The following is a 144179-nucleotide window of genomic DNA, read 5'->3' on the forward strand; positions in this document are numbered from 1 at the left end:
TAGACTAGACTATAGACTAGACTATAGACTAGACTATACTAGACTAGACTAGACTAGAAGACTAGCTATAGACTAGACTATAGACTAGACTATAGACTAGACTATAGACTAGACTATAGACTAGGACTATAGACTAGACTATAGACTAGACTATAGACTAGACTATAGACTAGACTATAGAGTAGACTATAGACTAGACTATAGACTAGACTATAGACTAGACTATAGACTAGACTATAGACTAGACTATAGACTAGACTATAGACTAGACTATAGACTAGACTATAGACTAGACTATAGACTAGACTATAGACTAGACTATAGACTAGACTATAGACTAGACTATAGACTAGCTATAGACTAGACTATAGACTAGACTATAGAGTAGACTATAGACTAGACTATAGACTAGACTATAGACTAGACTATAGACTAGACTATAGACTAGACTATAGACTAGACTATAGACTAGACTATAGACTAGACTATAGACAAGACTATACACTAGGCTATAGTCTAGTCTATATTCTAGTATATAGTCTACATTCTAGTCTATAGTCTAGTCTGTTATGTAGTTTGTAGACTAATCTATAGTTTAGTCTATAGTCTACAAAATTAGTCTATTGATTTAATTTGACGTTTTCTTGCGGCTTGTGCAAAAATCTAAATCTGGCGGTTTTGGGACACCTAAATTTATAAGATTTAGAAGTCAATTTTGTTTTTTTTTTTTACAAATTATGTGAAGATCGGCTTTCCGTTTTCGCTTGTTCTATATTCTCTCTGAAAGTACAATTGTACAGTTAAGTAATCAGGATATTAAACTTGTTAAATTATATATATAATTATTTAGATTCTATACTTTGTAGTTAATCTCTTAGTTTTAACAATAGTAAGTAGTTAAATTTAGTATAATAAAGTGAGATTTTATTTAATCAGGCTTTTAAAACTTTGAACGGCAAATACACCACTCCTAAAGCTAATTATAACGTTTATAAACGATCTTTATAACGCCATAGCTACATATATGACGTTTTATATGCGAGACGCTTTTTTTAGATAATTTTAAAGTTTTTTTATCTATTTATGATTTCATTTAAATTATTCTTTGCTTAAAGAATATTTTGATGATCCCTATTAAAAAAATATTTGCACAAATACAAGTTTTATTTGTTTTTGTTTATATATGAATATTTTTAAAATACCTTATCATCAGAATTATTATCTCGTGCCGCAAAGGAAAACCTAACTATATCTTTTTTTCATTTTAAGTGCGACAACATTCGTACGGCCTTTAGATTTGTGAGTGAGTGAGTGACTTGATCATAATATTGTCGCTTGTTTGTTTCTATTCGCTTACGGATGTACGTTACGGTACAGAATATTTTTGCAGTGATTTATAAAGACGAGCATTTTGTCGAGATAACTTTTAGTTAAAATTTTCGCATAAACACGTGAAGTTGTGATGTGTTGTTAACTAGATTACAAGCGATAGCGTCGTTTTCTTTTTTCAAGTTTGAAGTAAAAAAAATCTTGTAAACAAGGAAATATTTTAAATTCAAGGAAGGATATTTAAACGGTATTTGTATAATACGAGTGTTGCTTGATAAATTTGTGGTGCGTTAAAAACATTATTTAAAATTTTTGAACTGTTAATATAAGATTTGTGCGTTTCTTTATATGTGAACTTGAATAATTATACTAAATATGTAAAACATTTTTTATAAAAACTAAGATTAAAGTAAATTTAATAGTTTTGGTTTCTAATACTGATCAAAAGTTTTGAAATTGCTAGTGCAAGATTTCGGCAAGGAGGATCCTTACTTATTGTGATTAATTTAATTTCAATTTTAAAAAGTATTTCTATAGACATTGCTGCATTTTAGACCTATTATTTGCACCCACTTGTATTTGATCAATAAATATGAACAAACAATTTCGTCACTAGATTTTATAAATAATATTTACTAAAAAGAAATTTTAATTAATAAATAATTTTTAATAGCAAATAATTGGCACGTGTTGTTTATATTGGCATTGACGCTTGCCTATTTATGACGAAGAATTTTTAAGAATCTTTTTTCAAATTTTACATGCCGCGAAATTAATTTTTATTTAATTAAAATATCTATGAAAACACTATATTTTTTCTTTAAAATAATGAAACACATAATAATAACACCATCGCGATTTGGTTCAGTGTATTCCCAGGATCAGCACAATTCTGATATGTATTGTATCGTTCTCTAAATTTTCGAGACTTTGTGAAAAAGTACAAAAAAGAGATAAATCTGAGCAACTTATGCTGGATTCCTGAACGCATTGAGTATCTCTTACTCTTCGCGTAGTAGGGCACAAGTATAGGTTGGGGAATTTTCAGTTTGACACTTGGTCGTTGCCTGTCATTCCGTAGATCGGTCTTTATGATCTGAGAATGGAATTGATGTAAGTTGGTGAACGATCGGGAAAGACTCCTTTGCCCGACAGGAGACTAGTACTGATTTAGTAGACCTTTTACTTCAGGGAAGTTCTCGGTGCTGTTGCCATCTCAACAGGATGCATATTGTTTCATGCTTGTCGGCGCAATTATTAAGTTCGAATTGACTTTGGAAATTCCTACGTCTTTTGCCACATTATCTGACATACAAAGGGATTCGATTTATTGGCTGGATACTGCCGAATTTGCTGTTGCCGAATCAATAGAGCCATCTGAGTAGTGTGGTTGTGCGGGCTTTAAAATGTTAAGGAATGCACTGGAATTGGTCATAAGTTGATGGAGATTGCATTTTAAATAATGCAATCTTTCATGACATCAAAAGGGGGGTCACCTTCCGGTATACCGGATGATTGATTTCACCTTATGCTTTTCCTTGTCGGGGTTTGCATTGGGATTGATCCCATGCTGCCTGTCATTACGCAAAGGGGCTACTATGGCAAGAAATTAGATAGCTCGAGTACTTCAGCAAAGTGCTTGTGCATGAACCAGCACAGCCATGTACAAAAATTGACACCTGAGTTCTTCATAGAAGGATTCAGGGGCGCGTGGTAGACCGTCCCAAGTCTACATAGTGGATGAAAAAGACCACCGTGAAATAAAGCCGTCAAGGCAGGTGTTCAAGTTAAGCACTTAGACATGTTATCTGTAAGTTGAAATCAGAAGTCCACAGATATTTGCGACATATGAATCTTTACCAATTCTATCAGACAAGTAAATATGGGCCTATCTTTATAAATGTGGATAGAGGAATTTACATCTACATTAAAGTTATTTGTGCTGAATTTCATCGTGTTATTAGTCATTATAAGTAAAGTCATTTTCTGAAGGGGAGTTTGTATGGGAGCTAGCGTCAAATGAGACCCGATTATTAGGAAAACCGGAACATTTAATATAATTATGAGCTCGAAAGCCCTATTCGGGGGGTACGGTTGTAGGGAGGCTAGGCGAAATAATGGACCTTTAAAGAAGAATCTTAGAATTTGATTCTGAGCCGATTGGTATACTTTAAGTTGGTTGTTACAAAACATTAGCACAGACACATAATACCCTCAGTGAACTTCGTGAACCACAAACGCCAAATTTCAATAACTTCTTTAATGGAATAATGACCTGTTCATTATCTTGACTTCCAAAAAAGTCATACAATTACTGTCCTTTGGTTAATAACTTCTTAACAAATCTACTTTCATTATTAATAAACTTTACTCAATATAAATATTTTATGGAAATTGATTGACTTATTGTTTTGCACACAAACTTGGAAACAATCTGAAATAGTCGCGATTTTGTTCAAATAGAAATTCAACTCTATAAATCTTTCTAAATCTTATTGATTGTTTAAGTAATTCCCAGTTGAAGCACTTTCACAATTTTCAGTTTATATTTTTTTATGACAATTGAATTGATTTCAAACAATAATTTTTTATATAAATCAAATACTTAATCAAAAACCAGTACAAAAACTAAAGAAATTGTATTTAAAATTAATCTTATCAATTATGCCATAATATAAATTTATGTTAACGGAACTTTTACTTCTATATTAATTGATATATAGAAAAGGTTTTGCAAAAAAAAAAAAAAGATAAATTTCAATAAAATGTCAACAAAATAAGTTTATTTAAATGTAAAATTAATTCATTGCTTGTTTTACAATAAATATTAAAAAATGGACTTTGTTCATTTATTTAATGGAGTGAGTTAAACGTCATATTTGGAATTTTAATAAAAAACAAACATTTTTAAATACATTTAATAAAATTGATAATCAAAATCAATTAAATGCTTTATTAATTCTCTATTAGTTTGAGTGAGTGTGTGGCCAATTAATTGTTAATAAATTAACAATTAATTATTGTGTATAAAGTCAAGTACTACATCTGTTTTAACAGATTTATAACACTTTTTTTCACCTAAACATTTGATTAAGTTCTGACTTATAATAAGGGAGTTAACCGACAATTGGTTTTAATTAAACGATGTTTTTCTACACTTCTATTGTAGGGAAATGTATAATTTGTTTACGCTTTAATATTCCAAAAATAGTCCCATCGATCTTAAAATATAGTATCGAAACATATTTCTGATTATGTCAATTCTTTTAAACATAACCAGACAGTTAAATAATCTATGGACTAAACTCTTGATTAGTCTATAGACCTGTCTATTGACTTTTCTATGGAACAGTCTATCGACTAGTCTATAGACCTGTATATTAACTAGTATATGGGTCGGTCTATTGTATAGTCTATTGACTATTGTATAGTCTATTGACTATTGTATAGTCTATTGACTAGGACCTGTCTATTGTATAGTCTATTGACTAGTCTGTGGACAAGTATATTGGCTACTATATATAGACTATTCATAACAAGAGACTTCTCCATCGACTTATAATAAGGGAGTTAACCGACAATTGGTTTTAATTAAACGATTTTTTTCTACACTTCTATTGTAGGAAAAGTATAATTTGTTTGCGCTTTAATATTCCAAAAATAGTCCCATCGATCTTAAAATATAGTATCGAAATATATTTCTGATGATGTCAATTCTTTTAAACATAACCAGACAGTTAAATAATCTATGGACTAAACTCTTGATTAGTCTATAGACCTGTCTATTGACTGGTCTATGGAACAGTCTATCGACTAGTCTATAGACCTGTATATTGACTAGTATATGGGTCGGTCTATTGCCTACTCAACGGATTAGTCTATTGACTAGTCTTTGGACCTGTCTATTGTATAGTCTATGGATTAGTCTGTGGACAGGTATATTGGCTACTATATGTAGACTATTCATAACACTCTGTTAACTATACTATAAACCAGTCTATTAACTAGTCTATGGATTAGTCTATTGACTGCTATATGTATAAGTTTGTTGACCGATCTGTGGTCCAAGGTATTGACTAGTCTATGAAACAATATATTGAGTAGTAAATGGATTAGTGTATTGACTAGTCTATGGACCAGTATATTAATTAGTCTATGATTCAGGACAAGTACCATTCTATTAACAAGTCTGTCGACAAGTTTATGGACCAGTCTATTGACTATAGACCTGTCAATGGAACAGTATATTGAGTAGTAAATGGATTAGTGTATTGACTAGTCTATGGACCAGTATATTAATTAGTCTATGATTCAAGACAAGTACCAGTCTATTAACAAGTCTGTCGACAAGTTTATAGACCAGTCTATTGACTATATTAAGGAAAAATCTATTGAAAGGTCTATAGACTAGATTATTAACTAGTTTGTGGATTAGTTTATTTACTTATTTAGGGAACAGTCTATTGACTAGACAATGGTCCAATTTATTGACTAGTCTATGGATTATTTTGTTGATTAGTCTATTGACTACTATGATCATTAGTCTTTTGACCGGTCTATGGACACGAATATTGGCTATTGTATGGATCAGTCAATTGTCAAGTCTATGGACTAGTATATTAACAAATTTCCAGTCTATAGACTACTTAGCAAGATATTTTTTTTTTTCAAAAAGTACTTAACTTGTTGTGGGATACTGCAAACTACTTTATGGGCCGCTCTATTAACATGTATATTAATTAGTCTATTGACTTGTCTATAGACCCGAATATGCGCTATTCTATGGTCTATTGTTAAGTCTGTGGAATAGTCTATTAATAAATCTATAGTCCAGTCTATAACCTACTTAGCAAGAGTTTTTTGTTGACTAGTCTATGGACCAGTATATTAATTAGTCTATTGAATATTCTATGGACCTGTCTATGAATTAGTCTATGATTCGGGACAAGTCTGTTGATTAGTTTATGGACCAGTCTATTGACTATATAAGGAAAATTCTATTGAAAGGTCTATAGACCAGATTATTAACTAGTCTGTGGATTAGTTTATTGACTAATTTAGGGAACAGTCTATTAACTAGACTATGGACCAGTTTATTGACTAGTCTATGGATTATTTGTTGATTAGTCTGGTTTAGTCTATTGACTACTATGACCATTAGCCTTTTGACTGGACTATGGATCCGAATATTATCTATTCTATGGTCCAGTCTATTGTCAAGTCTGTGGACTAATTTATTAACAAATTTATAGTCCAGTCTATAGCCTACTTAGCATGATTTTTTTTTTATCAAAAAGGACTTGTGGGGTACTACAAACTAGTTTATGGACCACTCTATTAGCATGTACTTATATGAATTAGTCTATTGACTTGTCTATGGGGCCGAATATTGGCTATTCTATTGTAAAGTCTGTGGAATAGTCTATTAACAAATCTACTTAGCAAGAGGTTCTTTTTTTATCAAATAGTACTTATAGGGGGGTACTACGATATTTTTCAAAGTAAAAAAGTACTAAATAAAAGTACATTAAGCACTGAATTTTCCATCAATGATCTCTATAGCAAATGTCTCGAATTTAATTAAAATCTAAAGACAGTAAGTACTTTTTTGTAGCAAATCGTGATAAAATTTGTTGTCAGTTAACTTTCATTCACACATATTTTATCTAAAGAAAAACAAATTTGAAGAATAGTTCTTAATATTGTTATACAGTTTGTTAACAAAATATTCAATCGGTAATTAAATGATTGACAAATCGAGAGATTTGAAAATTCCTTTGCAATATATATTTAAAAGAAATATTTCAGAAAAAAATGTCTGCAAACTATTGCTCTCGACTGTAAATCTTTTATACATATTTCGGTTAATTGAAAGAAAATAAAAAAAAAATCAATTGTATTGTTTATTATTTAAACAACAACAAAAACAATATAGTCTTGTTAAATGATGTGCAGAAAACTTATTAATAATTGGTTATTGTTGTTTTCTCTGTTATGGGGCGAGTTTGTGAAAAGAAATTCTTAGACATCGTAGAAATATTTTACAATACCTATTAGGGTTTGGTTGTTATAATTGACTATCATACGATACATAAATATTTATGTGGTACAGACAATATCGTAATTTTCCATATAAATTGATGATGGGGAAGCAGTTTGTTGTTATCTTTTCTTACATAAAAAAATATATACATATGAGTAGAAATAAATATTTTTTATATATATTTTTATTGCGATTTAATTTAATTGTTTTAATAAATTTAATTTTAAATTGTATACAACTCATCATAATTTGCAAGGTTTCCTTTCCAAAGATTAACATTTTAGATAAAGTTTTTTTTTTGAAATATAAAATATATAATACAAAGATAAAGTACTTTAAGTATAATTGTTCTGGTTACCCGAATGTAAATATTATTTATTATTTTGTTTGTAAATATTTTGAAACATTAAAACAAATATTTATACTATAATAAAAAAACTAGTCATAAAAATCCCATGTAAATATTATGAAAATTAAACAAATTTGTTAAATGCATTTTTAACAACTGTAACGACCGACGACTAGTCTGGAAAAGATTGAGGAAAAATACTGACATGATTTTACTCACTTTTTATAAGCATTTATAAACTTTAATTTTTTTTAACTGCATAGAAACTTACATTAGTATTGCCCTATTATACGAATGTAAATAATTCTGGGATCCGGGATCAAATTAAAGTATTTTCATATCGAAAATACTTTTAGAAATCAAAATTGCCCTAAATTGTTTATAATTACTTCTAGATATTGAACACAATCATTTTAGAAAGGAAATTTACGAACCAATCATCAATGATCACATACATACATATGCGATAATTCGGCCCCAGTACTAATACTTTTTTCCGTAAATTTTGCCATCGCTAGTCTATAAACTACTCAATAGTATAGTCCATAAGGTAGTCAACAGAGTAGTCCATGAAATAGCCAATAGAATTGTCTATATACCAGTTAATAGTTTGGTAAACAGACTTAGCCATAAACTAGTCTATATACTAGTCCATGGGTTTGTCAACAGACTAGTCCATAGAGAAGTGAATAGACACATATATATATATATATATATATATATATATACTATTCAATATGCTAGTTCATAGGCTTATCGGCAGAGATGTCGATAGACATCGTCGACAGAGTCTAAAGAAAATACTAGTCTATAGACTAGTTCATAGACTAGTCAACAGACCATAGACTAGCCAATTGAATGGTCCAAAGACTAGTCTATAGTCGAGGTGATAGCTTACTCATAGGCTGCAAACTAGTCCATACACTAGTTGAGAGACTAGTTCATAGAATAGTGAATATACTAGTCTATAAACTATACAATAGTATAGTTCATAAAATAATCACCGGAGAAGTCCATAGAATAGTCAAAAGAATTGTTTATTGACCAGTCAATAGTCTGGTCTGGTCGATATACTAGTCCATATGCTTCTCAACAGACTAGTCAATAAACAAATACATAGACAATTCAATAGACTAATCAACCGAGTATTCAATAGAATATTCAAAATACTAGTCTATAGATTATACAATAGGCCAGTCCATAAACTGATCAAGTCAACAGACTTGTCCATAGAATAGTCAATCTTCTGTTCTGAAAACTAGAAAATGGACTAGTTCCTGGACCAGTCCATATAATAGCTTTTAGACTAGTCAATATACTAATCCATAATAGTTCATAGACTAATCTCTAGACTATGTAATATGCTAGTTAATAGACTAGTCAATAGACTAATCCCTAGACTAGTTAATAGGCTAGTTTTTTCTTAAAAAAGTACTCTTTTGTAAAAATGCAACTTAGGTTGCATTGTCAATTTGTTGTTGTATTGTGTTGGTGTGAAATGCCGATTAATGGTCGTACCCTTACGCTTGACACTTTTTGCCGAAATCAGTCATTGCATCAACGATCTATTTCATATCCGATGTCGATACGATAATATAACAGAGTTTGTTTGAATAACCCTTTGTCGGAGAAAATTAAAATTTTGACCGCCATTATAGATACATAGTTTTTGCTTCCACGAATCAGAAATTTCAAAAATCTGCAATGTTTTAAATCTGAAAATTGAATCACAATTTCTAAACACGTTTTCCCACTATAAGAATAACAATTTATAAATTAATTTGTTCTAGTGACAAATTAAAAAGTTATTAGGCTAATGAATACAGTGGGATTTTTTACAACTTCTTTACATTCTAAAAAACCAACTTAATACTAAATTATAAACATCAGAGAAAAAACCACAAAAAAATTTAAGAAAAAAGTTCATGGAATCGGGTATTTTTAATAAAAAAATCACTATAAATATATATTAGTTATACCCTTCAAAATAATAATTATTGTATTTATATGGTTAAATGTTTAATTAGCTTTGAGGAAGTAAATGTAAAAGTAATAATGATTGAAAAAAAAAAAATAATAATAAATACTAAATGATTGTAAAACCACAAGATTTCAATTCTAATAATATGAAATTATAACTAAATAATTACAGACAGCTAGTAAGATTTTAAATATTCGATTTCTAATAAAAATATCGTATAAAAATTTTCATTCCTCTTAACAAATAGTTGTAATGACAACTAATAAGATCTTCAATAAGCTAACAATTTGGTTGCCCTAATGACAGTGAAGTGACAAATTAGCTCCCTGATTAGTTCTATTTGAATTGTTGAAAATATTTGTCAAACTAAATAAAAAATAATTTTATTTTTATTATATACATATTTATTTAATTTAGAAATTGTTTACCATTGTTTAATCTTACAAAGGTTATGTAATATCAATAACTTATACATCGAACATTTCATCAAACATTTACTCAAGGTGAACGTACTTTTCAACTGTGAAGGTGTATTAACTAATTATAAATATTATTTATTTTAAAATTATTTTAAATTACCATTATGTGTATCGGCAGTAATAAAAAATATATATTAATGATGTTTTTAATTAGTCTGCTATACTGACACACTTTTAAGTTTTCTTTCTTCTTGTTTAAAAAATTACAAGATCACTGTTAATATACTTACCCTACACTAACATAGAGGTCGGTATTATGTATTTTTGATGATGTTTGTAACACATCGTAAATATTAACTCATTTACCCAACAATTGTCACAGAATCATTTTCGAGGTCAATTAAATCATATTCATCTAAGTCATACTGAAAGAAAGATATGCCTATGTTAGACACCGTCTGTCCTCTGATTTTCATAATTGATTTGTAAATGCTATCGTCGCGGTGAAAATAAGCTCTATATGAATTTGAATCTAAAGTTTGTTATGTCATCTGAAAGTCCAATATGTCGGCCATAGGAGGCCCTATTTTGAATTACTTCATGTAACCATTACCCCTGATTTATAAAATATTTTGAATTTCGAATAAAATATTTTAAACGAGGATATTACTAAGCTTATTAATGCCAAGAAAACAGTTTCATTTAACCGCTAGAGCAGGGCAGAGATGATGGAACTAACTAACCGTTTCTTCCTTTTCCTTGCCTTTACAACTGCGACATTGAAGGGGAGCCCAAATCGACTAGCACCCAGTATCCTGTTAGTTAGTTGGTTAGTTAGTTTAGGTAGGTAGTTAGTTAGTTAGTTAGTTAGTTAGTTAGTTAGTTAGTTAGTTAGTTAGTTAGTTAGTTAGTTGTTTTGTTAGTTAGTTAGTTAGTTAGTTAGTTAGTTCGTTAGTAGTTAGTTAGTTAGTTCGTTAGTTAGTTCGTTCGTTCGTTAGTTAGTTAGTTAGTTAGTTAGTTAGTTAGTTCGTTAGTTAGTCGGTCGTTAGTTAGTTAGTTAGGTCGTTCGTTAGTTCGTTCGTTAGTTCGTTAGTTCGTTGTTCGTTCTTAGTTCGTTCGTTCGTTCGTTCGTTCGTTTCGTTCGTTCGTTCTTCGTTCGTTCGTTCGTTAGTTCGTTCGTTCGTTCGTTGGTTCGTTCGTTCGTTCGTTCGTTCGTTCGTTCGTTCGTTTCGTTGGTTCGTTCGTTTCGTTCGTTCGTTCGTTCGTTCGTTCGTTCGTTCGTTCGTTTTCGTTCGTTCGTTAGTTCGTTAGTTCGTTCGTTCGTTCGTTGTCGTTCGTTCGTTCGTTCGTGCGTTTTCGTTCGTTCGTTCGTTCGTTCGTTCGTTCGTTTCGTTCGTTCGTTCGTTCGTTCGTTCGTTCTTTCGTTCTTCGTTCGTTCGTTCGTTCGTTCGTTCGTTCGTTCGTTCGTTCGTTCGTCGTTCGTTCGTTCGTTCGTTCGTTTCGTTCGTTCGTTCGTTCGTTCGTTCGTTCGTTCGTTCGTTGTTCGTTCGTTTCTTTCGTTCGTTCGTTCGTTCGTTCGTTGTTCGTTCGTTTCGTTCGTTCGTTCGTTTTCGTTCGTTTCGTTTCGTTCGTTCGTTCGTTCGTTCGTTCGTTCGTTCGTTCGTTCGTTCGTTCGTTCGTTCGTTCGTTCGTTAGTCGTTCGTTCGTTTTGTTCGTTCGTTCGTTCGTTCGTTCGTTCGTTCGTTCGTTCGTTCGTTCGTTGTTCGTTCGTTCGTTCGTTCGTTCGTTCGTTAGTTAGTTAGTTAGTTTAGTTAGTTAGTTAGTTGTTAGTTAGTTAGTTAGTTAGTTAGTTAGTTAGTTAGTTAGTTAGTTAGAATATGTCAGGACATTCATTCTATACGACCAAACTTTTATACCTGAATTTTACATTTCGGAAGGATTGGTCCATTATGGAATCAACCTCTTTCCCGAAACTGCTTTTAATTTTCTTTTCTTGTAGCTGATTTAGTGTATTTTATGGTCGTCTATGATCCACTATACTTCTTCGTTATTTTATTTTAAATTTATGCATTTTAATTGTCTTTTTTTGTTACAATGCTATATGCACGTGATGTAAAAAATTATTCACATTTCATAATGCGCAGAAACTAAAGCTGGCCTTAAATAATGTTACTTTGAAACAATTCTTGGTAATATGGACCATAAGTGAAAAAAACCAACTTTGTTTGAATCATAAAATAATAAACCTGTTTCATAAAAATTTACACTTTAAACTAATTAAGAGGTTTTTTCTCGTTGGGGAAAAAAAGAAATTGTAAGTGATCTGTCTGGAGGCATATACAGTAGAAGGGCTTATTGTTAATAAAAACAATTTCTGAAGTAGTAGATTAAAGAACGGGAAATATATTTGTTCATATTTAGAAAACGACTTTTATAAAATATGTTTTCAGACATTTTCAAATTGCTATGTTGTGGTGAAAAAGTTTTATTTTTGTGACCCGTCCAAGGAAAATATTTCTTTGTGAGCTAGTCTAATATATTATTTCCTGTTAAGCATTTTATTTTTTTATAATATTAAATGAATCAGAGAATGAGTTATATGAGAGTAAAATATATTACTCTTACAATAATTTGTATTTTTCTTTCTAAAAGCTACTTGTTATGCTCGTAGTGATCTATATTTGTAATTTAAAAGGTTCTTTGTTTAAAACCTTAAAATTTAGGAAATTTTTTTAATGATCATTTTTTTGTATATTATATTTATAAGTAATAAAATTTCCGTTGGTCACAAGCAATTGAAAATAAAAACACATTAGTTAAAATTGGTCAAATATAAGTTCATGAGAAATGGTTCTTAAATTTGACATTAAATTTATTTAAATGGTTTCCGAAAAAACCCCCAAAAATGGTTTCCAATTTAATTGTTTAGTCATAAAATCGGGGCAACATTATATGACAAACTAAAATTTACAATTTTTTTATGTGGTGAAAGAATTTTTTTGATTAAGATTAGGATATTCTCCAATTGAAGAATCTAATATGTAGTTATTATTTTCAAAACAAACTGATATCTAAAATTCTAAATTCATTTAATGCTACTTTGACAATAATTAATTAACATTTTCCTCGTTAACAAGAATTTCGTAATAATTTCAATAAAATATCAAAAAATCCGTTAAAATTGACTTTGAAATGATTAAGCCATTTTATTGTGTTTACTTTAAATCAATTTTATCACAATCGCGTGTTTTAAAAACATTTTAGGATTTGTATTGTTTTTTCAAGGTTTTGAGAACTAATTCTAACTGTTATAAGAATGATATTCAAAGAGCTTGAAGACTGAAAGTTGTCACAATGCTCTATTGATAAGCTTGTTTTCCATAAAGAAATATATAAGATTGGTCTACGGTTACTTTCTATTCAAATGTTTCAGGAATTCAGTTCAAGCAATCATAAATATGTTGATTATGCAGCAACCGTGCTTAATTTAGTTCCGAATATTAGTTAGTTAGTTAGTTAGTTAGTTAGTAAGTTAGTTAGTTAGTTAGTTAGTTAGTTAGTTAGTTAGTTAGTTAGTTAGTTAGTTAGTTAGTTAGTACTTAGTTAGTTAGTTAGTTAGTTAGTTAGTAGTAGTTAGTTAGTTTAGTTAGTTAGTTAGTTAGTTAGTTAGTTAGTTAGTTAGTTAGTTAGTTAGTTAGTTAGTTAGTTAGTAGTTAGTTAGTTGTTAGTTAGTTCGTTAGTTCGTTAGTAGTTGTTAGTTAGTTTTATAGTTAGTTAGTTAGTTGTAGTTAGTTAGTTAGTTAGTTAGTTCGTTAGTTAGTTAGTAGTTAGTTAGTTAGTTAGTTGTTAGTTTCGTTAGTTAGTTAGTCGTTCGTTAGTTAGTGTTCGTTAGGTTTTCGTTAGTTAGTTCTTGTTAGTTAGTTAGTTCGTTAGTTAGTTAGTTAGTTAGTTAGTTAGTTAGTTAGTTAGTTGTTCGTTAGTTAGTTCGTTCGTTCGTTAGTTAGTTCGTTAGTTAGTGTTAGTTATTAGTTGTTAGTTGTTAGTTAGTTCGTTAGTTAGTTAGTTAGTTAGTTAGACGGAAGGGGATGTACATATCGTTACCTAAAACGCATGATAGTTCACAATGGCGTATATAAAAAATTGATAATTGGACTTTTTACCCTTAAATATTGAAATGTTGTTGTAGATAGGGCCTTTTGTTTTTGGTCAATAAAATCGATAATTTTTGTTAGAAGAGTCCAATTTTTGGTGTGGACATTTGTTTTGATGCAATACATTAGAATCAACATAAAAATCGATTTTGAATTTTTGGTTAGTTAGGGCCGTTTGCGTTTCAGGTGACGATATATACATAAAATTCGAAAAATTACACATAAGCCTTTTTCTATCAAGCCTGCGCCTCATATGAGAATCGAACCCATCACCTCCAAACACTAATCACTAACCTACCGGAGGCCTCAAACTGGAATAAGTATGACACAAATCGGCTCATATTGTTCTTATTCCCTTTAGGGAAGGTACCTTGTACATATATACAAGGTATCTTTCAAAAAAAACATATAAATATTGCTATGAAAAATAGGTGCAAAATTGTCCTTACCCTCATATAAAACTCAATTCCGAAAAATTAAAAACCCTAAGACTAAATTATACTTTTCTAAAAATTTGACCTGCTATGAATCCGAATATGGCCTTAGAATTTCCCATCATATCAGGTTTTCGAGATATTTTATCTTTTGAAAACTCCAGTTTTTTCGCCATATTTGAAACTTTATAAGGCAGAAACTGCAACGTACGATATCTCAACAAAATTAATGTGAAATTTTAACTGAAGTGAAGGCGAAAATAAACTAAATTGAGGGAAGTTCCCATAGAAGGTCATATTTTGAAAATAGCTCTATAGGACTAAGCCTCTATAATTAGGACTATCGGAATAAGTCAATTTAAGAATTTCTTAGTAGAGAGGATCTTGGAAGGTGGTCCTATATTGGACTTAGATCCTTTCGTTATTGGCTAAAACGATTTACTCATTTATTAGATTTATGCAAAATGTCATATCAGGGAGATTTTTGGATCAAGCTCCTTTGAATTGGCCGATTTTCCATAAAATTTGGTAGATTGATTGTGATTGTTAAGGTTAAAAAGTTTTCTGATCGGAAATTCATAAGGGGCTATGATCATAAGATTGTAATCCATGAGGCTACTTGTATGGGGCTAAATGAAAGCATGGACCATTTTCAATACCCCACAAACTTTATCAAGAAGAGAAAGAATATTTGTGGAAGAAGAGGTTTCCCAATTACATATGTATTTACGATCAAATATTCAGCTTGCTCCTAATCATTGGAAAATAATTGCATTTAAAATCTAAAATTCATTGGAAGTTAGATCCTAATAATATTATTTCGACAATATGCCAATGGTTTGTCAACAAAATAATTAAGAATGTTTATTAATTAGAAAAAAAAATGTTGATAAGAAAAAATAAATTAATAAAATTTAATGTATGATTTAAACAAGTTTAAAGATGTGCGATCATGTGACTTTTGCCATATGACAAATGTCATATCACTATAATATAAAAATAATATTTAAATAATTTAAACAATTTGTTTTAAGTTAATCCCTTATTTATAGACATTTTAATTTGTTTGTGGTTTTTTGATTTGGTTTAAAATGAATATTATGAAACCATTTCACGTGACCAAGAGATACATTTTTAAAATTTGTCTGAGGTATAAATATTTTTGTGATATTGTTTTGATTTTTTTAATTTAAATAAACATGACACGTTTAAGTTTTCTGTCTGTGTCAAAGTCTGTCTGTCATCGGAGAGTGTTAAATTTTTTTTTTAGAAATTTTAATAAACAATTTATATGGTAACGATCGATGTTCGTTCATTTAAATTTGTTTATATAATTTCATTCGCAATGCACGTGACTGGAAACTGCTGTGTGTTGCATGAAGGATTGATTAGTTTTTGCACTTTTAATAGTATTTTAGGATGGGCAAGTGCAAGTTCAGATGTGTAATGTTTTGTAATCATTTTATTTTTATTAAACAACATCATTAATTAGCTTTTATAAATCAAAATAAACTAAAAAAAAAATAAATCTACTAATAAAGCGTAACTGTGTAGTTAGTGATATAACAACAGAATATTGTTTGATAATATTACACATACGTCATGTGGTTCGATTTGTCAAGTCATTTATTGTAATTAAAACTTTCTTAATTTCATGTTTAATAAAAGAAAAATAAATCAAAAACCAGGGTTTGAACAAAACTAACAAGTTAAAACTAGTTTCATTAAAATCTCATTGTCGCCCTTTATATTTGTCCCTTTAGTTTTTGTATTCTATCATCTATATTTGAAGGTTATGTGTTAATTATTGAGAATATTTTAATTAAAATTAGTTTTTAGTAATTATTTTAATTAGAATTTTTTATTTGTTTTCTTTCATGCTGTTTATAAATATTCAAATATTTATTTCTGTTGTTTTTGCAAACAAAATATTTTAGTGTTTTTCTTTAAATTAATTTAATTAATGTAAATTTAATTTCGTGTTGTTATATTTTTATAAATTATTTGAATTGAATAATATAACATTCACTGAGTATTTTGAAAAATGTATTTAATATAATTTAAACAGTTGTGTCTATATTACTTACAAACGTGACGCAAACTGACACGAAATTTGGACTTTCACACAGAACTATAATCATAAAAAATCTTTCCAGAAAATCCACAATGTTTTGTAGGCACCTATATACCGAGACAGTAACTCAGAAAGTTCTTGACAGATGTTGTTGAAAAATTGTATCTAAACTATTATCCATTAGGAGTAGTTAGTTAGGTAGTTAGTTAGTTAGTTAGTTAGTAAGCTAGTTAGTTTAGTTAGTTAGTTAGTTAGTTAGTTAGTTGGTGGTTAGTTTGTTGTTGTTGTTGTTTGTTAGTTAGTTAGTTAGTTAGTTAGTTAGTTAGTTAGTAGTAGTTAGTTAGTTAGTTAGTTAGTTAGTTAGTTAGTTAGTTAGTAGTAGTTAGTTAGTTAGTTAGTTAGTTAGTTAGTTAGTTAGTTAGTTAGTAGTTAGTTAGTAGTTAGTTAGTTAGTTAGTTAGTTAGTTAGTAGTTAGTTAGTTAGTTAGTTAGTTAGTTAGTAGTTAGTTAGTTAGTTAGTTAGTTAGTTAGTTAGTTAGTTAGTTAGTTAGTAGTTAGTTAGTAGTTAGTAGTTAGTTAGTAGTAGTTAGTTAGTTAGTTAGTTAGTTAGTTAGTTAGTTAGTAGTTAGTTAGTTAGTTAGTTAGTTAGTTAGTTAGTTAGTTAGTTAGTTAGTTAGTTAGTTAGTTAGTTAGTAGTTAGTTAGTTAGTTAGTTAGTTAGTTAGTTAGTTAGTTAGTTAGTAGTTAGTTAGTTGTAGTTAGTTAGTTAGTTAGTTAGTTAGTTAGTTAGTTATTTAGTTAGTAGTAGTAGTTAGTTAGTTAGTTTAGTTAGTTAGTTAAGTTAGTTAGTAGTTAGTTAGTAGTTAGTAGTTAGTTAGTTAGTTAGTTAGTAGTTAGTTAGTTAGTTAGTTCGTTAGTGTTAGTTTAGTTAGTTTAGTTAGTTAGTTTAGCTTAGTTAGTTAGTTAGTTTCGTTAGGTTAGTTAGTTAGTTAGTTAGTTAGTTAGTTAGTTAGTTAGTTAGTTAGGTAGTTAGTTAGTAGTTAGTTAGTTAGTTAGTTAGTTTTTAGAGTAGTTAGTTAGTTAGTTAGTTAGTTAGTTAGTTCTTAGTTAGTTATTAGTTCGTTAGTTAGTTAGTTAGTTTAGTTAGTTAGTTAGTTAGTTATTAAGTAAGTTAGTAGTAGTTAGTTGGTTAATTTGAATATGCACTAAGTTCATGACAATCGATCCATAATTTACCACCTTCTTCTAGTTGAAGTAGGATCATGACCGGTGATCAATGATGTGTCGAGGTTGCTTAGACGAAATTTATTTCCTATTACAAAATTCTGGAAAATTTCTGGGTTTTTCGAATATTTCTCATGATTTCGATATCTATAGACCGTTTTTATTGTTTTCAAATAGCAAACTTCTCGAAAGAATTTCTGACAGAATTTGAATCCCGAAGAAATTAGGGATTTTAACAAACATACAGATAGACAGTTAGGCATCGATAAATCTACTTCGATATATATAAGGATTCTGAATATACTTATTTTATAGAGTCTCAAAATTATATTGTGAAATTTTCAAATATATTGACTAAGTTATATACTCACTTCTCACGAAGTTGATGGGTAGAAGCGAAGCAGTATATAAAAAAAGCAAGGTATATCCATTTAATCTTACTAGGTGACTGGATTTAATCATTTTCCTAAGATAAGGTACATACATTCTAAGATTTAGTACAGTATATATCTGTACTAAATCTTTGAAAGCTCTAACGTTAATAGCAAATAATTATTATGTTGCAAATTAAATTTAATGATGTGTAACATTTCTAAAAGAATAATAGAATTTTATAATTATTGTAAATTAAATTTCTTTTACAAATACTAAATTATTCGTACACACCTCATTTTAAGAGAATTATTCGTAATAAAATAAAAACTTAGAAAATAATTGATGCTACATTATTAAAAGATACTCTACAGAATTTACTTATATTAATTAACGCTATGTAATTTTTTATCTGAAGGCCACTTCAAACATACTCATATGGGAAACACATTGAAAAAATTTTGGTCTTAGCTGAATAACCCTTTGACCTAGAGTAGATTATTTGAATTCAAAATATTTATAAAATATTTAGAATATATAAAATAATTTGAATAACTCTCAATACTTTATAGTATTCTGTAGCGTATGAAACTGCATTTAATTGGTTTTCTCACACGTTACATTATGCTTAAAATTCAATTTAAAAAACACGTCAATCTCTCCAATCTATTCACAACAAAACGATTTTGTTGTCTACAATTTTAAATGCAGCACGTGCCCACAGAATGCGGTTTAACATCTCATATAAAGTCAGAGGAGAAAAGGAGTAATGTCTTAGTTCTTAGAAGAAAATGTAATTACTTTCTTCGATCAATATGAACAAGATCCTAACTAGAACTCAACTAGAACTAACTAGACTGAAATAAAACTGACTAAACTAGAACTGAACTAGAACTTGAACTAGAACTGAACTAGACCTGAACTAGACCTGAACTAGCCTGAACTAGACCTGAACTAGAAACTGAACTAGGACTGAACTAGAACTGAACTAGAACTGAACTAGAACTGAACTAGAACTGAACTAGAACTGAACTAGAACTGAACTAGGACTGAACTAGAACTGAAATAGAACTGAACTGAACAGAACTAGAACGAATAGAACTGAACTAGAACTAGAACTGAACTAGAACTGAACTAGAACGGAACTAGAACTGAACTAGAACTGAACTAGAACTGAACTAGAACTGAACTAGAACTGAACTAGAACTGAACTAGAACTGAACTAGAACTGAACTAGAACTGAACTAGAACTGAACTAGAACTAGAACTGACTAGAACTGAACTAGAACTGAACTAGAACTGAACTAGAACTGAACTAGAACTGAACTAGAACTGAACTAGAACTGAACTAGAACTGAACTAGAACTGAACTAGAACTGAACTAGAACTGAACTAGAACTGAACTAGAACTGAACTAGAAACTGAACTAGAACTGAACTAGAACTGAACTAGAACTGAACTAGAACTGAACTAGAACTGAACTAGAACTGAACTAGAACTGAACTAGAACTGAACTAGAACTGAACTAGAACTGAACTAGAACTGAACTAGAACTGAACTAGAACTGAACTAGAACTGAACTAGAACTGAACTAGAACTGAACTAGAACTGAACTAGAACTGAACTAGAACTGAACTAGAACTGAACTAGAACTAACTAGAACTGAACTAGAACTGAACTAGAACTGAACTAGAACTGAACTAGAACTGAACTAGAACTGAACTAGAACTGAACTAGAACTGAACTAGAACTAAACTAGAACTGAACTAGACTAACTGAACTACTAGAACTGAACTAGAACTGAACTAGAACTGAACTAGAACTGAACTAGAACTGAAACTAGAACTGAACTAGAACTGAACTAGAACTGAACTAGAACTGAACTAGAACTGAAACTAGAACTGAACTAGAACTGAACTAGAACTGAACTAGAACTGAACTAGAACTGAACTAGAACTGAACTAGAACTGAACTAGAACTGAACTAGAACTAAACTAGAACTAAACTAGAACTGAACTAGAACTGAACTAGAACTGAACTAGAACTGAACTAGAACTGAACTAGAACTGAACTAGAACTGAACTAGAACTAAACTAGAACTGAACTAGCAGTGAATAGATTAATGAGCGTTAGAAAAATTCTTCGTTTTCAATCAATGATTTAATTATATTAAATAATTTCATTCCATCGGTATCATGCAATAACCGAACGTAAACACATGCAGCTCGTGAATGAACTATACGCTGTGCCGTTAGTCAAATGATTAGCAAGTGATTATTTAGTACAGAAATTATCTGACAAATCACACAAAAAAACAATGAAAAACATTTGTATGGAATCTCCAATTTACAAAGTGTTTTATTTTTCTTAACGAAAAAATAAATTTCTATATCAAATGTATTAAAAATGAAATGACGTATGAATTTTTAATGACAAATCTTCAATGAATGAATTAGAATTCGAAAATCAATTGAACCGGACTTTCTACAACAATAAAAGTCGTAATTATTAAACGGTTTATTGCGCATCTGGTTGTGTCATACCACAACTGAACTGTATTTAAAAACAAATTGATTAAAATAATTAATTAAAATATTTAAGAAAACGACAAATTCTTTCCTTCTTAACTCACATGATCAATAAGAATTAGATCAAATCTAGAAAATACATATTTATATAATATTGATATTTTGTTTTTGTAAATATTTTTCTACAAAATTTACATCTTTTGCCCACGATTTATTTAATTGTCAGTTAGTGGTTTTGGATTTTGTTTATTAAAGGGATAAATTATGAAATAATAGTAAAATTGTTAAGACAATTATAATTTATTAGATTCTAGTTTAGTTGTTTGTTAATTATAAAATGCAAATCGTAAAAAACAACTATGTAAAAATCGTTAAACACATGGATCAATCAAAAAATACAAGTTGGTCTTAATTGTTTTGATATAATATGTGTATATAAGTTATTTGTTTTATTACTACTAGATTCAAGAAGAAGCTTTCCACTTTCAAAATGTTACTTTTTAAAACCTGGTCTTATAATATTTCTTTAAGTTGTGTAGTGTATTTATATAGAGCATTAACCCAGGGTTATTCAAATATTTAATATTATTTAATAATATATATTTATGTCATAATACAGCTTTTATATTTGTTTTTATTAAATACTTTGTTTCAATTCTATATTATTTAACTAAAATGTAGTGTATGCATTTTTTTATGAATTTCCATTAATGTTATTAACTTCTAATAAAGAATTTCATATTTTAATTAATTCTAGAAAGTTGTAAGAGGAATTTGTAGAAAGTTTTATTAAGCTGATGTTAATCAAAGAACAATGTATGAAAGTTTAAAAAATATGATATTTTTATCTTTAAATCATAAGCCTCTATACTATAGATTGAGTAGGTATTATAGAAGCTTTAATCGGTAGAATCATAAATACCCTTCATCTATAAGCTATTTTTTTTATAACACGTCGAAATTTTATAGAAATTTACATTTTATAAATTATGAAAGCTTTAATATTAAACAAATAATGGACCGATCCGGAAAAAGTGCAGCAGATGATTTGTATATAGTACATATCGCTAATTAAGAAATTACTTATTTACGATTAAGTAATTTTTAAAAGAGGGCTTTATTAGGGAGTCGTTTTTGTGTCGATCGGGAAACATTATCACAGAATGATTTGCATATATACTAAACACATTATAGTCGAATTTCATCGCGTTATCATTATTAATTCATGGATTGTTTACGATTATCTGATTTTCGGAAGTGGACTTTAAATGGGATCTATTGTTAATTATGGACCGATCCGGTAAAATTTCGCAGATATATAATATGATTTTGTTTAATATTATATTTATATTTTCCGGAAATATATACATTTTTATGTATTATATACAATTTTGAACCGATACTAATAATCTTAAATCAAGTTAATACCTGGACGAAAAAAAGACATGTAACAAAGTTTCTTGAATTAGCTGATATAGTTTCTGAAAGAACTAATCAAGAATGCGAAAAACAAGTTATATTTTCAATGATTCTATCGGAATTTTGCTCATAACTCCCTTATTTATGGACCGATTATGCTGATTTTTAATTAAAAACTTCTCGAAATCATGTCTGGTTGAATTATTGATGATTTGGATTTGCTGATATTTTGGGTCTTCAAAAAATTTATTTCGACAAACATACAGATGCATATATTCGACTCTCGAATGATAAACATTCAATACTAGTGAATTATGAAATTAATCATCATATGGGGCCTAGGATTATTAGCAAAAGTGGCATAAGTTGAAATGTTTTACATGAACACCTGCCTTGAAGGCCTTTGTCCACGGTGGTACATTTACAACCACAAGGTCAGTTGTTGGACCACTCACCACCTCTCCTTTGTGCCTTGCAAAAAACACGCAAGTGGCAATTTTCGTACATTGTTCCGTCGGTCCATATACAAGCACTTTGCTCGAGTACTCGAGTTATCTAATATCTGACTATTTCTGTTGAAATGTTTTACATGAACACGCAAGTGGCAATTTTCGTACATTGTTCCGCCGGTCCATATACATGCACTTTGCTCAAGTTCTCGAGCTATCTAATTTCTGACTATTGCTTCCTCGTTCCGTAACTTTAGAGATGCAAAAACATCATAAAAAACACGCAGGTGGCAATTTTCGTACATTGTTCCACCATGTACAAGCACTTTGCTCAAGTACTCGAGCTATCAAATATCTGATTATTGTTCCCGTTGCGTAACTTTCGAAATGCAAAACATCACATCCTTTTACAACCATGCATATGGAATGGTTCCGATGGGATGGTAGACTGAAATACGAATCCATGAAATAAGCCAAAGACATCTTCTAATACACAGAGAGCACGCTGTGGTAAGTCTGGTATGAACATAGTAAACCCTGAACATACCCTGACAAGGAAGAGAAATTCAATTGAGAAAACATTCTAGGTATACGAGTAGACTAAGTACGCCCTTTATTCATTCTGCATCTCATACATTTGACACCAACCCCTTCTCAACACTACACCCCACAGTCACTCCTCCGCAGGGTATTTGTTGTTTCCTTCGGCAACTGCACCGAACTTATCCCCAAACATAGATTTCACCGTGTATCATTCTTATAATCAACATTTTCTTCCCGCCAGTTTGGGTTTAAACCACATCCATCACGTGTACCCCGAAGGTACCTTTCCAATAACCAGGAGAAGACAAAGTCGATACCTGTGAGATACCCGTTCCCGTGATTCCAGATTATATGGCTATCTAGTTCAAACACTGGTCAAATAATTCCAAGGAAAGGCCGAAAGACTAAAGGTCTTTCCCCGGAATTGCAATCACACCAAAATGGATTATTAAGGTTACATGCCCCTTGAAGAACCAAAATCGGCAGTGCTTCGCCGTTTTTTTTTTTTTTTTTTTGTAGGGATAGTAGTATATTTAATAATATTATGAGATCTAAAACCCTATTCGGTTAGTCCAGTTGTATACGTAAGAAATAGTTTAAGTTGAAAATAACTTTTAATTTCTTATAGATTTTTTCTCTTTCACCTCTAAAATTTTCAAAATGATACGTTATTTTGCATTTTAGATTACGATATATAGATATTAGGCTATATATTTTTTTCAGTTGTGATTTACCTTTCATAGAATTGCCCATATGTATGATTCAATAAAATTCCTTAAATATTTACAAAATAAATTCCTTAATTTAAAATTTTGGCTCAAACAAACGATGTCAATAACTTTGCAAAAATTATATTTAAAAATTTACTTAATCATACTAAAATACTCTACAGTAGGGTTGAATATCCGTTAAAGAGCCAAACATATGTTTATCTGCACTTTTTTTTAGGAAAATAAGGAAAGGAAAATATTAAATTAGCAACTAGTTTTTTGCTCCTAAATATAAATATTTAAATTACAATAATATACAAAACTTATGATTAATGATGTTTCAATTAAATTTCCTTAATTGTTTACTGAAAATATTCCTTAATTCAAAATTGTATCTCACACATTTTGTTGTCAACAATTTTAAAAACAAAACAAATTTTAAATGCTTTGATAATTTGATCTGTTTGCTTGGGAATATTTTTTTTAATGATTTTTGAATGAAAATAAATAACATCTAAATATAATTAATTTATAAATAAATTAATTAAAGCAATTTAATCCATCAACATTAATTTATTTTATACGGCCTACAACACGTGATAAATACAAAATTTCATATTAAAATTCCAAACATATAATACTAATTTTTGTTAAATTTAAAGAAAATCCCCGTTTTTCAGCAAGATGCAGTAAAAAACTTACATTTCATTACAAAAACAACTTAATTTTAACTTGTTTCAACAAACATTTGGTTTATTAGGTTTAAAATAGCAATATTGAACATATTTTGGTAGTGGGTTAATAAAAATGTTGTAAGAATAAAAAATCACCGAAAATCAGCTAATTGTAATGATCATTATGTAGTTTGGGATTTTTTCTAAAACATGTTACAATTAATGTGTCATGGCGAAAACAACTCTGAGAATAGTTAAATCAACCGTGACAGTGAAAATTGTAACAAAGTTTTGTAAACTTTACGAGGTTTAGCTAAACGCAAGTTGGAAATCCGTGTAATGAAGAAAACCCGCAGTTTGCAAAATTTATATTTAGATCTGGTATGGGAAATTGAAATTATGAAATAGTACTATTCTATTGACTAGTCTATAGTCTATTCTATTGTCAAGTCTATTGGCTATTCTATTGACTACTTTATAGACTATTCAATAGACTATTTTATTAAGTAGTCTATAGACTTTCTATTGACTAGTCTGTAGGCTATGCCATTGACTAGTATATAGACTTTATACTATTCCATTGACTAGTTTATAGACTATTCTATTGACTAGTCAATAGACTATTCTATTAACTAGTCTATAGACTTTCTATGGAATGGTCTGTAGACTATGCCATTGATAGTCTGTAGACTGTTCCATTGACTAATTTATAGACTATTCTATTGACTAGTCTATAGGCTATTCTATTGACTAGTATACAGACTATTCTATAGACTTTTCTATTGACTAGTCTATAGACTATTCTTTGGACTAGTCTATAGATTACTCTATTGACTAGTTTATAGAATATTCTATTAACTAGTCTATAGACTTTCTATTGAATAGTCTGTAGACTATGCCATTCATAGTATATAGACTTCTCTATTGACTAGTCTATATACTACTCTATTGACTATTCTATAGAATATTCTATTGACTAGTCTATAGAATATTCTATTGACTAGTCTATAGAATATTCTATTGACTAGTCTATAGAATATTCTATTGACTAGTCTATAGACTACTCTATTGACTAGTATATAGACTACTCTATTGACTAGTTTATAGAATATTATATTAACTAGTCTATAGACTTTCTATTGAGTAGTCCGTAGACTATGCCATTGACAGTTTATAGACTATTCTATTGACTAGTCTATAGGCTGTTCTATTGACTAGTTTATAGACTATTCTATTGACTACTCTATAGACTTTTCTATTGACTAGTCTATAGACTATTCTATGGACTAGTCTATAGACTACTCTATTGACGAGTTTATAGAATATTCTATTAACTAGTCTATAGACTTTCTATTGAATAGCCCGTAGACTATGCCTTTGATAGTTTATAGACTACGCTATTGACTAGTCTATATACTATTCTATTGACTAGTCTATATACTATTCTATTGACTGGTCTATAAACTATTCTATTGACTAATCTATAGACTATTCTATTGACTAGTCTATAGGCTATTCTATTGACTAGCCTATAGACTATTCTATTGACTACTCTATAGACTTTTCTATTGACTAGTCTATAGACTATTCTATTGACTAGTCTAGAGACTACTATATTGACTAGTCTATAGACTACTCTATTAACTAGTCTATAGACTTTCTATTGAATAGTCTGTAGACTATGCCATTGATAGTATATAGAATTCTCTATTGACTAGTCTATATACTACTCTATTGATTAGTCTATAGAATATTATATTGACTAGTCTATAGACTATTCTATTGACTAGTCTATAGACTATTCTATTGACTAGTCTATAGACTAGTCTACAGACTATTCTATTGACTAGTCTATAGACTATTCTATTGACTAGTCTATAGACTTTCTATTGACTAGTCTGTAGACTATGCCAATAGTCAATAGTTAATAAACTACTTAATAGAGTAGTCTATAGACTAGTCAATAGAGTAGTCTATAGACTAGTTAATATAATAGTCTATAGACTAGTCAATAGAATAGTCTATAGACTAGTCGATAGAATAGTCTATAGTCTACTCAATAGAATTGTTCATAGACTAGCCAATAGAATAGATTATTCTACTGACTACTCTAAAGACTATATACTAGTATATGGTATAGTGTATTTAGTCTATAGACTATTCTATTGACTAGAGAATATTTTATTGACTAGTCTGTTGACTATTCTATTGACTTGTATACAGACTACTCTATTGACTAGTTTATAGAATATTCCATTGACTAGTCTATAGACTTTTCTATTGACTAGTCTGAAGACTATAATATTGACTTTTCTATTGACTAGTATATAGACTAGTCTATTGACTATTCTACTGTCGAGTCTATCGACTATTTTAAAAACTCCTATTTTCACAAGAACAGTCTTAGTCGCTTAACGTTCGCAGTTTCAATTATATTCTCATAACGTATCGTTGAACTCTTTGCAAAGCAGAGACGCAACAGTAGAAAATTCAAACAGTAAGAATATTCAATAAACAAAACATATTTTATAAGAGAAATATAATGGAAATGATGCCGGCAATTAAACTTATTTAACTTGAATTCAATGTACGATTGTCTTCACTCACAGATCAATTGCAAATCGGGATTGGCCAACTAATTGACTAACTACGAGCACAGTTCGCAAGTGAGTTGAAAATTTCAAGTGGCATTCGTGTTATTGACTCTTAAAAGACAAGTTCACAAATAAAGAAAACGCGGATATTTAATAATAACAACAATAAAAATAATTAATAATAAATACATAAAAAATAAAATAATTGTTAATAAACAATTGAAAAAAATATTAATAATTTAAAAATACAATTAAATGTATTACCATTTAAATCCTATTAGAAAAAAACCTCAAAATATAATTATATAATTTAAAAGAAAAAAATCCATAAATATTTTCAGTGTTTATAAAAAAATAAAATTTAATTAAAAATGCGCACCGATCAGCCTTCACAACGTAACAATAGTTCGGGTTCCGAAGTATCCTTGGAAATACCACCAAATGCTATTTATAATACTTCACGTGATTGTATAGTACAAGATGAGGATAACAAGGTTGATAAACCAGGCTGTTGTACCACAACCATGGATTGGCTGAAACAAACCTCGGCGAATATATTTCGCAAAAAGACCTTATATAAACGTTTGCCGATCTTGACCTGGTTACCAAAATATAATCGTCAAGATTTTATAGGCGATTTAATGGCTGGCGTTACGGTTGGTTTAACTGTTATACCACAGGGTTTAGCTTATGCTGGCATAGCTGGATTAGATTTACAGGTAAGTTGGTTTTATATAAAGGAACAAAATAAGTTAGGTTGGGTTTTTAAAGGATATTTACAAAAGTAAATATGGATCATAGTTATATTTATAAAAAGATCGATAAAATTTGGATATTTAAGGATTTAAGTTCACAATTTTAAATAAAATTGTTGGAACGCTTATTTTAAAGTTTGAGAGTCCTTATTTGGAAAGTACAGTTGAACAAATTTAGGCCCCGTAACGCTCATATAGTTTAGAATATAATATTCATAAGTTTCGAAAACTTCTCGATTTATAAAGTTGGACCAATTTATAGAAAATTTGCAAAAATTATTTGATTTGTAAAAAATTCGCGATAAATTCTTTAAAAATTAATAAATATGAAATTTATACAAAATCGAGAAATTATTGATTTATAGATTTTTTTGGTAAATTCGCGATTTAAAGAAAAATTGTGATGGATTTGTTGTTTTTAAAAAAGTGTAATAAAATCATTATTTTATTTAGAAATATCTATCGATTTTTGAATTTTTTTATACCCACCATCAAAAAAGATGGGGGGTATATTGATTTTGTCATTCCGTTTGTAACACATCGAAATATTGCTCATAGACCCATAAAAGTATATATATTCCGGGTCCTTATTAAATTCTAAGACGATCTAGCCATGTCTGTCCGTCCGTCTGTCCGTCTGTCTGTTGAAATCACGATAGGGACCACACGAGAAGAGCTAGACAGTTGAAATTTTGCAAAATATTCTCTATTGTTAAGGTTTGTTTGGTATTGAAAATGGGCAATATCGGTCCACTTTTTCGGATAGCCCCCATACAAGTGGACCTCCAAAAAACAGCTTCAACGGGCATAACTGCTTCAGAAGTACAAGTATAGCGATGAAATTCGACATAATTAAGTTCCATATGAGCCAAAATCTTTGTACCAAATTTTTTCAGGATCGGCCCATAAATGACCCTAGCCCCCATATAAGGTCCCTTTCAGAAAATGACTTTAACACTCATTACTGGCCTAAAAATTCGGGTATAGCGATAAAATTCAGTATAAGTCAGTTTCTTGCGAACCAAAACCTTTTAACCAATTTTTTTTAGGATCGGCCCATAAATGACCCTACCCCCCATATAAGGTCCCCTTCTGAAAATGACTTTAACACTCATTACTGGCCCCAAAATGCAAGTATAGCGATGAAATTCGACATAAATAAGTTTCATGTGAGCCAAAATCTTTTTACCAAGTTTTTTGAGGATCGGTCCGTAATTGACCCTACCCCTCATATAAGGTCCCCTTTAGAAAATTACTTTAACACTCATTCCTGGTCCAAAAATGCGAGTATAGCGATGAAATTCGGTATAAGTAAGTTTCTTATGAACCGAAATCGCTCTACGAATGTTTTTTAAGATCGGCCCATAAATGACCCTACCCCCCATATAAGGTCCCCTTCTGAAAATTACTTTAACGCTCATTACAGGCTAAAAAATACGAATATAGCAATAAAATTTTACACAATTAAGTTCCTCGCGAGCCAAAATCTTTTTAATAACTTTTATTATGGATAGGTCCATAATTGGCCCTTCTCCCCCTATTGGGTCCAGTTCAGGAAATAGCTTTAACGCTCATTACTGTCTTAAAAATAAGAGTAAAGCGATGAAATGCTACACACGTAAGTTTCTTACGAGCCAAAATCTCTGTACCAATTTTTTTTTTTGGATCGGCCCATAAATGACCCTTCCCCCATATAAGGGCCCCCTCTGCAAATAACTATACTGCTCATTACTGGCTTAAAAATATGAGTGTAGTGACGAAAATTGACGCACATAAGTTTAATGCGTGCCAAAAACTCACCACTAAATTTAGGGAGGATCGGTCCATAATTTACCCTACCGCCCATACAAGGTCCCCTTTAGAAAATTTCTTAAACGATCATTACTGGCTTAAAAATATGAGTTATGAAATACGGTTATGAATTTCGCTCCGAATTTCATGGGGAATGTGTCGGTAATTCACCCTACCCCCCCCCCCCCCCCCCCCCCCCCCCATATAAGCCCCTTTATAAAATTACATGAACGCTAATTGCTGGCATAAAAATGCGAGAACAGCGAATGTAAACAAGTTTTATATGAACCAAAATCAGTCTACAAAAAGTTATGAGGATAGGTCAACAATTGACCATACACCACATATGAGATCCTCTTTAGAAAATTTGATGAAGAAAACTCTGATCTGATATTTTGTTAGTTCAAAAGAGCTCGATCCATAATTGTCTTAAGCCAAACATCATCCTGATGTTTATATGGGAGCATTCCTTTTACGGCATACGGTTTGATGGTGGGTATATGAGATTCGGCACAGCCGAATATAACACTCTTACTTGTTACTAATTAAAATCTATGCGAAAATTTTCGTAAAAGGTTCGGTTTAAATTTTGATTCATTTTCAATGAAAACTATTTTTGATTAAACAGGTTATTATTTTACAGAAAATTTCAGATAAACCTTCAAACAATTTTGTTAAAATATGCATTATACCTTACACCACTTTAGTGGGAAGGGTATATTGGGTTTGTGCTGATGTTTGTAACGCACAATTATATTGTCTCTATACCCACCTTAAAGTATACCTATCGGCTTAGAATCATTTTCTGAGTCGATTTAGCTATGTCCGTCCGTCTGTCCGTCAGTCCATGTAAACCTTGTAATCAAACTACAGGTCGCAATTTTGAATATAATTCAATGAAATTTGGTACATGACCTTCTATTGTCACAGGGATTTAAAGAAAAATTGTGATGGATTTGCTGTTTTTAAAAAACGTGTAATAAATTCATTATTTTATTTAGAAATATCTATCGATTTTTGAATTTTCGTAAACATCGGTCCATTATTTCACCTAGCCCCCATACAACTGAACCCACCGAATAAGGCTCTTAAGTTCATAATTATGTTTAATATACTCGTATCTCGACAAAAAGCTGCAAAACCAAGTTCAATACTAGCCTTTAAGATTCTCTTGAATTTTATAATTATAAGGTCTCATTTGACCATAGCCCCTATACAAAGCCCCCTTCAAAATTTGACTTAAATATCTACAATTTTATTCAACAATAAATGGCTTAAGTACATCTGAGACAAGGTACAATTCAACTTAAATGCTTTATTATGAAAACTAAATCACATTATAATTTTGTAACAGGTGTAGGATATTATATGGTCGGCCTCGCCCGAATATAATTTCATACTTGTTTTCTTTTTATAAAAAAATATTTCGAATATTTTTGATTTTAAAGAATAGATTTTAGATTTTAATTTTTAAGTAAGACCTGTCCACGATAGAATTGATCCAATTTTAATTTAAGGATTTAGAAGGGTCTACTTTCCGCTATAAATTTGATGGTTATTGATTTGTTTAAGACCATATATCCAAATTTAATTTTTGATTTAAAAATATTGCCGAAACCACGTTTTCTAGTTTTAGAAGAAATAGCAAATTTGGAACTAGTAATGTCACTAATGCTTTTAGAACATTTTCTCTGGAACATTTTTATGATTCTAAATACCACTAAAGATTACCCTAGTAACCAGAATATGCATATACCGGATTAAAGCGGACTTTTCTCTGGTCCAACCAAATAGAGAGAACTTATTCGATTGGGGGAGGGGGGGTGTGTAAGCTTAATGAAATCTTGAGATTTCTCACGGCTACAGGCTGGACCTAACACTAAACAATAATATATCTGATGAGTGAAGAGGTCCGTTCAAAACGGAGTCTCTTTTTGACTCTACATGACTGTTCGCACGCAGTCGATGTCAATGGATATTCGGCTATAATTTTCGACCAAACCGATTCAACTTCGATTCAAATTGTCGTAGTGAAACCCTTTTTAATCGTTAGTAATAATTCAATGCAAATATTATGGCATTCAAACAAGATTTCACTAGCTTAAACTTAAGATGAAGGAAGTCGCCTCTTATTAAACTTTTTTATAATTTTGTTGGCCAGTGTTATTATTTAGCAATATGCAATTTAAAAATTTATTTCTTATATCTTTACAGTACGGTTTATATGGTTGCTTTTTGGGTTGTTTCATTTACATATTCCTTGGCTCAAGGTAAGTGAACAAAACTCATAATATTTTAAACAAGTATCAACACTAAATATATTCATTTTATTTACAGCAAAGATGTTCCCGTTGGACCCACCGCCATTTCGGCTTTACTTACCTTTCAGACAGCGCAGGGTGTGTGGCAAAAAGCTGTTTTACTTACCTTCTTAACGGGTCTCATAGAAATTGGCATGGGTGTATTTCGATTGGGATTCCTTATAGATTTTGTCTCCGGTCCGGTTAGTGCTGGTTTCACTAGTGCCGGTTCTCTAATCATATTCACCTCACAATTTAAGGATCTCTTTGGTGTCAACACCAAGGGCGATACATTTGTGGATATGTGGATTTCGATTATAAATGATATACATAATATCAGCTGGAATGATGCTGCTTTGGGTGTAGCTTGTATTGTAGTCCTCCTGAGTATGCGTGCCATGGCCAGTATGAGTTTTGGTCCCAAAGATGGTCATAAGACATGCTGTCAGAAATTTTGGTCGGGTCTATTTTGGGTTGTTGGCACCTCACGTAATGCTGTTTTGGTTGTGGTTACCGCTGGTATAGGTTATTATTTGATTAGTTCGGATATTGATGTATTCCGTATGGTGGGTTATGTACCTTCTGGTATGCCAGAGTTTAGTTTGCCACCCTTTAGCATGACAACTGTTGTGAATACTACAACGGGAGAAGTTATTGAAGTGCATGAAAGTTTTGCCCAAATGGTTAGTAGTTTGGGTTCAGGTCTTATAGTGGTGCCTTTAATTGCTCTCTTGGAAAATATGGCGGTGGTGCAGGCTTTTGGTAAGTAGATGGTTAATACTTTTATATTTGTAGGAAATTTTATAACTTTTTATTTTTATTATAGCAAATGGCAAACCTTGTGATGCTACCCAAGAACTTATTGCTGTGGGTGTGTGCAATGTTGCTAATTCATTTGCTCAGGGTTTCCGTGGTAATGGTGGCATTGCCCGTGGTGCTGTTTTAAATTCCAGCGGTGTACGCACTCAACTTTCCAATGTCTATACCGGTCTTATTGTTATAATTGCTTTATTGTATGCTACGCCCGCCTTTTATTATATTCCTAAAGCTGCCTTGGCTGCTATTATTATGGCTGCTGTTATATTCATGATTCAATATCGTGTCGTTAAACCCATGTGGAGAAGCAAAAGTAAGTAAAACTTTTTAAATAACTGTTTGCATACAAAAAACTATAGAAATGTGCTATTATTATCTTCTTTACAGAATCTGATTTGATTCCCGGTTTGGCTACCTTTATAGCCTGTTTGGTATTACCCTTGCAATTGGGTATTTTAGTAGGAATTGGCATTAATATTGTCTTTATTCTTTATCATGCCGCTCGTCCTAAATTGCGTGTGGAAACTTTATGTGTAAGTTTTACAAATTAAGTTTATTAAAGATCGATTAAATCATGTTTTATCTTTTATCTCTCTAGACTTCCAATGGCCATAAATACCTAATGTTAACCCCTGATCGTTGTTTGATCTTCCCCTCTGTGGAATTTGTACGTAATGTTATTACCAAACAGGGACGCAAATCTACCTTGCCCGTAGTCATCGATTGTACTCATATTTATGGTGCTGATTACACTGCCGCCAAGGTGGTCTCCACTATGATTGATGATTTTGAAACACGACAACAGAAACTTTACTTTTACAACTTACAACCCAGAGTTGCTGAGGTATTTGAGGGTATTAACAATAATCTAGTAGTAATTTACGATATGACCGTATTAGAAATGAGATTATCGGGTAAAGAGGATGAAACTTCTAAATTATAGAAAACACAGGTAATTAGTTAGTTGCTTTACAAACAATGTGAATTTCTTAAGATATTCTAGTGCCACATTAAGAAAAAGAGTATTATTTAATAAAAAAAAATCTTAATTCCTATTGTAGTTAGTAATGTAGTATTTAGTCAAGTAGAAATTTTAATGTTTTTGTTTAAATAATTACTTCTATGTTGAATTTTTGTAATATCTATTAATTGTATTTTTGCTTTTTCGATTTGTATATACATTTAGTTTGTATTGTAAGTAGTTTGTAAATGATTGTATTATTTAGTTTTAATTTTAATGTAGTTATAGTATAAAGAAACCTTAACGAAATTACAAAAAAATTGAAGTATTACATTTTTGTATAGTTTTATATACATTCGCATTAATTGATTGATTTTAATCATTGTTTTTTGTTTCAACAAATTCAATGTTTTACTTTTAAGTTTTTTAATAAAGTAGACAAAAATTAAAGAATTTTTTTATTTGCGTGTTTATATATAAAATTTTTACATATGAAATTAACCATAATATTAATAAAAACGTGTAAAAGGTGTAACTACGAATGCACAGTGACACGGAGTTAAATTTTTTCTAAAAACAAATAAAAAAGTACAGTTGGTCTAGGCCGATCCTATCATCAGCAATAATAAAGCATTTATGTTGAATTTTACCATGGTTCCGATATACATATTTAAGCAATTTATTGATGAAAACCAAAATTTCTGAAAGAAGGCTTTATATGGTGGCTAGAGGCAAATATTTATTTATTGGACATTCAAGTCATTTCCTGAAGAGGGGCTTTGTATGAGGGAGACCGATAATGAAGTCCGATAATTACGAAATTTATCATATGACCAGTAGACCAATTGTCTTTTTATTAAAGTGTTTCTAGTACATATAAGGGATGAAAATTGTACCTGTTTTTGGTACTTTTTTAAAAAGCAGTTTTTCCTATTTATTGACATGTGATTACTTTATGATGAGCTCGCACTACGATATTGCAACTTTTCAGAATAACATTTTTATTACTTCAATAGGGAGAAAACATAAAATTAAGCATGTGAAGCCCAGAGTTAATGAGAATCTGTAAAAGGGATTTTTTGTACTTTTTAGTTCCTCAAAGGCGATTTTTTGGTACATTTTCTTCGTTTCGTTCTTCAAAAGTTCTTCTGAGTTTTCTATAATATTGAAAGTTAAAACATGAAATTAAACATGTAACGTTCTTAGTTAATAAAAATCTGTAGAAAGAGGGGTTTTATAGTTTTTCATTCTTTAACTGGTACTTTTTGAGTTTTTTGTAATATTAAAACTTGAAATGATTATCCGGAGTAAATGATAATCTATAAAAGGGGTCTGGTACTTCTTGAATACTTTTTGAAATAGAAAGATAAACACTCAGGGACTTGAGTAAATGGAAATCTGTAGTAAGGTATTTTTTTTTTTCGATTTTCAAATGCTATTTTTGAGGTTTCTATTATATTGAACGTGTAAACATAAAATTTAACAATCAGGGTCCTGAGAAAATTACAATTTATAAAGGGGTATTTTCTGATACTTTTTGAATTTTCTATAACATTGAACTTAGGAATATAAAATTAAATTTAAGAAGTTATTTTTCGAACTTCAACTGGTACTTTTTGAGTTTTCTAAATTATTGAATATATAATTAAACATTCAGTGTGAGGACACGTGTCCGGATAGAACTTTCTGGTGCTTTTTTATTCAATAACTAATACTTTTTTAATATTTAATAATATTGAATCTAAAAACATAAATTTAGACACGCACCATCCTGATTGTATAGCAATCTGTATAAGAGGAATTTCTGGTACTTTTCGCTCTTCAATTAGTGTCTAGAATCAAATACTTTTCTGTTATTCATTTTTATACCCTACACTACTAGAGTGTGGAGGTTATTATACGTTTGTGCTAATGTTTGTAACACCCTAAAATATTGGTCCTACACCCACCTTAAAATATACCAATCTGTCTTTCCGTCCGTTTGTGTGTCCGAAAAAAACTTGAGCTCACGCTACAGGTCGCAATTTTTAAGATAATTTGATGAAATTTGACGCATGCTCTTCCGTTGACCCAAGCAAGAAGCCTATTGAAAATGGTTGAATTTTTATACCCTTCACCTTCGTGAGAAGGGTATTCTGGATCCTTATAGAAAATGAAATATATTGAAATTTTATAAAATTAATCATTTCTTAAACACACTATGGTGACGGGTATATAAGATTCCTAGCCCACATGCAATCGTACCCCCCGAATATGGGTTTTGAGCTTATTATTATGTTAAATGTTGTAGAATCTCAACAAATATCGACAAATCTTAGTTTTATATAAGTCTAAATGATACTGCCAATTTTCGTAATGATCGGGCCTCATTTGACCTTTGCCCCCATACAAAGTTCCCTTCAGAAAATTACTTGAAGGTTAAAATTCACTTTTAAACACTGGTGATACATAAAATTCTGCATAAATAATTTTAATGTTATCGTAAATCGCTCTACCTACCAAAATTTATACAGATAGGATCATATTTAACTTGCCCCCATAAAACCCATCTTTCAGAAAATTACTTTTTTGGCAACAAATTGTTTAAATATTTCGGAATTAAGGTAAAATCTTTATTATTAGATAATTAATCTCCATTTTAAACATACTCTGTGGCGTATTATATGGTCGGCCATGCCCGATTATATATTCTAACTTGTTTGTAATATTAAATGTAGAAACATATATTTTTTAATATTGGACCTAGAAACATAAAATTTAACGTCCAGTGCTACGAAGGATGTAGCGAACAACTAACTAAATCTATTCATTCAATGTTCAATTCATGTTTTACCCGATTAATCGATTATTATTAATAATTTGTCGAATAAACCAATTGCAAAACAAAGCTCCTCTACGTAAAAAACTTTCGGTTGATACAGCTATCGTTGGGTTGACAATTTTTGGCCGAGTATGACTCGGGTCGTTCCAGAGCGAAGATCCAATTGTCGTGGAAATAAGTAACGTGGGAACAAGTATTTTTTTTGTTAAATATATTGTTTTAAATATTTCATTTATTTTATTCTTACAAACTAATTTTCAATTAATTTAATTATTTATATTAAATTTTGAACAGTGTAAACTTTTTAAAGCTTTAAAACACAGCTTTTTTCTCTTAACTTATTTCTATAGCATAATTTACGGCATGAAATTATAATTCCGTTATTTCTATATTACTACTATTATTAACATTGGTACTTCCAGTTTTTAGACTGTTATCATCTAATAATTTTTCTATACAGTCTAATGAATAACATAAAATAAATTTCGAATGTAATGTTGCAAAAACCTTGGCTACATTTGGACGTAAATTGAAAAATATTAATTTTTGATTTCTAGAATTAAAATCATTTATAATAGATTCGATAACTTTTGCCGTTGTAAAATCACTGGCATATATATAAGTGCAATCAAAGACAACGGGAAGTGAATACTTAAGACCTGATTTTAAAACCTTATTGCGTACAAACTCCATGGAGGGAAAGATCAAACAGCGGTCGGGTGTAAGTCTTAGAAATTGTTTGCCGCTGGGAGTCTGAAAGTAAGTTTATTAGATAAATATTGTTAATTATTTAAATTGACTTACCTTTACTTGATCTACCGATATTTTAGGTCTAGCTGAATGATATAGAATATATAAAACATTAATACCAATGGCAATAGCTATGCCTACACTTAGGGGCAATATCAAACAGGCAACAAATGCCAATAAACCCACATAAACATCCGATCCTGAAATAGGTAAATTTTATTAGAAAACCTTTTATATTATTTCGATTTTTTTACTTACTTTTACTATGCCACATAGGTACTATAACTTGATATTGCAATTGAAATAGTACAGCTGCTATAATTATAGCTGCCAGTGTGGCCTTGGGTATATAGTAAAAATATTCTGCCAAAAATAACATGGCCAATATTACTATAACACTGATGTAAACATTTACGAATTGTGTCCTGCCTCCACTTGCTGTATTCACCGAACCTCTGGCTAAACCACCATTAATACGATAACCACGGAAAAATGAATTGGATATATTAGCTAAACCTAAGGCGATTAACTCCTGATTTGTGTCAACGGGTTTTCCATTCGCTAAAATAAAATTTAACAGGTATGTACTTAGAATTTCATAAGAAAGTTTTGTAAACTATTTTCGAATAGCGAAAAGTATCGGATTACATATTTTTTAGTTTTATATAAAGTGTTCCAATTAGGGATGCCAAACGGGAAATCTCGATTTCCGGATTTTTAAGTGAAATTTTCGGAGATTTAATATTTTTTTCCACTAAACTTTACACTATGTATGTAGTTAAAAAATTTATTTATAAGAAACCAAATTGGGCAAGACCGACCATATGACACCCTACACTAATTATGAGTAATTAATTATTTTTTGCCTTAATTTATATTTATTTAAGTAATTTAACCAATTTTCTGAAAGAGGCTATATGTGGAAGCTAATGTCAAATATGGACCGATACTATAAGGAGACAGAGTTTATAATATAAATTTCGATTTCGGTAAAACATCGCTTAAGAAATCCGCGAAATTGGGATTCCGCGATTTATATAAAAATCCCAAATACCGAGATGTCTAAAAATCTAATTCGATTGGCATTTCTATACTCAATATCGTGTTAATGTAACAAACCTTATCTTAACCTCCAATCTAAGTTATTTTTAATGCAAATTAAACTGTAATCTTTGTATACACCAGTAAACGAAATACGTTTATGGTTTTTTAAATGATTATTGCATGTCAAAAACAATTAATTTGTTATTAAAGATTTAATATTTTTTTAAAAACAAGTCAGAATGTATAGTCGGTCATGATCATAGATTCACCCTGCATGGACTATTTATGTATGACGATTTTCCTACTTATTATAAACATATTTTTTCAATAAAGATATCAGTACGAAAACTACTACTGTTAGAGTGGTTTTCAGAAGGTACTCTATATGTGGTATTGGTTGAATTATGTGCAGAATTCTACAAAATTTGATTAAGTAATTTATTTCTTATACGAAAGTAATTTTTAGGCGATTGACTGACGACAAAAATTTCTGAATGCAAAAATTTTTATCTTTTAAAAAAAATAGTTTTACAATCTATTATTTTGGATAATTTTCGGACTGGCCGACAAGAATCCCAACTGGAATCCTAATTTCAGTAATATAATGTGGCTATTCTGTCCATGAGAGAAACGAGGCTATGAAAACCTATAAGTATGTTAGGTTGATAGGAGGATATATTTTACATCAAATCCGAAGAAATACTCCTAGACCACGGGCCTGTTGTGCGCACCTTTTCATGGAAGAAAAATTATTGTTGGTAAAAAAAAAACCTTTGCAATAACTTAATGTATTATCTTTCAATGTTCAGAAACTTAGTTTCCTGGATGTAATTAGGAATTACCTACTTCCAGGAAACCTAAAATTAAGATTGTCCAAAAGATCTGCCATTAGAGGTCTTAATAAATCCTGGTGCTCAACATAAATATTCCAAATTATCAAAGATTAGAAACGTTGAGTAGTGAAACAATGGAGCACATTTTTGGCATTGTTAGGCTTTTTTTCAAAATTAGATCCAAATATTTTGGGACCGATATTATTTCTCTTAACATTTCTGAACATTAGGCGAAAATACCTTCATAGATTACAATATTACGTTTTCTTAGCAACAAGCATTATCCACGAAAAAGAGCCCTCAACTGGCCCTATAGTGGCCTATCTATACTTTTTTCGGATTCGAACCGAATCTAACAAAAATGTCAATACTAAACTCATCGACTGAATTAACGGAATTTATGCTAATGTCAAATGCGAATAATATGAAAAATATTCAGGCCAGAATGGATCTGAAATGGCGACCTACTTATGTTGACGAAATAGGATAGTCACGGCAAATAGTGGAATGGAATACACAGGGAAGTAAACGTACAGACCATCCAAATATTGTTTTCAAGGAACTCAGAGAAATTGAAAGTTTCAATTTGAAGCAATAAGTAACGATTAAGAATTAAGGAAATAAAACAGATCGGCCCATAATTGACCTCTTTAAGAAAAGCAGTGGTTTTAAAATGTAATACCTCATAATAATTTTTTCAAAATTATTTTGAATCGGTTCATAATTGATATAAGATCACATGGAAGATTTAGTGGATCGACCCATAATTGATCTAAGTCCATATACAAATAAATTTATATTTTACTTATTGCTAATGTCGAGCAGGTCCGTCTTTCTTCCTTATTTTAAATGCACTCACTTTTTGTTTTCTGGGACTTTTTTAAAACTTACCAAAATTTTTACACACAGCAATAGTCTCCAAAAGTGATATCAGCGGTATGACAATTAAAGCTGAACCAAAGTCATGTAGTAAATCCCAAAAATCTTCAGTTACTTCCGATTCCATACCATTTGCGGTTACGTTACTTGCAATTGTAAAAGCGGGCACTTCAACTGGTGGAAAACCCGATGGTATATAACCGGTTAATTTAAAATAACTAAAACCCTGGTGTTCTAAATAACCTACTATAGCCGCAGTAACAACCGCTAAAAGAGCATTGCGTGAAACTCCCAAAAACCATACAATTTTATTTAGAACTACATGCAGTTTTTTCATATCTTGATTGTCTTTAGGATTAATTCTTAAATTGCCCACATAACGGAGTAGAACTAGTATGGCAATACTACTAAAACCTAAAATAGTATCGGGAATACGATAATTGTGTATGTCTTTTATCATAGAAATCCAATTTTCCAAAAAAGATTTACCCGTACTTTTCACCACTAGAATATTTTTAATTTGTGAGGTGAAAATAATTAAAGCTACGGCACTAGTAAAGCCGGAACTTACAGGACCCGAAACAAAATCTATAACAAAACCTAAACGAGTTAAACCCATTCCTAATTCGATTAGGCCCGATAAAAGTGTAAACAGCAAGGATTTCTGCCAATTGCCATGGGCAACTTGAAAGGTTAATAGGGAAGCTATAGCCGTTGAACCTAAAATGTTATCTTTGCAAGAACCGAATATGGTGTAAATTATATTGCCCATGAATGAACTGTAAAGAGCAAACTGTAGATGATGTATGACATTTATAACTGTTAATGTTTTTTTTTTTAATTATATTTACTACCTCTGTTGGTAGACCCGCTATGCCGGCAAATGCCAAAGCTAATGGTATGGCTGCCAGAGAATCCGTTATACCCGCTATTATATCTCCTATAAAATCATCTTTATTATAACGCGGTAGCCACTGCACAACCGGTAAATGACGTTGCAGAACATTTCTATTAAACACTTTATCCAAACACGCACGATATTTTGTTTTACTCTCAGTCTCAGCTGTTAAATCTGCCAACGATGATTCATTGGCCTTTAGCGCCAGACGACTACGAGACACCGTTTGATGATCCGTTATCATTATACAATCCATTGAATTTGTTGTTACATCATTTAGCGACATTTTGCAACAGTTTTTGTTTAACGTTCAGCACAGTTTTTTTTCAAATCTACAACATTACTCCAGCGTATTCCAAAACAGACTGAGTAAATTATATCCGGAAAGTGTTTAATTCAACCACAAACAATAAAATACATTTGATATTTATTTGGAAAAAAATAAAAGAGAAATTATTCAATTTACTCAGACTCGTATGGAGTAGTGTTTTGTTTAAAACCGGTTCGTGTTTGAAATTTTTTAAATATGTAAATTATTGTTTTGGTTATTCTTTGAATATTTTTATTATTAGTTTTTCGTAATTTGTTTAAAATCAATCGTTTTTTCTCTATTAGTTTCTATTATGATCGTACGTGTTGTTTTGTTATTAAAACAGTTTCAATATTCGAGCGCGAGAGGTACTTCACACTTGAACGAGAATAGTTAATATTTCTTTGTGTTTTAATCTGAATTAAATATTAACACCTTTAATGGTCTATAATTGATGTATAATTAACAAATTTAAACTTTTTTGATTCATAAAAGCTAAATATTCCTTTAAAAAGTAAAAGTGTTATATTGCGTATATCGAAAAGTGAAATTTTGAAATAAAATCCTATTATTAAAAATTAATATTTGAATTATATATATATTATTAATATTTGCGAAAGTAAAGTGTGAGATTTAAAATTTAGTTTAGTTTCGAATCAATATTTATTTAAACTCTAACCGCCACCATTTCCCACATAAACTACTGAGAAGATCCACAATTTTCTGCTATATCAAGCGTTTACACTATGTCATAAGTAATGTCGGCCCATGATTTCGCATATCCCCTAGAAATACTGTTTAAAGGGACATAAATTAGTTAATTATGTATAAAGCAATCGTGACAAAATGTTTCTCAAATTAGTTTTATGCAACCAAAAATTATATTGTAATGTATAGTGGACCCTACACAGAGGTAAAAAATCGATAGAAAAGTACCGAAATTGATACAATCCGTTGTCAAAAGTGAGCTTACCACCTTTGTTAACATTTAGGCAACGAATGTGTATTATATTTAAATAACACCCAATTATCATTTTGACAACCATCGTTGTCATTTTGACAAGGTATCGTTTTATTTGGTCAAGGCTATGTTGTCATTTCGTTTACACTTTGTGTCATTTCAGATAACACATCGTTTTCGCTCAGAAATGATACCCTACATATAAATAAATGTTATAAAAATATATAATTTCCGTAGTTAGCGGCCATCAGTTGTAGATCGAATCTGCGTGTATGATTTGATAACGTCATGTATTACACAGTGAGACAAAAAAAAAAAAAACGAAAATTTAAATTCCTGGGAAGTGACACTATATTTCTGAAAGGTGGATCAGAGTAGAACAAGAATCTGTTTTTGAAATTTGCCAAACACCTTCAAAATCTTGAGATATGGGTAAAAAACCGGGTTTTCGTGCCTTCAAGCACTTTAACTTAGTCGAATCTAAACCGATTTTAAATTTCTTAACGGATTTAGAAAGATGCAGCTGAGGCTTTTATAATGACATATATGATTTTTTTGATTTGGTGATGTTTTTTTCAAAGTATTTTGTATAGGAACTGTACGATTTATTAATTGATTAGAAACCCATGTTTATTTATGAGTAAACCGCAACTTTGTTTTTAAAAAAACTGTTAGCTATTGACGACATTATTGATTTTTTTCTTAATACAAAAATGTTCAAAAACTGATTTTCCTAAAGATGCTTTATATGGGTGATAGGGTTACAGGTCCGATCAATACAAAAATCGGTATAAATGAGTTTGCAGAAATCCTTAGTGATACTGATGGATCTTTAAACAATACGGACATATTTGATAAACCGGTGAAACCTTTTTTTGGAGGTGTTTGGCAAATTTTCGCCATTAACAAGTTTTATAACAATGAAAATATTTACTACTACAGTTTATGGGGATCGGTCCGTAATTGACTCTTTCTCCCATATAAGAACCCTTGAGAAAATCACTTTAAAACTCATAACGGGCTTAATAACAAGTAATTATCACTACTAATTTTTATCAGGATCGGTCTGTAATTTCTCATACTCCCATATAAGTCCCCTCACAGAAAATGACTTTAACACTTATAACGGGCTTAACAATATCAATATAACGAAATATATACAAGTTTTTTAGCAACGAAAATCTATTTATTTTATTTTAAGAGGATCAGTCCACAATTGACCCATATAAGTTACCCCCCCCCCCATAAAATCACTTTAACGCTTATAACTAGCTTAATAATATCAGTATAGCGACGAAATTCGACAAATACAAGTTTAATAGCAATGTAAATTTCTTTACTAAAGTTTATGAGGATCAGTCCATAATTGACACTTTAACCCATATAAGACCCCTAAGAAAATCACTTTAACACTCATAATGGACTTAATAACACGTAATTCGACATGACGAAATTTGACAAAAACAAGTTTCGAAGGAACAAAGATCACTCCGCCATAATTGACCCATAAAAGGATCTCTTCCGAAAATCACTTTTAACACTTATAACTGGCTTAAATTAGGCAAAACAAGTTTTATAGAAATCAAAATACATATGTCTACCAAATATAAGGTCCCCTTATATGGGTGACAGAATTCAACATAAACAAGTTTAGTAGGGACAAAATTTTTGCCATACCTTGGCTCCTTTTTTTATAATATCGGGCGTGATTTTGAACCGACAGATTTTTATATATCTTTCAAATCGAAGCTTTCTTTTGATAAAAAAAAAGAAAATAAGAAGGGCCCATTGGTGAATATAATGGAGTAATACTAATCAAGAAACAAATTTTTAAAAATTAAAAAATTAAATTTTTTTGGTAACAACGAAGAAATAGCTATCAGAGCTCCTTTAGACAATTTTTGCTAGGACCAATAGGTGAAAAGTTACACTCATTTGAATAAATGTCCAGCTTTGACCCCCTCTAAGTCCGGCAGTTCTTGACCGATAGAGCTTGGTGCAAATTTCATCAACATTTTTTGAGTTGGGTCACTTGATATGAAATTGCCCATATATATGGGGGATTTCAAAACTATCTAATATTTGAAGTAATTTTTTTTTTGGTCTTACATGATTTTTGTAAGGGCAAAAAATATCGAGAAGAATAATAAATATGTAAGTTTAAAGGTGTTAACTTCAAGAATACATTATGCTTATGAGAAAAAATCTATGTTAATAGGAAATAAAAATGTAAATTTTTAAATGATCACGACATTATACCCTACCCCACTATAGTGGGTATTATGTGTTTGTGCTGATATTTGTAACATCCAAAAATATTGGTCCTACACCTTAAAATATATCGGCTTAGAATCCTTTTCTGAGTAGATTTAGATATGTCCCTCTGTCCGTCCCTCCGCCTGTCCGTCCATGTAAAGTCTGAGCGCACTCTACAGGTCGCAATTTTCAATAAAATTTGATGAAATTGTCTCTCTCTTCTTTTGACCCAAGGACGAAGCCTATTGAAAATTTTTAAAATCAATCCATTATTTCGTATATCAGTATAATCAGTCCATATTTTCATACAACCATACAACCTTACCCCCCGAATAACGTTTTTGAGCTCATAAACATGTTAAATGTTCTTGTATCATTTCAAAATTCGGCAAAACTTAGTTTATTTTAACATAATAATAATGTAGGGTATCATATGGTCGGACATGCCCGACTATAAATTGTTAAATTTTTTATAGGTGTGAATGAATCAAGGGTTAATGCACAAAATTTATTATTGAATGAAAATCTATAAATGCGCACTTTCGGGCACTTTTTCATTTTCCATCTGATGTATTTTGATTTTTTTTTTTAATAAAATAACTAGTAGAACTCTTTCTTGTATTTTAAACATTTATTTAACGAAAACTGGGACTTATAAGGATTTATGGTACAACAACTAATCAGACGAATATTGGAATTGATTTATTAGCCAAATTTATTTTGATCTTGCAAGAGTCTAAATAATACTTACCTATTACAGTTAAAACAATTTATTTAACTTATTTATTATGAAAATTTATTAAAAATGAACTTTTGTTTTTGAAAACCTATTTAATATGAATTGATCTAAGAATTATTTGTTTGAAATTTTGTCAATGTTATAGTACTTGCCATACTATTATTATCATTAGCAAGTTGCATTGTCGTTATAGCGGGTGGTGCTACACCAGTGGCTTTTCTCAATTCTTGCATCAAACTATCGACATTATAGCACAAACTCAATTTACAATTAAGGCCCTCAAAAATATGCACAACACTCGGTTTTAAATTAAAGAATATGATTTTCTGATTACGTAGCTTAAAATCTTGAATCATGGAACAAATAACTTTGGCAGCTGTATAGTCGGCACCATAGACATAAGTACAATCGACAACGACAGGTAATGAAGTTTTTGTACCGGATTTGAGGATTAAATTGCGAACAAATTCAACTGAGGGAAAGATTAAGCAACGATCTGGTGTTAGTTTAAGGAACTTAATGCCCTCCGTAGTCTGTGGGGGAAAATATATTAAGAACATTTTGAAGTTAGAAAGAAAAGTAAAAACAAACCTCTATTGTTTCTAGAGACACTTTAGGTCTGGCCGAATGATAAAGTATAAATAACAAATTTATTCCTATGGCGATTAAGATACCAATTTCCAAAGGCAAAACTAGACAGGCTATAAAGGCCACTATACCAGGTATTAAATCAGATCCTAGGGAATTAATTATAATAATTAGTAAAATATTGAAAATATATTTAATATAACTTTTACTTACTTTTACTACGCCACATTGGTTTTATGACATGATATTGCAATTGGAATATAACTGCTGAAATAATAATGGCGCCCAAAACTGTGAGAGGTATAAAATAGAAATATTTTGTTAGGTACATTAAAGCCAACATCACCACCAAACCGATGTACAAATTAGCCAAAGGAGTTCTAACACCACTGGCATTATTAACAGCCGAACGAGCTAAGCCACCATTGCCACGATATCCTTGGAAAAATGAGTTGGCCACATTAGCCACACCAATGGCGAACAGTTCTTGAGTAGCATCAATAGGTTTTCCCTTAGCTTAAATTGAAAAAATTTTGTTTAAAAAGTTGTATATCAAAAGGCTATATTCAAAAAGTGCCAAAGTCTGGTTTTGATGAGAGCAAAAAGATCTTTTCAATTCCTGAAATATTGAACAAAACGGAATTCTTTCCCCATAATAAAAACGTTAATTTTAAGCACGCTTTGGCGAACTTATTTTAAATAGCACTTATATCGAGGTCCAATATTCAAAAGTCGCTATCTTTCAGCTAGCGAAATAAACATTTTTTTTGCTCTCCAGCAAAGATAGAGACTATTAAATATATCCCGCGTTATGTTGAACAAATCAATCTTAACTTACCAAATGCCTTGCAAACTGATATATTTTCCAATAAAGCTATCATAGGTACAATTATCAAACCATAACCCAGATTATTAATCATATCCAAAAAGCTTTCTCCTGCAATAGGCTCAATACCCAAGGTAGCATTGCCTGGACGGGGTTCTATGGAAAATGGTGGTATAGCTGGTGTGGGTAAACCTTCAGGTACATTACCAGTTAAACGGAAATAATGTTTTCCTTGCGACTCCAAGTACATGCTGCCCAAAGCACAGGCTATCACTAAGGTAGCATTGCGCATAACACCCAAAAACCACAAACATTTATTGATCACTTTATGATGCCATTTCTGTTCATCAGCTTCTTTGGGTCCGATTTTCATACGTCCAATTGTTCTTAAAACAATAAGAATTATAACACAACAACTTCCCAAGATGGCATCATTTACACGTATATTTTCTATATCATTTATCATACTAATCCATCGTTGCAGAAATGAACCACCTTCACTTTTCACACCCAATATATTCTTCACTTGTGACGTTGAGACAATTAGTGCAACAGCACTTGTAAAACCAGCACTAACGGGACCAGATACAAAGTCCACTAAAAATCCCAATCGAAATATTGCCATTAATATTTCTAGAATACCGGTGAGAAATGCCAATAAGACAGCTCTTTGCCAAACACCACGTGCAATTTGATATGTTAATAGGGACGCAATGGCAGTAGAACCCACTGTACTATCTTTACAAGTACCGAGTAGGACGTAGACAAAACAACCCATAAAAGAGCCATATAGACCGAACTGAAAATATAGATAAAACAATATTATTTTATATACGTTTTCATGTATGTATGTTGCTATTTTAGGGGAAAAAATGTAAGAAACTCCTTGAAAGCGTCTCAACGATGTGTCAATCAAATTTTTTTTATGGACCACTTATATTCTTTGAACATAAGATGAATAAGGCTGTACCCAAAATGGGTGGAATATTGATTCTCTCATTCCGTTTGTAACATAACGAAATATTGGTCGAAGACCCTCGAAAGTATACAAATATATCCTGGTTATATCTCCATATTTTAAGGAGATATAACCTTGATCGTCTGTTGAAAGCGCGATGAGGTAAAAACGGAAGGTGCTAGTAATACAATTTTCCACATATATATTATCTATATTGGGCAATATCGATTTACGAGTAATTATCGGAAGATCCTGATAAAATTTATTCACCCAGAAATTATGTACATCGAACTATATTTGACCATTCCATATACCAGTATAATGATGATATTTGATATAAACAAGTTTCATAGAAACCAAAATGTCTTCACCAAGGAACAGTTCTTAATAGATCCAAGCTCCATATAACCACCTTACGGAAAATTAATTTATTGTCAGTAACTCATTCATAAAGATCTATTTCCTTAGGATCTCTAAAGCGTGGTCCGAACTGCTAGGTGGTATTAAAAAACTATTGATACAGAACTGATCCTGAGTATATCCACTATAGCTATTATTATATATACAAGTAAGACTATATAGTCGGACATAGCCCACCTACATCAGTGGTTATGTGGATTATTAATAAAGCCATTAAGTTGTTTTTTTTTTTACCTTAATTAGGAAGTATTTTAACAATTTGTTGAAAAAGTGTTATATGGGGGCAGGGATAAATATGGACCTATCCTTATAAAATTTTGAAGAAGGATTTACGTTTACATTAAGATTATTTATACAGAATTTCGTAGTGAGTCTAGTGTTTATAAGTGAATCATTAACCTTCAAGTCATTTATTGAAGGGCACTTTATATGGGGACTAGGATCAACTGAGTCAAGATCGTTACGAAAATCGGCAGTATTATTTAGACTAATATTAAACTAAGATGTGCCGTGACCAAGAGTAAAGCAAGTGCCAAATTTAATCAAAATATCTTTGCGATCTGTAGCATAGCCATACCCGTCACACAGACGAGTACGGCCTAATCAACTCAGAAAGTGATTCTGAGTCGATTGGTATACTTTAAGGTGGGCAGGACCAATATTTTTGGGTATTACAAACATCAGCATAAATGCATAATACCCTCCCCACTATAGTGTAGGGTATAAATAGACAGAAAAATCATAATTATTCATTGTTTAAATGTCATAATTATTGACCTTCAATTCATTAATTGAAAGGGGAATTTGTATGGGGCCTTGAGTCAACTAAGGCAAGATCGTTACGAAAATCTGCAATAATATTTAGACTTATATTGAAGTAAGTTGTGCCGGGACCAAGAGTAAAGCAAGTGCCAAATTTCATCAAATTATCTTAAAATTGCGATCTGTAGCGTGGACACACACGGGACTTAATCAACTTAGAAAGTGATTCTGAGTCGATTGGTATACTTTAAGGTGGGACCAATATTTTTTGGTATTACAAACATCAGCACAAATACATAATACCCTCCCCACTATAGTGTAGGGAAACAGAAATATCATAATTATTCATTGTTTAAATCTATCTATATATATAAAAGAGTAGTGGATGTGTTTTTGGTGATGTAGATCCACTAAGGAGGGATTTTTGGAAATTTGTACATTTAGAGGTAAAAAAGGGGAAAAACGGGTAAAAAAGGGTTTCTTAATTATCTTATTTAATATATACTCTTAAAATAAGCAGATGGGTGTCTGGTACTTTTTTGAAATTCGTACTTTTAAGTGGTGAAAATGTGTAACAAATATGATTTTGGTACCTTTTTTGGCCCTTTATAACTTTTTAACTAATTAACATAATAACATTTTTGTAAATATTTTGAATATATCTCTCAAAATTAGGAGACACCTGTTTCGTACTTTTTTAAAATGCAGTCCTTTTTGGTTATAAAAGGGAGAAAACTGTATTATTGGTACTTTTTTTAGTACATTAAGAAAACTTTTTCGATTTATTGAAGTATTCCTATTAATATTTATTGAAACAAATTTTTTGCTATTTCACTGGAGAAAAAGATACCAAAAAGGGGAAAAACGGAAAATTTAATTTTATTCAAACTCATTGAGCCAATTTTTATAAAATTTGAAAAAGTATTTTATTTACTCACACAAAATAAGTTATTAGTATATTAGTTTGGAATTCGAGTACTAAGGCCTATATAGGACCAAATTCGAGTAAATTGTTTGGTACTTTTTGAAAGCACAATTTTTCTGAAACAAATGAATGCAGATTTGAATCGTTTGAGTTTTATCTGTGATATATAGATTTGAATACGGAACATTTTGTAAACTTAATTCTCAAAAAAAGTATATTTCTAAGCGAAAAGGGGAAAAATTGTACTATTTTTATTAGTACTTTCCACTAAGGTAGAATTTATTCCACTTTTGGTACTTTTTTTCTTCAAATGATACTCTTTGTATGTTCTATAATATGAATACAAAACACATGATTATTAAACATACACTGTCCTTATTGAATAAGATTCTTTAAGATAGAACTTTTTATCTCATAAATTGTACTTTTTTAATTTTCTAAAATATTTAACCTAGGAACATAAATTTTAACATACATGGTCTTGACTGAATAAGTGACTGTAAGTGGGAACTCTTTGGTACTTTTCCATTCTTCAAATGGTAACTTTTGGATTCTCTATAATGGTTAACCGGAACACACGGTCCTTATTAAATGAAAATTTATTGAGAAAGATTTTTGTACTTTTTCGCTTTTCTGATGATACTTTTTGATATTTTTACGATTTTGAACATAGATAGAAATATAAAATGTAAAATTTAGGGTCATTAGTGAATGAGAATCTACTGAAAGGGATTTTTAGTACTTTTTCATTCATCAAATTAAATTTTTGAATTGTATATAATATTGAACATAGAAACATAAAATTTTGATTAAATGATAATCTATAAGAGGTATTTTATAGTACTTTTTTTCAAATAGTACTTTCGAAATTTTCTGTAACGGAAGCTAAACGAATGAAACTAAAAATACAAGCTTTTTACTGAATGCGAATTTATTCACGTAATATTGAACGTAAAAACTGAAACATTAAACAATTTTAAATCAATTTTAATTTTCTATAAAAGTAAACAAAATTTTGTATGTATTTAATTTTTCTTAGGGTAGCGAAGCACCCAGGGTATGCTAGTGTTTTTTATATTTGAGGCTGATGGCAGTTAAGTTCATAGATTCTGAACTTTTGTAACCAGTTTTGATTTTTAAAATAACCACATTTTTTTTCTGTATAGATTTTTTCATTAGGTATAATTTGTTAAATTCGGTGTGTTTTTATAATAAACTAAATAAAAATATAAGTAATTTTATTTGCACTTTATATCATTTTAAATTTCTTTATCATAAATGCATTTTGTTTTTTACATTTCTCAGAAATCATAGCATCATTACAACTTTTTTGCACTAGTTTTTCTATTTGCGCATTTTCCATTATCTTATCCAATCCAATGGTCACAAGATCTTATCATTATTAATATTATTTAGTTTATTTATTTATCTGATTTTGAATTTTAATTTGCGCAGATCTAAACACATTTGTCACATCACTCATAATAGAAATTCGAAGAATTTATATATATGATATACTTAGTATAAGTAAATATACATTGTATGTATATTTTTATTTATGTACGATATAAATATATCAATAAGACCCGCAAAATAAAAAAAATGATCAACCAACCTGTGTGGGAAGACCGGCAACACTTGAATAAGCTAAACCCTGTGGTATTACAGTAAGACCGACCGTAATACCAGCTATCAAATCACCGATAGCATCTGCGGCATTATATTTCGGTAGCCATGTTAAAATGGGCAAACGTTTATAAAGAGTTTTCTTGCGAAAAATATTTTTCACGCAAGACTGGCAATAACTTTCATTATCATGCGTATTCGCATCTAATTGTTCGCGACTGCGTGATTTCGAGGTTTGATGATCGGTTATTAAGATAAATTCGGTGGAACCATAAAATGTTGTATCGACATTTGTATGTAATTCGTTTGTTTTATGAAAATCGGTTTGATTTTCTAATGAAGACATGGTTTTTAAAGTGTTTTTTTATATTTGTATTTTTTTTATTTAGTCCATTTGTATTTTAGATTATTTTTTTAAATGTCTCGCTTAACGTCTTAACTTTATTAACTTTAGTTATAGTCTAATTGAAGTGAGTGAGATGTTTAAGGTTTTTGTTAACATTTGTTCAAATTTCTGAAATGATAACTTAATTTTGTATGGATCAGTTGACTTTTAAATAAGATCAACTGTCAGCTACTGTTTTTACCCCCTTTTTTTGCGTATTTACTTTAGATAACATAATAACTAAATATGTAAACACAATTTATAGAACAGATGCGTCTTATTTCACGGGATTTAAATATTGATGTTTTGATTCGAATGAAAAAAATTATTCTTAAATTATTTAATAAGGCATGATTATAGTTTGTACTTGTTCCAGTTTGGAGTTGAGACGAATATCATTCGAAATTATCACCTTCAAGACTGGTTCTGTGGAAGCGTTATGGAGCCGAATCAATTCTTTAACCACAGATTTTAATTGGATTTTGTCACTCTCGCAACTAGTTCTTGAAAAGCTTTAATAAACATATACCCCTTTGCTAAGAATTGTTATCGAACTAGTTTGTTTCTCAGGGATTTTGGTTCTAAATTGTTAAAATTGAAACTCATTTAGATAACACATTCTTCTTATTTGAATTTTTCAACTGGCTCCAAGAACACACTCATTAGAAGTCCTCTAGAACAACAATAACACAGGCCAACAAATTTTTAACACAGAGACCAAAGTATACATTTCTTGAAGATTGAGCTGAATTCGAATCAGGCCTAAATTTATCCATCACATCAGGTTTTTCAGATATCGCGTCATATAGTTTGAAAAAAAAAAAAACGTTTTTGGCCCTATTTGAGACGCTATAACAACTCTATACCTTTATTTAAAAAATAGTCTATAGTCTAGTTTATAGTCTTGTCTAGTCTATAGTCTAGTCTATAGTCTAGTCTATAGTCTAGTCTATAGTCTAGTCTATAGTCTAGTCTATAGTCTAGTCTATAGTCTAGTCTATAGTCTAGTCTATAGTCTAGTCTATAGTCTAGTCTATAGTCTAGTCTATAGTCTAGTCTATAGTCTAGTCTATAGTCTAGTCTATAGTCTAGTCTATAGTCTAGTCTATAGTCTAGTCTATAGTCTAGTCTATAGTCTAGTCTATAGTCTAGTCTATAGTCTAGTCTATAGTCTAGTCTATAGTCTAGTCTATAGTCTAGTCTTTAGTCTAGTCTATAGTCTAGTCTATAGTCTAGTCTATAGTCTAGTCTATAGTCTAGTCTATAGTCTAGTCTATAGTCTAGTCTATAGTCAAGTCTATAGTCAAGTCTATAGTCTAGTCTATAGTATAGTCTATAGTCCAGTCTATAGTCTAGTCTATAGTCTAGTCTATAGTCTAGTCTATAGTCTAGTCTATAGTCAAGTCTATAGTCTAGTCTATAGTCTAGTCTGTAGTCTAGTCTATAGTCTAGTCTATAGTCTAGTCTATAGTCTAGTCTATAGTCTAGTCTATAGTCTAGTCTATAGTCTATTCTATGGTCTAGTCTATAGTCTAGTCTATAGTCTAGTCTATAGTCTAGTCTATAGTCTTGTCTATAGTCTTGTCTATAGTCTAGTCTATAGTCTAGTCTATAATCAAGTCTATAATCAAGTCTATAGTCTAGTCTATAGTCTAGTCTATAGTCTAGTCTATAGTCTAGTATATAGTCTAGTCTATAGTCTAGTCTATAGTCTAGTCTATAGACTAGTCTATAGTCTAGTCTATAGTCTAGTCTATAGTCTAGCCTATAGTCTAGTCTATAGTCTAGTCTATAGTCTGGTCTATAGTCTAGTCTATAGTCTAGTCTATAGTCTGGTCTATAGTTTGGTCTATAGTCTAGTCTATAGTCTAGTCTATAGTCTGATATATGACCTAAAACTAACAAATACTCTCAGATACGAAGTTTTGCATACATTCTTACATAACCAGGGGGCAAATTCTGGCATTTGAAAGTGATCGAAACTTCAATAGAATTTACAAAAAAGTTTTGAAATTTCGACCGCTTTAGAATACCAGAATTTGGGCCCAGGTATATTGAATTAAAAGTTTATAAAATATATTCAAATAAAAGTTTTTTAATGAGTTTGTAACACAGAAAAATATCGGTCATTGATCCCATAAATTATATACACAATGTAACTTAAGTATGATAAAACTTATGAAAGGTTAAAAGTCAAACGAGTTGTCATATTGCTCTCACTTTTTGACATTTATGATTATTATATAATTTGTGACTTTTATGGCGTCCATAATCGCTTATTTGAGCAAGCCATCTATCGAACTGTTAATAGATTTCATTCCTCATACTCTCCAAATGATGCAATAATACTCTACAAGCTCCATTACATAAAGTAAAATGTATTGTGACAACGGTCAGTGGAGATCGTTGCCGCACCATGAACAATGATTTCTTGCTTGAAAACAACTTTAAGATTAGGAGATTTGATACCTCTCGATAATTTCCCCAAAGTCGCCCAAAATTGGATATCTAGAATGTACTACGTCAACAGTCGCAGTAGCCATATGCCTGTAATCATTTTCAAATGTTAATTTCCTGTTAGTGTATTGATTGTTGTGTTATTTTTAACAATTTCAAGTTCTATCGGTTTTACAAAAACTCTCTATATACTCACGGATCTCATAATGCCCATTAAAGGCACAAAAACGCCCAAAGATGAGAAACATTTTTTTTTTCGAAATATTTGGTATTAGAGAACACTGAAGCCAAAATTAACTCAAATAGGTGAAATTGATAAAAAGTTTTTTAATCATATATGTATGTATAAAGTACCCTAAAAAGTTTCCCTTTTACAATCTACGTTTCTGCCTAGAAATTAGCAGGCGCTACGAAAAAGTGTTTTCAACCAACACTTGACGCCTTTTCATTTCCATATATTTTATTTATTTAATTCATTGTCAGTTTGTTTTGTATCTTATTTTCATTTTATTTAAAGAATAGCTTGTGAACCGATTTGCTCTATGTATCGGTTTAAATTGTACTCAATGAATAAATAAATTCTATGTACAATAAAATAATTGTTAAAAAAACACATAGCTTTTACAAATTATCTTGATAAATTATTTAAAAACTATATAAAATTTATTATATAAAAAACAAAAAAAAATTAATATTAAATAAAGTTCATTAATAACAAAAAAAAAATTACACACATATTTTTATTTATTTATATTTAAACAGAGATTATAATAATTGTGAATATGACACCTTGTTGATTTAAAATATTTATTTAATTTATCTTTTTGTCACAGCACAACCGCCGCCGACGCTGCTGCTGTTGATTATTTAATATTTTCGAACTTTGTCAAGATGCGAAATTTTAATAAAAAGTTGCTAAATTATTTGAAAATCAAACTTTTCCATTTTATATTGGAATATTTTTATAGCAAGTTTTTAGATTAATCTTTTATCTAATCAATCATATGTTTACAAGATTTATTATTAAGTTAATGTATTAAAAATATTTGATATATTTTTAGAAAATGATATGAATGAAAGTAGATATGTATGTATTATGTAGGTTGCTAGTTGTTCAAAATAATGAACATTTGCTTGTCATTAACGTAAATAACAATTACAAAGTGTTAATGAGATAAAATTGGAAATATTTCATACATATCAAAATTTCTTACGCAGTAAATTTATAAGAATTCCTGCAATCAAAAAATTGCGCCATCCAATCCAATCAATGAATTAGATCTATTTTGTCCTTAAACAAATTCTTGCTCACATAACTTTTAAAGGCCGTTGCATCCCTGATGCAACAATTGGCAAACTTTTGCAATTAAAAACGAAAACATATAAGAAGTTGCATCACTGTCAACAATTTTTATTTACAATATTATTTATTGATTATTTCAATTACAAATTTGAATCTTTTAATATTTATTTACAAATCCGGGTTTTGCCATAAACAATACGCAGTTTGGTTTTGTATTTTTTAACACGTTTCTAAAGTTTGAGTCGTGCTGAATCCAAATATGACTTCAGATTTTCTCTATCTGGTATTTGAGATATTGTATCCTGAAATTTTTGGCCCTCTGTGAGACGTTATAACAGCGCCAAAACAACTTTATTTATAAAATGTTATATGCCATCCATTCTGTCAACTTTAAAAGAAAGCCTTAACATCTGACACTTCTTCTTTATTCTTCACCGAAATCTTGAAAAATCAATGTTTTCATTATATCCATGGTATTTGTAAGGTAATACTATAGTGCGGAGGTTATTATAGTTTGAAAATATTGTTTATAACAATCAACGAGTAAGAGTGCTATATTCGGCTGTGCCGAATCTTATATACCCTTCACCATAGTGTATATAATAAATATAAATATTATAAAATTTAAATTTATTTCATTTTCCCGACTATATCATTATTATAGCAATAGCAAAATAAAATGAACAACAACAACGCTAAACGAAATAACCACACAAAAAACAAAATACACAAGGCAGTAATACCAACAGCATCCAAACATACGAAACGATATACACAAAAAAAACAAAAACAAAATACACAATGCAATGAATCCAACAGCCATCCAAACATACGAAACTGAATACACCAAGAAACAAAAACAATATACACAAGGCAATGAAACACACAGCCATCCAAACATATGAAACGGAATACTCAATGAATAAGCAGTGTTGTTGTTGTTGCTTATATCAAAGCATGAAAAAATTTTCTTTTTTTATGAAATTTTCAGAGGTTGTCTCGGATTTTTGCTCATATCACTGGTATTTATGGACCGATTTTGCTGATTTTAAATAGCGATCTTCTCGAAAGCATGTCTAACAGAATTATTGAAGATTCGAATCTCGCCGATATCTGGGGTCCTCTAAAAACTGATTTCAACAAACACACAAACGGACAGACGGACAGACAGACAGACAGACATACAGATAGACAGACAAACGGACAGACGGACATAGCTTAATAAACTCCGCTACCTATAAGGATCCATAAGCCTATAAGGATATAAGCGGACTTTAACCGATGATTGTGTTTTTCAGTTATGGATTTAAGTTCAATTAACTTTGTTAGTATTGCCAACTTTTCACTCAAAAACATAAACAATGAACAGCTGTTTTTTGCAAATAATACATTTGTAAAATGAAAAATTTTGGAAAAATGTTAAATAAACATTTAAAACAATAATAAATAAAACAAAACAAATCAGAAAATTGCAATTTACTTAAAATATTAAATTTTTGTTCTTCCGAAATCATTGTTTTATTGTTTTTGTTAATTTTGTCTTCTCACTTATAACTTAAGTTTAATTGGCCAATAACACTCAGTTAAACTAAGATAATAAGTAACGTTACTGTTTACTAAAAAACACAAAACATATATTAAACTAGGTTTAACCAAAGAATGTAGATTATCTTTATCTGAAAAACCCGCCCAAAGTATACCAATCGGCTCGATCGGCTTTTGAGTACATTTAGCTATATCAGTCTGTCCATCCGTCTGTGTGTCCATATAAAACTTGTGCGCACGCTACAGGTCGCAATTTTCAAGATAATTTGGCACACGCTTATGTAAATTTCATTGGATTTTCACCAAAATTTGATGTACTTCGAATATGTTATTTGTAGTGACTTTTCAACATCTCTTTCCTCACTTTTAACTCGGTTTTTATTTGTACCCAGCAAAAAAAATTTGAAGTTGTTCAAGAAGAAGGGATATGTTCATGATTTCTTTTGTACGTATTCTTGTTAATGCATTTTAAATACATGCCAAAATTCTTATAAATTTGTCATAAGTGAAGTCATGAAAAATTGCATACAATTCACTTATGTAAAATTCTGTTATAAGAATTGTAAAATTCACTATAATTTGGTATTCTCTTACGATTCAAAAGAAACGTGTATTTCATATAATAAATATTAAAAATGCCATTAATTTTATTAGATTTTTGTATTTAATATTTGTTAAAATTAGTAATATGTATTAAGTCCATTTTAACATCTTGATTAATAAGAGAAGAAAATACCAAGATGGCTGAATGCTTAACGGATTTTAATGCATTTTGAAATAAACATTGTGCACCAATGAAAATTTGCATGAGAATCATCGAATGTTCACTGGTTATAAGCACTCATTTTAATGTCGTGCTATTATTCCAAATACGAGCCCATGCTCGCCAATGCCACGCTAATGTTAAAATCATGCATGTTTCCCCTAAATATGAACCAGTTAATTATCAGTTGAACCCATGCATATACTACTTTTATTGCAAGTCTTTTTTTGCTGGGTAAGGAAATATTTGGTTTATAGAAGCGAAAAATATGCAATCGCATTTTTAGATGTGATTAAGATGTCGTTTGTAAAGTATGACATCACCCAGCAAAAAATATTTGATGTCATACTTTACAAACCACATCTTAATCACATCTTAAAATGCGATTTCATATTTTTCACTTTTATAAACCAAATATTTCCTTACAAATGAAACCCCAGTTAAAAGTGAGGAAAGAGATGTGGAAAAGTCATTACAAATAACATATTTGAAGTACATCATGATTTGGTGAAAGAGTAGTGAAATTTACATAAGCGTGTCATTAAGAGAATGTGTTTTATTTTTGACATCCTAATATCGGATTTTTACTGCTTCTAAAAATAAGATCAGATGTAGTTCAAAGCTGCCAAAAATGAACAACATCCCTCCAATGACACGCTAATGTAAAATTCATAGGTTTTACACCCGAATTTGAAGCACTTGGGGTTACTAGTTGTGATGAAAATTCTACATCTTTTTCCACACTTTTTTTGCTGGGCAATTATTTTTTTGTGGGAAATAACATACTTGAAGTACTTCCAATTTTGGTGAAAAACCTATGAATTTTACATTAGCGTGTCATTGGAGGGATGTTGTTCATTTTTGACAACTTTGAACTACATCTAATCTTATTCATAGATGCAGTAAAAATCCGCTATTTGGATGTCAAAAATAAACCACATTCTTTCATTGACACGCTTATGTAAATTTCATTAGTTTTTCACCAAAATTCGATGTACTTCGAATATGTTATTTGTAGTGACTCACTTTTAACTCGGTTTTTATTTGTAAGGAAATATTTGGTTTATAAAAGCGAAAAATATGTAATCGCATTTTTAGATGTGATTAAGATGTCGTTTGTAAAGTATGTCATCAATTATTTTTTGCTGGGTCACTGGTGTAGGGTATCATATGGGAGTATCCATACATTCTTACTTGTTTGTTTCTGTACTCAGACCGTTTAGAAATTACTAGTCCACTTACTTACGTTCCAAGTTGTATCAGATTTTATCTTCAATTTAAATAAAAACAAGTATCAAATTATTTTTTTTTTAATTTTTTTATAGTTTTTTTTTATTTGTTTACATTTTACATAATTTATAAGCAATTTTATTATAATTTTAATATATATAAAGTGTAATATTTTATATATTTTTGTGTGATTTAAATTATACAATTTTATTTTGTTAAAATAAAAATAATTTTATGAATTATGATCATTTAATTTTTCTTAAATAAAAAATAAGCTAAAGTCGAAAGAATAGTAAAAACAAAAAGAAGTATTTTTAAAAAATACAACAAAAAATAAAGAGAAAAAAAAATAAACTAAATAATAATGTATAATCATCTGGTAAAAGTTTAAAATTACAAAATAAAATAAATCAACTTAAATTATAATAAAAAAAAAGAAAAAAATTTTACAAATAATGCATAAAAATAAGAGCTTTTTTTTAAATATAATATTGTGTTTGTTGTGTTTTCTTGTTTTCTATTATTTTAAACTACGTGAATTTCCATTTATAAAAATTTTATTAAATGTGTACGTGTAAGAGCATTTATATTTAATTTAATATAATCTGTTTTTTGTTTTTAAGACTGCATTGGGATTTTAACATCTTCAGAAAGCAAACATTTAAGTGAAACATTTTATTATTATTTGATCAAAAGCTTTACAACAATTAAGGAAAAAAATTGGTATTTGAAATATTTTCAATTTAAATTTTGTTTTTATAATATAAATGTCTTTTTATCTAAATTTGTTTAGGTAAAATTTAAAAAAGAGTAATAATCAATATTTAGTTTTAACATTAAAATTGCAACAACATACACATTTCTTATATATATTTTTTTTAACAAGTTTAGAATATTTTGAGAGGAAATAATCATATTGCAAAATTTAGTTTTTACAGTTCAGTTAAATAACATATTGTTAATGAAAAGTTTAAACAATAAAAAATTTTTTAACGTTTTATATAAGTATTTAAAATTTCTCAATGCTTTATAAAATGATTTGTAATTTTAAAATTTTAAATGAATTATAACAATTTAAAAATTATAAATTTATTAAATTTTGTCTAAAAAATTATTAATAATTTTAAAATTATTAACATTTTTTTAAATTATTTATTTAATATTATAAATAATTCCAATTTATTTTAGTTTAATTTTCAAAAATTACAACAAACATTTCTTTTTAGTTTTAAAATATATATAAAAAAATACATAAAACAGATTACATTGAAATAATTTTTAAATAAAATATGTAATAATTTTTATTATATATTGATGTTATACTTTCAGCGTTTATTGCCAAAGACCGACTGTAAAATTTCTACCAAAGTGTCCCATGCGTCGCTGACGTCCAGCTATATGAAAGAAAAGGAATGAAAATAAAGAAAATATTTTTTAGTTGATGTTTAAATTATGCTTCGTTTCAAGGAAAGCTGTTCTGCGATACAAGTAAGGTAAGAAGAAAAACAAAGTAAATTTAAATTATTAAAAATTAAATAATTAAATTAATTAAAAATAATTATGAATTTACTAGTTAAAGAATCAAAGTATATATTATAAGTATAAAAACAAATTGATGTATCTAATATCAAAACCAAAATAGTTATGTTAAATACTTTTTGTGAAGAAGTGTTAGTGTAGTCATCCCTATTTGTTATACATTTCTTGACAATCTATCAGAGCTATGTAATAGAAGGTTAAACAACCTCAGCTTAATTGTAATTGATTCGTAATTAACTCCTGATTGTGCCCGTATAAGTGACTCTAAACTGTCATTGTTACCCTTCTTATTACATTATAATACTCGCATGAACCTCTAAAGGTATTTTTAGACTACAATACTGAGTATTAATACTTGTCAAAAATGTTTGTATCATAATACAATTTACTAGTCTAAATATAATTTGTAATTTGATTTTCAAAAATATTACTGATTTTTTTGGCATACGGTCGGTATTCATAAATTTTTTAAAACAATTCAAAAACTTTTTATTTTCAAACGTATTCGGGATGTATTTTATAAATACAATAAAAAACAAACAAAAATTGTAAAATACATTAAAAATAAGAACGAAAAGTGCATAAATAATTGAAAATTGGATAAAAAATATTACAAATATTATAGTGTAAACATAAAATGTATTTTTCGGATTGATTTTTTGAAAATGCGAATTATTTTCATAATATTTTTAATTTGAAGTGTGTTAATACTCAGTATTGTAGTCTGAAAATACCTTAAACTGTATTCGACTTTAAGTAAATAAAGATAGTAAGTAAGTAAGTAAGTAAGTAAGTAAGTAAGTAAGTAAGTAAGTAAGTAAGTAAGTAAGTAAGTAAGTAAGTAAGTAAGTAAGTAAGTAAGTAAGTAAGTAAGTAAGTAAGTAAGTAAGTAAGTAAGTAAGTAAGTAAGTAAGTAAGTAAGTAAGTAAGTAAGTAAGTAAGTAAGTAAGTAAGTAAGTAAGTAAGTAAGTAAGTAAGTAAGTAAGTAAGTAAGTAAGTAAGTAAGTAAGTAAGTAAGTAAGTAAGTAAGTAAGTAAGTAAGTAAGTAAGTAAGTAAGTAAGTAAGTAAGTAAGTAAGTAAGTAAGTAAGTAAGTAAGTAAGTAAGTAAGTAAGTAAGTAAGTAAGTAAGTAAGTAAGTAAGTAAGTAAGTAAGTAAGTAAGTAAGTAAGTAAGTAAGTAAGTAAGTAAGTAAGTAAGTAAGTAAGTAAGTAAGTAAGTAAGTAAGTAAGTAAGTAAGTAAGTAAGTAAGTAAGTAAGTAAGTAAGTAAGTAAGTAAGTAAGTAAGTAAGTAAGTAAGTAAGTAAGTAAGTAAGTAAGTAAGTAAGTAAGTAAGTAAGTAAGTAAGTAAGTAAGTAAGTAAGTAAGTGAGTAAGTAAGTAAGTAAGTAATTAAGTAAGTAAGTAAGTAAGTAAGTAAGTAATAAAATTCAAAATTAACAGTTCATTTTTATTAGCCCATAGATTAGTCTACATAGTCTAATAGTCCATTTGGTGTTCAGATTAGTCAATGGACTAGAAAGTCTATTGTCTTCATATAGACTAGCCATTAACGTATTCTGTAAACTAGACAATAGATTAATCTATGGAGAGTATTCTTAAACAAGACAATAAACTACTCTATAGACTAGACAATAGTCTATAGGTTAGATATTAAAGTAGTGTATTGACTAGTTTATAGAAGAGAATAATCTATAGACTATATAATATATAGGATTGTCGGTAAATAATCCAAAGACAAGTCCCTAGACTAATTAATAGTAATTATACTTTTTGCATTTGCTTTCGCAGTTGCATTCGCAAAAACTAAAGTTAATTATTCGCTTTCGCATTTTCATTCTTTCTACATCATAGAAAAGTCATTAGATTAGTCCAAAGTCTAGTAAAATGTACTTTAAACGTCTATTCAAAATAGGACTTAAAAAATCATTAAAATTATTTAAAATTTTCGCTTTTGCATAAAAAAGGAATCCTAGAGAAGTACTCTCGTTGTTAAAAATTATTACTGCTCACCTGGCTGTAATCTTTTCCATGTTTCTTAACAATTTGAGAGAATATAAATTGTATAAAATGGGTCACTGGTGTACCATTATACTTTTGAGGATTGAATAGTACCAAAAAAGTACAATTGTATCAATTTTGCCAACACTGGTTCATACACTTAAGTTTGTGTAGTATTATCTCATAAGAAATTTATGAATGTCTATGTCAATTTCTGAAGAAAACCTTTTCTACGTTAAATAACATATCTTTACCTTTATTTTACTTAAATTCCTTTTGTCTATTTAATTTTTTCTGATAATGATTTCTTTCTAATAATGATAATATATGACTTTCTAATATATGACTTATGTATGAATATTAACTAGTAAATGTTTCTAATAAATTCCTTAAAAAATTTGAAACTTACACAGTAAAATAAAGACCAAGGGCCGGTTTTACAGTTTTCAAAATTATGTTTCAAAACATATCTTATGGTAAACTATAAAACCGACCATAAACAAAAAACATTAAAACAAATAAATTACAAAATAAATCTAATTAAATACATACTTAAATTAAATTAAATTAAGTTACATACGTACAGATTTTACAAAAATCGTAATAGAGGGACTTTTCTTGGTACTAAATTTGAAAATAGTTTATTCCATTATGGCCACATTCATTATTAAACTTGTTACTTGAGTGTAGTTGTTGTTGTTGGTTGGTTGGTAGGTAGGTATTGATGAAGCAGTTATTGGATTATTATATATTCTTTGTTTTATTTTAAATAAATATAATTTTTAAAGGTGGTATTTAAACAAACATCTGGATTTATTATTTAAATTGTAAATGGTTGTGTTGGTTGCTGGATTGGTTGGATGCATTTTTAATTCAGACAAATTTCAAGACAATAATCACACGTTTATTTACGTTGATTCAGGCGTTGAACACGTACTGTAAATAGACACAAAAAACATAAGGAGAGAGAGAGAGAAAAAACGACACAAATTAGTCAAAAGTTTTACATTTAAGGGAATTACAAAAAAAATTTTTAAACATATAATTAAAATTTTTTAAAGGGTTAGCAAAGGGATAAAAAATACAACATTCAAATTAAAATGCATGGAAGTAGAGTTACAGTTAAATAGCGCTAAATTAGTTCTTTTTTTTAAAAAAAGAATCTTATTTCTCACTATTTAAATATTTAAAAAATAAAGTCTTAATTTATTTTGCTAGATTAAAACAAAATAAGACTTTATATGTTAATTAAGTGCTGGCTAAAGATTTTCATTTTTATAAAATCTTTTCACAAAATGTAAAGGTAGAGGAAACAAATTTTATTTTTAGTAGAGCAGTTCAATTCAATATTCAACAAGAACAATAAGGGATTAACATTCCATTTTATATATAAAAAACGCAGTATTTATGGGCTGTAAATCATTAAGAATTTATATTACTCGTTTTATTAAAGGTTAGTTTTTTTTTTTATATAAAAAAGCTTATTAAAAACATTTCTAAAGGCTTTTTGTACTTTAGAATATGTACTGTTTTTTTGTTTTTTTGCATTTAACAAGGCTTTTGTTAATTTGTTTCTTTTTTTAAACAACATTTAAACAATATTTCTGTAGAAATTTACAAACTTTGTTTAGTTTATGTTGAGTTCATTTAATCCGGTTTTCGAAAAATAGTTTATCCACGTAGTTTTTATTTCGGTTTACAGCATTTTGTGTTGAGTTGTGATTTATTGTAGTTTCAAAATAAAAATTAATTATGAAGAGATTTTTTTTTTATTTTTACACTTTATAAATATTTAGTTGTTGTTATTTTTGGTTTTCTTAATAAAATCGTAGTGTTCTTTTTTTAATTCTTTAAAATTTACTTAAAAATGTAAATCGCAGTTTAATTTCTAAAGTCGTTTTGATGGGAGGGAAAAGAAGACAAAATATAAATAATTTTTAATAAATGGGAAGTTGTTTTTTTTAATAAAATTAATGTATATTAAAGCAAAGAGTATTTAAAAATTATAATTTTTAATTAGCTGATTTAGGGCCATTATCTCAACCTCCGATTTTCGTTTAACCGGTAGATATACTGTCGGTTAAAATAATTTTTGTATGAAAACTGTCAATATATCGTTAGGATAAAAATTAATCAGACATTGAGAAAATGGGGGTTATTGTTTTTAATATGTTAAAGAATTTTTAAATACTCTTTAAATACAAGCATTAAAAATCTGCGTTTAAATTACAATTTTACACATTTAACCGTTGTTAAAAGATGTCATTGAACCCCACTCAGTTCTAGTTCAGTTCTAGTTCAATTCTAGTTTAGTGATAGTTCAGTTCTAGTTTAGTGATAGTTCAGTTCTAGTTTAGTTCTAGTTCAGTTCTAGTTCAGTTCTAGTTCAGTTCTAGTTCAGTTCTAGTTCAGTTCTAGTTCAGTTCTAGTTCAGTTCTAGTTCAGTTCTAGTTCAGTTCTAGTTCAGTTCTAGTTCAGTTCTAGTTCAGTTCAGTTCTAGTTCAGTTCTAGTTCAGTTCTAGTTCAGTTCTAGTTCAGTTCTAGTTCAATTCTAGTTCAGTTCTAGTTCAGTTCTAGTTCAGTTCTAGTTCAGTTCTAGTTCAGTTCTAGTTCAGTTCTAGTTCAGTTCTAGTTCAGTTATAGTTCAGTTATAGTTCAGTTCTAGTTTAGTTCTAGTTTAGTTCTAGTTCAGTTTTAGTTCAGTTCTAGTTCAGTTCTAGTTCAGTTCTAGTTCAGTTCTAGTTCAGTTCTAGTTCAGTTCTAGTTCAGTTCTAGTTCAGTTCTAGTTCAGTTCTAGTTCAGTTCTAGTTCAGTTCTAGTTCAGTTCTAGTTCAGTTCTAGTTCAGTTCTAGTTCAGTTCTAGTTCAGTTCTAGTTCAGTTTTAGTTCGGTTCTAGTTCAGTTTTAGTTCAGTTCTAATTCAGTTCTAATTCAGTTCTATTTCAGTTCTAGTTCAGTTCTAGTTCAGTTTTAGTTCAGTTTTAGTTCAGTTCTAATTCAGTTCTAGTTCAGTTCTATTTCAGTTCTAGTTCAGTTTTAGTTCAGTTCTAGTTCTAGTTCAGTTTTAGTTCAGTTCTAGTTCAGTTTTAGTTCAGTTTTAGTTCAGTTCTAATTCAGTTCTAATTCAGTTCTAATTCAGTTCTAATTCAGTTCTATTTCAGTTCTCGTTCAGTTTTAGTTCAGTTTTAGTTCAGTTCTAATTCAGTTCTAGTTCAGTTCTAATTCAGTTCTAGTTCAGTTCTATTTCAGTTCTAGTTCAGTTTTAGTTCAGTTCTAGTTCAGTTTTAGTTCAGTTCTAATTCAGTTCTAATTCAGTTCTAGTTCAGTTCTAGTTCAGTTCTAGTTCAGTTCTAGTTCAGTTTTAGTTCAGTTCTAATTCAGTTCTAGTTCAGTTCTAGTTCAGTTCTAGTTCAGTTCTAGTTCAGTTCTAGTTCAGTTCTAGTTCAGTTCTAGTTTAGTTCTAGTTCAGTTCTAGTTCAGTTCTAGTTCAGTTCTAGGTCAGTTCTAGTTCAGTTCTAGTTCAGTTCTAGTTCAGTTCTAGTTCAGTTCTAGTTCAGTTCTAGTTCAGTTCTAGTTCAGTTCTAGTTCAGTTCTAGTTCAGTTCTAGTTCAGTTCTAGTTCAGTTCTAGTTCAGTTCTAGTTCAGTTCTAGTTCAGTTCTAGTTCAGTTCTAGTTCAGTTCTAGTTCAGTTCTAGTTCAGTTCTAGTTCAGTTCTAGTTCAGTTCTAGTTCAGTTCTAGTTCAGTTCTAGTTCAGTTCTAGGTCAGTTCTAGTTCAGTTCTAGTTCAGTTCTAGTTCAGTTCTAGTTCAGTTCTAGTTCAGTTCTAGATCTAGTTCAGTTCTAGTTCAGTTCTAGTTCAGTTCTAGTTCAGTTCTAGTTCAGTTCTAGTTCAGTTCTAGATCAGTTTGGGTTCAGTTTTAGCTCAGTTCTAGTTTGGTTCTAGTTAAGTTCTAGTGTAATGAAATACTTTAAATTTAAACACAGATTTTAATATTTAAAAATGCTTAATTTTTAAAATACTTATGTATATCTATTGTGTAAATTTGTGTAAAGGTTAGAAACAGTACAAAACGAAAAACATGCTGAAAATAACATAAAATTTCAATTTGAACAAAAAAATAACATAAAAACATGCAGCATATGAAAACAATATACAAATAAATAATAAATTTCGATGAATGTGATAAAAAAATAAAATGTTAAATAAAATTTTATAGAATGCAGAATAGCTTAAGCTTAGTCGTATTTAAAATTAAGAAATCTATGTGTTAACTAAAGAGAGAGTTAACTCTGAGGGGAATAACCCACAAAAAGTCAGCCCCACTTTAGTTAATACACAGCATTTTATATTTTTAAATACTGCTGTAATTTTTTAATAAAAAAAAAAAATAATGCATGGCTGGCTAATAAATAATTATACTAAATCAATGATGCAGTCAGTTCATAATTTGAAAAAATTCCAGAGTTCTTTCTATTTTTTTTTGTAGTAAATATAAGCCTTAGGCTATATTTAGTTGCAATCACATCACAACTGCAATTAGCTTTCTCATAAAGTAATTTCGAAACATTCATTGAAATCAAATTTGAAAGTAAATCCTAGTTTGTAGCTTAAGAGAGAATTAGTAGCTTTAATTTAAAAGAGAGACAGGAAGAAAGAGTGTGAAATATAGTATAATAAAGACAAAACATTGTGAATATCAAACGCAAAATTTCATAACAAAACAAGTTTAAAATATTCTTAGTAAATCCTTTGATTAGGATTTTAAATAGATACCTTGTTTTTTCTTTGTTACTTCTATAAAACAAAATTTTAAATTTTGTAATAAATTTTTACAAAATCTTGTTTTAATTATCGTAATTCTTCGTTACTGCTTGTTATATAGTAAGAGTTAATCAATCCTTAAGACATCTAATGTTTTCTTATGTGTTTGGGTGTGTGTGTGTGCTTTCTTTAAAATTTTCTTTTTTTTAAGTTTTTTTTTTCTCTTTTTTTTTTGGTTTGAATTTGATTAGAGTATAAATTAAATGATGAGATACGTAGTTTTTATACGGGGATACGTTGATGATGGTGATGATAATTATATTTTAACTTTAATTGTTCTTTTTTTCTTTCATTCAACAAAATATTAGTGATAAGTGCTTTTCTTTATATTAAAATTTATATAAAATTATAGTTAGAAATAAAGCGTTGATTTTTGTTTTAAGTTTCCTTTTTTAAATATATAAAACCTGATTGTTTTTTTTTTTTAACTTATAATTACAAAAATTGTTTTTTTGAAGATTTAAACAAAAAGCCTTTATTTTCTTTATCTATTTTATAAACTCTTTTTACACGCTGCTGCTGTTGACGACGAAGTGTTGTGGTAATTATTTATTATATTCATTCATCATCAATGGCTGCTTTTTGTTTAGTTTAACTTCAGTTTTTTTAAGGGTTTTCTTAAAATTTATACACATTTCTTTAAATGTTTAGTTTTGCTTTTAAATTTAAAATCTCTCTTTTTTAAGTTTAGTTTAATTAAATATGCGACATTTGAGTGTGTTTGTTTTTTTTTTAGTTTTTTAATGATTTTTTTTTGGTTTTTTTGTTTGATTAAATATATTTTTTATTTTTCGTTTTTTTCAAAAACTTTTGTTTTTAAAATGTTTACTGAACTCTTGTTGGATTTCTGTGAAGATTATTGAAAAATCTGAACTGCAGACGTAACTCAAGATCTTTTCTTACTGTAAACAAGAAATAAATGAGAGAGAAGAAAGAAATAAAACATAAAACATTTAGATAAAATAACATAAACTGAAATAATTATAAAATGAAACAATAAATTTTAATGATAAACTAAAACAAAAAGTAAAAAAAAATAATTAAAACAAGTATTATATGAATTAGGAAAGAATAAAGAGATATATATTGGTGTGGTACGGGTACAAAACATCAGTTATGGTAAAAAGGTAAAGAGAGAACTACAAAAAGAACCCACATAAAACAATAAGAACACAAGTTTTGATAGGTTTATTTGAAAGTAATTGTATCAGGGATATAGAAAGTGCCTTAAAAGTCAAAGTGCTTTAAAGGCCGTAACAAATGGTGATAAATAGGGAGGACACACAATAAAAGGTTTTGAAAAAAGTATGATTTAAACAAAAATTGTGTTTTGATACTAAGGGAGTAAATATATTTTAAGCAAAATCTTAAAACTATGTTGTTTACTATGTTTCGACTATGCCGAATCTTAAATAAACACCGACAACCTTATAAGCATTCGTAAGATATTCGGAAGACGGCCTTTTACTTCGAACTTGGTTCAATCATGAATCGAACTCCTCAGAATTTGAAAGAGTGATTAATTTCTAATAACAAATATGTTTTGGAATTTCTCTTAATAACTCGATTTTAAGCGATTTATTAGGTTAGGTTGATAGGAGGATGTATACTACATCAAATTCGAAGAAATACACCTAGGGCACTATCGCGTCTGTTGTGCGCTCAAGCGATTTATTAACTATAAAGTGATTTTCTATAAGAGCGGTCCAAGATGGCCAAGGTGCCAGGACCTAAATTGCTGACATGAACAGAAAAAGTTCCTTTAGACATCCTAATGGATGTAAAGTCTCCCAAGCGAAGGCCTTGGATCTTGGAATCTCAATTCATATCGGTGGTCCTTTAGACTCCCTGGTGGATGTAGTGTCTATCAAGCGAAGGCCTTTGATCTTGGAATCTCAATTCATATCGATAGTCAGGCTGCACTTAAAGCATACATATGTTATATGGCTCATTCTTGCATAGTCTTAGAATGTAGAAATGCTCTAAATGATATTATGGGACTATTTACAATAAGGCTGTTTAAGGTACCAGGACACTGTAATGTACAGAAGCCCAATCTAAATAGAAGTCACAATAGGGTAAAAAGCCACTTATTTGTAACTATTATAGAGTGTCTTTTTGAAAGAAAACTGTCTTGAAAGGGTAAATTGGTAGAGGAAAGGTGCAATCAAGATACTTCCCTATAAAAGTTATTGGAGAACATGATCCATTTAGGTAATCTCCTGTATACATTATTGTAGTACATGATCCGTTAAGTAGTCATATGTCATATGTAGTGCAGGCGTAGGTCATGTTTATTACACACATAGAACCAAGTTTCGGATGTAAAACATAGATGGATTACTTGGTCCTCACCTAGGACATCACAATGTTAATGTTGTAATTTGTTTTCCATATATTTGGATTTGTTTTGGACCAGTCCTAGTACTTTGAGGAGTACTCTATTCACGCATGTGCGGAGTAGTCTCAATTTTTGTAGGATTATTGCATTGTATAGATGTAGTGTAAGGACTCTAATAAGGTTTTTTTAGACCCTATCAGAGTCCTCATACCGGACTTCTACAGGTTATGCGAGGATATTGAAAAGCTAGAAACGTTTGCCATTCATTGTGTTAGAAAGCAAAGTCTCAGACGAAAATTGGGTTGCAAAAAAGTTCCATGACGAATTGGAAAATATCGCTGGGATAAACCCACATTATAATAGACATTTTCGTTTAGATGCGGTTTCTGATCTCTTATTTTAAATCGTTCGAGATCTGTATCTCAATAATATCAGGGACCAGGCCAAGGACTTTATTTCCTTTTTCTTGTTTTTCTATTTAATCTCTATTCTATTCTTGTTGAAAGTCATATGCTGAAGTCAAATGTGGTGCGATATTGCCCATCAATATAAAATATTAGTAGACATTTCAACCTCCGAAACCAGATTTAATAGAAAAATTCTGGTCTATTCATAATAAAAAATGTAAAAAAGTAAAGTGCAGCCAAACATAGAACTAGAACTGAACTAGAACTGAACTAGAATTGAACTAGAACTGAACTTGAACTGTACTGAACTAGAACTGAACTAGAACCGAACTAGAACTGAACTAGAACTGAACTAGAACTGAACTAGAACTGAACTAGAACTGAACTAGAACTGAACTAGAACTGAACTAGAACTGAACTAGAACTGAACTAGAACTGAACTAGAACTGAACTAGAACTGAACTAGAACTGAACTAGAACTGAACTAGAACTGAACTAGAACTGAACTAGAACTGAACTAGAACTGAACTAGAACTGAACTAGAACTGAACTAGAACTGAACTAGAACTGAACTAGAACTGAACGGGAACTGAACTAGAACTGAACTAGAACTGAACTAGAACTGAACTAGAACTGAACTAGAACTGAACTAGAACTGAACTAGAACTGAACAAGAACTGAACTAGAACTGAACTAGAACTAAACTAGAACTAAACTAGAACAGAACTAGAACTGAACTAGAACTGAACTAGAACTGAACTAGAACTGAACTAGAACTGAACTAGAACTGAACTAGAACTGAACTAGAACTAGAACTGAACTAGAACTGAACTAGAACTGAACTAGAAATGAACTAGAAATGAACTGGAACTGAACTAGAACTGACATTTTCGTTTAGATGCTATAATGAGGTTTCTGATCTCTTATTTTAAATCGTTCGAGATCTGTATCTCAATAATATCAGGGACCAGGCCAAGGACTTTATTTCCTTTTTCTTGTTTTTCTATTTAATCTCTATTCTATTCTTGTTGAAAGTCAAATGCTGAAGTCAAATTGCCCATCAATATAAAATATTAGTAGACATTTCAACCTCCGAAACCAGATTTAATAGAAAAATTCTGGTCTATTCACAATAAAAAATGTAAAAAAGTAAAGTGCAACCAAACATAGTGGCGCAGTTACCCCCTAAAATTATTTTTAAGATTTTGCTTATTGTTCATATTTTTTAAATGTTTCTTTAAAATGAAAATGTTTTATAGGTTTTTAGTTTTGATAAAAATTAAAAAAAAAAATCATAAACTTAACAACATCCCTGTCAAATATGAATGTGAAAAGTGTGTCAAAGTTATTTACAAGAAGAAAAAAAAGAGAATATCACATAAATGTATTAAGTATTTTAATGAAATGATGAATGAAGGCCACCTTACATGACATTAAAAAAAAACATGACTGATGACAACAAAAGCCCCAAAAAAACACCAAAATGAAGATGACAATGAAGATTTTCACATGATGTTAAAGTTTAATAAAAAAAAACAAAAGTTCAACATCATAGGAAAACAAAACGAATGTTAAGAAAAAAAATTAATAAAAATATATGTATAACCATCTTAAAAATTAAATACAAAATATACAAAATAAACTACAATAAGGAAAATTAATGTAATATATATGTACAAGAGATATTGGTCGGCAAAGAAAAAAAGTTAAAATGATAAATTAAACAAAAACAAAAAGAAAAAAACTATACGATTTGGTAGGTAGTAGAACAACGAACGAAAGAAAGAACATTGACTGTAATAAACTGTTAAAGGGTGTGGTGTAGTAGTGGAGTTTACAATTTCTTGGTAAGAACAGAAAGGAAAAAAAAAAAAACATCTAAGCTTTTATACAAGTGAGTATATTTGTGTGTATTGTTGTAAGTAGAACGCTGTTTATTTTCCTAGCAGCTGGAGGTGTATTCTGTTTATGTAATTTGTACAGGAATGTAGTTTTATATTCGTTGGTGTATATTTCGCTTGACATATTTAGATGACTGACTGTATTTGTTTTTTTTTTTTTTTTTTAGCTGATAAACTAACTCACGTATGGGATTTATAGCTGGTTAAATCTTCATTATAAGCTGGCATATCATTCAAATTGGCAGCATTGCTATTCGATCTCATAGAAGTTGATGACGATGAAGAAGAAATTAAACGATTGCTTTGATCTTCTTCGTAATCAAAATCATAATCAAATACATTATTACCGCCACCACGGATAACCATATTATCCGGATCGATCTCAACCTCATAATCCTCCTGTGGAGGTTGTGGTGATGGTGAGGGAGATGGTGTTAGGGCACCACCTCTAATTACCATATTATCAGGGTCAACCTCAACATCATAATCGATACGCGGTATGGGCGAAGGTGAAGGCGATGGTGTTACCGTTGGTGGAGCTATATACTCCATACCAATATTAGCCGGTGGTAAAATAAGTTTTGGCAAGTTGGGTTTCAACTTTTGTACACGTACAACTATTTGTAGTTAAAAGAAGTTTTAAATTGTTGCATGATGATGTATTATAAGACAAACATTGGTTTGGAATTTTTGAGATTATTTTGAATTTTTTTTTGGTTAATTTACACGTGTTACAAATAGTTATGTTGATTTTTTTTATATTACAAGAAATAATAAATAAAAATAAAATTAATTAATGATATTAAGTTAATTATTTTAAATTATCTAAAAAAAAATCTATTAAAAAAATTAACGCAACAAAAAAAAAAAAAAACAATTGGATAAATTATTACAGGACATATATGATGAGTTTAGATTGTTTAAGAGAGAGAAAAAAACAATAAAACGACCATTATTATTGTATGAGTATTAAACAAAACTAGTAAAAACATCGGGATCAACTATCTCAACTACAAATAAATTTAAATGTAATAAAAAAGGGATTTTTTATATCATGTTTTAGAATAAACACAACAACTATGGGATGAGATTAATGTAAATAACATAAAGTGAGAAAAAGCAATGTAAATGTTTAAGAGTCTATGTAGATTAATAATACAATTTAAAAGAGTTTTGATGTTATGTAACGCGTTAACGAAAAGTCCCTTTATCTTTTTAATTTAAAACTATGTATATATTTTTTATAAAATATTTAAATATTTAACTGTTTAGATTTATTTTTATAGAAATATATAACAATAAACAAATTTAACTTTTAACACTTAAAATTTTATTTGCAACAAGAACACATTACACTTTTTTTGGACGTAGACTTTTACTTTCACCACGATTTTTAAACGTTTGTTTTATTCACCATTAGACGCTCATAAAACGCTTAGTAATCCATTAAGGGGGTTATTTAACATAATTGTTTATTACCTGTTAACCGCCAAAGAGTTTGGGTTTCTGTATTGCATAATATTTGTTTAACAGATTTATAAAAAGAAATTTAAAATTTAGTAGTAGATTGGGTAAATTTTGAAAATTGTTTAATGAAAAAGTTTCATAAAAACTACTTTTGTGTTTCCTTTTCTAAAAAATTGTAATCCAAAGTCACTTGTTAGGTGCTGGAGCAAAGGTTTTAAATGTTATATTTGAAATTATCTTATTTTTCCTATATTTTGTTTAAAAAGTTTTGTAAATAATTATTTTGATATTGATAGAACTATAGATGATTTTGATCCCGAAATATCTGGGACCTTCAGAAAAACATATATAGTTGTAGTAGAACTAAACTATAAATGAACTAGAACTGAACTAGAACTGAACCAGAACTGAAATAGAACTGAACTAGAACAGAACTAGAACAGAACTAGAACAGAACTAGAACAGAACTAGAACAGAACTAGAACTGAACTAGAACTGAACTAGAACTGAACTAGAACAGAACTAGAACAGAACTAGAACAGAACTAGAACAGAACTAGAACTGAACTAGAACTGAACTAGAACTGAACTGAACTAGAACTGAACTAGAACTGAACTAGAACTGAACTAGAACTGAACTAGAACTGAACTAGAACTGAACTAGAACTGAACTAGAACTGAACTAGAACTGAACTAGAACTGAACTAGAACTGAACTAGAACTGAACGAACTGAACTAGAACTGAACTAGAACTGAACTAGAACTGAACTAGAACTGAACTAGAACTGAACTAGAACTGAACTAGAACTGAACTAGAACTGAACTAGAACTGAACTAGAACTGAACTAGAACTGAACTAGAACTGAACTAGAACTGAACTAGAACTGAACTAGAACTGAACTAGAACTGAACTATAACCAGAACTAGAACTGAACTAGAACTGAACTAGAAATGAACTAGAACTGAACTAGAACTGAACTAGAACTGAACTAGAACTGAACCAGAACTGAACTAGAACTGAAGTAGAATTTAACTAGAACTGAACTAGAACTGAACTAGAACTAGAACTGAACTAGAACTGAACTAGAACTGAACTAGAACTGAACTAGAACTGAACTAGAACTGAACTAGAACTGAACTAGAACTGAACTAGAACTGAACTAGAACTGAACTAGAACTGAACTAGAACTGAACTAGAAGTGAACTAGAACTGAACTAGAACTGAACTAGAACTGAACTAGAACTGAACTAGAACTGAACTAGAACTGAACTAGAACTGAACTAGAACTGAACTAGAACTGAACTAGAACTGAACTAGAACTGAACTAGAACTGAACTAGAACTGAACTAGAACTGAACTAGAACTGAACTAGAACTGAACTAGAACTGAACTAGAACTGAACTAGAACTGAACTAGAACTGAACTAGAACTGAACTAGAACTGAACTAGAACTGAACTAGAACTGAACTAGAACTGAACTAGAACTAGAACTGAACTAGAACTGAACTAGAACTGAACTAGAACTAGAACTGAACTAGAAATGAACTAGAACTAGAACTGAACTAGAACTGAACTAGAACTGAACTAGAACTGAACTAGAACTGAATTAGAACTGAACTAGAACTGAACTAGAACTGAACTAGAACTGAACTAGAACTGAAATAGAACTGAAATAGAACTGAACTAGGACTGAACTAGAACTGAACTAGAACTGAACTAGAACTGAACTAGAACTGAACTAGAACTGAACTAGAACTGAACTAGAACTGAACTAGAACTGAACTAGAACTGAACTAGAACTGAACTAGAACTGAACTAGAACTGAACTAGAACTAGAACTGAACTAGAACTGAACTAGAACTAGAACTGAACTAGAACTGAACTAGAACTGAACTAGAACTGAACTAGAACTGAACTAGAACTGAACTAGAACTGAACTAGAACTGAACTAGAACTGAACTAGAAATGAACTAGAACTGAACTAGAATGGAACAAGAACTAAATTAGAACTTTTGCTAGATTTATGTATGTCAAATCATTACATTGCCATTACATGTCCACTTTACTGGTCTGAGCTATTAACATCTGGATTACAAGTGTAATTCAATTCAACTTTTAGAACTACCAAAAGTTTAAAACTCAAAGTTTCGCATAAAAGTCTTAGGTCATAGAAAAGTAAAAAAACTTTTAAAAAACTCGTTAAAGAATAAAATAGGAAAACAGTATTAAATCCTATTAAGTATAGAATAAAATAAAAGAAAAGTGAATAAATATTTAATATAATTGTGATTTATGTGATAAATTTTAAATTTCTTTTTCATCTGTATCCTTTGAACTCTTTGTTATAACTAAAGCATCCGCAACAGTGAGTGGTGATGATGGCTGCTGTAATGGTGCAGTGAAACATGTCGATGATGTCGATGACAATGATAAATTGTTGCTGACATTATTTGCATTTGAATCAAAGTTATGCATATGATTATTACAAATGCTATTGCCAATGTTAGCACTAGCAATACTATTATTATTTTTATGATTTGATGATAAATTATTAACAACAATATTTGTTGTAGCTATATCAGACGTTTTTGCATAAAATTTCTCCTTTACATCATATGCTTCAATGGAAGATAATGTAGCTGATAATGCTGCTGGTGGTGGTGATGGTTGAGATGATGATGATGTTGCAACGTTATCATTTACATTTGTATCAAAAGTTGTTTTATCATTGTTATTATTAATATTGCTGAACGCAGTATTATGATCATTATTTACATTGTTATGATTCTCATTAGGTAATAAATTTGCATTAGATGATGAAGATGCTAATTCATCAATTTGAATTTTATCATTTTCAAATGCAGCTGATTGTTGAGCTAATGATGCTTGAATTGATTGTAATGGTGGTGGTGGTGATGATGGTGAAGATTTAACTAAATCTGTATCACTTTCACCTAAATTTTTGAATAAACAATTGTAATAGCTGAAGTTTGTAGTTAAAAAAAATCTCACAAAATAACAGGGGAAACTTAAAACTAAACCTAAGGGAACTTAACAACACACCTAGAGAAATCCTTTAAAAAGAAAACCACAAAAAGCCAACGTTGACTGACACCTTTATAAAGTTCATAAAAGGTTTTTTTTTGGGGGGAAAAATATATTTAATAGTAAAAAATTTAGTATAAAATGGTACTTACTTCTGTCAATATTACGTTGCAAATGTGCAGCAACTCTATGACGGGCATCGTTGAATTCAAGATGAAGACCCAGTCTAAGCAGTGATGTGTTCTTTTCCACTAAATCCGTGATTTCCATTTCAATTTTATTGCCCAAAACTTGTGATCGCTTTTGAAAGTCATAATATTATTATAAGTTTAATTAAAGAATAATTATAATGAATTTAAAAAGCTAAAACTTACCTGATTAGAAGCTCTGAATTCTTCAATGGTGCGACATTTAAGGAGGGCTTTAACTAATTTTACTATAACAGGTGGGCTTATGAAATTTGTTTCGACATTTAATACTCTCAAGGTTTTGCTTTTCTCAATGGCCTCGGCCAATAATAAAGCAGTCTTATCGGTTAGACCCACATTTGTCAAAGACAAAACTTCCAAATGTTCATTTTGAGGCAGTGCTTCAATTAATTGCTCCAATTTCTCATCAGAAATGTTCTATTGAAAGGAAATAATGTAAAATTATTGTAATTATGACTTGTCGTAAATAGAGCAATTAGTAGAGAAGATATTTTTCGTTAGTTAATAGATAACTCTATAGAGTAGTTCATAAACTAGTTTTATTCGTAGACTAATATGAAGATTAGTTCGTAGAATAGTCAGTCGACTACCCAATAGACTTTTTCATAGACTTGTCAAAAACATAATCAATTGACTAGTTTATAGTCTAGTCACTTGACTAGTCCACTAGTTTATAGTCTAGTCACATTTCTTATACCAGCCAATAGATTAGTTCATAGAGTATGTTGTACATAGGTTAGTTAATAGACTAGTCCACAGATTTGTCAATAAAATACGATTGTCAAAAGACCAGTGCATAGACTAATCAATAGAACAGTCAATAGATTAGTTCATAAAGGAGTCAACAGACTAGTCAATAGACTAATCCATTGAATAATTCGCGGACTAGTCTATAGATCAGTGCAAAGAGTAGTCAATAAACTTGTCTATAGACTGGTTAAGAGACTAGTCCATAGATTATGGAATAGGGTAGTCCATAGACTGGGAAATATTATATTTAATAGACAACAGAGTAGTACATAGATTTTCTCATAGTCAAATCAATAGATCAATCAACAAACTACCAAATATGCTTGTCAACAGACTAGTCTATAGAGTAGACTACTTTTTCAACTATAGCTCATGAACTAGCCTGTGTACTATTTGTTGGAAGTACTGTTAGTACTGTTTCTGGCACGTAGGAGTCGTTGGCTCCTATTTTTTTTCACCAAATATCTCTTAAACTCACCTTAATATTATTTAAATTCAGTTCAATCAATTTCGAATCATCTTCCTTAACACGTTTAATCGATTCATCGACATCTGTATTATTGGGTGGATCCATGGGATAGACTTTTTGTTGTGTAGACTTTGTGATGCCATCCCAACCCAAACCAACTGGTTGACCTTTGTTCAATAAAGAGGCATGATATTGATCTTGATTCATCATCGAATGGAAACCCAAAATGGCAGCCAAATCAATAATTTCTTCTTGTGTAGCATCGCTCAAAGCCTGCTCATACTCTTCACCCATATCGATGGCAATCTTTTCCTCAGCTTCCAATTCACGTACATCCCGTGGTGGTGGTACCCATTTTTTACCACGAACCGTACCCTTAACATAGGGTTCGAATTCGGGTTCATCGGGTGTTTCTATCGCCTGTTTGTTAATGTGTTCAATAAGCTTTTTACGATTCAAGGGACCGGTAGATTCCTTGGTGCATTCATAACTGCAACGTTGATCTGGTGGCAAGAAAGAATCCTGTGATAAAATAAAAAATACAGTTTAGCGTTTTGAAATTTTAAAAGTTATATGTATAATTTGTCCCATTCACAGTGGGTGTCTTAGCATTGTATCGTTGTATTTCCTAAAATAACGTTATAATGCTACGATAGCGCTTGTGAATAGTATGAATGTTTTAAACTTACATCAGGATCAACTTCTTTGGCCAAAATATTAATTTCTTCAGGTGATAATTGTGCCAATAAAGCTTCAACATCCACTTCATCATATTCACTTAAATCTTTGCCATACAACTTGGCGGGTGTAGTTAATGTTGTAGTTTTTGTGGTTGATGAAGTCTGTAAATAAAAAAAAGAATACAATTAATAAATAAAGAGGAAAATAAAATATAATTTTAAAATTTAAATAAATACTTTTCTTAAGGCTAAATTGTTGGGTGGCTGAGGAGCTTTTCTTTTAACTTGGGGCACAGGACGTAATTTTATTCTTTGGAATTCTGGTATATCACTAGATGTATGATGGCTGTTAGAATTCTTTTTATTCTCCATATTAATATGATTGTTATTTATTTAATATGTTTTTTCAAAACTCAGTTAAATAATATATTACTTGCTTACAGCACTAGGGAAATAAAACTAAACTATAGGTATATACTTTGCCCAAAGGTCAAGCGTAAAACCTTAAAAAACTTTTTTAATATGAAAAGAAATACAGTTCCGTCATATTTCCCAAATAAGAAAATATTGTGCGGTTAATATTGCAAAATGTTGAAATGCGAAAAAAATCAATAAAAATAATTTACACAAAATCCAATTATGCAAAATTGTTTAAAAATAACTATTGAATAAACACTAATTTTAACATTTAAACACGAATTCTGCTCATAGCTTACCATATCTACTTGTAATATTTATAGTTAACAAAAAAGTTAAAAAAACTTAAAACTTTTTTATTGCCACACTTTAAAATTATTAGACGTTAGAGTTAGTTTGTTGTTACAAGCTGTCGTTTAAGCTTTACAACTGCAACTGATTTGTTGAATCATACTCAAACTAAGTTGAGCTCTTAACTTACTCAAAAAAACAACAGTTTCAAAGGTAGACAGTCGGACTGACAGACAGACAGTCAGTGTAACTTCGACGGACATTTGGGCAAAACCTCAAATTCATAAATACATATAATAAAATCAAATAGAAGTTTTTTATAAAGAAAAAAAAAAAAAAAATAAATAAAATAAAAGCATAAAATAAGAGAAGAAAAAGGTTTTAAAGCTAATTTTGTTTTGCTTCTTTCATTTTTCATTTCATTACCCATGTCAGTTGGTCAACAAAGAATATTAAACTGTGTAACACTATACAGTACAAGTAATAAAACTACGTCGGCATATACGAAATTTAAATACCCAACTATAAAATTAGAAATTTAGCTATAAAAAGAAATGATCACACACCCATTTAGGTAATTAAAGGGTTTTGTTTTTGGTAGGGAAATTTAAATCGTTAAGATTTAGTTTTAAGATTGATCAAATGAAATTTTAAAGATAAAAAGTTTGAAAGTTTTTAACATTTGAAATTTTTCTTTGAGTAACACCCAAAATTCTCTACATAAATGGTTGATATATTGGTTATATCCCCCAAAAAACATATTTTTGGATATAACTCGATAACATAGTTCTCAAATGAAAGGTCTTTCCTTTATCATTCTTTAATAACCGATACTTTTTAAGTCATAACTTTCTTTTAGGATTTCGTCATATTACCGTTGCCGATAGCATATCTGTTACTGATCCATTATTTTGAACCAGGGTCCGAAACTTAAGTTCAAAATTTTAGGTAGTTCGGACAAATTCATGAAATGTTTTGCGTGTACGCCGTCTGCCTTGGCGTCCGCTCCTTTATGAGTGGCAAAGAACACGCTGTCTATGAACAAATTCTTTGCTTAAGTACCTAGGCCATCTAATAATCCATACTTTTGGAATCATCTTCTAACCAATAGAACAGTATTCAGACTAGTCAAAATACTATTCCATAGACTAGTCAAGAAACTAGTCCATAGACTAGTCAATATACGAGACCTTAGGCTAGTCAGTGAATAAGTGTGAATATAGACTAGACTATTCCATAGACAAGATCATTGACAAGTCCATGGACTGTAGATCAGTTAATAGACTAATCCATAGACTAGACCATATACTACACAATAGACCAGGCTTGGGGGGTAATGACTACATTTTCAATTACAATTATATTTGAAGTAATTAATTACACAAAGTAATTAATTACAAGGTCAATTACACATTACAAGTAATTGTAATTGGAAAAATTTCAATTACAAGTAATTGTAATTGGAAAAATTTCAATTACAAGTAATTGTAATTGGTTATTGTTCAATTACACATTACAAGTAATTGTAATTGACCTTGTAATTAATTACTTTGTGTAATCATTACCCCCATGCCTGCAATAGACTACACAGATGGAAAACCCGGTTTAAAAGTTCAGAAATTGATACAATCCGTTGTCAAAAGTGAGCTTACCACGTTTGTTAATATTTAGACAACGGATGTGTATAAAATGTAAATAACAACCAGTTATCATTTTGACACCCACCGTTGTAATTTTGACAACACATCGTTGTTTTTGCAACAACACATTGTTGTCATTTCGATTACGTTTTGTGTCATTTCGGCAATGCATCGCTGTGATTTCAACAACGAATCGTTGTCGTCGTCACTTTTATTATTTTTTGTTTGTTTTGATAACGTCGTGTATTTTTTATATTTTTGTTATTCATTTCACAACTATCCGTACATACTTTGACAACGGATGTTATTGAAAAATTATAAACACTTTGGTGTCAATTTGCTACCAGGCGTGTATAATTCTGAAACGTATTTTTTTTCCTTTGTGTAGTCAAGAGGTCTAGACTAGTCGATAGCAAACTAGTTGCTATTGTTTCGGCAACAGCACCTAGAGACTATATGGTAGACCAAAGTTCGACATACATATTTTCCTTACACATATGGGACACACTGCAGTAGATCAGAGTAAACCCTGAAAAATATCCCTACAAAGAAGGCAACTTTATTGATAATAAATGACAGAAATACTGTGCATCCGTACCCGTTCACATAGAGATTTCATTCGACACATACATAAGTATATGTGACTAAAGTCGGGCCCATACCCCTATGACTCATTCTGCATTTTGTTCCTATGACATCAACTTTTTCTCTATATACATATATAGTTCCCGAAGTCACTCCACTCCAGCAATATCATCGGAATCTTATCCCTTGGATCAGACTTCCAACCACCATTCTCTTCCACTAATTTGGGATTCATCCACCCGAATCCTGAGGGTCATGTACTCCCACAGACTAGATAGGTACTCTGGTGAAACGCCGAGTTAAATAACCGCGATGAATCATTTGATACCGCCATTTTCTAGTCTGGGCATACTAGAGGTTGCAGCACATCTATTATGCTGGATTGCAATAACACCAAGGTGTGAGCGGGGCACTAGGTAACATGCCCCGGGAACAACTCAGTTTGTACAATATTTAACTATATTTTATTAAAAACTAAACTTAGTACACCAACTTTTTTAAAGTAGGAACTCCAAAACAACACAGATGTGTTTGGTTTACTATATGGGATATAGTATATTTGATATTTTCCATGAAGTAGTTCAACGTCTTTTTTCCTTCTGCTTGACTTTGTCAAACGTAGGAAATCAGTTGGTTTTGGGAAGAAACAAAAATGTTGAAAAAAAAACTCTTAACATTTAGTAGGTAAGCAGCTCAAAACAACAATTGGCAGTCAGCAAGCCAACAAAGAAAACATGTATAAATAAGAAAATAAAAGTCAAAACAAAAGTAGTAAACAATAAACCAGCAAGTTTAAAAAAAGGGTACGGCCAAAATAAAACTACATTAAATTAACAGAAACAAAAAAATATATATAAATAAATGCATAATGTTGAACCTTTAGCACTTTTGGAAAAAAGGTAAAGTTTACGTTTTTAAGTTTATAAACCAAATGTTATTTGTTGGCTTAAGTTTCCCCTTCTACCCATAAAGCTATCGTCGGTTGGATGTTTCGAACACTTGAAAGATTTCTAAAAAAAAAAAATAACAATAAAGTGTAAAATTTGTGGTTGGGGAAGGTTTTTACCGGTTTTTGGTTGTTGTTTTTGTTATTGTTACCTTGTTGCTCTTTTGTTCAAGTGATTTAATATTGTTTTCCGTTGTTTCTTTCTACTTTATAAGGGATCACGTCCGAAACAGTCGTGAGTCATATAATTAATTGTTTTTTTTTTTGTTTAAAACTAAAGAAATTTAACAATGACGTTTGTTTTTGGGAGGGAGTTAAATAAATTCCTGTATTAGAAAAATGTAATAGTAATGTCACGATTTTAAAGAAAACATGAAAAAAATGTTTTATATTTTCCTTAAGCCACTTAAACATTTTTAAGCACGAATATTTAAACAATAAAAAGAAAATATAATTAAGAATTTAATGCGCTTTTAGAAATTTAGTTTAACCATAACTATTTCGATATAAACCAAATATTATATTAACAAATAAGCCATATTTGACCGCAAACCAAAAAAAAATATTTGCTTAATAGCAATTGAAAACTCAATTTTCAATAAAATATGTAAAAACACAAGTAGCAGCAAACATATACTTATTATTGAACACATTATTCAATAAACCATCTGTCATTTTAATCTCCATCAATAGCTGTCAGTCATAAATATGAAAAAAATACATGCTCATAAAACAGAAATTTACATTATTTTTCTACAATTATTATGTGTGTAAGTAGTAGTATGCGGTAAAATTTCTACATACAGACAGTTTTTCCACAATTGAAAATTGTATGTCATGTAAAAAAATGTCACTTGACAGGAGGATTTTTTTTGTTGCGGCTGTTTAATTTGAAAAGGAAAAATGATAAATTAATGGGTTAAGCGGCTATTTAACACATGTCAAATTTTATATTTAATAAAATTATTAAATTGGCACAAAAGAGTTCAAGTGGAAGAATATTTAAACAAAAAAGAATCATGTGCAGATTATGAAAAAACCGGTAATATTATGTTTTGAAAAGAAAAATAAACAAACAAGGAATGCAAACGACTAGAATAGTGACCAAAACTTTTGTTAGCCATAGAAGAGAGAGAAAAGGATACCTACATAAAGTCTGCATAACATTTAAGTTCTCTTCTATTGACTTACAAGTAGGTATAATGACTTACATGTAATCAGAGAGAAAAGGATAGCTACATACCGTCTGCATTATATTTAAGTTCTTTTATAATGACTTACATGTAATCAGGCAAGTAAGTTCTTTATTTTGGTTTTTGCAGTATTATTTTCACCTTTACTTTGATCGCTGGCAGAAAGAAAACAGTTTTTCTTTTAAGCAGTGGCATCGTGAGTAAGACAGCGTTCCAACGTGCAAGAAGCTTAGATTTTTTTGTGCGTAAAACAAAACAACTTTCTAACTACTTATTTGTAAGTAGTTATTTATGTAGTTATTTGTAAGCAAGCGCGGTAAGTACTTGCCATCGCCGTGTTAAAATAATGAGTTAAAATGCGGTTTTATTAGCTTTTAACGCAGTACTTATCTATATAAGCTTTTGCTGGAAATATGTCGAGTCTGAAAGTAAGTACTTACATATATATTATTTTTAAGTCATTACTAGTGGCCTCCGAAAGGTTAGTGGTTAGTATTCTAGTCTGTAGAGATCGGAGGTGGTGGGTTCGATTCAAACCTAAGGCACTCGTTAAGGACCGCACAACAGGCCCGATAGAGGTCTAGGTGTATCTTCGGATTTGATGATATACATACCCCTTCAAAACTAACTAACGAACGAACGAACAACGAACGAACGAACGAACGAACGAACGAACGAACGAACGAACGAACGAACGAACGAAAAACGAACGAACGAACGAAACGAACGAACGAACGAACGAACGAACGAACGAACGAACGAACGAACGAACGAACGAACGAACGAACGAACGAAGAACGAACGAACGAAACGAACGAACGAACGAACGAACGAGAACGAACGAACGAACGAAAACGAACGAAAAACGAACGAACGAACGAACGAACGAACGAACGAACGAACGAACGAACGAAAACGAACGAACGAACGAACGAACGAACGAAACGAACGAACGAACGAAAACGAAAAACAAAACGAACGAACGAACGAAGAACGAAGAACAACGAACGAACGAACGAACGAACGAACGAAACGAACGAACGAACGAACGAACGAACGAACGAACGAACGAACGAACGAACGAAACGAACGAACGAACGACGAACGAACAACGAACGCGAACGAAACTAACGAACGAACGAACGAAAACGAACGAACGAACGAACGAACGAACGAAACGAACTAACGAACGAACGAAACGAACGAACAAGAACGAACGAAAACGAACGAACGAACGAACGAACGAACGAAACGAACGAACGAACGAAACGAAACGACGAAACGAACGAACGAACGAACGAAACGAACACTAACTAACGACGAACGAACTAAAGAACGAACTAACTAACTAACTAACTAACTAACTAACTAAGAACTAACTAACTAACTAAACTAACTAACTAACTAACTAACTAACTGAACTAATATTCAAAGCTAAACACTGTACTAACTAACTAACAACTAACTAACTAACGAACTAACTAACTAACTAACTAACTAACTAACTAACTAACTAACTAACTAACTAACTAACTAACTAACTAACTAACTAACTAACTACCTAACTACCTAACTAACTAACTAACTAACTAACTAACTAACTAACTAACTAACTATCTAACTAACAAAGTAACTAACTAACTAACTAACTAACTAATTACTAGACTTACTATTTTATAACAGAAACGAAGACTTGATGTTGTTTTCGCTTTGTCGCTTAATGGTTTGTTTTTGATTATCAGATCGATGCTGTAAAGTTCCTAGTTTTCGTTGTCGATTTCTGGAAACAACTTTTTTTGGAGATTCTAACTTGATCATGGTATCTTCATATAATATTTCTGATTCTACCATTTCAACATCCGATCTGCGCGCATTCATCGATCTTAAATAAAACGTTTACAACAAGAAAGCAGTATTCCAACAGTCAAAATAATACCGTTAGTTAAACTCCTTTTTTCTGCCAGTGAAAGCGCAATTATGTTTCCGGATGATCTAGTATCCAGTTCAAAATGTTTCTGGTTCAATTCAATATTAAAGGAACAGATTAAATGTCTTAAAAACATAATCTTTTTGCCAGTGAGTGTTAAATAATATTTCCAGATGATCTAGTATCAGTTCGAAATGTTAGAGATTCTTATTAAAGGACCAGAACTCTAGCTTTCGTATTAAAAACACATTTCGATATTGAAATTAAGCTAAAATGTCTGATATCGAATATCAGACATCATCCAAAAAAAGAGAATTACGATCAATTTTACTCGATCTCGAAGGCCGATATGACCGATACGTCAACCTGCTAAACTTCTTGAGAGTTTGAAAGAAATCCAAAATAAAACACATTTTTTTTGACGGGTTGAATACTGAGGAATTGAATTATGATAATAAGATCAAGTTAACATGTCTAATCCAAATTTTTAACAAAAAGCAGTTGAGAAAGCTATTATTCTCAAACTAATATCAAATGTTTAGGTATTTTTAAAAATGTTAAATACAAAATAATTTCTAATTAGAAATCTAAACCTTGTATTTGATTGTATACTGATTAAAAATAATAATTTGAGTAGCAATTCAAAATTTTCTTTGTACCCTATTTAGAGCATTCACAGTTCCTAAATAGAAAGAAATTTAATCTATTATGTTCAATTAAAAAGCTTTTCAATTCATGTTAGTAAAAATAACAAATAATTTTTAAAATTTAATTTCGCTAATAATTACAAATATTTAAACCTAGATTTTTTTTCAATAACCAGTATTTGCACAAGTTTATTTGTTTACATTTTGGCCAAAAACCAGTTCAGTTTTTTTTTTCATAAGTGGTAACTATGACTGAATATTTGGTACGAGATAAAGTACAAACTAGATATATGTATGTATGTACGAAAAATAGTACGTAGTATATGGCATAGAAATGACAAAGTATAAAACCATGTTGAATATAAAAACTAACAGCAGCACAGAAATTATGTCAAACCACAGTTTTTGTCATAGAGTATTATATATACATATATTTTGCCGATATCTATTTTTTGCACTCTAAGCTAAAACTAACAGCGTCATCAACATTGTCAACATCATCCTCCCATTTTTAGTGGATGTTAAGTTAAGCAAGCATATAACGAAAAGCTTTACAAACAAAAACAATATCAAATACTACTGCGAACTAATAAGTAATTCCAATTCCAGTTATGTTTAGATAAGAAAAAGTATATTATTGTTTGGTGGAAATAAAAAAAGTAAAAAAGAAATACTCTTTTGTGTCTGGTTGACTGACTGTATGACTTTGACTGTATCATATGAAATCACGTTTTCAGTTGGTTTTAATTACTTTGGGAACAAAACCAAAAAAATACAAGACAAGATAAAATAAAATCAGTTCATAAAATCTGTACGCTGTATTATTTATGATATTTGCGATAATGATAATTACCGTTGGTGTTTATTTTTATGCTCGCTCCAACGGTTTATGAGTACTGCTACTATTTTTGGCGTCATTTTTTTGTCACGTTTACTAAAGTGTAAGTGTGCTGTAATTTGGATTAAAATCTTTAGTAAATACTACTATTAGGATCCGTTACATATGACAGAGTGAAATTATTAGCTCGTATACTTTTAATGTTGAATAATTCATAAGTTTATTAAAGATTTGAAATCGTGTATGCGTGTGGATTTATGCAACAAAATACTTTTTAAATCATGTTTTTGAAGGAATTATATAAAAAACATAATTTTAATGACAAAACTTTATTTTTAAGCCGATTCTTTCATGTCAACAATTTAAGACAACTGCTTATATACTAGTCAACTGGTCAACACACAACACACTCTACAGAGTAGCCAATAGACTGGTCTGTAGACTAGCCAATAGACTGGTCTACAGACTAGTCTATAGACTGATCTATAGACTTGTTAACTGACTGGTCTATAGACTTGTCAACTGACTGATCTATAGACTAGTAAACTGATTCTCTATAGACTAGTAAACTGATTCTATATAGATTAGTCAACTGACTGGTCTGTAGACTAGTCAACTGACTGCTCTATAGACTAGTCAACTGACTGCTCTATAGCCTTGTAAACTGATTCTCTATAGACTAGTCAACTGACTGGTTTATAGAATAGTCAACTGACTGCTCTATAGAATAGTACTAGTCAACTGACTGATCTATAAACTAGCCAACTAACTGGTCTATAAACTAGTCAACTGACTGCTTTAAATACTAGTCAACTGACTGGTCTATAGACTAGTCAACTGACTGGTCTATGGACTTTTATATAATAGTAAACTGATTCTCTATAGACTAGTCAACTGACTGGTCTATGGACTTTTATATATTATAAACTGATTCTCTATAGACTAGTCAACTGACTGGCTTATAGACTAGTCAACTGACTGCTCTAAAGACTAGTCAACTGACTGCTCTATAGACTAGTGAACTGACTGGTCTATAGCCTAGTAAACTTATTCTCTATAGACTAGTCAACTGACTAGTTTATAGACTAGTCAACTGACTGGTCTATAGACTAGTCAACTGACTGGTATATAAACTAGTCAACTGACTGCTCTATAAACTAGTCAACTGACTGCTTTAAAGACTAGTCAACTGACTGCTCTATAGAATAGTCAACTGACTGCTCTATAGACTAGTCAACTGACTGGTCTATGGACTTGTATATATCATTGTAAACTGATTCTCTAAAGACTAATCAACTGACTGGCTTATAGACTAGTGAACTGACTGGTCTATAGCCTAGTAAACTGATTCTCTATAGACTAGTCAACTGACTGGTCTATAGACTAGTCAACTGACTGGTATATAAACTAGTCAACAGACTGGTCTATAGACTAGTCAACTGACTGCTCTATAGAATAGTAAACTGATTCTCTATAGACTAGTTAACTGACTAGTTTATAGACTAGTCAACTGACTGCTCTAAAGACTAGTCAACTGACTGCTCCAAAGACTAGTCAACCGACTGGTCTATTGACTAGTCAACTGACTGGTCTATAGACTAGTCAACTGACTGGTCTATAAACTAGTCAACTGACTGCACTAAAGACTAGTCAACTGACTGGTCTATAAACTAGTCAACTGACTGGTCTATAGACTAGTCAACTGACTGCTCTAAAGACTAGTCAACTGACTGTTCTATAGACTACTGAACTAACTGGTCTATAGACTGGACAACTGAATGGTTTATAGACTAGAAAACTGACAACACTAGTGTAGTATCTAGACAACATACTGAACTACTCACAGTAGGATTGTAGTATGCTAGACAATAGACTATGGTTTATGGGTCATAAACCTGGGTTCAAATTATCTCATTCGTGATCGAATAAGCTCAAAAATGAAAGTTAGGATCAGTTTATAATCTATTAAGAATGTAATGAAGAATAAAATATAAAAATTAAATTTTCGAATGAATCGAAGTAGAAACTCTTTTGAGAATATATTTCCGAAATCTGCCTAATGCATTTATATAATCTTGGTATGTTTATATGTATAACTCACCCATAGATAGACACTAATGAACAGTGTATTTTAATAAACTTTTTTAAATACCATTTTTAGTTTACAACCAAATAAATAAATATTTATTTAATATTAAGGAGAAAAAGAAAGTAAAACTTTAAATTACATATTACATTTTGCTAAACGAGCAAAAAAACAAATAACAACTATTTCTTTGACATCAAGTTAACGTAAAAACCAGAATTAAAATTTTTTAAAAAAAAAATAACTCAAGCCTTATTTGCTCTAAAACACTTTATTAACCCAAAACTTGGCTAGAAGTCAAAAACCAGTTTAAATGGTGTGTTTCTTATTTTATTCAGTTTTTTTATTTTTTGTATATTTTTTATATTTTGGTTGTGGTTTTAAGATGTGTTAACATGATTGACTACAATGACCACAACCAACTGCGTTAAAAATATCAACAAATAATAAGAGTTGAATGAAATAATGAAAAAGTAAAAGAAGATATGAAACCAACATAAATTATTTATTTCATGGTTTGGTGAAATTTTTTTCCACTTCTTTTTTCTGCCATTAAAGATGGGCAGATACTCGTTCGGACACAGCAGTCGGTCACTTGAAAAACATTACAATACATAAATCGAGTCTAGTTGATTTTTATAAGGGGTTTGTTTAGGTTTTACCATTAGCAGTTTCTTCAAAGGAAATAAATACCAACAATAATTATATATACGATGCGGTAATTTAAGTTCAGACTTGTAATATAGTCGTACCTTTAAAGAAATCACGTTTATACATTTAAAATCTTTACCTGTCTGTCCGTCTGTTGTTTTCTTGCCATTAATACTTGTGGCAGTCAATTAAACATGTTTTTTTCATGTTTAAGCCCTTTCTTTCCCAGTCCCACCTGGAAGGGTTACACATGAGTAACGAACCATAAAATTTGAAACACAAAAACCATAAGGTTTGACGTTGATATGTACGTAAATGGGAAGATATATATATCGTATTTTATGTACATGATCACGTTTTTTTGTTATAAACAATGAAAGGTTATTGTTGAATAAAATCTTAACTTCTTACAGAGGATTTTAAACATATTGATTTGAAAACTTTGTCAGAATTTTAAGAATTAAATGAGTTATTTTTAATTCATGAAATTTAAGAACCAAATCAGCTATTCAGCTATTTTGAAAACATATTTCAAGATCGAAATTAAGCTAAAATTCACTAGATTTCTTCTTCGATATCGTCCATGATCCCAAAATGGATAATTGCGTTACATTTTATTCGATCGTGTTGCGGTAATTCGGCTACTGATTCAAGTCTTTCTACAATTTTGAGAAAAGTCGTAATTCAGCTGAATCCGTTCAGAATTTTTCTATCACATATGGTTTTTGAGTTATTGCACCCTAAACTTGGAAAACCTCTGTTTTTGGTCACATTTATGACGCTATAATAGAGCGAAGATGTATTTGTTTATATTATCATCATAAAGTCCAATCTGTCGACTTTAAAGTAAAGGCTTAACTTCTGTTATATCATCTTCCTTGTTCAAGCTATCATAACCTAAAGAAATTTAATGTTTTTCCTACATTTCGACTTTATTTTACGACAAAATTATCCATCCTTTAGAAAAGTATGAGATTTCAAATTTTGTTTGCCCGTGTAATTATATTTCAAATCTAAAATTCCAGTCTTTTGCCATCAGGCCAAGGACTTAATCACTTCATAGACTTAAGATCACTTTGAAACTACAACTAATAGTATACATTTACTAAAACAAAAGTATCATTAACAATAAAAAACAAGTAAAAAAGTATAGTCGGGCGTGGCCGACCATATGATACCCTACACCAGTTATGAATATTAAATGTGATTTATTTTTCATAATAAAGCATTTATCTTCAATATTCCCTTGTTCCGATACATTTAAGCAATTTATGGATGAAAAACTAATTTTCTGAAAGAGGCTTTATATGGGGGCTAGGGGCAAATATGGACCAAGCCCGATAAAATTTTGTGAATATATTTATATTTACATAATATTTTATTGTGCTGAATTTCATCGCGATATTTGTGTTTATAAGCTAATTTGGGACATTCAAATAATTTTCTGAAGGGGACTTTGTATGGGAGCTAGGGTCAAATGTGACCTGAAATTTATGAAATTTGGCAGGGTCATCAAGACTTCTATAAAACTTAGTTGTGCCGTATTTTATCGATATATCTGTATATTTAACATAATTATGAGCTCAGAAGCCCTTTTCGGGGGGATCTGTTCTATGGGGGCTAGGTGAAATAATGGACCGATTTTAACCATTTTCAATAGGCTTCGTCCTTATGTCAAATAAAACGTGCGTGCCAAATTTCATCCAATTATCTTGAAAATTGCGACCTGTACCTTGCGCACAAGGTTTACATGGACAGCCAGCCAGACGGATGGACATAGCTTAATCGACTCAGAAAACGATTCTAAGCCGATTGGTATACTTTAAGGTGGGTCTAAGACGAATATTTTTGTATGTTACAAACATCAGCACAAATCCAATATACCCTCCCCACTAAAGTGGTGTAGGGTATAAGAATCAATATAAAGTAACCGATACTAAAAAATACTTTTACAAAATTTACAATTATTCATTATTTGTCCTTGATTATTTAAAATGATCACGTTTCGTTGTATACATATCAATCTCAATAGTTTCTAAAATACAACACTACAACACACCTAAAAACCAGATATTGATTCGAATGTTTTGTTTTTGAATGCTGTGAATATAAAAAAAAACAAATTTTTATTAAAAAAAAATATTCAACAATTGAAAAAAAAAACATCTATCTAAGTAATTCAAATGTAATTGTGATCATGTATGTTGAATAGCAATTGAGTTCATGGTTAAATTACTAATATTTTCATATCTATTTATATTTTTTTATATTTATGAATGTTTTTTTTTTTAGTTTTCTCTGCTTTTATGCAAAAACACGTACAAAATTTACTGATCGTCATCGTATTGTATATATGAAGCTATAGAGAGTTCATGAAAATATTGAAAACAGCCTCAACTGGGGGTCTCTATATAGCCACTATCCATATTTGTATAAGTTTATGTGTGATCAAATTTGATCTTTATATAACTGTTTAATGTGTGAAAGATGTTCAACCTATTAAATGACCTCATCATGTGAAACGTGTTTTTGAAAATAGTGGGAAAAATAAAGTACCAATATAAGTTTAACATTAAAATATGGTTCAAATACCTTTTGTTGTTAAGAAAAATATTAAATAATTTCTTGAAAATTATCTTAGAAAGTGAAGGTGTTTTAGTTGAGAAAAGTTAATGACAATATTATGAACTCGGGTCCGTTTTCCGAAGGAATTGTTCTAAATAAGACAATGATCATTAATTCCTTTATTCCAGAAATAATTCGGCAGTGTCGAGTCGAATCAATATCTTGTTTTTGTTGTGGTTTGTTCTTAATTTGTCACTGATGTTATTGTCTATAGAGCTGATTTAGTCATTGATATGTACTTAGCAGAGATCAAAAGAAATCTCCAGGTTCTAGTTCTTCGAAAATGAGGATGTTTAGAATAACAACGATAGCGATAGAACATTGATAACTTTATTCCTCTTACACGATCGATGTATGGAAACATACAAGATCGGAGCAAATGATCGAATTTGGAGTTATAAATAGCGCTTATAAAATCATTAATCATACTTAACAGGGATAAAGAGAAACTACTAAATAAATCGGGTTTTGTTCTTCGTATTTAGGCAAATCACAATACACACAACCGATCTGCTATGATCGTGGCATATGTGAAATTTGGAATTAAGATAGTTCTGTAGAATATCTTGAGATACATCAATATATAGTTTAGACGTGATAGAGAAATACAAATGATCAATCAGTTTTCTGCAAGATCATCTTATTTTAAAATCGGTCAAAAGCGATCGCTATAATACAATGATTAATTTACATAACCGATGTGTTGAAGGAAACATTTGGCGGGATTGCTATTATAGACCTATCAAAAAGATGATACCAAAGTGTTTGTTAAGTTAGCGCTATAGCTAGACCTTATTAAGGAAAAAGAAAAACAAGAAATAATCCAATTTCTTCTGAAGCATAAGTTCTTTGCAAAGGCTCAAAGTGGATAAATATCGCGGTAGAATGATTTCGAACTTAAAAGAGATTCTGGATTTCTAACTTAAAACTGATCAATCCCGGAATCTAATTCTTAGAAAATTGTATGGACATGAATGCAATGAACAGCGATCGTGATGGAAGTGTCTAAAATACAAATACAATCGATATACTGAAGATAACTTTTGACGATTTAAAAAAAAACCACAAAAGGAAATTTAGACGATGATTTCTATAATCATTGCAATAGGGAAATATTTAATTTATTATTGAATTAAAACGCAACCCATCGTACTGTATGGAACGTTTGACGAACACATTTTGAAATAATAAGATCACCAAGATCGTGTAAAAGGAAATCGGGATGAGGATTTAGTGACTTTTAGTGACATTTTATCATATAATAGGTTGATATTCGAGAGAATACGTGATATCATTAACCAGTTCTGGAATAGTAGATTGGATTGCAAAATATCAAAGGCCCTCTGGTCAAATGGGTGTTACCAAGATACGTATAGGACTGGATAAATGCAGTCTAAGGGTTCTGATAGGGATTCTAACTGGGCACTGCTCAGTTAGAACCTTTGAAACAGTAGTATACCGGAATATTGCAGATTATGCGTAGTCAGGAGACAGAAGATCGAGCATATTATTTGCCAATGTTCTAGGATACAGAATCTCAGGCTGAAATGGCTAGGGAATAGGTTCCACGACGAACTGTGGGAAATTGCGAGACTTAACCCTCGCAGTCTACTAGGTTTTGTCAAGGAAATTAGTCACTTCTTTGACTGGGCTTTCTCTCTTATTTATTTATTTATTTATTTATACCTTAGGGTGAGAACTTGACAAATATTCTAGGTTGTATCCTCTTAGGAATAGACCCGTTTTCCATTCATCTATCCTCTTTACCTGTCTTCTTGCATTCTTTTCTTGTTGTAGTGTTCTTTGCATCTCTGTTTTTGATTCTTCACTCCTTGAAGAGAATCACAATGGACCTTATGGTCTCCAAGTGGATATACACCTTTGTTTTTATAGTGTATAACCCTTTTTAGCATAAACCTAAACCTAGTGACTGGTAGTGATTGTTCAAGGCATTAAGATAAGTACGCTTTACTTTTATAGAGATATTTTTTCCAGAGAATATATATGGAACGAACTTGCATTTATGAGTGCCCCATACTTAGTTCAACGTTGAAAGTTTAAAGTTCCGATAGCGATTAAGGATGTTCTCCGAGAGGTATGCATGAGAAGTATTTAGGAGAATAAAGTATAGTTTGCTTTAAAATATATGATTAAAAAACTAAGCTCAATGTAAGATCATCTAAGCTTACTTACAATGGCATTATAACGCAGAATGACGACGAAATTTTAAATGATGAGAAAGTGTTTGAATTAGAAATTATAAGCACGATATGCACTTCTATTAGTACTATGAATATTAGAACCTTTAATAACAAGTAAGAAAGTATTGTCGGGCTTAGCCGACTATATGATACCCTACACCAGTTATGAATATTTATTTAATGTGATTTTTTTTTTCATAATAAAGCATTTATCTTGAATATTACCTTGATTCCGATTTATTTAAGGAATTTATTGACGAAAAACTTATTTTCTAAAATAGGCTTTATATGGGGGATAGGAGCAAATGTGGACCGATCCCGATAAAATGGGCTGGATAGATTAGTATATATATATATATATATATATATATATATATATATATATATATATATATATATATATATATATATAATATATATAATATTTATCTATGCTAAATTTCATTGTAATAACAGTGCTAATAAATGAATTGCGTATATTCAAGTCACTTTCTGAAGGGGGCTTTGTGTGGGGGCTAGGGTCAAATGAAGTCCGATGATTTCGAAATTCGGCAAGGTCATCAAGGCTTGTATAAAACTTAGTAGTGCGAACCTTCATCGAGATATATTTATATTATACATAATTATGAGCTCAAAAGAACTTTTCGGGGGGTTCAGTTGTATGGGGGCTAGGTGAAATAATGGACCAATTTTAACCATTTTCAATAAGCTTCGTCCTTGGGTCAAAACAAACGTGTATTCCAAATTTCATCAAATTATCTTGAAAATTGCGACCTGTACTTTGATAACAACGTTTACATGGACACACGGACGGTCGGACGGACGGACGGACATCGTTAAATCGACTCAGAAAGTGATTCTGAGTCGATCGGTATACTTTAAGGTGGGTATAGTACTGATATTTAAATGCGTTACAAACATCAGCACAAACGCATAATACCCTTCCCACTATAGTGGTGTAGGGTATAAAAATACTGGGAAGCTTAAAAACTGATCAGTTTATTGTGAACATGTAGAATAATAACTATCCACTTAATTTTTGTTATTTGTATTAATTAAAATTCATTAAAATCGCATAAAACATCTATATTAATCTCTAAAACATTTATCCCCATATTATCCCCAAAATATTGCAATTTTCCCAAAAAAAAATATTTTTTTACAAAAAGATTGCAATAATCTCCCTCCAAACGAACAGAGGGAAACAAAAAAAAACTATAGTAGAGAGATAAAAACTATTTCACTGAATAAATGATTGAATTTCAAAAGTTACACATGAATGATTTAAAATGCAAGTGGAAAAAATAACATACCAGTATGTAAATATATCTATATATTAAAAAATACAAGAACAAATCTATAAGTTAGAACAAAAAAATCTGAATAAAATCAAACAGTTAAAAATCAATTTCAATAAAACATTGCCAGGCATTTAAATTCAAAGCAGCAGCTACATAAAATCTAAAAAAAAAAAAACAACGGCAAATAAAATGAATAAATTTCTCAATTTCTATTTTTCCTTGATTTGTTTTTCCAATTAATAAAATTGAAATAAAAACAGCATTTGGAAAAAATGGAAGAAAGAAAAAAAAACGAAAACTTTATTGTATATGCCACTTTCTATTAAGGAATTATACACAATAATAAAATTGGCAATTATGCAAAGTGATTTTTTTTTTTTTTTTTTTTTGCTTTCAATGCCAAGTTTTTTTTTCATATTATTGGCCAAAAGACCCTGATGGCGAGAAAATAAAAAAAAACGCTGGAAAAAGTAAAAAGTACCTCCAGAGTCAAACCTTTATAACTGACGATGTTTATGTTTTCTTTTTTGGTCTCGTTGTTGTTGCTGTCGTCTTTATTATTATTATTGTTGTTTTTATGTCGCGTTTGAGACAATTTAAATTATTGGTTTAAATTGCTTTACGTGCTTTGAATTTTATATAAAAATTTTTTTACTTTGTTAGACTCGACAACAATTTTCTTAAAGATTTTATGGATATTTTGTTAGAAAGCTAAATGAAAAGTTGTGTTTTTCAAATAAGACATAATAGAAATATAAATATGAAGATATATCTATAAACACCGAATATTTAAGGCTCTATAGATTACCAAAAAAGAAATCTTGTTAGGAATGTCTTTCTTGAACTTAAAGTAGATGTTTTTAAATTCAAAATAAAGAGTTTAATCAAACAATTCAAGAATCCGAGAATAATATAACATGTTTTGCTATTGTTACCCAAACTTCTTGTTTCCGAAACATTCGAAAGTGAGATGTCCCCAGAGATACAAGCCGATGCGAAATTATCGGCGGCGGCGGCGCAACCATTTTGAGTCGGCGGCGGCGGCGGCTTATTACAGAAAATATCGGCGGCGGCTAAATTGTCGGCTCAATTTAACTTTTTCTTTAGAAATTGACCTTATAAGGTTTATTATATTGAAAAATCTTTGTATAATAGTCTGTTACATAGAAACCTGTCTCTATATAAGTTTTTTTTTCTGCAGAAAATGGACATTTATAGTAGTTTTCACTATTTTAATATTAGCACAATATTGTGTGGCAACTCTTTTCAATTTGCCATAAGAATTTAAAATAGTGTCAACTCCGTTCAAATTGGTAAAATTATATTCTGAAATACATGTGCGATTCTAATCTTTATCTAAAATACATCTATTCCATTTTCATGTACAAATCGGTACTTCAAGGTGTCAATAGGGTACTATAAAGTTTATCATTATCATTTCTGAATCCATCATTGTCTCCATGTGTAAGTTAGTTGTGTTATGATGATATTATAAAACTGTCTCTTAGTTTAGTGTAGGGTATTAAAAGCAACAAGCTTAATTTATTTCTCATCCAATATGTCTTCAATGAACTGTAACAAATTTAATTCGTAAGACAATATACATATATATACAAAATTAGACACTAAGGGAATTAAGTTCATACAAATATTCTTGTATACAAACAACTGCATAAAAAAAATGTATAGACATTTTTTAACTATATGCCAAATAAACATGGAGAGACAATGACCATTTTCACTTAAAAAAAATATATACACTGGGAAAAGATATAGATATTCATAATTCTCAAGATATTTTTCTACAAAATCTACTAAAGAATATAATGCTGCAGACTGAACTGATAGCCCTTTATATAAGTAACTTGAGATGGATCAGGTCTCGCTCCATCACATCTGGTTTTCAACATATCGATAATTAATATCACGAAGACATCTTTATTAATTAAATATCTAATGTCATCAGAAAGTCCAATCTTTCGACTTAATAAAAGTGTGCTATATGTTCTTCCTTCTTTGAGATATTTTACCCTAAAGCTTGAAACAACCATAAAATGACAATACTTCTTTAAATGTTTAAAAATTCCTTGTATTTACTGAGATATCGTCCGTTAAAGTTTTTGGCGTAAAATAAAGGCAATATAGATTTTTTGGAATTTATAGTTGTGTCAAACTTAAGGTTATGATATTTTGAAGAAGGAAGATGATATACCTAAAAATGGTTAAACTTTTAGTTTAAAGTCAAACGTTTTTATTAAATAGTCAAAAATAAAGTTGTCTTCGCACTGTTATAGCGGCTCAAATATGGCCTAAAACGGGGGGTTTTTAAAACTTTTTAATATCTCGAAAACCTAATATGGTGGAGAAATACTGAGGCAATATTCGTAGAGCAGCTCAATTCTTTAGATTATTATAAGTACTTAGTCTCTTAGAGCAAAAGGCTATTTCGGAGGTGTGTACCTTGGCCTTTGAGGCGGACAATACGTCAAGTGTACAGCATGTCATTGGTAAAAAACAAATTGATGAACGAGGAGAATGTACTCGGAGAAAGCTCTAAGCTAACTCAGCCTTTAAATATAGATAAAGGTTCCGAATCTGGATCTTCAGATGATAATAACAACATCATCGTAGAAATTCCCAAAAAGGATAAAATAGAGCAAAAGGTGAAAGAAGGTGAGTGATATCATAGCTAAACTACTTAAAATGGCTTTCTGGAGCACAGGGGAGGAATTTGAAGAAGATGAAGAAATCACAGTCAATCCCGCGACAATCTAAATAAAAAATCAAATCCGATTCTCTAAAAATACATATATGAGGCAAGGAGTATCAAAACTCCTGAGGAGTTGAGAACGGGGAATAAACCTAAGATAAAGAGTTCTCCGTCTTCTAATATACAGTAGAAATCTTGCTTAAAGGAACCTCAAGTCATAAGCCCGCGAGTAAGGGTGGCAAAGCCAAGCCAGATATTCTTAAAATAAACACGTCATCGAAATCAACCTTGAAGGTAAGCCGCCGAAAAACGAGGAAGAAGCTAGGCGGTGGGAAGTTGCCAAGAGAAGATATCGGGACGATCTCTGCTATAGATTATACGAAGATCTGATCAACAGTAAGATAATATATAACGCAATCGAACCCCAGACTGATAAACTAGCAACACTTTATATCAAGAAACAAGCATCAATTAAGTATTTGCAATGTTAGCAAACGATTTTTTCGATAGATTGAACAATGTTATCAGCATATGTGCATTCACCTGATCTATGTCAATCACTTTAGCACGATAAACAAGTAAGAAGTCTATATTCGCCTTTGCCGAACCTTATTATATCGTTAGCTTAGTACGCAAAAGTAACAAATCTTTTTCAGAAAATTTTAGAAGCTACAAAACGTAATAACTTTTTCTTCATCTACTCTAAAATTTACTGAATAGTACGAATTGGTACGTTTGCCTACTAATCTAACGATATACCCTTTACCAAAATAGATTAATTTTATAAAATTTAAATTTTTTTTCCCGAGTCTACAACATTACTTTAGTAATAAAACCAACACACATCTAAACATATGTTTTTTTTCCATAAGCAATGTTCTTGTTGCTTTCTGTCAAAGCATGCAATAAATTGTATTTTTTATGAAATTTTCAGAGGTTGTTTTGGATATATGATCATATCTCTGTTATTTATGGACGAATTTTGCTGATTTTAAATAGGAAATTTCTCGAAAGCATGTCTGACAAAATTATTACTGATTCTGAAGATATCTAAGGATCTTCAGAAAATGCATTTTAACAGACAGACGAATATGACTTAAACGACTCCGCTATCTATAAGGTTCCATAATACATATACTTTATAGGGTCTGAAAATTATATTGTGGAAAATACAAACTTACCCAGCTAGCATTTTTTGATATCTTTGATCATATTCGAGTCATTTATGACTCTTCTGCACGATTAAAATGATCATATATGCGCTCATTTGCTGATCATAAATGATACATTCGTCGGGAGAAAATGGTACCTATAATCATAATGGTATCTATAATCATAATCATTTTTTAAGCGCTTAAAAAGGAGTCAAAAATGAGTCAGTTTACTGATTAATTATCCAACAATCTTCCAAATGCTAGCTGGGAACTACATTTATAAACAATCATATTTCAAACACCTGGATGACGTGTTTATGATTGGTATACATTTTATTATTGTTTTTCAAATAAATCAGATTTTAAACATTAATTGGAATTATTTAGACTTTAGTGATTAGTCGCCCAACTATCTTCCGTAGAAGATCATTATAATTAAAGCATAATATAATTTCGAACTCATTTTAGGTCACACAAAATGTTTTTAGCTAACTCTTCCAAGAGTCTTTTCTGAGCCCCATTTTTAATCAGTTTTGTCTCATTTTTTAATCGTTTTTAAGTCATTTTTAAGTGTAAGTGTTGCTGCTTCATTACAATCAAAAAAGTTATTAAAACCATTATATTTTAAACACCAGGATGATCAATTTCTGATTGCTATACATTTTGTTATTGTTTTTTCAGTTTTCAATCATATATCGGGATCATTTTCGAGTCATTTTTTAAGCGCTCAACTTACTAATCACTTTTAGGTCATCAAAAGGAGTCAAAAATGACTCAATTTACTGATTATCATCCAACAAAACATTCAACAATGCGAAGGTGTAGAATATAAAAAGTCAATTGGTCTGATTCTATTTTGCATTATAACCGTAGCTTCAGTTCTGTACTTGAAATAGAAGGTTCCTTGTATTTCTGAAGCAGTTAGAAGATAACTTCTTCAGAGACAAATTTCTGGTAATTCTTTCCCAATTTCTCTAGGTGTATATTTAAATAGTAAATATTTTATGTAGGCGTTATCTATATAAGTTTTTTTTTTTGCGTTGATGAAACGATGTCACGTAATTGCTATTTATGTATATAGTCTTAAAAAAGCGAAACAAAATATTAATACATATATATATTTAGTTCATAAAGATTAAGTGAATTTGTCAAATGGTCAATTATTAACTAAAATAAGAAAAAAAAGGTCATCCATTCATCTATTCTTTATAATTTAAATATTAAATTATAAATAAGAATTTATGAAAGAAATTGAAAATATTGATTAGCATAAACGTCATATAAATCAGAATTATTGAAATTAAAAAAAAGACCTCACCGAATATGAAGTAAAATACTAAAGAAATGAGTCAATTTGGAAGGCTTTATAATTTGAAAGGGAAGAGGGAAAAATAAATATACACGCCTGGTACCAAATTGACACCAAATTTTTCAATAACATACGTTGTCAAGTATATACATACGTACGACAACACTATGCAATGTTGACAACGCAACGTTGTCGTTGAGTCCACTCATGATCTAGTGAGAGTAACTTTTTGCAGGAATTTACTATTTTTAGTTGACATTTGTTAAAGAAAAGTCTCTTTAAGAAAAACAACATGTAAAATTTTTATATAAAAATTTCTTCAAAGTCATTTCGTGAGAATTTTTAATTTGTATATATTTTTTTGTTCTAGAAATTTATTTGCAAATGTTTGTTTTTGTTTGAAGAGGTCACAGTCTAATGAATTTACAAGATGTTTCATTACATGTTATAATTATTTATAATTAAATATTTGTTTATTTCTATAAGTTTTTCTCATGCATAATATTGTAAAATTGTTTATTATTATTAATGTTACTAGTAAATAATTACTTTAAATTTAATAACAACTAAAAACTGTCGAAATTTTTTTCATTTTTACACATTCACATGAAAGACGTTGGAAATTTATGAAGAAAAATATTTTAAAAAGAAAGAAAAAAAATAAATTCATGACATTGAAATAAGAAAATATATTTTCGTGTATTTTTTTTTTCTATTTAGAAAATAGAAAAAAAATTTAATTTTAGATTAAAAGATTTATGACTTTTCGTTTAATAAGACAAACAATTTTTCACAAAAATTTATGTATTTTTGTGAATATAATTTTGAAAATTAAGTCGTTTGCATTTCGTAAGACAAAAAGTAATTAGTTTTATAAAGAATTTTTTTTATTCGATTTTGAGAAAAAAAGTATATATTGTTGTTATTTACTCAAGCATAAATTTTGCTTAAAATAAAACTGTCAATATTAATAAATATTTAAGTGATTATTATAGATTTTAAAACAAATATTTTTATAAATTTTATGAATTTCCTTGAACTTAAACTTAAAAATGAATTTTCTTTGTATTGTGTAGTCACTGTATTTAAAGATAAAACATTTTTCTTTTATATTTTAAGTACAAAATTTAATTAAGGTGTTTTTTATTTAATTAATTGTTTAAATAAACACTTATAATTTATGTTTTTATTTTCATTAAATATTAAAAAAAAATAATCATTTATTTGTTTATAGGCAGACACCTTAAATAATTTCTTTAACTTACTGTTTGTATTTATTTTAACAATTTATATATTTTTTTAAATTTTCTTTTCCGACTCCACTTTTTTAGTGCCTATCATATGTCATTTGATATTTTTTTTAATTTGACAGCTACAGTTTTTTATTATTTGTTAAGCTTGCAAAATTTTCATGGAATGTTTTAAAAATAGTGATTTTATTTTTGTACTTTAAATTTATATCCGCAATAGATAATTTGTGTTAATGATGTGCTTTTAAGGAAATTAAAGTGTCTATTTTAGGCTGTTAAATTATAGGGGGAATACTGTAATAGGTTTTAGTGGCATGTTGTAATTTGTTACTTTTGTCGCTTTTTAAAGTTTAGCTATTTTCAAATTATTATACTAATACTTTACTTTTACAACTAAATGCGCTCCTTAACCCCAGCGAACTAGTCGAGGGACTAGTTCGCTGGGACTAAATTAAAATATTGATCACTCAAACTTAAATTTCCCGATAATTATTCAAATTCTATTCAAGCCAATTCCAATTTTAAACTCTAAAAATAAGTTAATATGCTCGGCGCTATGGATCTAATCACAACATAAGATTTCTGATGGAAATCCATGCTATAACGGAATGTGGCACCAACATTTTCCCACAAACCAGATGTCAATTTTTTTGGATTATTTAGTTTGATGGCTGAGCTCTTAAGCAAAACGCCAGGGTCTCCCAAGTTGGCTCCAATTCGACCTTTATCTTCATATAGGAAGCTGGAAACCTCTAAAAACTTTAGAAAAATTTGAGTTTTTAATGGTACTCCACCAGTAAAGTTGAAGAGTTTTAATGTTCTCCACCAGGGTATTTAATGAGATTTAATGGTCTCCACCAGGGTATAAACAGTTGAGTTTTAATGATTTCCACCAGGGTATAAACATTTGAGTATTCTATGGTCTTCACCAATAAAACCTAACGTCACTTGAGGTGATACGAAAGCACGAAGTTAATGTAGACAATATATGTATAACTTTGAACAGTTATATGAAGTAATACACTACACCAGTGCGAGCGAGACGCAAAAGTGTCGAAAGACAGACAACAAACACAAGCCTAATCGCCTTTAAAAAATAATCGCGATGATGCGAGAGTTGTTCCCCAACTCAGACCTGAAGTAATACACTACACCAGTGCGAGCGAGACGCAAAAGTTTCGAAAGACAGGCAACAAACACAAGCCTGATCGCCTTTAAAAAATAATAGCGATGATGCGAGAGTTGTTCCCCAAATCAGACCTGAATTACGACTGTCAGTTGTCAATTAGGGGGATATCAGCTGATAACCTTAAATTTAAGGCCGTATCGGTTTGTAAGAAATGCCTTACTGAGTACTTCATCATATGGTAAACGAAAAAGCGATGTACTTGCTATAAAACTTAAAAATTACAAAAAACCGTTCGACGCATCGAGATCGGAATTAAAATCATAGGCGAGCTAAGGACGAGTATCCTAATAAGTATGAGCAAGTCCGAGGTAGGTATTCTGAGTGGACACACAGGACGAACGGATTTAGACTGATATTGCCAGAATATATTGGGACCGATGTTATTCCAGATCAAAGAATTAAGATTATAGGCGAGATCAGGACGAGAACCCTAATAAGTATGAACAAATCCGAGATAGTTATGATGGATGGTACATATTCTGAGTGGATACACAGGATTACGGTCTCGATATACAAATTAAGACGAACGAATATAGACTATTATTGTCAGACTTTCATTTTAAATCCAAATATTTTTTGGACCGATGTTATTCTAGATATTATAGTCCTCAGGAATACTGATTGGAAAATTCTAATGAACTACGTTCAGGAAACTGAGTGTCTAAACTTAATTCCTTTCATAAATCCGTTTTTAAGATTTTTCCACCAATATTTACCAAGAAAAGTAGCGCTCAGCAGATCCGATAGTGACCTAGAAGTTTTTTCTTGAATGTAATATAGTACATCCTCCTTTGAACCTAAACTAATCTTGAGATATGAAAATTGTAAAGAACTACGACCGGGAAACTGAGTGTCTGAACTTAATTCCTTTTATAAATCCATTTACACGATTTTTTCACCAATATTTTTCATGAAAAGTAGCGCTCAGCAGATCCGATAATGACCTAGATGTATATTTTTGGATCCCATGTAATTTCTATCCACCATTCAACCTAATCTAATCTAGGGAACTTAATATTTATGAGAAATTTTCATTGAATTTTTCGATTTTTAACTAATTTTTCTTGAATTTGGGTTGGGTCCAATGTTATTCCATATATTACAATCTTCAATAACACTGATTAGAAAATTCTAAATAAGTACGCTCAGGAAACGAAGTGGCTGAACTTAATTCCTTTCATTAATCTGTTTTTAAGATTTTTTCCATCAATATTTTCCATGAAAAGTAGCGCTCAGCGGGTCCGATAGGGACCTAGAAATATTTTTTATATCTAATGCAATATACATCCTCCTTTCAACCTAACCTTGGGAACTTAATATTCAACAAAAGAATTTTTAAAATTTTTTTATTAAATTCCCTGTCGGATTGGTGATTTCTCAATTTCTGGAATGGTTTTCGATTATTTATCGAATTTTGAACTACTCTTCCAAACTAGACTCAAATATAGAGGTCTATATAGAAAAGTAATAAGTAAAAAACTAATAAAACCATTTTCACGGCAATGTCATTGGAGACAGGCGCTTAATTCATTTACTTATAAATAGGGAGTTAAATAAGTCATTATCATGCAAGCTTACAAAAAGGTCTACATTGAAAAGTAATGAGTAACATTTTCAAGGCAATGTCATTGGAGGCAAGCGCTTACTTCATTCACTTACAAATAGGGAGTTAAATAAAACATTAGTTCATTAATTATTCATTAACTAATGAAGAAGTAATCATTCAAAAGGAATTAATTGAGTAATTACAAGTCATTACCAAGTTTTTTTAATGACTTAATCAATTAATCTTGAATTCAACAGATCTTTTATTTACCCCATACCCCATATTTTCATAAATTTTTCTCACATTTTCTTTATGTATCAAATTAGTTTTTGTATTTTGTTGTTATTTTAATGGGTAATTTTCACATTAAAACAAAGAAAACAAAAAAACATTAATTAAGTTATAACATGAAAATGAAATTTAAATCTTATTTTTTGCAACTTTTTGTAAGTTTTATTAAAAGTCTTAGTTGCTGTTGCAAAATTTAACACCCATAACAAATTGTTTTTAATGCAGTTATTATGTGGGATTTTATTTAGTTGTGCCACAGCAAGTCTTAAGGGTAATTTAATTTATTAAAACAAAAAATTACAAAAAAGATGCAAAAAACTGGAGTCTGCTTACTTTTCCTAGAAGAGTTTTTTTTAAGGATTTTTGTAGTATATTGTCTTTGTTACAATATATAGTAAATAGTAGTCTATTTTTATTTAACTACTTTTTATGCTGAGCTTCCTTTTTTTGCTAGAATTATATTCAGTTTTCATTTCACTTCATCTTGAGGTTGATAAAATGAATTTCATGCTAAATTCTAGGGGTGTGCCAACGATTACTGGGCAAAAACCGGCAAAAAAATAAGAAAACTTAAGCAAAACCAACAATAATAAAACTCTTTACTTTATTTAAATTTTATGCAGCAACAAAAAAACAGAACAGAAGCGGCAGCTGAGACAGAATTTTAATATGAGTTTATGCACAGCAAGTCATAGTTTTAATAGAATGTAAAATTGTTAAGAAACAACTAATAGCAACAACAAATAACAAAAAAATGAATGTACAAAGAAACGACTTAAAGTTTACCACTAACAATTTATTTCTACAACTATGTTACATTACAGAACACCCAACCAACTACTTGCAACAACAACAAAAATAACACCAACAAATGTTTATAATTTTTGTTTAAAGTTATATCTAAAAGGTTTTTAAAGAAAAATTTATATACCATGAAATGTTTTCTTGTTGTTGTTGTTGTTATTGTACTATTATTTTGCAGTTTAACGTTGTTTGTGAAGAATGAAAATTGTTACGAATATTTTACAGTTTAAATTGTTGTTGTTAAAGGAGTTTTATATTTAAAATATTATAAAAATAGTATCTCTAAACGTACAAGTCTATTCAAATGTATATTTATCTAGCAATTTTTATTGTACCATTGGGTTATTAGTTACAAGAGTTTTATTTTTCTGAAATACTTAAAGGAAATTTTTGCATAAAATATACATTTATTTTAAGAAATTTATATGTATATTTTTATTTTAATAGGTGTTTGTTGTTGGTATATACTTTTGTTTCTCTCCTTTTCAGGATTTCCTTTATAAATCATATAAAACTTTTAAATATTTTGCAATTTACAATGTAAATTTACATTACGACATTTTAAAGTTGTTTTGAAAGAAACATTTAGATATTTCAACAGATAATTAGCAACAAATTCTTTTGCTATTTTGTGTATTGAGAAATTCACAGTAAATATTTTGAATGTTTATGTGAAAAGTTATAAAACAATAGAAAATTAAAACAATTTTAAATAGTTTTGCATTAAAAACAAAACAACTTTTGTTGTTGGCTAACAAAATAAAAAGTAGTTTTAGTTCGAGGTTATATGATGGTACTAAATACTAGAACCAAACTAGAACTGAACTAGAACTGAAATAGAATTGAAATAGAATTGAACTAGAACTGAACTAGAACTGAATTAGAACTGAATTAGAACTGAACTAGAACTGAACTAGAACTTAACTAGAACTGAACTAGAACTGAACTAGAACTGAACTAGAACTGAACTAGAACTGAACTAGAACTGAACTAGAACTGAACTAGAACAGAACTAGAACTGAACTAGAACTGAACTAGAACTGAACTAGAACTGAACTAGAACTGAACTAGAACTGAACTAGAACTGAACTAGAACTGAACTAGAACTGAACTAGAACTGAACTAGAACTGAACTAGAACTGAACTGAACTAGAACTGAACTAGAACAGAACTAGAACAGAACTAGAACAGAACTAGAACAGAACTAGAACAGAACTATAATTGAACTAGAACTGAACTAGAACTGAACTAAACTGAACTAAAACTGAACTAGAACTGAACTAGAACTGAACTGAACTAGAACTGAACTAGAACTGAACTAGAACTGAACTAGAACTGAACTAGAACTGAACTAGAACTGAACTGAACTAGAACTGAACTAGAACTGAACTAGAACTGAACTAGAACTGAACTAGAACTGAACTAGAACTGAACTAGAACTGAACTAGAACTGAACTAGAACTGAACTAGAACTGAACTAGAACTGAACTAGAACTGAACTAGAACTGAACTAGAACTGAACTAGAACTGAACTAGAACTGAACTAGAACTGAACTAGAACTGAACTAGAACTGAACTAGAACTGAACTAGAACTGAACTAGAACTGAACTAGAACTGAACTAGAACTGAACTAGAACTAGAACTAGAACTAGAACTGAACTAGAACTGAACTAGAACTGAACTAGAACTGAACTAGAACTGAACTAGAACTGAACTAGAACTGAACTAGAACTGAACTAGAACTGAACTAGAACTGAACTAGAACTGAACTAGAACTGAACTAGAACTGAACTAGAACTGAACTAGAACTAGAACTGAACTAGAACTGAACTAGAACTGAACTAGAACTGAACTAGAACTGAACTAGAACTGAACTAGAACTGAACTAGAACTGAACTAGAACTAGAACTGAACTAGAACTGAACTAGAACTGAACTAGAACTGAACTAGAACTGAACTAGAACTGAACTAGAACTAGAACTGAACTAGAACTGAACTAGAACTAGAACTGAACTAGAACTGAACTAGAACTGAACTAGAATTGAACTAGAATTGAACTAGAACTGAACTAGAACTGAACTAGAACTGAACTAGAACTGAACTAGAACTGTACTAGAACTGAACTAGAACTGAACTAGAACTGAACTAGAACTGAACTAGAACTGAACTAGAACTGAGCCAGAACTGAACTAGAACTGAACTAGAACTGAACTAGAACTGAACTAGAACTGAACTAGAACTGAACTAGAACTGAACTAGAACTGAACTAGAACTGAACTAGAACTGAACTAGAACTGAACTAGAACTGAACTAGAACTGAACTAGAACTGAACTAGAACTGAACTAGAACTGAACTAGAACTGAACTAGAACTGAACTAGAACTGAACTAGAACTGAACTAGAACTGAACTAGAACTGAACTAGAACTGAACTAGAACTGAACTAGAACTGAACTAGAATTAAACTAGAACTAGAACTGAACTAGAACTGAACTAGAACTGAACTAGAACTGAACTAGAACTGAACTAGAACTGAACTAGAACTATAACTGAACTGAAGTATAACTGAGCTAGAACTAGAGCTAGACCTAAAACAAACTAAGCAGACAACTTATAAAACTTAAACAGAATTTATAAAAATAAACTATAAATGATGACTAATTTCTTATTTATTATTTAATAACATTTGTTAAACAAAAAATTCATTAACGTGTCCTTGCTGTTTTAAGGATCTAAGAAACAAGTAAAATTTGTCAGCATTCCTAAACAGCCACTAATGACAGTAATTTATATAAATGATATAACAGTTTACCTTCAACAGATTAGGACATTTTTCTTTTCTCATACAAAAAAAAAAAACTCATTAAATACTCTAACAAGCCACCAAATAAATGATTTTAACAGGATGTCCTTATATTAAAGCTTGTTAAACTTACCTATAAAGAAATGAAAAAAAAAATAAAGAAAACATTAGTTATTATATTTGAACAAATAAAAAACATTAAATTCTAAAACGAGAAAAGAAATCTTAAAACTTAAACGAAATTAAAAAAAATGTATATGATAAAAATCAACTTAATGTCAATAGTATAAAAGAAAGCCAAAGAAATTGTTCTAATGTAAATATAATTGTAGAACCCAAACATTTCCAGAGGAAGGAAATCAAACGAAATGATGGGAAAAAATGCTGAAGTAAAAAGCACTTACAAAAAAAGACCCTACCTCTAAGAAAAAAAAAACACAAGAAGTTTATTTTAGCTTAAAAAAAGGTAAATAAATATTATTGTGAAATAAGATTTGTTAACAATTTGTGCGAAAAAAATAAAATAAAATACCTTAAATAATTATGAAATAAAGATTAAACTAAGAAGATAAAAATGATTCTTTTTTTTTTCGTTGCTATTTGGACAGATTATGTTTTTTAAATACAATAAGAATGTTGTTGGTTGTTAAAGAAAATACAAAGGGAATTATTTTTTTTGAAAGACAAAAAAGGGAAATGTCAAGAAAAGCTTTAACACCATTTCCAAAAGTATTCCAAATTTTAAATATTTGAAAATTTTGTTATTTACTGTATTTTTTATGAGAATTCTTTTAAATCGTTTCAGAAATGGTGTAGGTTTTGTTAAAATATTGTTGTGAAACATTAAAAATTTGTTTTATCTTTAAATAATATTGTATTCAAAATAAATGTTTAAATAAGGTAACAGAGCATGAATTTCAGTTATCAGCATGTTTTTTAAAATGTAACAAAAAGAGGTCAAAAAAACATTTGTTTAGTGGGAAAATTTTTACACAAAATGATGAAATTCCTAAGTAGAATTTTAAATAACCTCAGCTGTTTTATAGAATAGACTAGTTCACCAACTAGTTAATAGACTAACTAGTCCATAATCTAGTCATAGACTAATTCACAAACTAGTTTATAGTTATGTTCGCCATCTGGATTGAGAACAAGTTAATAGACACAGACTAGTTCATAGGCTTGTCCACAGACTATTCAATAGACTAGTCCATAGACAAGTCAATAGACTAGTCCATACTCTAGTCAGTAGACTAGTCCGCAGACTAGTCCATAGACTAGTTCAAAGACTAGTATACAAACTAATTCACAATCATCTGGTTTGTAGACAAGTTCATAGACTATTCCTCAGACTACTCAATAGGCTTGTCTATAGACTAGCCAATAGGCTTGTCCATAGACTAGTCAATAGGCTGGTCCACAGACTATTCAATAGACTAGTCCATATATTAGTTAATAGACTCGGCAGAATAAAGTTCATAGATTAGTTAATATAAAATTCCATAAACTAGTCAATAGTTCACAATAGATAAGTTCACAGACTATTCAATAGTCTAGGATATAGACTAAACAATGGACTCATCTAAAGACTACTCAATAGACATAGAGTTTACAGACTAGCCAATAGAATCGTCCAAATACTACTGAATAGACTAGTCCATAGACCAGTCCGTATACCAGAATATTCCATAGACAAGGCAATAGTCTAGTCCATTGGCGTGTTAATAGATCAGTTCACAGACTGGACTAGTCCATAGGCTAGTTCAAAGACTAGTATACAAACTAATTCACAATCATCTGATTTGTAGACAAGTTCATAGACTATTCCTCAGACTAGTCAATAGGCTTGTCTATAGACTAATCAATAGGCTTGTCCATAGACTAGTCAATAGGCTGGTCCACAGACTATTCAAAAGACTATCCAAATATTAGTTAATAGACTCGGCAGTAGTCAAGTTCATAGATTAGTTAATATACAATTCCATAAACTAGTCAATAGTTCACAATAGATAAGTTCACAGACTATTCAATAGTCTAGGACATAAACTAAACAATGGACTCGTCTAAAGACTACTCAACAGACAGACGGTTTACAGACTAGCCAATAGATTCGTCAAAATACTCCTAAATAGAATAGTCCAGTCCACTGGGGTCTATATTCCATAGAGTAATCCTTAGACTGGTTAATAGGTAAGACAATAGACTAGTCCATAGTTCAAATTCACACATTTTTATAAATACTTAAGACAAACAATCGAAGGACCAATCAAAATCAATTTTTTTTATTTGAAATTCTAATTTATTACAAACTTTACTTTAAATTTTCTAAAAAAAAAAAACAACTAATAAAGTGCAAAGTAGATAAAAAAATTATAGGGAACTTTTAAAATTTCCCCAAAAAAGGTAAAGCAAAACTTAAAGAGACACGTTTAAAATATTAAAAAAAAAATTAAAAATAACATGACAACCACTTTCATTTAAAAGAAAAAAGAATACAACAAAATTTAAAACAAGTTAAGAAGATTTTATTTTACTAAGTTGAAAAAAAAAAGAAAATTATATAAAGTCTTTATGACAAGTTTGTCATACATTAAGAACCAAAAAAAAATAAGCGTCACAAAATTTTTTAACATAATATTTTGATTTTTTCCCCCAAAATTTTCTTTCATGTAATTAACAAATTAACAAAGAAGGAGGAGTAAATTGACAAAAAAATGTTAATGAATTCAAAAGTACTAACTAATTCTTTGTGTGTTTTAGTTAATTTTGAAATGGAAAATGATTTTTTGTTCTTTTTTTTTCTAACATTTTAGTTTCATTAATGTGTTTCCTTTGCCACTGAAAGAAAAAGCGTAATACGTAATACTACAACTGATTTCATTGAATGTGTATCACCACTGTCAAGTTCAAAATCATTTGCTTAATTAACATTATGAAATTTTTTCTCTTCGTTAATGATCAACATTTTATATCATGCTGAATGGCAGACCAAGACAAACAACGATGCCAACAAAATTCTATTTAAATTGATTTAAATTAATTGTAAAAACAAAAAAATAAATAAATATTTATTTGAGTATTAGCGACAATATAAAACCTGCTGAGAACACTTAATTATTAAATTTATACGTTGAAATTTATTTATTAACAACACAAAGAAAGCTAGAATTTGAAAGAAAAGAAATAATATTTAAATTATTATATTTTACTTGTCTATAAATAATATTTGGTAAATATATTTTTAACATTAAAATATAATAAAAATTAATCAAATTATTGAAAGAAACCGTAAGTGATAAATGGTTAACACATGTTTTCATATAAATAAAGGTAAATTTCAATTAATATTGGGTAATACTGAGTACATACTATTAAACCAAAAATTCTTAAACATAATTTGTTGTTTGTTTTTAACTTAACTTGAAATACAACCGATAATTCACTCAAATTTTGAAATCAAAACAGTAAATTTGTTTCGCACGTTCCAAAATAGAAAATTTGGACAGAAACAAAGCTTAGAAAGATCTCTATGTATAGTAGGCATCTGAACCCTGTACCAGAATCCAACAGTGAAAACTTAAACACCAGTAAAAACTAAAAGCCCCTTTAAACAGTAACTCAAATCCAATTGTCTCCCAACTTACAAACTCTGTCATGGGTGTAACTCGGTAGTCTAGTGTCAAAACCAAATAGACAGAAATACCTCCATCTACCGATCTATCTATAGCGATATCTATCTATCGATCTACTATCTATCGAGCGAGCGAGCGAGAGCGAGCGAGCGAGCGAGCGAGCGAGCGAGCGAGCGAGCGAGCGAGCGAGCGAGCGAGCGAGCGAGCGAGCGAGCGAGCGAGCGAGCAGCGAGCGAGCGACGAGGAGCGACGAGCGAGCGAGCGAGCGAGCGAGCGAGCGAGCGAGCGAGCGAGCGAGCGAGCGAGCAGCAGCGAGCGAGCGAGCGAGCGAGCGAGCGAGCAGCGAGCGAGCGAGCGAGGAGCGAGCGAGCGAGCGAGCGAGCGAGCGAGCGAGCGAGCGAGCGAGGAGCGAGCGAGCGAGCGAGCGAGCGGGCGAGCGAGCGAGCGAGCGAGCGGCGAGCGAGCGAGCGAGCGAGCGAGCGAGCGAGAGAGCGAGCGAGCGAGCGAGCGAGCGGGCGGCGAGCGAGCGAAGCGAGCGAGCGAGCGAGCGAGAGAGCGAGCGAGCGAGCGAGCGCGAGCGAGCGAGCGAGCGAGCGAGCGAGCGAGCGAGCGAGCGAGCGAGCGAGCGAGCGAGCGAGCGAGCGAGCGGGAGCGAGCGAGCGAGCGAGCGAGCGAGGAGCGAGCGAGCGAGCGAGCGAGGAGCGAGCGATCGAGCGAGCGAGCGAGCGAGCGAGCGAGCGAGCGAGCGAGCAGCGAGCGAGCGAGCGAGCGAGCGAGAGCGAGCGAGCGAGCGAGCGAGCGAGCGAGCGAGAGCGAGCGAGCGAGGAGCGAGCGAGCGAGGAGCGAGCGAGCGAGCGAGCGAGCGAGCGAGCGAGCGAGCGAGCGACGAGCGAGCTAGCGAGCGAGCGAGTCTATCGATCGAGCTAGCGAGCGAGCGAGCGAGCGAGCGAGCGAGCGATCTATCTATCTATTCTAGATCTATATCTATCTATTATCTATCTATCTATCTACATCTATCTATCTATCTATCTATCTAACAAATATATTTCTACATTTAGATTCAAAAAATACAGTTATAGCACTCCTCCTTGTGATGCACCTCCGGTGACTCGATTCCGAATCTTTTAATAACCTACCGTTGAGTTAATAATTCTACTACCAAGCATCGAAACTATCCAACTCATCGGAAAATCTGAATTCCAAATATAGTTAACTCAATATTTTAACACGTTAGGTCATTATCACAGTCACTTACAAATAGTGAGTTAAATAAGTCATTACAATGATCGCTTACAAATAGAATGTCTCTTTGTTTAGAGTATTCACAAGAACTTTTACTATTTTTAACAAAATTTATAAATTTGTTCATATTTAAAAATAGTTTTAATTAACATCCTAAATTTATAAAAATTTCTCATCAACTTTTATATTTATAGAACATTTTCTTTTTAAAATAACATATAATGTAAAAGTCCAAGTTTATTAAACAAAAATACAAAACTGCTGTCCTTATTCTATTATTAAACTTTATTAATTTTTCTCACTTTACATCCAGAACAAAAAAAAAAATATGTAAATAAATTTTTAATGCTTCTCATTGCTCGTCCTTGTAAAAAACTTTTCTTCGAACAACATTAACAAATTTACAAAGTTTATTCAATTATTACTACAACATTACACATTATTCCCTTAATTCCTTTTGACCTCAACGTTAAAAAAAAAAGAAGAGGAAAAAATACAAAAAAAAAATCTTAAACATACTTAATAGATCAGTGTTTAATCTTGGCAAAAGAAAGGAAAATATTTTACACTGATACTGTAAAAGAATTTCAATGAAATTTCCGTTAAATCATTAGAAAGCATGAATGAAATCCCTTCGATGCCACTTAACACACAATTAATTTTAACTATAGAAATTAGTTTTCTTCATATACCCCTGCCCAACAGCCCCAATGAGCATTAAATATACAGTTTATTTAACGTAAATGTTTAAGTCAATGGAAAAATTTTATCCACTTAATGACAACTAAGTAAAGACTAAAGAAAATAAAAAAGACCAAAAAATAAAATAAAAATACATAATAGGTAGAATAGCAGTAAAATATATATAAAAGCAAATATCAACACCCAGTAGCTGTAGCAAGTAAGAGTAATTAAATGGATCTAGTTTTCAGCACAAAAACAAGAAAAAAAAAGAAAAATTACATGGACTTGTTGAATTTTTAAACATTATTTTCTATTTGCTTTTACGTCACTTGTAGTAATTAAAAAAATATATAGAAAACTAGTAAAAGTTTTAGTGACATTTTACAAATTGTTAAAAATCACCAACATGTAAGGGGTTTATTTAATGGTGTAAAGGAAATTTTAGTAAAAGCTAAAACGACAAGTGTTTCACAATAAATTTCTGGTATTTTTTTGGTTTTGCCGTTTTTTTCTTAATTGTACAGGGGTTAATTTATGTACAAAAAAGGTTATTTTAGTGTGTGGAAGTGAAATGAAAAACTAATTTACAACTTGTATGTGCTGGCCTAAATGTCGTACAATGACTTGTATGATATTTTTTCCATTTCATTTATGTTTTCTGTTACATTTTTTCGCACAAACATGTAGAAAATTTAAATAATTTCCTTTAAATGTTAAAACAAACGCATTTGTATTTCAATTATGTTATACAAAGCGGTTTTTTGATAATTGTAGCGATTGGCGATTTACTATTGGTGTTATTGCTATTAGGGCAAAATGGGGAAAATATGAAAAAAGACGAGACAGGAGAACATGTGAAACGGCCAATTAGTAGGAGTGTGAGGGTGCATAAAAGTTTAGGTAGATGCGAAACAGTGCTGAGAAAACGAAGGAGAAAGGGAAAGAAGGGCAAAAAAAAAGAGACAGCGGAGGGAAAGAGCGGCGAAAATAAAGCGATGCGTCCACGAGCGAGCGAAGAACGAGGGGGACAGCAAGGGAGCAGCGAAGGGCGAGCGAGCGAGCTAGCATGCGAGCGACGATCGAGCAGCGGCGAGCGAGCGAGCGAGCGAGCGAGAGAGCGAGCAGCGAGCGAGCGAGCGAGCGAGCGAGCGAGCGAGCGAGCGAGGCAGCGAGCGAGCGAGCAGCGAGCGAGCAGCAGCGAGCGAGCGAGCGAGCGAGCAGAGCGAGCGAGCGAGCGAGGAGCGCGCGAGCGAGCGAGCGAGCGAGCGAGCGAGCGAGCGAGCGAGCGAGCGAGCGCTAGCGTAGCGAGCGAGCGAGAGAGCGAGAGAGCGAGACGAGCGAGAGCGAGCGAGATCGAGCGAGCTAGCGAGATAGCGAGCGAGCGAGCGAGCGAGCGATCGATCGAGCGAGGAGCGAGGAGAGTAGAGACGAGCGAGCGAGCTAGCGAGCATCGATCTAGCGAGCTATATCTAGATATCTATTGATCTATCTATCTATCTATCGATCTATCTATCGATCGATCTATCGATCAGCGATCTAATCTATCTATATCTATCTATCTGTCTGTCTGAACGTTTTCAAAAAGTCTTCAAATCGTAATTTTTTAAAAAATCACTTCAAATTTCCTAAAACCGCTTTAACAAAATTTATTACTGTTAGTTAACACCATGGGGCGACATCATTACTATTTAAATATTTTTGTATTTTTACAATAATTTTTACAACCTACAATGATAAACCAAATATTAACGCTAATGTTTGTAAGATAAAAAATACAAGCTATTAAAGCTTTTGTTTACATATTTATAGGAATTTATTTAGCAATATCATCATAAATTTTATCGAATAATAGGTATTGCACCAGCTAGTAAAAACAGTAACAGAACAAATAATATTTCTTGTGTACAAATAAAATGAAAATGATAAAAATAAATCGAAACGTAGTAAATATAAATGGCATCATCATTAACCATAGATAACAAAAAGCCAAAAATAATAAATAAAATAAAAAATAAGTTTAGCAAAAACATACAAAAAAATTGAAAGTCAGTGAATGATTTAATAATTCAAATCAAAATGCTGAAAAAAAAACGAGGACAAACAAAACTTTATGTTAATTATCTATATTTTAATCTCATAGTTTAACTGATTTTATGTTATTATTAAATATTTTGTAATATTTGTTTAATATGATTTTATAATTTTACATTAATTTATTTTTTATAATAACATCGAAAAACATATGTGAGGCATCGAAAAATAAACCGCAAGATAAAATAAAAGCTGAATGAATGATTTATTTATGAAAATTGGAATTAATTAAAAAACCGCATTTATATTAGTGACATAATAATAAAATAATAAATAAATAAATTTCGTTAGAGTTAATTTTAAAATAAAGAAAATTTTTTAAAAACTATTTTCGTTGTTAAAGAATTAAATTAAAGTTTTTGCAAATATAACATTTACTGAGGTTTTCTGGGACACATAATCCTCGTTTTCTAAAGTAAATGATTTAAAATTCGATATATAGTTAACATTCTTAAAAGCTGGAATGACTCAAAAACAACGTTTCGACATGCTTAAAGCGATCAATAACTCTAAAATTTGCACCTAGAAGCGGGACACAGAATCCTCATTTTCTAAAGTAAATGATTTAACATTTGATATATAGTTAAAATTCTTAAAAGCTGGAATGACTCAAAAACAACGTTTCGACATGCTTAAAGGGATCAATAACTTCTCTCTAATTTGCACCTAGAAGTGTCTTCAAACTATTTGTTAAACAATAATGTGGATCTATAAAAACTTTTTGAATCAAAAATATAAACTCGAAAGTCAGATGGTAGAAAAAAAAACTTTGCAATTGGTTGATGAACACAGAATTTTATAAAGAATAAAAAATTCAAATGTTTTAAAATTTTTGGATTCAAATGAAATCCTTAAAGTTCAGCAATAACATCATATAAGAATCTGGAAACCTTTGAAAACTTTTGTCATTTTTCATGTTTTAAATGGTGATACATCAGTAAGTTTGAAAAGTTTTAATGGCCTCCACCTGGTTATAAAAGATAAATATTATTATATGGATTTCACTAGGGTCCTATATTCTATAGTCTCCACCTGTTTATATCACATAATAGCTTGCTCTTTTGTTGTAGGGCAGTCACAGGTCTACTTGTGTATCAATAGAAAGGTCCTTTCGATAAATATTATATTTATTACTTGGTAAACGAAATACAATTATATGTATGTACATATGTATATAAAAACTTTGGGACAGGCCTTTAGATCCGTTTTTCCATTTTTGTACTCAGAAGAGGAAAGTATATACATATGTATGTGATATAAACAGTATACTTAATATCACATTGATTGGAGATCATAAGTTAAGTTTCTTGTTCCAACACTGCCTGTGGCAACTTTATACTTATTTTAACACTTAATTTCTATAGAATCTATAGTATAGATGTAAAGAGAATTCATTCTTTTTAATTTCTGACAAGTTTTTAACCACAACCAAGAGCAATTTTTCCACAAGATTTCTAACAATTTTTTTAATTTCACTAATTCTACAGTATATTCAGCAGTTAACAACAAAAATTAAATAATTTATTTGATTAGAATTAATTTCCCCCAACTTTAAAATACAATCACAAATTTAATCACCCGGTATAAAAAAACCAACAACAACTAACCTATTATGTTTTGTATATTTACTCCACAAACTTCATATCTTCCCTACATGAGCGCAAAAGGGATAGCAATAGAAAAATACAGAAAAGACAAAACATAATAAAGAAAAACTGACGTAATCCCAACAACACTTTATTATTCTACATTTATTTTCTTTTATTTATTTTGTGGGACATTATGTCGCCTTCAATGAAAAAACATGAATGTTTATAAAAAAAAAACACGCAAGAAAAACTTCAATTGAAAATCAATAATTGATAACAAAAATACACAATTACATTTTGTTTTAATTTCATACACCAAAACACAAAAGAAATGTAAAAAGGTGTTAATAACTAATGACAACTAACCTCCATTATTCTGCTTCTTTTTTATACGAGATCTTTAATAAAATTTAACAATTATAAGGGAAATATCCTCTTTTTTTAAACAATAAAAACTTTGTTTAATTTATTGTTTTCTATATAAAATTAATATTGCACTTTTATTATTAGAAATTTCAACAATTTGCTGTTCTTTTTGGGCGTCGTCGCTTTTTTTTTTGTATGTTTTTATTTACGCACTTTTTGTCAATTTTGTTTTACACAAATGTTTTGCTTTTTTTATGTTATTTTATAGTTTACTACAAGAACAGTTATTTACTTTTATTTATATTGTTATTTATTGTATTTTTAATTCAATAATTTATAAATAAATATTTTTATAAATGCACTCGTTTAATTTGTAATGAGTAATAATGCGAAGAGAAAAAACACACGCCACAAAAACAACCTTATCAAACCGAGCTCAAAAACAAACTGTCAAAAAATGTAGAGTTTGCGTACAACAGAGTTGCTGAGTTGTGAGTTTTTGTTTATAATACAATAACACAGGGTTGTATTTTTAGATACGTATATGTAAAATGAAATTATAAGGAATTTATTAACTAATAATAATAAATAAAATTTTTAATAAAATGTATGAACGTAGAACGTATATTCAATAAATTTTTATTTTATTTATTAATAATATAATATTACATTTTTCTAGATATTTTAGAAATTAAATAATAAATTTCTCTGTTTTGCTTCATTTTGTGTACCTGTTTTCAAAATTGTTGTTGATAATATTTAAAGGATATGCACACATGTTAATTTAGAGGTTTCTAGGTACTTAATAATCCTTTAGCTGACCTTTTATGATGTACAAAACCTTTGGTTTATAGCGTTTAGAAAAATTCCGCGAAATGATTATAATACTGGGAATTATGAAAAATGTTTAAAGTAAACTTATGTATAATATCCAAGCCTATTAATTTAAAGTTTTTTTTTTATTTTAAATTATATAAATTTTATTATATTTAATTCATAAAAAATTATGTTATACAAATTAATATCTAAATTTATTTTATACAGGGGAAGGAATGAAAGTAATCTGGTTTCGAAGTCCCTATAGGCGAACGCAACACAGGCCAACGATGAAAAATCTTTGTAAATAATAAAGTTAGAAATAAATAAGTTGTATCACCCACAAATTTTCCTCTTTTTCATCTTTTAGTATTTCTGACTATATACTTATTTCCCAAAATATAAAGTTCTGTAATATTACAGAAGTTGCCAATATTGGCCGTCTTTGCCTCTAGACTTATACTTTGAGTTATAGAAATGCATTCTGTAAAAATATAGCGCGATAGAACTACGTAACTGGTGGCACCACGGCTCTCAAGGGGAAATTAATTTTAACAGCTTATAATTGAAATCTGAAGGAAATTATCGTTTCAAAACACAAAAAATTAAAAGAAATTGTAAAAGTTATTACAAATTTCTCCGATCATTTAGTGTCACAAAACACTTAACTGAAAAAAATTAAAAAAAAAATTGGAAAATATTCTAATAAAACAAAGTAATATATTAAATATATTAATTTTAACTTAAATGTGAGTTTTTATCCTCATTAGATAGCGTAAATCGTATTTGAGGTATAGTCATAAATGGGAAACCCTTCAGACGGCAGTTTCAGAACTCCAGTTTTAAACTTTTAACAATTTTGTTAAAAAATTTGAAAATTTTAAGAAAATAACCATGTGACTTATGGAAAACAAAAAAGCAAAGAAACTAGGTCGATATCTCTTACAGATTAGCGGTACCTGCGATTAGAATTTTGAGGATTTCAAAAAACAATATATAAATTTTTCGATAAATAAGCTTTATTCTTTACAGTTATGTATTATTGTATAAACATTTTTCAGAATATAAAATTCAAGATAATAGGAAACATATATCTGAAGTTTTCATAAAATCGAATAATGTTAACCCATAAACTGTGAAGGTTAAAATCGAGCTATGCCATATTGGGAAATGTTCTTGATATCATAGTTAAATCTTATTTTGTTTTCAACAGATTTAAATGGAACTTAGAAAATAATATATAACGAAGACCCGTATATGTGACGACATAGGAAAAAGTTGAAATTAACCCTTAAACGTAAATATATTTCTATAACTTTATGAAAATGTACGTAATATATGAATAAAATATTCGATTCGATATATGAACAAATATTTTGCCAGAAAATGGTGGGTGATAGAGAAAAAGAGATATCAGTTACAGTTATGTATTATTGTATAAACATTTTTCAGAATATAAAATTCAAGATAATAGGAAACATATATCTGAAGTTTTCATAAAATCGAATAATGTTAACCCATAAACTGTGAAGGTTAAAATCGAGCTATGCCATATTGGGAAATGTTCTTGATATCATAGTTAAATCTTATTTTGTTTTCAACAGATTTAAATGGAACTTAGAAAATAATATATAACGAAGACCCGTATATGTGACGACATAGGAAAAAGTTGAAATTAACCCTTAAACGTAAATATATTTCTATAACTTTATGAAAATGTACGTAATATATGAATAAAATATTCGATTCGATATATGAACAAATATTTTGCCAGAAAATGGTGGGTGATAGAGAAAAAGAGATATCAGATTCGGTTTCAGCAGCTGAAACTTTATTTTTTTCAATTTTCCTCTGTATTTGAATAAAATTCATAAATTTTTATGAAAATACTGCATTATTATTTTTGTTTACAAAGTAATCACTAACGTTTAAAAAAGTAATCATTAAATGTATGTATCTATTTATTGCAATGTTCGGCTAAAACAGTGCTGCCAAGTTTATAAAGATAGTCATGTTAACATTCAATGAAACTCTGTGATCGACTAACTGTAATGTTAATTAACATCATGCAAACAAATTATAACATCAAGTGTAAAATGAAAAGACGTTAATTTTGAACATGTAACAGTTTAACAAAGAAGCAGATTAGAGTAATAATCAATATATATATATATATATATATATATATATATATATATATATATATATATATATATAAAAATGAATGTTTGTATGTTTGTATGTTTCTATGTTTGAACGTTATAGACTATTAAACGGCTGAACCGATTTTCTTGAAATTTTCACAGTTTCTATGTTTGAACGTTATAGACTATTAAACGGCTGAACCGATTTTCTTGAAATTTTCACAGCTTATTCCTGCATGTCTGCATAGGTAATAGGCTACTTTTTATTTCGAAATTTCAAGTGGGCGATGAGCCACGCCCACATTAAGAAAATATGAAATCCGTATATTTGAGATAATATAACAGTTAGAGTCCTCAAATTTTGTCGGAGCCACTTTAGTGTCAATATGATCATTTAGGACAAAAAGTAGGCGGACTAGCATTAGGGGGCGTGGTACCTCCCATATAAATTAAATACAAAAATTCGTTTATCTGGGAAACTAATAGAACTAAATTCTTAAAATTTAGCACGAAGAACTTTAACATCCATGTAAACATTTTGGGTAATAAATTGGCGGACTACCCATGAGGGGAGCGGCACCTCCCATATTAATTAAAAACAAAAATTTGTTTATCTGGGAAACTAATAGAACTAAATTCTTAAAATTTTGCACGAAGAACTTTAATATTCATCTGAACATTTTTAAGGAAAAAAGAGCGGACTTTCATCTGGGGGGCTTGGAGCCCCCATATGAATAAAATAGAAAAATTCGTATATCTGAGAAACTATTAGAGCTAGAATCTTTAAATTTTACTTGAAGAACTTTGACATTCATCTGAACATTTAGAATATAACGGGCGGACTTCCAATGGGGTACTTGGTACCTCCCATATGAATTAAATACAAAATTTCGTTTAACTGGGAAACTAATAAAACTAGATTCTTCAAATTTTGAACAAATTATTTTAATATTCATCTGAATATTTTGTAGGAAAAAGGGCGGACTTTCATCCGGGGAGCTTGAAGCCCCCACATGAATTAAATTCGTATATCTGAGAAACTATTAGAGCTAGAATCTTCAAATTTTACATGAAGAACTTTGACATTCATGTGAACATTTAGAGAATAACGGGCGGACTTTCAATAGGGGGCTTGGCACCACATATATGAATTAAATACAAATTTTTCATAGATAGAAATTGGCGAACTTGCAATAATTTGCTTGGCATCTCTCATATGTAACATATTGTTAATCTGGAAAACTATTGTAGTTAGAATTTTCAAAGTCGTTAAGTGGGTTTTTTATTTAATCAGTTTAAACGGCTAAACTGATTTTCTTGAAATTTTCACAATATCTTCCTGTATGTCTGGAAGGAGTTATAACTGTTTTTTATGTTGAAATTTCAAATGAGCGAGGTCCCACGTATAGAGTCCCCAAATTTTGTACAAGTAACTTTTGTTTAAATACAAATATTTTGGACAAAAATAGGGAGTTCAGCAAAAGCGGGCGTGGCACCTCCCATATGAAGTAAATACTAAAATCTAATTATTAAAATCTGTATATCTAGAAAACTATAACAGCTAGAGTCCCCAATTTTGGTGCCTCTCACGTGAAGTAATTACAAAAAATTGATTATTCTTACTTTAAAAAATTTTTGAAAAATCTACGTTTAGTGCGTTTGAAAATTATTATATCTTGAAATATGTAAGGTATAAAACCCTTAAATGGATGAGTTTGAAATTTTCAACTCATATACATAGTAAGTACTAAAATTCATAATATTCAAATATTTATCTTGAAAAACATATACATATGCAATATGTTATTGTTTACTTTTAAAATGGGTAGCTAATAAAAATATTATTTATTTGTCGCATATTTAAAAAAATACATTAGGTATTTATTGGGCGATGAATGGGCATGTAACATTAGGCAGTAATATTTTCATTCATTACTTTTAATTACCTATGTTATAAAATGTAAACTGTCAATAGTTTACTTTTTATAACTTAGGTAAGTAGTTGCAAAACTCATCAAAAAAATTACCTGTGACCGACGCAAGCACAACTATTTGTTAAATTGTAATAACCTTAACCATTTGTTCAAAAGGTTTTTGACCTGAACCGATTTTGTACCTATTCATATTGACCTGAACCGATTTTGTACCTATTCATATTAGGTAAAAAATCTTTAAATTTTACTTGAAGAATCTTGACATTCATCTGAACATTTAGAGTATAACGGGCGGACTTTCAATGGGGAACTTGGTACCTCCCATATGAATCTATATATATAAAAATGAATGTGTGTTTGTTTGTATGTTTATATGTTTGTATGTTTGAACGTTATAGGCTACTAAACGGCTGAACCGATTTTATTCAAATTTTCACAGCGTATTCCTGTATGTCTGGAATAGGTAATAGGCTACTTTTTATTTTGAAATTCCAAGTGGACGAGGAGCCACGCCCATATTAAGAAAATATTAAATCCGTATATTTTAGATAATATAACAGTTAGAGTCCTCAAATTTTGTCGAAGCAACTTTAGTGTCAATATAATTATTTGGGACAAAAAGTAGGTGGACTATCATTAGGGGGCGTGGCACCTCCCATATAAATTAAATACAAAAATACGTTTATCTTGGAAACTCTTACAGTTAGAATCTTCAAATTTTGCACGAAAAACTTTAACATCCATCTAAACATTTTGTGTAATAAATTGGCGGACTCCCATATTAATTAAAGACAAAAATTCGTTTATCTGGAAAACTAATGGAACTAAATTCTTCAAATTTCGCACGAAGAACTTAAATATTAATCTGAACATTTTGGAGGAAAAAAAGCGGACTTTCATCTGGGGGGTCTTGAAGCCCCCACATGAATCAAATAGAAAAATTCGTATATCTGTGAAACTACTACAGCTAGAATCTTTTTTACATGGAGAACTTTGAAATTCGTGTGAACATTTAGAGCATAACGGGCGGACTTTCAATGGGTGGCTTGGCACAACATATATGAATTAATTACAAAATTTCGTGCATCTTGGAAACTCTTATATTATTCAAATTTTTTATAGATAGATAGAAATTGGCGATAGATAAAAACAGGCGAACTTGCAATAATTTGTTTGATATCTCTTATATGTAACATATTGTAAATCTGGAAAACTATTGTAGTTAGAATCTTCAAAATCGTTAAGTGGGCTTTTTATTTATACATATTGCTTTTAGGGTAGCAAAGCACACTGGGTATAGCTAGTATATATATATATATAAATGAATGTGTGTTTGTTTATATGTTTATATGTTTGAACGTTATAGACTACTAAACGGCTGAACCAATTTTATTCAAATTTTCACAGCATATTCCTGTATGTCTGGAATAGGTAATAGGCTACTATTTATTTTGAAATTCCATGTGGGCGAGGAGCCACGTCCATATTAAGAAAATATTAAATCCGTATATTTTAGATAATATAACAGTTACAGTCCTCAAATTTTGTCGGAGCAACTTTAGTGTCAATATAATTATTTAGGACAAAAAGTAGGCGGACTAGCATTAGGGAGCGTGGCACCTCTCATATTACAGTTAGAATCTTCAAATTTTGCACGAATAACTTTAACATCCATCTAAACATTTTTGGTAAAAAATTGGCGGACTACCCTTGAGGGGAGCGGCACCTCCCATAATAATTAAAGACAAAAATTCGTTTATCTGGAAAACTAAGTTCTTCAAATTTTGCACGAAGAACTTAAATATTCATCTGAACATTTTGGAGGAAAAAAAGCGGACTTTCATCTGGGGGGTCTTGAAGCCCCCATATGAATCAAATAGAAAAATTCGTATATCTGAGAAACTATTAGAGCTAGAATCTTCAAATTTTACATGAAGAACTTTGAAATTCATGTGAACATTTAGAGCATAACGGGCGGACTTGCAATAATTTGCTTGACATCTCTCATATGTAACATATTATAAATCTGGAAAACTATTGTAGTAAGGATCTTTAAAATCGTAAAGTGGGATTTTTATTTATACATATTCCTTTTAGGGTAGCAAAGCACACTGGGTATAGCTAGTAAAAAATAAAATTTAAACAAAAAGTGAAAGTTTTTTTTTCAACAATTTTAAGAATTATTAATAAAAAAATAAGTACATTTTATAATTTGAATTGGATTTCATTAAATAATTGATTATAACATTGCATTGTATATTTTACTTAAATATGCTTACAACTTAAATTTGTTTTATATTTAAGTTAATTTTTAAAAATATCTAAGGTGCCTGTGCTTAAGAAATAAAACACATTATCAAGTTAAATTATGAGCAGTTTATGAGATTTATTAAAATTAATTAAAAAACATTACAAAATACCAGGCTATTACCAGTAAATGGAAAATGCAAAAAAACACCTACGAGTTCAAAATACTTGTAGTACTTTTTACAAGAACAAACAATAAAACGTTTATTGCCCCACTAAGACGTACAATTTTACAATGTATGACAACTAAGGCAGACATATAATAAAAATACTCTCACATAAACAATTTATAAAAAAAAAGAAAAATTACAAAAAATTTAAACAATTTAAAAATTGCAAGTACTAAAGTACAATAACACGTAGCTCTCTAACCCCATACCCAAGCTAAGAAAAACTGCGATTTAGTGTGAAAAAAACATTTAAAACAAATTCAGGTCTATTTAGTGCAAAAAATAAAAAAAACAAAACAATCTACTTTAATCTGCCACTACCTTAACATACCAAAACAATTACTTAAACAAAAAATAAAATAAATTGTTAAGAAAAAGTACAAGGTGTTTAAAAAGTACAACAATACAAACGTGAGTAAGGGACTACTGACTCTTTTAAAAAGGAAACGGAAAACAACGTCATAAAAATACCTGATGTATAAAACGTTTATTACCAGAATGTTAAATTTAGAACACGATGATGTTGATTGTTGTTGTTTTTGCTGCTGCTGATGGGTTGGATGTAGGAGAAGTGTTCTTTTTTTAGCCTAAATAAGGACTTTCATTTATGGAGGAGTTATAGTGTCTTAAAAATGAGATGATATATATTTTTTAGTATTTTGGTTAATATTGCAAACAATTATTGTTATATTATTTTTTGTTATACTTAAGTAATTGCGTTGTATAAATTGTAGGTATTTTTGGAAATTGACCCCATTTGGAATTTTGGTTAAGAGGACAAACTATAGTAAAGGAATCTTAATGAAAAAGTACCATTTAAATACAACTAGGCACAGAGGGAAAAAAGACGTTTTAAAATTATACACGCCTGGTACCAAATTGACACCAAAATGTTTATACTATTTCAATAACATTCTTTGTATGGATAGTTGTTAAACAAACAACAAAAATGTAAAGAATACATCGTTATCAAATCAACAAAGCTACATTGTCAAACTGATCGTTGCGTTGTCGAAATGACAACATCGATGCTTTGCCAAAATGACACAAAGCGTATTCGAAATGACAACAATGCGTTGTTGCAATGAAAACGATGCGTTGTCAAAATAACAACGTTGGTTGTCAAAATAATAACTGGGTGGTAAATACTGGGTGTTATTTTAGACACATCCGTTGTGTAAATGTTAACAAACGTGTTAAACTCACTTTTGACAACGGATTGTATCAATTTCCTTACTTTTCTACCGGGTTTTCCCTCTATGTGTTTGTTTTGGGAGTAACTTCTGTTGAGTTTAAGTTTGTAACTTAGAACCTCTGGGTAATACACTTGTTGGCCTGTGTAATTTTTAAAGGCTAGACTAAAGACTAGACTATAAGCTAGACTAAAGACTTGACTATAGACTATACTATAGACTAGACTATAGAATACATTATAGAATAGACTATAGACTAGACTATAGAATAGACTATAGACTAGACTATAGACTAGACTATAGACTAGACTATAGACTAGACTATAGACTAGACTATAGACAGACTATAGACTAGACTATGGACTAGACTATAGACTAGACTATAGACTAGACTATAGACTAGACTATAGAATAGACTATAGACTAGACTATAGACTAGACTATAGACTAGACTATAGACTAGACTATAGACTAGACTATAGACTAGACTATAGACTAGACTATAGACTAGACTATAGACTAGACTTTAGACTAGACTATAGACTAGACTATAGACTATAGACTATAGACTAGACTATAGACTAGACTATAGACTAGACTATAGACTAGACTATAGACTAGACTATAGACTAGACTATAGACTAGACTATAGACTAGACTATAGACTAGACTATAGACTAGACTATAGACTAGACTATAGCTAGACTATAGACTAGACTATAGACTAGACTATAGACTAGACTATAGACTAGACTATAGACTAGACTATAGACTAGACTATAGACTAGACTATAGACTAGACTATAGACTAGACTATAGACTAGACTATAGACTAGACTATAGACTAGACTATAGACTAGACTATAGACTAGACTATAGACTAGACTATAGACTAGACTATAGACTAGACTATAGACTAGACTATAGACTAGACTATAGACTAGACTATAGACTAGACTATAGACTAGACTATAGACTAGACTAGACTATAGACTAGACTATAGACTAGACTATAGACTAGACTATAGACTAGACTATAGACTAGACTATAGACTAGACTATAGACTAGACTATAGACTAGACTATAGACTAGACTATAGACTAGACTATAGACTAGACTATAGACTAGACTATAGACTAGACTATAGACTAGACTATAGACTAGACTATAGACTAGACTATAGACTAGACTATAGACTAGACTATAGACTAGACTATAGACTAGACTATAGACTAGACTATAGACTAGACTATAGACTAGACTATAGACTAGACTATAGACTAGACTATAGACTAGACTATAGACTAGACTATAGACTAGACTATAGACTAGACTATAGACTAGACTATAGACTAGACTATAGACTAGACTATAGACTAGACTATAGACTAGACTATAGACTAGACTATAGACTAGACTATAGACTAGACTATAGACTAGACTATAGACTAGACTATAGACTAGACTATAGACTAGACTATAGACTAGACTATAGACTAGACTATAGACTAGACTACTATAGACTAGACTATAGACTAGACTATAGACTAGACTATAGACTAGACTATAGACTAGACTATAGACTAGACTATAGACTAGACTATAGACTAGACTATAGACTAGACTATAGACTAGACTATAGACTAGACTATAGACTAGACTATAGACTAGACTATAGACTAGACTATAGACTAGACTATAGACTAGACTATAGACTAGACTATAGACTAGATATAGATAACTAGACTATAGACTAGACTATAGACTAGACTATAGACTAGACTATAGACTAGACTATAGACTAGACTATAGACTAGACTATAGACTAGACTATAGACTAGACTATAGACTAGACTATAGACTAGACTATAGACTAGACTATAGACTAGACTATAGACTAGACTATAGACTAGACTATAGACTAGACTATAGAGACTATAGACTAGACTATAGACTAGACTATATAGACTAGTAGACTAGACTATAGACTAGACTATAGACTAGACTATAGACTAGACTATAGACTAGACTATAGACTAGACTATAGACTAGACTATAGACTAGACTATAGACTAGACTATAGACTAGACTATAGATAGACTAGACTAGACTATAGACTAGACTATAGACTAGACTATAGACTAGACTATAGACTAGACTATAGACTAGACTATAGACTAGACTATAGACTAGACTATAGACTAGACTATAGACTAGACTATAGACTAGACTATAGACTAGACTATAGACTAGACTATAGACTAGACTATAGACTAGACTATAGACTAGACTATAGACTAGACTAGACTAGACTATAGACTAGACTATAGACTAGACTATAGACTAGACTATAGACTAGACTATAGACTAGACTATAGACTAGACTATAGACTAGACTATAGACTAGACTATAGACTAGACTATAGACTAGACTATAGACTAGACTATAGACTAGACTACAGACTAGACTATAGACTAGACTAGACTATATACTAGACTATTGATATTTTTCTACCGTTTTTTACATTTTTTATTAATTTCTAAAAAATTACTTTTAAAGCCAAATTAATGATTTCGAAAAGAAGTCATCTCAGTAGTAATTTTCTTATTTTATTGGTAATGCAGTTCAACAGTAATGCAGTTTGGTTAATATATAAGTAAACTGCATTATCGCAGCGAAAAATAATCAAAGCACTTCCAAAAGAATTACATTTATCTCCACTTCAAAAGTAGCACTAAGAACATAAAAATTACTTCTTCAGAATGACTTCAGAAGTAGTAAATTTGGAATCAAATAAAAAGGACATTCCCTCTATGACAAGACTGTGTTAAATCATCATTTCTTATGGTCCTTTTCAGTATTTCCATGGAGTAAATTATAATTCTTTTTCGCTTCTTTGGAAGTTTTTTTTTGCTCAAAGTTCCCACGAGTTGCTAATTTGAACGTCATTAATTAAACAAGTAATTTTGATCTATTACTGTTTATCCAAATTTCCAACTGGTTATTAAAATCCAAACGGTCATAATTTTGAAGACAACAAAGGTCTACTAAATATTATGAAATGTAGTCTATCATCGAAATAAGAAATTATTAAACAAAAAAGCCCACATTTATGTTTTATGTGCAATATAATGTAAAGAAAGCCATATTAAAATAATAATAAGATTCATAGTAGAACACAAAGAAAGAAAAAAGCAATGACTGAAACGTGAAGCTCATTCATTTGAGATTCTTAATAGTTTTGGAAAATTGCGCAGTCAAAAAAGATAAATGTTGTGCGAAAAAAAAAAATGAATATCTTACAATTACCACATAAATTGCTAACAAAACATCAGCAACGATAAGGCAACAAACAACAACTCGGCCATTTATTTAGGAAAAAGACCAAAAAAAAAAATTCAAAATGTAACAGCAACTGTTGCCAATTTAAAGGAATGGCTGGCTACATAACAAGCCTACACTCACTCAAACATTTAAGCATTCCTTCAATATACATATTTGCTAATTGTAAAATCAATAAAAGGATACTTTATGAGTGTGAAGTTGAGATGTTTAAAAAAGAACCTGGACAGAATACCGTAGCACCATTTCTAAAATACTGGGTGAATGGCAACATGAGAAAATGCCCATTAAATTTATATAAAAACCAAGAACGTTTTAAATCTCTTTTTTATAGCCTGTAAAACCAAAGAAAAACCGACAGAAAAAAAACATTAAAATATTTAAATGATGATTGAATCATAAAAAATGGCCAGCACCTGCTTTTGTTCGGAAGAAAATTTATTTTTAATTTTTCAACATAATTAAATAAAAATCGATTTTTAAGTTTTCTTTTTTTTTCAGCAAATGTTGTTAGTAAATTTATTGCTAATTAAAATACATAATTTTCTCTTTTCTTTACAATTCCATTTGCTAATTTGCTGTAACAAATTGAAAGAGATTTGTTATATTTTGCAAATTGTTACAAATGTCACTTAAATTATCACTAGCGGAAGTTAGACATCATTTCCTGTTTACAAAATATACGCAGCACTTATAAATGTCACAATCGTACGTACATATACATATACCAAATAGTAAGAAACATACATTTTAACATTTCCTAATTATCAAATACAACCATAGTTAGATAAGAATTATGTGTTGGGAGGCAGTTTTCACCCAATCCAGGAGATTTTAAAGGAATGTTCTATTAGAAAAGTTTAACCAGGAAATTATAAAACAAAATGGATTGTCTTCTCTTTCAACATCGCAAAGTGCAGAAATTTTGAAAAAAGGAAAGTCTGATCCATTCCCCTTACTTAAGAGAAATACGTATGTAATTGAGTTACAATTTTCAATTTGGATCCAATGAACCTACTGTAGACGGAATTAAAAGTCATCAAAGTAATCAGCAATCATATCACAGTCGATAAATCATTCCAAAATCGTGCATATAGGCTGTAGACTAGACTATAGACTAGACCATAGACTAGACCATAGACTAGACTATAGACTAGACTATAGACTAGACTATAGACTTGACTATAGACTAGACTATAGAGTAGACTATAGACTAGACTATAGACTAGACTATAGACTAGACTATAGACTAGACTATAGACTAGACTATAGACTAGACTATAGACTAGACTATAGACTAGACTATAGACTAGACTAGACTATAGACTAGACTAGACTATAGACTAGACTAGACTATAGACTAGACTATAGACTATACTATAGACTAGACTATAGACTATACTATAGACTAGACTATAGACTAGACTATAGACTAGACTATAGACTAGACTATAGACTATACTATAGACTAGACTATAGACTAGACTATAGACTATACTATAGACTATACTATAGACTAGACTATAGACTAGACTATAGACTAGACTATAGACTAGACTATAGACTAGACTATAGACTAGACTTTAGACTATACTATAGACTAGACTATAGACTAGACTATAGAGACTATAGACTAGACTATAGACTAGACTATAGACTAGACTATAGACTAGACTATAGACTAGACTATAGACTAGACTATAGACTAGACTATAGACTAGACTATAGACTAGACTATAGACTAGACGACTAGACTAGACTATAGACTAGACTATAGACTAGACTATAGACTAGACTATAGACTAGACTATAGACTAGACTATAGACTAGACTATAGACTAGACTATAGACTAGACTATAGACTAGACTATAGACTAGACTATAGACTAGACTATAGACTAGACTATAGACTAGACTATAGACTAGACTATAGACTAGACTATAGACTAGACTATAGACTAGACTATAGACTAGACTATAGACTAGACTATAGACTAGACTATAGACTAGACTATAGACTAGACTATAGACTAGACTATAGACTAGACTATAGACTAGACTATAGACTAGACTATAGACTAGACTATAGACTAGACTATAGACTAGACTATAGACTAGACTATAGACTAGACTATAGACTAGACTATAGACTAGACTATAGACTAGACTATAGACTAGACTATAGACTAGACTATAGACTAGACTATAGACTAGACTATAGACTAGACTATAGACTAGACTATAGACTAGACTATAGACTAGACTATAGACTAGACTATAGACTAGACTATAGACTAGACTATAGACTAGACTATAGACTAGACTATAGACTAGACTATAGACTAGACTATAGACTAGACTATAGACTAGACTATAGACTAGACTATAGACTAGACTATAGACTAGACTATAGACTAGACTATAGACTAGACTATAGACTAGACTATAGACTAGACTATAGACTAGACTATAGACTAGACTATAGACTAGACTATAGACTAGACTATAGACTAGACTATAGACTAGACTATAGACTAGACTATAGACTAGACTATAGACTAGACTATAGACTAGACTATAGACTAGACTATAGACTAGACTATAGACTAGACTATAGACTAGACTATAGACTAGACTATAGACTAGACTATAGACTAGACTATAGACTAGACTATAGACTAGACTATAGACTAGACTATAGACTAGACTATAGAAGACTTCAGACTAGACTACAGACTAGACTATAGACTAGACTATAGACTATACTATAGACTAGACTATAGACTAGGACTATAGACTAGACTATAGACTAGACTATAGACTAGACTATAGACTAGACTATAGACTAGACTATATACTAGACTATAGACTAGACTATAGACTAGACTATATACTAGACTATAGACTAGACTATAGACTAGACTTTCGACTAGACTGGATTATTATTATTATTTTTTTTAAATCTGACATACCATTTAAAGATCTCTTTCCTTGTTTGTTAAATTCTAAATAGTTTTACTAAAATTTTATCAAATTATAAAATTGCTACGACATTTTGTAGCTCAAGAAACATCTTGAAAGCCCATAAACAAATTACTTGGAAATTGAAAAAATAAACGTTAGCAATAAATTGCTTTCTTATACCTATGTATATAGTAGATGGCCTATTGAAAAATTGCCATAACAACTTAATGAATTGGATTTCAAGTGATTGAATTCCTTGCAATTGATTTCATTTCTTCTGCTAACATTAATCACAACACTGACGATGTTGTTGTTGCTCTCTATTTAAAAAACGAAAAAATATACATCTTTTGAACAGCTGGTATATTTGATAACATATCAAGTTTGCAACAAATTTATGGTTAAATGGGTGGGTATTAGGGAGTATGCCTATACCTGTCATTTGTAACTGTCTAAACTGAAAATCTATGATGTTTTTAAATAAGTATGTGATGTAGCTGGCCCTAAAATTCGCTTTAAGTCAAACAAATTTCAATCAAATAGAAAGTAACAGGTTGAATGACTACAGAAGCACAAACACACACCCACACTCATATAAAACAAACATTTTAGAAAGTATTGTAGAACAAGGATCGCCTTAAAGAGAACTTTTTGTATCCATATTGCAAATACATTAAACACATTATTATTTTCGGGAATGATTCATTTACATTCCTGTTTTGTGTTTTATAAAAAGCCAAATGCTTACAGCCTCTGTTGTTTTCAGATAACAACCACTGCTGTAAAATTACCAGAAGCTGACTTTTAGTCATCACAATTTTTTTAAGTCCTAAAAAAGTTTTCCAATGTTTGGGTATAAAGGGAAAGGGAAGGTCTGTAATGTCGATGATGAAAAAGGAAATTTGTTTAACTTCCTGATTTAAAGTCATAAATGAAATAAAATGAAAATTTCTGAATGCTAAAGTGTAAAACAGAAAACGTTAAATATATTTGTGTTAAAATAGTAATATAATTTTATGTGTTTGAGTTTTTCTCCTTATTTTCTTTTCCTCTTGGTAACCATGGTGAAAATTCCCAATAACTTTTGAAAAAAAAAAAAAAAACAGAAGGTAAATGTTGTTTGTAAAAGTGTGAAAGCATTTTTGAAAAACTATAAAATCATATAATTTCGTTTTCTTCCTTTAAGTTTATATTTCAGCATTTTATGTTTTTGACAGAGCTGTATTAAGTCTTTTTTTTTCATTTTCCTCTACTCGATAGTGAAATATTATTTAAACCATGTAAATGCCATAAAAGAAAAGAAGAAACCGAAAAAAGAGAAAGACAGACAGACAGACAGGCAGATGAACGAACAGTTTATGTTGAAAGGACAATGGAGTGTATATTTATCCTTATGATACTTAAACTTATACACACAGAAACAATTCTATAAGTACACAGACATATGTATGTATATATAGGTATGTTGATATATCATGGGTAATACCTCTAGTGAGAGGAATTTGAGTACACACTTATCCAAATGTTGTAGCTGAATTATATATGTACATATGTATGAATGTATGAATTTTTGGATATCTGTACTTATTGTTGTATATTACACTGATAATACCAAGGGGTTGTAATGTAATACCCTCATGTCGATTATGTTAAGTTTTATCCTTTAGTTATTTTTCTTTCTTTTTTTCATTTCAATTTATGTTGTGTTTTTCCTTTAAGTATTATGCTTGTATAATTGGGTGGTTTACTTTTCATAGTTTTATTTTGGGTATATGGAGGAATGTGGTTCAAATGGTAATAAACCGGGTAATAGTACCACAAGGCTTAAATGACCATATCTGTAACATTCATTAGTATGTTTGCAGGTTCTAAACGGTAGGAGCAAGAGAGCATTAACATAACATCAGAACATTACTACTTGTAACCGGTCCGCCATAGCCTCTATTTCTCTGGAATCAAATGTAACTTGATTTAAAGTCAACAGACTAGTAATCGGTTCAAACTCGATATAAAACTTTAAGAAATACCATCATTCATTGAACTATTTATTGACAATAAGAGAAAATCGAGTTTGGACCGATTACTAGTATGTGGACTTTAAATAAAATTACAAATTACAAATAAAAATTGTTTATTCTATTTGTCAAGCTAATCGATTTCAAGCAAGTCACAGGAAATTTCAATCAATTTTTCAGTTTTTTCATATATTTTTCTGAACAGCATTACCTAAGAACTGCTTTATCAACTATACACTGAAAAAGCAAAATTTTTAAGATTTTATACAATAAATTAAACATTTTATACATCATTAAATAGGAAATTGTCTCTTCTTTTTAAATATATAAATACAAATATTTTAAAACAACCTTAATGTATATATTTTACACAATGAAAATGTACAAAAAAGATTTTTTTCTTTTGGTTTTGCTAAGAATTTATGAAATGACAAGACAAAAATTTGTTATTGTGGTTTTAGCAGAAACTTTAAAAGTTCTATATAGTTTCTGTTGTTGTTGTTGCCATTTTCATTCCTTTCAAAATTATTGTATGTACATGTGCAGTAATCATAAACTAAAAAGCAATTTGGATTACCGTATTATAAGCTCGATTAAAGATTTGTTTATACTATAGTATGTGAATTACTAGAGGTTTTTGTTGGAGTTAAGGGAAGAATTTACCATCAGTTTGAAGATTTTAAAAAGGGATTTTTGAAATATCTTTCTTTTTTTTTTGATGAAAGGTTTTATGACGACTACTAAGCTGTTTTATGGACAAGGGATTTATATAGTTTGAAAGAAAGCAGCTTTTATAGGTAAATTAAATATTATGGGGTTTTTTGGTTAACAAGTTTGTGGAAATCAAATATTGGTTTGGGTTGATTTCTATCCTTATAAAGTTTTTTTTTCAACATTTGGTATTTGAACTAACCTATTGACTAGTCGGTGGACTAGCCTATTGAGTAGTCTGTGCACTCTGTGGACCGTGAACTGGTATATTTACTAGTCTATGAACTAGTCTATGGACTTGTCTGTGTACTAGTCTACTCACTAGTCTGTAAACTAGTCTACTGACTAATCTGTGTACTACTAGTGGTGGACTAATCTATTGATTAGTCTATAGACTAGTCTATTGTCCACAGACTAGTTTATGGACTGGTCTATTGACTAGTCTACGAAATAGTCCATTGACTAGTCTGTGGAGTAATGTATTGACTAGTCTATGAAAGAGTCTATTGACTAGTGTGAGTACTAGTCTGTGGACAGTCTATTGATAAGTCTATGGACTAGTCTAGTTGTCCACATAGTCTTTGGACTAGTCAATAAGCTAATGCACTCACCATTGAATAGACTATTCCATACACTAGACCACTACTCTGTGGACAACTGGACTAGTCCATAGACTTATCAATATACTGTAGTACCAGACTGAGTACTAGTCTGTACTCAGACTAGGCAATAGACCAGTTCATAAACTAATCAATACATTACTCCACAGACTAGTAGTGGACTAGTGTGTGGAATAGTCTATTGACTAGTCTGTGAATTAGTTTATTGACTAGTCTGTGGACTAGTCTATTGTCCAGAAACGCGTCTGTTGACTAGTTTATAGATTAGTCTATTGACTAAATAGTCTATGGAATAGTTTATCGACTAGTCTGTGAAATACCATATCGACTAATCTGTGGACTAGTCTATTGACTAGTCTGTGCAATAGCCTATTGACTAGTATGTGGATTAGTCTAATGACTTTTCTGTGGACTAGTCTATTGACTGTTCTAATGACTAGTATGTGAAATAGACTATTGACTATTGTATGGATTAGTATATTGATTAGTCTGTAGACTAGGCTACTGACTAGTCTGTGGACTACTTCATTGACTAGAATGTGCACTAGTCTATTAACTATTTAAATGACTGTGGACTAGTCTATTGTCCACAGACACGTCTATTGACTAGTTTATGGAATGATCTATTGGCTTGTCTCTGGAATAGTCTATTGACTAGTCTGTGGAATAGTTTATAGACTACTCTGTGCACTAGTCTATTGATTAGTATGTTAACAAGTCTGTTGTCTAGTCTATGTACTAGTCTATTGTCTAGACTGTGGAATGGTCGATTGACTGGTATGTGGACTAGTCCATTGACTAATTTATCCATGTTAGACCTTTAAAAAACAGAAAAATTCCTATATTAATAATAGTTTCTTTTAAAAAATCTTTCAACTGCAAACATGTATAAACATTTTTTTTTCAAAATTACTCAAATATTTAGCCTCATTTATTTGCATATTTGTAAGTAGCAGTTGAGTCCCATATGTACTTGTTAAGGGATTTATATACATTTGTATATAACTAAAGAGTCTTATGTATATTTCTTTTCTTGAACTAATTCCTTGAAACAATTTTAATATAAAAAATTTTATTTTTAACTGGCCTTATTTTCAGTTTTTTTATGCTTAGTTTCTAGCTGATGTTTCTTTAATGTAAACTAGAAGGAAAAAATAACAACAAATGTTCTAAAAAAAATTCCTTCAAATCCTATTTCCCCTTAAAAAAAAATATTTTACAAAAAAAAAAAAAATATTATTCATAATATTATGAAGTGGCACTCTTAACAAGATGAATACATGAACACCAACAACAACATCAGCAGCAGCACATTCAACATAGCCCAGCAGTATTTGCAAGGACAGAGTTTTAGTCAAGAATTTCAATCTATTTGATTAACTCCAATTTGTTTAAGTTTTTTTTTTATCAGTTGGCACATAAGTAGGTTCTAGTTTTGTAATGTAGAAATAAGTTAATCTTTACTTTAATGTCTTTAGGTAATCAAGCAGGGAGCTAATTGTAACTTTAATGTCCCTTTGTATTCTAGAGAGGAGACATTTCAAACTTCAACTGCAGTCGAAGTAATATATTGCAGAAATAATATTATAATTGTAGAGATATACAAAGGATTGCTGACATCTCTAATTCGAGATTGTTACTGTTGGTATATTAAAACAAACTCTTATGTAAAGTTTTCAACAATAATGCAAACGAAAACAACGGCAACAACAGAATCAGTAGCAACAGCAACCGAAACAATATTTCATTCAAAAATAAAAACATATTTTTTTGAATTTTGGGGGAAACAATGTGAAAAAAGTGGCAAGAGAAAATACATATATAGAAAATCCTTTTAAACATTCACACAACTAAATGGTAGATGTTAAAGCAGAAACAATACAATACACACTCACTGACATACAGACACACTCTCCAACTTATATGTATGGATATATAAAATATTGCACAGTGAAGAGATAATTTCTTAACTTTAAAATCGGAAATTGGAAGAAATTTGAACAAAATTTTATAAATTTTGCTGCTTCTTAAATACTGCATTATCTACCCAACTGCATTATCAAACAAACAACAATAAGATAAAGCAAAATACTTAGATTTCTTCATTTCGGAAATTGGAAGGTTTACATTATTCCATTTAGAAATTTCAAAGTAAAACATTATAACTATCTACTATTTTCAATGACTAAAGTTAATAACATTTATGAATGATTTCATAAATAGTATGATTTCATGTCATCTACGATTCATTATGTTTTTCTGTGTAATGTTTAAATGTAAATATCTTGTAAACTAAACCAGATATAACTCTCCGTTTTCCACATCAAACCACGGTGCATTGTCTATAGAAAACAAATGCGAAGGAAAAAAATTAATGCGAAAAAAGAAGTACTAGACCGAAAATAATATTGCAAAACACATCAGCATCATGAGCAACAATAACAGCAACAACAATAGCAAGCAGCATCAACAGAAGCTAAAATAGTATAATACAACACAAAATCAAAAGAATAACAACAGCAACAACATTAGCAGCTACACCAAATTGACAAAAGCAACTAAAAACATAACACCACTAACAGCATCAGCCAAATAACCAACAACAATTTTGCAATATAGCTTATGTTTTGAGCTTAAGAACTGTAGAGACTTAGCAACAACAAAAGCAAAAAATAAGAAAAAAAAAACAACACAACAAAAATATATTATGTGAAACATGATGTTGAGAGGAATGTATACAAATACATGTTAATATTGTTGTTGTTAGCGCGAGTGTGTATTACACAAGGAAGCAACAAGAGTTGTTTAGCAGCAATGCTGCTTGATACTCAAGAAAATGCTTTTTGCTTTTTTTATAGCAAATGTTTTATGTTTTGTTTCTACTCTCTAAACACTTCATGTTGGGGACTCTTTGTTGTTGTGTATGACTTTTGGTAAGTAATGAAATGCCAAAAAATAAAGGAAACAAATGTACCGGGTTTTGTAAACATTTACACACCCACACATTTGTTTTTATGCAAATGCTACTCCTATAGCGGCAGCAGGGAATAATGTTAAAAATATTTAGCATTTATGTTGGTTTAACATTTTCAGTTAAACAGTATACATAATTAGTTTTATTATAGCATACTTTTATGATGCCAATATTAACCATTTATAGGACGACAAGAAGACCATAGACTAGACTATAGACAATACCATATACTAGACTTTAGACTAGAGTAGGCTAGACTAGAGTAGACTAGACTAGAGTAGACTAGACTAGAGTAGACTAGACTATAGACTAGACTATAGACTAGACTAGACTATAGACTAGACTATAGACTAGACTATAGACTAGACTATATAGACTAGACTAGACTATAGACTAGACTATAGACTAGACTATAGACTAGACTATAGACTAGACTATAGACTAGACTATAGACTAGACTATAGACTAGACTATAGACTAGACTATAGACTAGACTATAGACTAGACTACAGACTAGACTATAGACTAGACTATAGACTAGACTATAGACTAGACTATAGACTAGACTATAGACTAGACTATAGACTAGACTATAGACTAGACTATAGACTAGACTATAGACTAGACTATAGACTGATTTCGTCAATTATGGACCGATCCTCGTCAAAGTTTCTAGAACGATTTTAGTTTAGGCTAGTAATGAGCGTTAAATTCATTTGTGAAGGGGACCTTATATGGGGGTTAGGGTCAATTATGAACCGATCCTTATAAAATTTTACAAAGCGATTTAGGTTCCTATAAAATATGTTCATGTTGAATTTCATCGCTATAGATGCTTCTTTTGTACAGTTATGAGCTTTAAAGTAATTTTCTGAAGGGGACCTTATATGGGGGATAGGGTCAGTTATGTACCGATCGTTATAAAATTTTACAATGATATTAAGGTTCCTATAAAATATGTTCGTGTCGAATTTCATCGCTATAGATGCTATAGATCCCCATTTTTTGATGGGGATCTTATATGGGGGGTAGGGTCAATTCTGGACCGAACTTTATAAAATTTTACAAAGCGATTTACGTTTCTATAAAATAGGTTCATGTCTAATTTCATCGTTATAGATGATTCTTTTAGTCAGTTATAAGCGTTAAAGTCATTTTCTGATGGGGACCTTATATGGGGGATAGGGTCAATTATGGACCGATCCTTATAAAATTTTACAATGATATTAAGGTTCCTATAGAATATGTTCATGTCGAATTTCATCGCTATAGATGATTCTTTTGGAGAGTTATGAGCGTTAAAGTAATTTTCTGAAGGAGACCTTATAGGGCGGCTAGGGTCAATTATGGACCGATCCTTATAAAATTTTACAAAGTGATTTAGGTTTCTATAGAATATGTTCATGTCGAATTTCATCGCTGTAGCTGCTTCTTTTAGACAGTTATGAGCGTTAAAGTCATTTTCTGAAGGGGACCTTATATGGGGGGTAGGGTCAATTATGGACCGATCCTTATAAAATTCTACAAAGATTTAAGGTTCCCATAAAATATTTTTATGTCAAATTTCATCGCTATAGGTGCTTATTTTAGTCAGTTATGAGCGTTAAAGTCATTTTCTGAAGGGGATCTTATATGGGGGCTAGGCGAAATCGTGGACCGATAATGCCCATTTTCAATACCAAACGAACTGCATCAACTAAAAGTATCTATGCAGACGGACAGACGGACGGACATGGCTAGATCGTCTTAGAATCTAATAAGGACCCAGAATATATATACTTTTATGGGTCTTAGACGAATATTTCAATGTGTTACAAACGGAATGACAAAAACAATATACCCCCCATCTTTTTTGATGGTGGGTATAAAAATACCTTTTTTACACATTTAAAGGTTAATGGAATGTTAAAACATACAACTGTTAAAACATTCAGTTATCTGTATAAAACTGTTACGCACACTTAAAAAACTATGCTAAAAAATCTATGTTAATGTATATATGTGTGTGTGTGTTTCCTTATGTAACAAAACGATGACGAAAGCAACTGTATGATGATGTTATTGATGACGATCTGTTAACTTAAAAATGTTTTTTTCGTTCTTTCGTTTATGACTTCGTCATTTAGTCTGTTAGGGACATTTCGTAACATTTTATTTCGTTTCCTTTTTCTTGAGGGATATAAGTACACATGTTTAGCTTTAAAACGAATATAGTCATGCTAAAACCAGCAAACCGACAACAACTGCGGGAGCAAGAAACGGAATATAAAAGCGGTTCAAATATACAAAAATAAATACGCAAAGTTATTGAAAAATAAATAAAATTTTTAATAAAAAAAAGTGAAAAAATTGGAAATTTAAGAAAAATAATAAAATCCAAAAAAGTCTATTATAAAATACATATTTACTAAATTGTAAAAAAAATCAAAATCTAATTACTTATTAAAAAAGAAAATAAAAACACGTCTCGTTTTTAAGTCCTTAAGTGATTTTAACATAAAACAAATCAGAAAAATTTAACACAATTTTGAATTACGTGCTTTCTTTATTCGAGCATAAAATCGTGTTTAAACAGCCAGTGTTTGTGTGTGTGTATGTGTAAATTGGTGTTTTTAATAAAATTTATTTAAAATTAAAAATTTAATGTAATAGACGAGATGTCGTTGTCATCGTTATTATCAGTAGCAGCAGCATCATCATCATCATTATCATCATTGTCACAATCAATGTTGTCGGCAGTCAGCAGGCAACAGCTGTTTTAATGTAAACGTTTGTCGGTATTTTTCATTTCACAAGTTGTTGTTTTTATACTACATGTTTGGTGCTACGGTGCGTATGAATGAAATTAATTTGTTACTTAATATTTTTACGCAGAAAAAAGTTTTTTTCTTTACAAAAAGAATGTGTATTTGATGGTTTATTTGCGGGTGTGTATGAGAATAGGAAAGTTTTTATGTTATTTATGGATACAACAATATTGTTAATTGTATTTGATTTTGTTTTGGGGAAAGAGGTTGTTTTGTCATTTTCCTTTTTACAAATCGTTAGATATTGAACAAAGAAAATAAAAAAAAGTAAAATATATTTTTTTTTGTGATTAAAAGGGTCTTAATTTTTGACATTTAAACTAAGTTTACCAAAAATATTTTTTATTTAAACAAAATGTATAATTTCGTAAAAAAATTGTGAATTCAATCAAAATGATTAGTCTAATAACTAGCTTAAAATTGTGGAGCCATCTTCCTAAGCGGATTTAAAAAAATCTTCCTACACATTTTTCATTTTAATTTCAGTTTGAAATAAAACTTGAAAAACTGAAATATCTTATTTAATTCAAAAATATTTTTTTTTAAATTTTCAAAACTTTTTATCGAATTGATAAATACTCAATAACAAAACCATTAATAACTGGATAACTGGACTAGAACGGAACTTCTTTTATAAATAAAAATTTAATTAGTTCAGTTCTAGACATCAAGATTAACAAACATCAAACAGTTTAGTTCTAGATCAATTCCAATTCAGTTCTGGTTCAGTTCTAGTTCAGTTTTAGTTCAGCTTTAGTTCAGTTCTAGTTCAGTTCTAGTTCAGTTCTAGTTCAGTTCTAGTTCAGTTCTAGTTCAGTTCTAGTTCAGTTCTAGTTCAGTTCTAGTTCAGTTCTAGTTCAGTTCTAGTTCAGTTCTAGTTCAGTTCTAGTTCTAGTTCTAGTTCAGTTCTAGTTCAGTTCTAGTTCTAGTTCAGTTCTAGTTCAGTTCTAGTTCAGTTAGAGTTCAGTTCTAGTTCAGTTCTAGTTCAGTTCTAGTTCAGTTCTAGTTCAGTTCTAGTTCAGTTCTAGTTCAGTTCTAGTCAGTTCTAGTTCAGTTCTAGTTCAGTTCTAGTTCAGTTCTAGTTCAGTTCTAGTTCAGTTCTAGTTCAGTTCTAGTTCAGTTCTAGTTCAGTTCTAGTTCAGTTCTAGTTCAGTTCTAGTTCAGTTCTAGTTCAGTTCTAGTTCAGTTCTAGTTCAGTTCTAGTTCAGTTCTAGTTCAGTTCTAGTTCAGTTCTAGTTCAGTTCTAGTTCAGTTCTAGTTCAGTTCTAGTTCAGTTCTAGTTCAGTTCTAGTTCAGTTCTAGTTCAGATCTAGTTCAGTTCTAGTTCAGTTCTAGTTCAGTTCTAGTTCAGT

The 144179-nt window shown here is 30.3% G+C and overlaps 4 protein-coding genes across 15 annotated transcripts; 1 reads left to right on the forward strand and 3 right to left on the reverse strand.

Annotated features, from left to right (window-relative positions):
- Positions 1-1328: 1328 nt before the first annotated feature.
- On the forward strand, positions 1329-34367 carry LOC119604042 (sodium-independent sulfate anion transporter). 3 transcript variants are annotated; one of them, XM_037956392.1, is made up of 7 exons: positions 1329-1614; positions 27633-28010; positions 32052-32107; positions 32175-32899; positions 32964-33266; positions 33341-33486; positions 33552-34367. In XM_037956392.1, the coding sequence occupies exons 2-7, from the start codon at positions 27663-27665 to the stop codon at positions 33894-33896; spliced, it is 1923 nt and encodes a 640-aa protein (XP_037812320.1). In that variant the 5' UTR covers positions 1329-1614; positions 27633-27662; the 3' UTR covers positions 33897-34367. The 3 variants fall into 3 exon arrangements, with proteins under 3 accessions (XP_037812320.1, XP_037812321.1, XP_037812319.1); XM_037956393.1 differs by lacking the exon at positions 1329-1614 and adding an exon at positions 27304-27363; XM_037956391.1 differs by lacking the exon at positions 1329-1614 and having other exon boundaries at positions 27383-28010.
- A 2580-nt stretch (positions 34368-36947) lies between these two features.
- On the reverse strand, positions 36948-41506 carry LOC119604041 (sodium-independent sulfate anion transporter-like). Of its 2 annotated transcripts, none has more exons than XM_037956388.1 (5): positions 41096-41506; positions 40254-41034; positions 37744-38046; positions 37540-37685; positions 36948-37488 (listed from the first exon to the last, which is right to left on the reverse strand). In XM_037956388.1, the coding sequence occupies exons 1-5, from the start codon at positions 41423-41425 to the stop codon at positions 37105-37107; spliced, it is 1944 nt and encodes a 647-aa protein (XP_037812316.1). In that variant the 5' UTR covers positions 41426-41506; the 3' UTR covers positions 36948-37104. The 2 variants fall into 2 exon arrangements, with proteins under 2 accessions (XP_037812316.1, XP_037812317.1); XM_037956389.1 differs by having other exon boundaries at positions 40254-41020; positions 41096-41305.
- Positions 41507-45439: 3933 nt separating this feature from the next.
- On the reverse strand, positions 45440-51989 carry LOC119604044 (sodium-independent sulfate anion transporter). The gene is made up of 5 exons (XM_037956395.1): positions 51500-51989; positions 46832-47618; positions 46207-46509; positions 45997-46142; positions 45440-45938 (listed from the first exon to the last, which is right to left on the reverse strand). Exons 1-5 carry the CDS (start codon positions 51854-51856, stop codon positions 45513-45515), a joined length of 2019 nt encoding a protein of 672 aa, XP_037812323.1. The 5' UTR covers positions 51857-51989; the 3' UTR covers positions 45440-45512.
- Positions 51990-59297: 7308 nt separating this feature from the next.
- On the reverse strand, positions 59298-119277 carry LOC119604039 (tropomodulin). 9 transcript variants are annotated; one of them, XM_037956374.1, is made up of 9 exons: positions 118829-119270; positions 78830-78982; positions 78150-78662; positions 77087-77338; positions 76865-77012; positions 72385-72817; positions 67504-68453; positions 64353-64618; positions 63383-63666 (listed from the first exon to the last, which is right to left on the reverse strand). In XM_037956374.1, the coding sequence occupies exons 1-7, from the start codon at positions 118832-118834 to the stop codon at positions 68438-68440; spliced, it is 1521 nt and encodes a 506-aa protein (XP_037812302.1). In that variant the 5' UTR covers positions 118835-119270; the 3' UTR covers positions 63383-63666; positions 64353-64618; positions 67504-68437. The 9 variants fall into 9 exon arrangements, with proteins under 9 accessions (XP_037812305.1, XP_037812302.1, XP_037812303.1 ...); XM_037956375.1 differs by lacking the exon at positions 118829-119270 and adding an exon at positions 79537-79557; XM_037956371.1 differs by lacking the exon at positions 118829-119270 and adding an exon at positions 79058-79326.
- Between the last annotated feature and the right edge of the window lie 24902 nt (positions 119278-144179).

The sequence above is a fragment of the Lucilia sericata genome, unplaced genomic scaffold (assembly GCF_015586225.1).
Source record: "Lucilia sericata isolate MDLA Ls3-8-SP2 unplaced genomic scaffold, ASM1558622v1 Contig000355F_arrow, whole genome shotgun sequence".
Classification (NCBI taxonomy): domain Eukaryota; kingdom Metazoa; phylum Arthropoda; class Insecta; order Diptera; family Calliphoridae; genus Lucilia; species Lucilia sericata.

Coding starts and splice junctions, on each gene's coding strand:
- LOC119604042 (XM_037956392.1), top strand. CDS start 27,663: ATGCGCACCGATCAGCCTTCACAACGTAACAATAGTTCGGGTTCCGAA. Junction 32,108..32,174: donor TACATATTCCTTGGCTCAAG/GTAAGTGAACAA, acceptor TTTTATTTACAG/CAAAGATGTTCCCGTTGGAC. Junction 33,267..33,340: donor ACCCATGTGGAGAAGCAAAA/GTAAGTAAAACT, acceptor TCTTCTTTACAG/AATCTGATTTGATTCCCGGT.
- LOC119604041 (XM_037956388.1), bottom strand. CDS start 41,425: ATGTCGCTAAATGATGTAACAACAAATTCAATGGATTGTATAATGATA. Junction 38,047..40,253: donor TGCTGTGTGTAAAAATTTTG/GTAAGTTTTAAA, acceptor ATTTTATTTTAG/CGAATGGAAAACCCGTTGAC. Junction 37,489..37,539: donor TATCGGTAGATCAAGTAAAG/GTAAGTCAATTT, acceptor ACTTACTTTCAG/ACTCCCAGCGGCAAACAATT.
- LOC119604044 (XM_037956395.1), bottom strand. CDS start 51,856: ATGTCTTCATTAGAAAATCAAACCGATTTTCATAAAACAAACGAATTA. Junction 47,619..51,499: donor TTGCCGGTCTTCCCACACAG/GTTGGTTGATCA, acceptor CTATATTTTCAG/TTCGGTCTATATGGCTCTTT. Junction 46,510..46,831: donor ATCAGTTTGCAAGGCATTTG/GTAAGTTAAGAT, acceptor TTTCAATTTAAG/CTAAGGGAAAACCTATTGAT.
- LOC119604039 (XM_037956372.1), bottom strand. CDS start 79,192: ATGGAGAATAAAAAGAATTCTAACAGCCATCATACATCTAGTGATATA. Junction 78,663..78,829: donor CCAAAGAAGTTGATCCTGAT/GTAAGTTTAAAA, acceptor ATTTTATCACAG/GATTCTTTCTTGCCACCAGA. Junction 77,013..77,086: donor AATTCAGAGCTTCTAATCAG/GTAAGTTTTAGC, acceptor GACTTTCAAAAG/CGATCACAAGTTTTGGGCAA.